At 39.7% G+C, this 113836-nt stretch overlaps 3 protein-coding genes across 4 annotated transcripts; 1 reads left to right on the top strand and 2 right to left on the bottom strand.

Moving 5' to 3' along the window:
- Positions 1-14629: 14629 nt before the first annotated feature.
- On the bottom strand, positions 14630-64433 carry XRCC5 (X-ray repair cross complementing 5). The gene is made up of 21 exons (XM_059852802.1): positions 64317-64433; positions 62115-62228; positions 61421-61604; positions 59724-59772; positions 58069-58191; positions 55230-55418; positions 52190-52304; positions 50454-50592; positions 48338-48450; positions 44868-44930; positions 44065-44202; positions 43329-43419; positions 41967-42094; positions 37699-37895; positions 33356-33446; positions 31864-31933; positions 24463-24572; positions 23897-23993; positions 21806-21873; positions 16994-17065; positions 14630-16197 (listed from the first exon to the last, which is right to left on the bottom strand). Exons 1-21 carry the CDS (start codon positions 64428-64430, stop codon positions 16183-16185), a joined length of 2280 nt encoding a protein of 759 aa, XP_059708785.1. The 5' UTR covers positions 64431-64433; the 3' UTR covers positions 14630-16182.
- An 11633-nt stretch (positions 64434-76066) lies between these two features.
- On the bottom strand, positions 76067-92989 carry TMEM169 (transmembrane protein 169). Of its 2 annotated transcripts, XM_059852799.1 has the most exons (4): positions 92898-92989; positions 81401-81839; positions 79651-79939; positions 76067-79534 (listed from the first exon to the last, which is right to left on the bottom strand). In XM_059852799.1, exons 2-4 carry the CDS (start codon positions 81702-81704, stop codon positions 79387-79389), a joined length of 741 nt encoding a protein of 246 aa, XP_059708782.1. In that variant the 5' UTR covers positions 81705-81839; positions 92898-92989; the 3' UTR covers positions 76067-79386. The 2 variants fall into 2 exon arrangements, with proteins under 2 accessions (XP_059708782.1, XP_059708781.1); XM_059852798.1 differs by having other exon boundaries at positions 76067-79939.
- A 48-nt stretch (positions 92990-93037) lies between these two features.
- On the top strand, positions 93038-109943 carry PECR (peroxisomal trans-2-enoyl-CoA reductase). Its single transcript, XM_059852801.1, has 8 exons — positions 93038-93191; positions 96228-96361; positions 103032-103197; positions 103874-103955; positions 105496-105592; positions 107744-107854; positions 108474-108585; positions 108708-109943. Exons 1-8 carry the CDS (start codon positions 93074-93076, stop codon positions 108794-108796), a joined length of 909 nt encoding a protein of 302 aa, XP_059708784.1. The 5' UTR covers positions 93038-93073; the 3' UTR covers positions 108797-109943.
- The last annotated feature ends 3893 nt before the right edge of the window (positions 109944-113836 follow it).

The following is a 113836-nucleotide window of genomic DNA, read 5'->3' as shown; positions in this document are numbered from 1 at the left end:
TATAAACCATCAGAGAGCAGGAGAACATGATAATGAATGAGTTAACTACACCAGCATTTGAGGCTGATACTGTCCATCTGCCACTTTGATTAATTAAAACTCTGATGGACAACAATGAGGCCCTTCTCAGGTCTGAAAGAAATTAATTGCCAAAGTCCTCAATAAATCTAACAGCATCACTGAACTGGCAGAAGAGTCCACTGTGAACAGCCCCAGAACAGAGGCAGCAGAGCATATCATGGAGTTTGAAGCATCCCCAACATGATGCATTAATCTGTTGGTGTTGCTGGGAGCTGGGCCTAGGAGTTTTAAGTTCATGCTTAATCACCTTTTCTTACCTCTCAGCATCAGAAGGGGCAGTCTCAGTAAAGGACAGGAACTGCTGAGGAAATTAAGGGCTTTGGCCCTTTTTGTCCTTTGTCCAGGTTCTGTAATGAATGGGCTGCATTTTTGCTCCTGAGAGTCTGTTCTCCTTGGACTAGTTGCAACCAGTCCTGAGAAAGAGGGATTTTGGAAATTCAATGGGAAGCCAAACTCTTCCAATGCTTCCTGTGTTCAGCAATCAAAGAATGACAGCAATCAGCAGCAGTTGCTCAGAAAGTGCTGGCAAACTGGGCACCTGTGGGCAGGTCAAGGAAAGACTCTGAGAAACCAGACACAAACCATGTGGCCTGATTCCATCAGAGCAAAGACAGGGCATGACAGAACCATAAAATATCCTGAGACTGAAGAGACCCACAAGGATCCTCGAGTCCAACAGGGTGAAGCTGATCTACTGTGAGAAATCCCAGACTCCAGAACCACTTTCCAAAGAAGGGAAAAGAAAAAAGCCCAAGTGCACAGCCATTTAAACCCAAAAAATGTTGTCACTGTACTGCAGAGAAAATGCCCACAGCCAGGGGAGAGGAATTAGTGCTTTTCACTTTTTGCCTTCTGTCTGCACAGAAGTTATACAAATTAAGCACAACTACAAGGCAATGGATTTTTGAGGGACCACCACAAAAGTCCATTTTCTTGTGCAACAAACAGAGCTAGAGGGTACCAGATCATCTTCAAAGCCAGTGCAGCTCACACATGTGGTTTGGAGACCTTGCAAAAGGTGCTGCTTTTTCAGAGAGAGGGGGAGGAAAAGCCTTTCCTTCCATTTTTATCCTACTTATGCATTGTTAAGCAGCTGTTGCATTTCACCTCAAACAGTCACAATTGAGGAAATAAAGCTTCATACTACAGATCCAACGATTAATAACAATTATCAGCAGTGATTAGTTAATATGGTCAAAATGCAACAATCCCACTGCCTGCCAGTCAGTTGGAGGCATCACTGCATTGGTTCATGCCAGCTGCTCTCCTTAAACACTGCCTTGCTCCTGAGGACAAGAGGACAGTCCTCTGCAGCACCAGTTTAGCTCAGTGTGATGCAGCTGCAACTTCCCATAGCTCCTCAGGTTGGAATGGAACAAGAAACAGCAAGTTTAGACATGCTGAAGTAAATACAGAGACCTCTGTTTTATGATCATAGAAGGTTTGAGTTGGAAGGGACCTTACAGATCATCTTATTTCAACCTCCCTGCCTTCCAAACCCCATTCAGCCTGGCTTGGAACATTTTCAGGGATGGGGCATCCACAACAGGCAACCTGTTCCAGTGACTCGCCCCCCCCACATGAGAGAGAGGGTGATTTTCCCCAGGGTGCATGGCTCTTGCTTATTGCTAGGTCATTAGTTCAGTAATTTTGAAAAAGGAAACCTATCAAGGGGTAAGACATTATCCAGTTAGCAGAGGACAACAAGATGGGTTTGCTCACACGGCTTGTTTCAAATTACAGTTCCTGGTTCTTACAGTGCTTCAAAAAGCAAAGTAACTTCTAACATACAAGTAAAGTAACAGTGGGCCCCCTTTCCAGTTACAGAAAAAGAGGAAAACAGTCAAGGAAAGAAATAGAGCTGAAATGGGGAAGGTACTTTTCAACAGATGCTGTGACCATTTACAAATAGTAATAACTCTTATCTCCACCTGAGCAAAGGAGGGCGAGGGACAGATGCCACATATATACCTGTATTTCTCAGGAGAAGAATAGAAGAGAAATTAGAACAGACCAGATGTTTAAGGATTAAATTTTTTGAAGACTAACTGAAATACACAAGGAGCTCTTATTGCTCAGGTGAGCCCCAGCTGCCTCAAGGTATGTCTGTATCATGTAGAACAGAAGCATGCAGAAGTGCCCTAGGCATCTCAGAAAAGCCAGCTAGGTCAGAGCTATGCAAGTATCTCCTCAGAACACTGTGCTCCCCTGAGCCCAAAGGGCAAGAGGAGGTTAATCCTCCACCAGTGCATTTTAAGCCATCTTCAGGAAGCAGATAATGTGGCATGTCTCTGCAGATCAGCTGACGTGACAGATAGGTACAGACATGTGCATCCACTGTGGACTGAATCCATTACTCAACCTAAGATTTGGGTCAGATTTTCTGACTCCACCCGCAGCTCAACTAAAGACCATTCCAAAAACCAGAGAGCAAGGATGTGGTAGGGATTTGGGGTTTTCACATCTTTTTGCTGTCTAGCCCCTCCAGGTATTACATGTTTAACTCATCGAAATCTCCAAGAGCCCTTTCCTTGTTGTCCAACCCCAAAAGACTGCACATTCAGGAAAAGTATGAGACACCCTGCTCCAAGGACAGGGATTTTTTTCTTCGTCCCAGTTTTAGGTTTAAGCCCATTTCACATATTGACTTTTACTGTTAAAATTTTGGCTCCCTCCAAAAAACCATGTTAGAAGAAACATTTTTCATAACAACATTAAAAACCTTACTGCACACTGCAAAGAGAACCATCATTCCAGGCACCCTGCAGTATTTGGCCATTACAAGGTAAGATGGGGATGTGGGTATAACATTAGCCTCAAATTTCTTTCTTATCACTGTCAGATTGAGGCAAGCCCCAGAGTTATTTTTATCCAGTGTATAGACCAGGTACTACAGAAGAACTTGGTGTAATCTGCCACACTGCAAAACAAGTGTCATATTGAATTAATGATTCTCTACTACACTTCTCTCCTGTTCCTCCACAAGCAGGCGTGTAGTAGAAGAGTAATAAAAAAAATATAAAAATCACTTTCTAACTCCTGTTTTATAAATCAGTTAATACCTCCAGTTACATAGCATTATTGTCATGGACAGTCAAGAGAAGCACTAATTAGCCTGGCACAATAGACAATTGCATTCTCAGTTCTCAATGTCAGGAGAAGGTCTCATTTGTAGCTTTAGAAGCTGTATGAGGAGGAAGAGGGAAACCAAAACCAGCTCTTCTCTGATGTAGTATAGCTCTTGACTAACCAGTTACTGCAGTGTAGCTGCCTTATTTTTGTCATAGACCCATCTGGATATGCAGAGGGACTTATTTTATTCACAAGAATATATAAAACAAGCATCTCTCTGATGAAGTCAACAAAACTGTATTGGTATGCAAACCAGCAAAAATAAAATCAAAATGCAACACATTGCTTCTAGCATTTTTATCTTGATCTGAGATCTGCAACCACAGATGATGTCTCAGACCATTCACATATCGCTGGAGTTGAGCAGTTTGGTCTGGTTCAGCTGATAAGAACTCAGTTGAAGACACAAAAACACCATTTAGGCTTGAGGGAATTAGAGATATTAACTTTTGATTCAAGCTCACCTCTAATTTGACCTGATTCTCCCCTCACCCATGTATATAATACAGCTTTTAATGTCTTCTTCTCTAACAAAATTATTACAACTTTTCTCATCCTTTTCCATCTCATGTACTTAACACTGCATTTTCACAGTTCCTTCACAGGTGGCCTCTGAGCCAGGTATTCCTTGAGGCACAGAAAGAGGAAGGATGGCTGTCCAAGAAACTGTAAAAGATATGTTGAATCTACCTAAGGGCACAAGAACTGCCCAGTAAATGGCTCTCAAACAAAGGCACACTGAAACTGCATTGTCCCTCTAACACAAAAACTGAGCAAGGCAAAGGGTGTACCAGCACTGAAAGATGAGTTTATGTGGTGAGCAGCACTGAAAACTGATGTTAAAATCCTGTTCAACGCTCTGCTCAGAGAATTGACCTAAACCACCTCCCCTGAGGGTAGAACTCAGCAAAATTACAAGTAAATCTCATATGTCCTAATCACAAGTATCACTGATTAGCCATCAGAACATATGTTTTCTAGCACATAAGATCTTTGAAATGCTTTTATATGCTTTGTTTTGCCAAGCAGAGAGCAACACCAAGTCCAATGACATATTCCTGCTTTGTGTCCTCCATCAGCCACAGTGCAGCAGGCAGGAAAGAGTGCATGAACAACCCCTTGCATTGAAGCAATTGTGTCTGGAGACCTCTTGTAAACTCATACAGATTTAAGCATGAACAGATTATTAGATTCCTTTGATAGTTTTGAAAATGGTTTTTTTAGACATTTTAAGAAGCAGTCAAGGGAGTGAAGGCCTAGTTGAAAGGGATTATGCTCCCTTTGGAGTGAGGATCTCAGGCAGCTGCATGAGACAGCAAACACCTACATACTGGGCTACAGCAGTGTCCTGCTTTTGTCTGGGAGAGAGTTAACTTTCTTCTTAGTAGCTGGTACATGGCTGTGTTTTGGATTTACTGTAAGAATAATGTTTGTAACTCACTGATACCTTAGTTGTTGCTAAGTAGCACTTACCCTAAATCAAGGACTTTTTTGTTTCTGATGCTCTGCCAGCGAGCAGGTGCACGAGAAGCCAGAAGAAAGCATGGCCAGAAGAGCTGACCCAACCTGACAGAAGGGATATTCCATACCACAGAACATCATGCTCAGTATATAAACTTGGGGAATTGGCCAGAAGGTGCTTATCAGTGCTCAGGAACTACTGGGCACTGAGTAGTCCACAAGCCAACTTGGTGCCAAGAAAGAAGGAAAATCCTACAATGGATTTTCTGAGGATACCAGACCACCACCTTGCTCATTGCTAGATCAACCAAGCACAGCTGCTCTCTTAGTCACACTACACAAAACACAACTCCTCCCAGGCAACAGTGACACAGACTCTCATCCAGGCCATCTCTTTTGCAGAGTAGGTGGAACAGTATCATACAAGCAGACTGGAACTTTTGTTTTAGGATCACAATTTTAAGTTGACATCTCTGCAGCCTGCACCAGCTTTTGGTCTTGAAAGCATATACGGGTGATGCTCTTTCCTTCCTCATGCCAATGGATAGATCAATATGAACCTCTTTATTCATCTAATTATAGCTGCAGGGGGGGCTCTTCGCAGCTCAGGTTCATTTGTCTCCCTGTGATGTTAATACAATCAGGCACAGGGATCACTTCATTAAAAGATCATCTATGCTTGATCTTATTTTAGCTATAAAAATCATTCCTTTGTCATACAAACTATATGGTCAAAATTACCATGCTAAATGACTCACTGTAACACAGGGAGCAGGATTCAGCTCCAAAGTTCAGCTGGAAGAGGAGTTGTCACTAAGCAAACACAGCATTTCCACCATGACTCAGATGGAGGGTCTGTCCACTGCACAGATAAATGGCCACTCTACAATCAGGTACAGGGAGGAAATGAGGAGTTCAGTGGATGTAGGTGCAGAGTATCTGTGACAGAACCCAGAGCAGAGCTACCTCTCCTTTACTGTAAAATTATGTCCTGTTTTATTTAGTCCACGTCCCTCCACCTTCCTAGTACATACTCCTCCAGAAGTGCAAAATACAGGTTTGTTTGTTTAGAGTGTCTGTGGTCACACAGACACTGTCCTCAGAGCAAAGGGCCTCTTTTCTAAGCAGCTGGTGGCCCAGAGGGGATGAGGCCTGCAAAGAAGGCTGAGAGTGTCCCAGAAAATGCATCTCTAGGTTGGTACTTGACAGTCACCTCCTAGATGCAGCTTCCAGCTGGTCACCCTGTGAATATACCCTTATACAAGAGCACATCTTCAGTGATAAAGACACAGACTAGAGATTAACACCCAAGAGGAATCAGGTAGAGGAAGGATTTAAATTTGAAACTCTGTTATTGCTAGAAGATACTTTAGCCTCTTGAGTAGAACAGACAATAAGGGGGTAAGGGAACAGCACAACAAGCCTGCTTCAGGATTTTTTTCAGATCTAACCTGTTTTTGCAGACATCATCTGAGGACACCTACCCTGGAGGCCTGTGGGTAAAGAACAGTTTCTTTGTTAATTCTGCAAGGAAATCAATGCAGCCTTGGCACACTGTAACATGTACACAGAATATGCATGCAGAGCACAGCCTCTGCCACTGACTGTGCCCCAGCCCAAAATGGGCATCTTCAAAATCCTCCACAGGAACAATCTTGTCCTGCCTACATCTGCATTTCTACCCATACTGACCTATCTGTGTGCATATTGCCTCTCCATATTATAAAACACTCAGATGAAAAATAGGAGCAATACTTTTTCTTTTGAAAACCTCAGGATGAAAGTAAGCTGCTACAGCACTCTCTGTGCCACTAAGTTATTAATAAACACACAAAGTCCTGAAATCTTTTTAGCAGATTCTCACTGAAAAAAAGCCCTTACCACCTTTACATGCTAGAAATTCAGCAGCAGGGAAACCTGAATCCTTGGATCATTACTCATAGAAGTTTCTGGACATGAATTAAATACATATGCTTGACACCATAACTGCTCATATAGCAGCACCATAACGTGAGTTTTTCTCACCTTATCATCTAAAATGATTTTCAGGAACTAGTGATCACAAAAAAACTCAGGGAGAGAGAATTATGGGTCAGCAGGTTGACACTGGCCTCAGAGAGCAGAGTTTAGTTGTACAGTGAGATGAAAAGCTATAATGGAGCAGCCTAGCACAACAAATTGGCAAGAGGTCTACCATGCAGCATCAGAGAAATAGTTATGTCCCCCCCAAAGAATGGTACCTTGGAGCCTCATTGGTACCCTTCTGGAGAGGTAACTTTTGAAAAGCCATTATGACAGAAGGATTTGAGGGGTCTCATTCCAGTCCCCAAGAGTCAGAATCAGATGGCAATTTCCTGCAATTAATGGTTTTGATTCCCAAACATGGAAGTGCAGCACACATTGCTGATTTTATCTGAAGGTAAGAGCTGGGAATGAAGCACATATGCAAAATAGGCTGGAGAGGGAATCATATGGCTTGGAGCTGCAATTTAGCAGAACTGCTTCTTCAGCTAATATCTGACTTCAAACTCTAAATGCTTTTTGAGTTGCCTTTTCCTTCTCCCTCTCTCAGTTGCCTTGATGCCTTTAATTCATGCAGGGAAAAAAATTCGTGCTCCACAGACATGCCTGGCTTGTTGGGTACCAAACAAATCCCCAGAAGACTCTAGAGGAAGAGCATTAACAGCAGTTGTGCAAGCTTCCCTGCACCCTGCCACCAGAGCATTTAGAACATGATCAACCAGGCTGCCAGACCTAGGTGTACTGGGGATTTTGCCTCAGTATCATCTGTGCAGTCAACGTTACCCAGAGGAAAACTGTAGTGCAATGAAGACATCAGCTTCTGCCCATTGGCTGGTTTTGTGCTTTCTCTGAGAGTACACAGAAAATCCTCAGAGACTTTAGGAAATCTTTGTACAACAAAGACTTTAGCCAAGGGTACATTACCTTGAGATGCATTTGCTTTTCTAGGAATTAGAAAGTGGGGTTGATTGTTTCTTTAAAGAAACAGAGGGGCTGGACAGATGACTTTTCAAACCCCCTTCCTGTCACAGCATATACCACAGCACATGCTGCAGTTGAGAGGGCCACAATACACAATGTTACCATAAATATCAGAAGGCTTCAACCCATACAGAGTAACACCATACCTCATCAGGATTCAAGCATCTACCCATACAGAGTAATATCCCCTCAGAAGGCTGCAAGCACCTGCCCTTCTTGTTCTTTAGCCCAACCTTTTACACCTCTCACATTCATGCATTGCACCAGTGTGCCCTCTGTTCCCTTTGGTGGATGGTCAGTGCCCCTGGGACGCCATGGCTCATTGCTGTCAATGCTGCTCACCTGCTGCTCACAGCTGTAGCTCATTAGGGATGAGGCTCGGCCACAGCCCCACTCCCAAGTACCACAAACTGTGCCTACCACACCTTGCAACCCAAACTACTCTATGACTTAAAGCCTAACAAAATACAGAAATAGATCCCAACAATTCCTACCATTCTGCAGCTCCTGTGTGAATGATAGAACTGTATTTTCTTCAGTTTCACTCAAACCATAGGATGAGTTTTTGTACCAGCCACAAATCATTTGCAGCCTGGCACAGAGTAATTGATTTCAAGACCAGATACTGGCAACCTAAAAACCAGATCCTATCACAAGAAAATTCCTGCACAAAAACCCCAGCAGTTAAACGTCAGAGAAGGATATTATTTTGTTTTGGATACCTAACGTACGTTTTCTCTATGTAGTTGTGACTTGGCATTTCAATTCTCTCTACTCCACAATAAATCTCTTAAACTGCCCACAGCTCTTCTGTGAAGAACTAGATTCTGCAGAATAATCTTGCCTTGAGGAGTACACAGCTGTGTGGAAGGTGAAGCTGGTCCTGCCTTCCAGCACACATTCAATCTGTAACATGTATCCATAACGTGGTTCCCGTGATTTCCAGTGGTCCCTTTGGGTATGTGTCATTCTTGTATTTTAAGTTACATGACCTGTGGGTAGCAAAAGGTCATTCTTGCATGTTTTTCTCTCATCATGTTTGTTCCTTTTCACATGTCCTCTGCCTCATCACAGCTCTTACTTCTGAATCATCAGCTTTAGGTTAACAGGGATTATACACAATCTTATGTGTAAACCTTGAGCTGTGAGTCATTCAATGCTAAAGCCTATATTGCTCCCATTTCCTGAGGACTGCAGAGAAATCTCTTGCAGACAAACTACAACCCAATTAGATCTTGTCTTGCTGGACTAACCCTATTCCTTCTACATTGATTTTGTCACTGCTGCCCGAAGGGAACTTCATGACCATTTGCATTTTTAAATAGGTCAGTGTGTGTGTGTCTGGGAGAACTGTAAGTAAATGCTCATTATGTAAAACAGATCATTCTTTCTGGAATGTGAAAAGAGATATAGAAAGGCTGTTCCTTCCAATAATAACCTTTGAAACCTCATCTGTTTCCTCTCCTTGCCTTTCAAAGTCATTAGGTGGAATAACTGCTTCTCCATTTCTCCAGAATACCTCAGTCTGTTTAATGTCTGCCTCTCATATATTCCTGGTGCCTGTGGGACATTTAATGGAACTCCCACTGTTCCATTTCTCCTCAAGACTAATGATCATGTTCTCCTCATGCCTAGGGGACATCACAATAACTCACTTTTTTTCTTCATTTATTCCCATCCCCCCAAATCTTCTGTCACCAAACTTTTGCACTGACATACCTTCCGTATATGAAGTCTCATCCAACCAAAGTCTATCAAAGGCCTCTCATCTGCTTCCCCTGGGAGATATCATAAGTAAATAACTTTCCCCAATTACAGAGGGAGAATAATCAACAGGCAAAGATATTTTTGGTCAGAGCATGGTGCTAACAACACCAAGGTTGTGAATTCACTGCCTGTATGGGCCACTCACTTAAAAGTAGGACTCGATCATCCTTGTGTGTCCTTTCTAACTCAGGATATTCTGTGAAACTGTGAATAAATGGCCCCTAATGAGCCTTGAACAGAACTAGGAATAAAACCCTACTACTGCTGTCCTCACCACTGAACCATATTAACTCTCTTATATTCTTAGAAAATAAAACAATGAGAAAATTTTAATGCAGCTATGGAAGAGACAGCCTGTTTCTCTTACTGTTTAATTTACAAGTTGATTTAGATGGAATCATTGAGGATTCATCTGTTACAGAACTCACCTCTTCTGGAGTACCTCCTTTATCTTCCAAGAAGCCTGACCACCAGCTCTCACGGAGTTTTGAGCCACCCCTTGTGACAAAGCCACAGACCCCTTACAAACAACATGAAGCAAGCCCACCCAGCATAGCTATGCATATGGTCCCTGAAAGTGCAGGTGCTCCCAAATTTTCTTTGTTTGTTAGCCAGCAAAAGTACTAAAGACAGAAACCTTCCCTACCTCTTCCTCTTCAAGGCATTTCTGCAGCAAGTGCATTATCCAAAGATAATGTTACTGTTTCTACTAATCAATGGTTTAATAGCTACAAAGCATTGATAGTCCTGGTGCTTTAAGGGATAGCATTTAAAGCAAAAGCAAGTTCATTAAACATATGCAATTTCCCCATCACCAAACCAGCTTTGCTTCCCAAAATCTTTATTCCTCTTACTCAGGGAGAAAAAGGATATACTTGCTGGCTGATGTTATCTTTGATGAATTTCCCCCAGCCTGCCCAAGAAAATGAAGTGAATCAGCAACTTGAGCTGCTAGAAGATCAGATGTTAGTTAAATGTGGGATTTAGATGATATACAAATTTGTACGGTACCCAGCAGTTCTGTCAAAGGTGGATTATTATCACTTTGTGCTATGCTCTTCTTGGAGAACACTTAGCCTTCTAAATCTTGGTGTTAAACTGAAGTGTAGAGATCCTACAGGGGCAACTACTGAAAGTTCCCAAGGAGTAATAGGGAGAAATCTACATCACAATCACTAGACAAAGATCATATGATTTCTTGACTCACCTTTGCTGAGCCATTTTTCATGCTTTGCAGGCAGAGAAATGATACCTTCTCAACATGCAGGACAACTGTGGACTAGGAGATCAAATTCACACAGGACTCACATAGTATTAAGCCATCACAGGAAAATGAACATTCTTGGCAGGCTCTCACCCATTCAGATGAGGGCCTTCAATGCTGGCCTGCTTGGGACCAAAGAAAAAAATTCTCTCCACCCCACTCCCTCCTTTTACAGTAAGAAAAGGGTCCCTAAGCATTCTGATACAGCTCCTGTAACTCTTGTGAAAAGTCAGCATAGGGGCCATTTGTTCACACTGCAGATGTACTCACTCCATGGGGAGAGAACATTTGTCATTTGACTACTTGCATTAGCAGGCTGGAGAAGGCATTCTCATACATCCCAGTCATATAAAACTCCAGCAATCAGGTACTAACAGCTATTTTACCTTTCTTTTCCTAGCATGATGTCTGATCCACATGCTTTAGGCAAAAATATCTGCACCACAGTTGGTCTCCTCAGGGGCTTGTGCTCCCCTTATGCATTGTCTCAGACAGCAGACAGAAAATGTTTCTAGTTATACCCTGCATTGGCGGCATTTCTGTTTTCTGATATCTTGAAAGCTGTAAGATTCACTCCTTTCTGGAGGAAAAGAAAATGACAGTTATTACTGCCTATTATTGTACATTAAAATAGGAAGAAAGGATGAGACAGAGTTGGAACTCAGTGAGACCATGAAGAAAAACAATCCTTTGGTTTGATATATTTAAAGCAACAGTGAATATATTTCCATGGTCAACATACTAATTTCATTATAGAGTCCCCAGACTTTCACAGGAGTCCATACAGCTGACTTGGTGCATAGGAAGGAGTATTAAGAATTAATACACCAGTAAATATATATGTGACCAAATCTGAGTAGCTTTTATTGCTGCAGAATAATTCATTATTTGGTAACAACTAAAGCACTGTAAGTATTTCAGGTTCCTGACAAAAGAGGTGCTTTTGATGGTCAGCTGTTGAGACTTGTACTGGGGAAGCATCAGAAGGAACAGAATTAATTTTACTATGTCTTAGTCATGCTGTCTTCACAAAGTTTATTGGGAAGAAGCAGATTAGCTTCTATCCAGCTTAAGTCACTAAAGTACAGTATGTGCAGAGTCAGATGAGCAAAGAGTCTATTTTAAGGCACTCATCTCACAGATGCACTAAATTTATTCCTGGTTTGTAAAAACAAAATTGAGAGGTTTTCTAGTTCCTGTTTAGTTCTTTTATTTTCATAAAAGCAAGCACTATTCCAGAACAGTAGAAGAGGGAAGGTAGAGTGGGACATAATCTTTCCACTTACCAAAACTTGCTGCATGGAAAAATATGATCAAACTTTAAGCTAAGCTTTGTTCAAATGTTTTCCAAGTAATTTTCTTGTAAAGAGTATCTCTATGCCAATTTTTTATGCAGAGTTCAATGTGAGCTTTGATCCCTTGGGAAAGATAAGAGAGGCTAAAAATCACAGCCTTGACTTTTTTAATATATCTATTTCAGACCTTCGTATCAGAATATGATAGTATTACAAAAGAAAACTTCACCTATTCTGGTTTTCTTTATTTTCTTTAATATGTGGTAATCTATTCCTCTAAAATTTTCAGGTTCAGTAATCACAAGAAAAGAGCCCAAACTGGTACAGAGCTGCCCTCAAAACAGTGCAGAGAAATGCTATATACAAACTCCACCCCCAAAAAGGCAAGTCACTTCTTGCAGAAGTCAATGCTGCCTTACTTTACCAGCCCCTTTAAGTGGTGAGGATTAGTTGAAAGAACTGTTTTTTTCTATGTGGTAGTTCTTCAAAGAATTAAGAAACAAAAGTCTGGGTGGGCCCCCAGTCCCCTGCTAGTACTGGGAACATTTTGAGTTTTTAAAAATTCTTTGTAACCCACATCTCAAAAGAGACACAAGAAAACTTGGAGGTTTCCTACATCTGACATTCACAAGTGCTCCCAGCACTGACCTCCATTACTGTAATGGTACTAAGAGAAGAATGAAGATGGAAAGGGAAATGAAGCAAAGCTGAAAATTTAGTGGAAATGAGTTTTCCACTGTCACAAACCAACAGCTAAATTTAAGTGACAGTGGAGAGGCTGAACAAATCCAAACTCACCCTTACAAGCACAGCAGCAACATCTACCAGTGTATTTGCCAGCTTAGCAACATGCCAAGTCAAAACTCTTCTTTCCAGATTATCCCCAACCCTACTGAGATCACAAGGGAATTCCTCCCTTGCCTTTTATCATGTGCAAATGCAGACTATAAAAATGGCCTGTGTCTTTAGAATTCACAACTGAGATAACTGATTTTCCTTCCTCATTTTCTAATTTCAAAGATCCTCCTGCAACATCAAACAGACAATTCTGTCAAAACCCAAATACCAGGAAAGTTAGCAAGATGTAAATTCACACTGGCAACTAAGAGACCACAGTGCAGCAGAACAGGTCTCTTCACATTAAAAGTGTTTTGATGACATGTGTAATACTTCTGTGCCACATTCCAAGGACAAAGATGAAGCCTTGCTTTCAGAATTCTCCAAACATGTTGACATCATACTGTCGACCTGACATTCACTTCAACCTGATTAATATCACACAAATCACAAGTCTTCAATTATGTAACATTCTAGAAGTTATTTTTTATTACTGTGGCATATTGACAACTGTCCAAGAGGACAAATTTGGTTTCTGAGTACAAAAGGAATGGACCAAACTTGAGAACTGCATGACAGGTAGCAGACCCCCCTACGCAGTGACAGAGCTAAATGCTTTGTGCAGAACTGATAGAGCCTAGACACTTACAGATTCACAGTATATTGTAACCAGAAGAGTCTTACTCTTCCTCTATGCCTTCCAAACCCAGTACTTTGTCCTTTTCTGTGGAGTACTGTCAGTTACATGCTATGGTCCCAGCTCCCTTACATAATATTTACCCTTTCTGGTATAATACTTTTGGATATTCTCCACCTCCCAAAGTCCACACTGCAAAGTTTTTTTTTTAGTCCACATCTCTCTTCTAATTAGGGAAGAGAAGTCTTGAGAGTCTTCTCTTTTGTAGATGCTCTGATAATTTCTCTGCCTATGAAGTACATTACAAGGGATGTTCTGCTGCTGGCAGGAAAACACATGCACTTTATGTTTCCTTTATAGCTGCTTTTGAAGTGGATAACTAACTGCCCTAGTGCTTCTGAGGACTGGTCAGTGTAGCAATTGAAAATGAGACTTCTCAGTGTAAGCAGTGAGTCAGTCTACTAAACAGTAAGTCAGACTTTGTAACTGAAAATGTGAGCTTAAACTAAATGCAAGATCTCTTCCAGTCATTGAATGAGAACCTGAAAACTGGCCCTTTGCTAAAGAACAAATCAGGCTGCTGATGTGACAGATCCTCATTAAGATCAGAAGCTTCTGAAGACTGAACTCAGAAGCCTGGGCAGAATTAAAGATGTTTTTCTTGCCTTCCAAGAATTCATTTTATTTATTTTGAGTCATAAATTCTCATTCCTCTTCTCAGTACTAGCAACTCAATCACCACACTGACCTACCTGTACATACTGTACTGTACAGGTAGCAAGAAGATTTATGCAGCAATTCTCCATGAACTAAATGTGTATTCCTTGACAGAAGCAATACACTCTAGAAATGTGCTCAACTAAATCAAAAGAAACAAAGTAACTCCATATTCTGGTCATCAGGTTCTATATTCTGTGTGGTCTTGACCCAAAATTTTCTCATCATCTCTGCAATATAATAAAAACTACTTTACTGGGTGTTGTAAAGTTTAGAGTTTGTAAAGAATAGGATAAGTATACTCTGCTTCTGTGGAGGGATTTTGATATTCAATGTTTGCATTGTAGGCCCAGAAAAGGGGCTTTTGATAGTTTCCTTTAGGCACTGCATAAGTAGTCACCTGATTTTAGCAAACATGGCTCTGAAGACAAAACCTGACCTTTAAAATATTTTTATTAAACAAAAAAAATAAAGTGTAAAAGAAACCCCCAGCCAGCATACTCCATATATTGGCCTTTAAAATACTGATCAAACAATCCTTATTTACAGCTGAGAAAAATAATCTTCTGGTGATACAAAAGCTAGAAAGGTCTGCAAAAATCACTTGCTCTCTGCCATCTGCATTTGAGAAATGCTTTCAACTCAGTCAGGATAGGATGTAAGACAGGAGAGAGCAGGTTGCTGTGTAAGGAAGTAGGGGCAAAAAACAATCGCTATTTCCCACACAGGAGCTGTTGGCCACTATAAAGTACAAATATTCCACAACATTTTGCAACTACAGATCATGATTTTTCCTTTTTTTGTGATCTTAATACCATTTTGCACAGCACATTTATACATTTATAATAATGAAGCAACAGCTTTTAAAGGAATGAATCTGGTTCTAACAGACAAGCATGTGTGAAGGTGTCATTACTGTCTCTTCAGCTCTGTAATCAGACTTGAATGTCTCTTTCTAAGCAGTATTTGACTAATTTGGATTGCTGTGTGTAGACATTACTCCATATCCTGGTTACCAGTGTTAACCGTTATCACTTATCTATCCCAGCTGTCAGTGTACAGCTTTGAGGGATTCCTCTGCTCTGGGTTAGCAGTTCTCAGCAGTATATGGAATGGAGACAGAACTGATTCATTCTCCTTTCAGCACCAGGAGCATCTACAGTAACCGTACTAGTTAGAAGTCCAAAACAAAAATCAAAGCTCCCAGCACATGAAACAGGAAAATGTGTCACAGAAAGGGACAGAGACCTTAGGCTGCTGCTGAGCTGACAGGATAGAGAAGATGTAGTACAGGGAAGACCATAATTACTGATCTGGGGTCAGTGTGGCAAAATCAGCACACCTGGCTCTGCTGTGTGCTTTAGATTCTGTTGTGTATTTCATACTATTAACTTGTGAGTTCCTGACCTAGAATTTTTTCCCACAAGCCTCTGTGGTGGTTTTCATGGTGCTTTGTTGGGTTTTTTTGCTCTATCTTGTTTTTTGTTTCTTTGAGTTTGTTGGTTGGTTTTTTTAAAGCATGAAAATAAGAGACTTTTTTCCTTCTTAAACAAAAAACCTATAGGGTTACCTCCACTAAATATTCAGTACTACCTGGTAACCTTGCTGTGACATTTCTGTTTTCCTTCCCAGACAATGCAACAGGAATTTCAGGCATCCAGAACAGATTCTCATTAAATTTAGTAGTGTTCAGCTAAAAGCAATACAAAGGACACGTTAAATTCAGTTCTGAAGAAAAGAAAAGGAAAAAAAAAAAGATGCCTTAAAGGTGTCATTACTGCCCAAATACTTCAGACAACTTCAATCTTCTGTTCTAGTTTTAAAAGTCAGATGCCATTTATACCAGCTGGAAACGTTTCTGGGATTTCCGTTCTCATTTGAGAAAATAAAGATGGATGTGCTGTCTTCTCATTAGCATTTTTTTTGGCCCCATCTCACAGAGCCATCTCTTCCAAAATTTTCCTTCTATAGTCACCATATATCACTGGTCACATCATGTCCAGCTGCAAAAAGAAGAAACAGATTTGAAAGAAGCAGCACTGAAGTTATTTCTTACATGTGTTTAGTGCTGAGAAAACCAAGCAAATTTGGAAATCCTTATCATGTAACATAAATAGATTGCACAGAATTCAGTACTAATCCTCTACAAAGTCCAAGAACAAACTGAAAAATCTTATCTTCACATAATCATCTGTGCAATTTATAGTTTTTTAAAAGTACAGTCCAAATGTAGAAATCTGTCTGTTATCGAAGCTTCTTTAAAACCATCTACACCATCAGCTTAAGCCTTGGAGACAGATTTGTAATGAGACAGCCTGTAAAAGATGGCTAAAATATTTATTAAAAAACCTGGTATCCTTGAATTTCAGCAAGCCTATATAGAGAAGTTTAATTCAAAAGATCAAAACATCTTTTTAAAAATGTTTTTGAGTTTCAACCCACATAACTAGCAGTTCAAGATCTACAAACCTTTTAAAAAGCTATTATTGTAAATTACACCAATCCACTGTTAAATGAGTGGCTCACTGGCTCTTTTGAAGCATATTAAAGGACACATTTCACCCCTGTAAACACCTATGTTACTACATCACATGGTATTTGCCATCATGAAATCACACACCTGGCTAAGTCTTACAATAGCAAGTAAGTAATTTCTTGAGGCTCTTCTGATTCAATTCCTTAGGTGTTTTCTAAGGCATGCACTCTAATATCTACTGCTTTAAGAAGCATTTGGTTCTATCATTGCACCTTTCACTTAGAGCTAATTCTAAAGCCACACCACAACTTTACGGTACTCACCAGATCATCAACATCACCACCTTCATCTGTAGGAGGCAGAGTTTCAATTTTCTGTTCTTTTGGAGCCAAGAACTGAAAAGAAAAAGAAAAAAAAAAAAAAGAAAAAAAAAGTAAAGTATTTATGTGACTTTATTTACTGACAAAACTGAGAGCCTTTAATGTTACATTAACAGAATGTCTCCTCTCTATATCAAAACAAAGCCACCTGAAATTAAAGATCGGGAAGGAAGTGTTTTCTGGTTTCCACCTTCCAAAACCATATTAAACTACAAAAAACTTTGTAAGACTTGCTTTTAAAGGATTTTATGGTGAAGTATGTCAAAAGCCAGACATAAGGATATGGTTCTTGAGACAACATATTGTTAGTCTGTAGAGAACCCTGAGATAAGGATGCTGCAAATATTATTCCTCAGACTCAGAGGGAGATAAGAAAGATGCAGAGAAGAGAAATCATTTGAAGTCTACCAACTCCACAGAAACAACCTCAGGCACAAGAAGTTTTTGAAACATCAGTGGCTACAGCCTAGGACTATACATTTTTCTCTACCCATCCCTTTTTGTCCACTGTCAGATGGGGTTCTGGATTAGATGGAAATTTTATTCATTTCAGTTTGACCAGGTTTATGTTCTTCAAAAATATTGTGTGTAGCTACAAAATGCTCAGGGATAACAAAATACCCCCAATAATATGAGTACATACATGAGGGTGACCAATGGCTTCTTTGAGACATTTCCTACACAAAGCATTCTAGTTCTGTGTTGAATTTATAAGCTTCCCCATTTAATTCAATTAACAATTACAAAATGAGCAAAGATATGAATAAACCCCCCCAACCCCCCTAACCATAAGATGGTTAGAATGCCAGTCTTAAAAATGGAAAATTCATTATGCAAAATTACATTGCCGTAGTTGCTGATACAACTCACCATATGCCATTCACTTAAAGCATGACATTCATAAACAGAAGAGAAAGGTAAGTTGGCTCAGATACTATAAAAACTGAAATCAAATATACAGACAATATCTGGAGTACAACCACCTCCTAATTATTTCACAGATTTTTCTCTTAGCCTAAAAAAACCGAAAACACTAAAATGGTGGGGAAAAAATGACAATACTTAACTCTTACTTAAAAAAAGCATCCAGTTGTCTTAAAATCCTAGTTACTACTTTTTAACCAATATCCTTAGTATAAAATCTTTTTTTTTTAATTATTATTAAAATGCACCAGAACAAGTATACAGAGCTAGAAACAACCCTGCCCCACAAGAAAACATAGGCATGAAGCTAACGAGAAAAAGCCACATTCCCAGACTTGGAGTCCTGTCATCCTTAAGTCAGAAACAACTTCACTATAACTCCAGATGATGAAAGAGAACAGCTAAGCAGAAAATAGCCACATTAAACAGGCTATAAATACCTGCTTAGGTAACTCTTTTGTGCTCCTAAAAGGGAGCTGCTGTTCAGTTGGGGACTTCAACTGTATCAGCCAGGGAGGTTGTATAAGAGGCCATGGGATCCATCTCAACATCATCAATCTCTGAGACCATACATTTGTAGTGTGAAAAGCTTAAACATTATTTTAATAAATAAAATATTCTGATCCTTCTCTAGAACCCCAGTGACAGCTTTAGGCATGGGGCAAAACTCTGACTTTCCTGTTGTATCCTCTAGGATGAAAAGCAAATAGATCATGCTTGGGTAACACCAGTAACAGAAGACAGGCAACCTCTGCCTCATTGTCCCAGTGACCAAAGGTCAGACATTTCCTACATCCTAACCAGCAACATCCAAGAGAAACACAGAAATCTCACTCCACAGACAACATTCATTTTCTAACATGCTGAGTTGAACTTAGCATAGAGATTCTGTAGCTGAAAAAAAAGAAAGGCAGGGAATGTGACAGAAGGAATTAGAATTTCAGGATGCTGTACGTCTGTTTATCTTTTTTGTTGGAAGAGTTCCTTATCTAGTAGTAATATAAAGCACATACTATGAAACTAAAAGCTAACAACATTTGTCAGCTCTGAAAGGCTTTTTGTGCCAGATCAAATTTCCTTTTTTCACATTTAATTAAGAGTCAACTGGTATTTCTGGAAGTAGCACATTTTTCAAAATTTTTACAATCAGCTTTCTCATGCTAAATTATGCAAAGGAAGCTAAAAGCTGGAGAAATGTACAATGAAGATTTGCAGTAAATTGAAACCTGAAGTTTCCATCAAATGCTGAACATCCAAAGTTGGGTTTTTTTTCTGAAAACCTGTTTTACATTTATGCAAAAGCAAATTACATATAATAGCTGTGCTGAAACCCATTATCTTCCCCAAAGCAACCAGAAAAAGCACTTGACATTCCTGCTCTTTTAACCTACCATCCTCATGCTCTAAAAAGAGTATCTCCACTATTACAGGGAAAAAACAATTTTTTTTTTTCAGTGATAGGAAAATATGCAGGCATGACCCACCTCAAGCAATTGGAAAAAGGAAAGTTTGACCTGTCTAATAAGCAGCCTGGTAAGTCTTCCTTTTTCCTGCAGACAGCAACCCTATAAAACCTGTAATCTTACAGACAAAACAGTCTTGAAACTACTAGCAGCTAGTAAACAGCAGGTAAGAGAAAAGGCTTCTGTGTCAAAAAGGACAACACTGACACATAACCCCATGCCCTACAGGCTTGCACATAACCTCTACAAAGGTGAAGAAAACTTGCATATTACTCTGTTGGGAGATATTTGAAAAAATCTAATATAACCCTAAAGTGAAGGGTATCACTTTCAGTACAGAAAATAAATGAGCCACTTTTGCAATCCTTGTAGACCTAGAAAAATGCTGGCTTTGTATCACACAGGAAAACTGTGGCAGGGTTTAACTGGACCAAAGAGGACTAAATTTTATAGCAGCTCCACAATACCAAGATAAAATATTCTACCCCTGCAGATCCTACTCCAAGAATACACAGTCTTGCAGTTTCTTATGAAAAAGTCATATGAGGCCTTAACAGCCAATGGGAATTAGGGTTCTGGGTTTGGATTTGGACAGTGTGTGGGGAGATGGTTATCTAGTGAATATCTGGAAGTGCCAACTGCTTAGTTAGCAAAGAGATGCAATCCAATTACTCTGGGAGTTAAGGTAACTGCCATCTTAGAGAACTCTGCTGCAAAACTGATTTCAGGCAATATCTTGTATTTCTCCAATTTAATGGGAAGATATGGCTATTGCATGACCTTCAATCAATCACAAAATTACCTTCAGTCACAAAATAGTTTCCTGTATTGCAATATATGGTGATTGCAGGATGATGGTAACCAGAAATGTAAATGTCTTCTCCAGCTTAGCCTGGCAGCTGTGAATCCAGTCCTTGATACTCTATCATTTGTGCTGCATTCCTATGCAGGCACAGTTTTTTTAACTAATACAAGCTCACAGGGAAGACAATGGTATGCTGCAAGGTCTTTGTGGTTAGTAGAGATTTCCTTAAGGAACAGTGGCCATTTCACACAGCATTTGCACATTCTTTGAGCATCAGTGGTAGTTTCAGACTAGAAAGTACAGTTCTCAAAAACAATATTGTCTGAGGAAGTTTCCAAGTAAATTCATAGCACTTGAAGTAGATAAAAAAAACTGATACTCTTTAAAACCACCACTGGGGGAAAAGCTGCTTTATACATTTATGTGTAATGATAAATAGCCAGTAGGTCCTTCGCATCTAGAAAAATCATCATACTCTGTCATTTGCATCCTGCACATGTGCTCAGCTTTTTGGACTCCTAGTTTGTTAGCTTTTCATTTTCATGACATTTCTGTGCCTTCTTCACCTTGAGGTAAATTGTTACAGATGAAAAAAGCAGTTTCTAAAATACAACCTTTTTCTACTCATTAACTAAATCATAGAGAACCTACTTCTACCCACTTCTGCCTATTGCTTACAGAAGGCCTGGAAGCTGCAAAAAATCAATGTGGCATCTTTTATAACAGCTACTTCTCTGCAAAATGGTGATTTTAGACACAGTTTTACCTTCGGGGGGGGGTCTGTGATACAAGGACCTTTCTCCTATACTAGCAGCCTGATACAAAAACATCCATCTTATCCTCTCCACACAAGTGTCATTTTTGACAGCAGCTCTGAATTCTGCTTCCTTCCAAAGCAGAGGCACCATTCTGCCTGTTACAATTCAGTCCTTTATAACTGGGACCTCCTCATTCACCACTGTAGTTACTAAAATGCTACATCTGTAGATATTATACCTGTAAATAGTCCAAAATTCCCATTTCCAAAAGGATCTAATATGGTCACCAATAATATCCCCAGCATCATGTATGACGTCCACCCATGAACAAGAGCTGCATAAAGTGAAAATACTGGTATCACTGCATGCATGGTGAAAATTAGCCCCAACAACTTGAATTGCTGGAGTTCACAAAAGCTTTTTAAAAAAGTATCAGATTTTTGAACTCCTGCTACCAGTGAGAACATATTTCTTTCTGTGGAGTTCAAATAGTGATCTTACATATGTAAATAGCACTCTGCTGTTCCACTACACTGAGTTGCTCAAGTTCCTATTCTTTGCAGAGGATATTTTCAGATCATTTCAATACATACTACTTTTTAAAGACCAATTACAGTAAAACTTGTAGAACATGCTAAGGTAATTTTGCTCTGAAATGCAGAAGTTTCAATTGTGTGGCAAATGAACATTCTTATTTCTTCATATGGATCTTATTTCATTCAGCTGAAGATTTATCCACTTGAGAAACTCTTCAGTTCCACAGCAAGGGCTCTATACAAACAGATTCTCATTAAAAAAACGATACCTTCTCAGCCTCTTCACCTGTCACCAAACTTCCTTCTGCTTCATCTTTACTGATCAAAGAAATCCTTTCTGAAAAAAAAAAACCAAACATAAAAATATCATTAGAAGGCTTCCCAAAAATTCAACTAATGTTAGAAGTGAAAAAAATGTTTCACATTCCAACTTCAGGATGTGTCATCATCACCAGCAAAAAAGAGAGTATCACTCAAAGGAAAATGTGACTTGCATAAATGAGTCAACTGGGATATAAAATATGATATAAAAATAAATTAATGAGCATATTCATAAGCTTGTGGAAGTATCCATTTAGGAAACTGCTAATATTGTGACAATCAAACTAATGAGACACTGAAATCACAGATCACAGATGAAATGCTGAAAATCTATTAGAAACTGCACTTTTAGTCATTCACAGCATCCTCTTAGGTCCTCAGAAAAAATTAACTCTTAGCATTCAGACGCTTGTGCTGTGATTACTTAGGCTGACTACCAAAGTGCTGGTCCTGCCCCACTTTGCTCCTTGGTTGTGCCAGCAGCAGCACCCTGTGCAGTGATGTCCCACCCCCCAAAAAAATCCTTCAAAATAATCTCCATTCATTTTGACCCGAATATTTTTTCCAGTCTAGTTCATAACTTGGCCATACAAATGTGCTTGCGCCTGAATAAGCAGCTGTGGGTGTGAGAGCAAAGAATAGGAGATTCATAAAAATTTCAGCAGCAGTGTAAATGCAGAATCACCTTCATGTGCCCACAGAACCACATGGCAGGATTTCATGAAACAAAGGTATTTGTCAAACAGATCTGCCTTTCTTCTGAGCCACTAACTCATTAACTTACATCCATCTTCTTCTGGTGATGGCAGTCACTCATGACAAGACCCAATGCACATCACACTTGGTAGAAAAGAGGGGATGGGTCATGTGGCAAGAATGAGAGAAAACAAAACTTCTGCTCTTGTTAGCAGCAAGTAAAAAGCAATTTCAGCTCCCTACTGAGAGCAGCCAGATTATGCATTAAGCATCAAGATTTCATTTCACCATGTTCTCAAAGGAAGATAATCTATGCTGCATGAAAATATCATCTCTCTTTGTATTTGTTTGTTTGGTTGATTTTTTCCTCAAAACGTACTCCAGTTTGTCAAAAAGTCTGATTTATACTCACTAAAAATTATTCATGGCTTTGAAAGATCCAAGTCTGCTATTTTCAAAGTTTATTGGTTTCTTTTTCCAAATTTATACAGAGAAGAACCCCTACAGCACTACTGAATAAGATGTTGTCAGTGTTGTCCTGTGCTGCTTTTTTCCCATTGCTAAGCAAATTCCCATCCTGTAATTCAAAGCTGGATGAAGAAGACATTACAGTGTGTCTGGAGTTCATCACTTTGAATGGTACTACACAAAATCACATCACTGCATTTTATAGCATGCACCCTTAAGAGATACAGATGGGCATTTAACAGATTTCCTTAGCATTGGATCCAATTAAAAACAAGAGTATGATGCAAAAGATTTTTTTTTAGTCTGCTACATTTTCTATTTGTGAAAATGTTCCTTTATTTATCACTTATGTAGTCTCTGAATGTCTTTTAGAATGGCACTGCCTTGTATCTCCCAGTTTAATCAGAGGTAGGTGTCATATTACCACATATTCTGTCCTTCAGGTTACTTCAATACAAAATGATCAGTGACACATTTCAACACTATCTATGATTTTTTGGAAGCTTAAACTGCAAGAATCTTTTTATAGCTCTACTGCATGAGTTTTTTCCATTTATCCTGAAATTTAGCTGAAATCGTGTCTTCTCCTTGCCCCATAACATTTAATTTGTCTCTTCTTCCTCAATTAATTTACAATTTCAACAAGACTAGGCAATACATTATGAATAATGCTGATATGAAACTATTAGTGCAGAAAAGGAATGGAAACTGCAACATGAAAGCTGTTTTTTTTTAAAATAGCTGCAGGAATGAAGCAGATAAAAACGCTGCAGTGGGGTTAGTTTAAGTGCCCCACTGCTAATAAAGTTCTCCTACTTAATGGATAAATGCAATACAGCTAGAGATTGCCTAGTGTTTTTTTATTGCCATCCTACCTTGTATCATGATCTCCCAGAAATCAGATAAGGCTTTATCTTCCAACTTTGATTTCAGTGCCTGCAGAAAGTCATTAAAGCACTGCACCTTGGACAGCTGAAAAAAATGTAACAAAAACTGTAAGGAAGAAATATTAAAGGAAGCTTAATTCTTCATGAAGTCATTTAACATGGTGAACACAAAAGTCTCTACAGAATTTGGATTTTATTTCTATTAAAACTGTGAGTTCTAAGGAAAGGTGAGCCACAAAAAGCACCTCTCAGAAAGCTAGAAAGACTTTCTTGTAACTAGCTTTGTTGAAGAAGAAAATTGTAGGATTGCACTTTTAACTAGCACAAGCATCAGGTCATAGGCCTTCTGTTTTATGTTTAAACAAAAACAAACAGCAAGTAATACCAGAGAGGCTAGTCTCCATTTCAGTAACAATAAAAACCCCCAAAAATGCAACTCTATTTCTAAAATTTGAAACTTAAATTCTTTTTGCTGCAGCAATAAATTATCAAGAAAACAGGCCCATCATGCCTCTAATTTGAAAGAGGTAAGAGTATTCACACATTAACATTACCTTCATGGCCTCCTCTCTAAAAGCTCTGATGCAGTCAATCCCTTTCATGTAGTACTGGGAACCTTTATTTTCCAAGAACTGATCAATGCGGTTTATCAACTGCTGACTCACTGGAAGACAAGGAGAAATAAACTGATAAATAAAAAAAAGAATGCACACTTTCAAGGAAAAAACCACAACTTTTCTTTTAGATCTCTCTTTTTCTACTCCACAGGCACCTAAGTAGTTAATCATACCCACACTGCCTCAAGCTATGCAAGTTGATAATTGCTATATTAGCTAGTGACAATAATTTCAGCCTCTCTGGAAAAGCCAGATATACTAGAAAGAACCTCATGCATGTCCAAGGCATACTTTTCCCTGAAAGCCAAGAAAAAAAAGCAGTGGCCTAACTTGCTTGATAAAAATTTGGAATCCTAAAGCTTAGGGAGGTTAATCTTCTACAACACAAGCGTATCCCCTAAACATCCTTTGCAACTGATGTGTATTTCAACAAAAGCATTTATAAAAAAGGTGTAATAATGTCAAACCAACATGTGTAGGGTGACTGCAGTTAAAAGACCTTGCTGTTATTGACATCAGAGTATGTCTTGTCTCTTGTACAGGTAGTTTGATAATTTTTTATCAGAGCAAAGAGGTTTATGATTATAGAGATTATAAACTGTGTGTGCCTGACAGAAAGAAGCAGAGGTAAACAGTGAGACCTGTACCAGCAAGAAGGGGAACACCAGTTTCACCCTTACTGATGAGGTCCTAAAAGGTAGGTAGCTGTAAACCTAAACTGCAAACAGACAAGAAAAAATGTCACCCAAGAGCTCTGTAAATCCCAACTAATTTCTGCTAGATTGTAGTAATTTACTTTCTCTTCATGTTTACTTAAAGTTAAGGAACTGTCCAATTTTACCCTCTGGCAAACACCTCAGCCAGGGAAAAAACAAGTGTGAGGAGGATACAACAGTGATCTATAAACTCAGAAGCATTGTGAAAAGAATGAATAGGGAGTTGATAGTGCCCTGCCTCTCTCGAAACAAGAGCCAAGACTTGGGTTAAGAACAAACAATAAAACAGGATCTTTTGAAACATATATCAGCAGTTAATCCCTTTACCAAAGTCTGATTTAAGTTTTAGTAACTTAAAAAATGAACAAATTCTTAGAATTCTTAAAAGATGATGTCTATAAGGGGAGATTACCAGTGTTGCCGCCATTGAGGAAAAAGATTCAGGAAAGCTTTCTGACCAAGTCACAGCATCTGCCTGTCCTGTTCTTGTACTGTTAAAGACCAGTCAGTGGATTAGCAGAACCCTTCCCCTGATCTGTAGCCCTTCCCAGCTCCAGATGTTATGGGCATAGACATTCCTTCAAAAATCTCAGCTATGAAAGCATCAACAAAGAAAATCACCTGTCAGAGTGGTGGAAGAAACAAGAAGTAAACACACCAAGAAAGAGACATTGTTTAAGTACTGTGTTCCTCTCTGCTCTTGCGAGTATGCAGAGCACCAGCTGTTATATCATTTCCTATAAAATGCCTAATTGAACTGAATCTGAAGGATAATATCTCTGCATAGTGTGAAACAAGGCATGTTTGATATTCTCCCACTAGGTTTTGACAGTTTCTAGAAAAGGAGGCAGATAATGGTTCTGCCCAACAGCAGCTACAGCACAAGAAAGTGTGCTAAAGTGCCTACTGTGCCAGAGGTAATCAGCTCACTCTCTATTTATTTCACCAGTAGCTGACAAACTAAATTGAAGTCTAACTACTTAAGCTTCCCAAGTTAAGTCAGTCCATTTTTTTCATGGTTAATGATTTTCTCATTAAATGTTCTAATTTCTTATGAATTGCACTAATAAAAGCAAGTCCTGCTGGTGTTTTCAAGTGGTGGTGGTGTTTTTTTTAAACACTGCCTTCTCATTGATGTGTTAAATTAAAACCCCAGGCACTATAAGAGTGCAATAAAAGTCTTTATTGTCAGAAAGATTCCAGCATACTGTCTGAAATTATCAGACACTCTACTACTTCTTTTGCATTTAATTTTTTTTTTAAATTCCTTTCCATTTGATTGCCCTGGCAGCCATCAGAAGAAAAGACTTTCTTGCTACTGACTGTGAGATGCCTCCTTTTGAAATCTGTTGTAAGGAACCAAAGGAAACCTGCAATGTTTTACCAGGCACTGAGAGTCCATAATATAGGCAGCAAACAGGTTACATGGCAACAGTATTTAAAGTCACATTCCTCTAACATCCTGAAGAAGCTTGGCTAAAAACTTGATTCTGTCCATTGGGTTTCCATTAAATCATAGGCAAACGATGGGTGAATCTAAAATAGACAAAAGTTCCTATGTTCTGATCGGACTACCAAATTACTTCAGGGGACCAAAAGTAATACTAAAGACAGAAGATAAGGATTATAGTAGGAAATTCTTGAAGTAGCTGCTGTTCCTTTACACTTCTAATCTGAGAACTTTGTTGATTTCCTGCTGCCTTTTCATTAGTCTGAATCTTTGGGTCTGGATGCTGCAAAAAATAGATGTTCCTGTTTTTGGAGCAAGGCATGTTCTGCATAAAGATGTCTTTTTAACTAAGCTGTGATAAGCATTAACTCTGATGTGTCCCAGACAAATCTCAGGCATTGAGGTTTTAAAGAGTAGGCCCTTGAGTTACAAACTGACAGCCCATTCAGGCCACTCCCATGTAATTGTAACTATTTTCTTCTCTCCCAACTTCCCTCACTCCACACACATTTAGGGAAGTGAACGAACAACAGACTTCCACATTTTGCATTAACTGGAATTTCCAGCACACCTAATAACCACCACATTCTGCAGAACATCCCAAGAAATTTTAATCTCCTCTTTCTACTGTACCTGACTGGTTAGATAACAAATAGAGTTATTAAGGGTTAGAGAACTGCAGGGGAAAAAAAATCCCAGAATAGAAGATCTTTTAGTTCTAGCAGAATTTAAACCCTTCCCCTCTGGCATTCAGATACATTTGCTACTCCAAAATACATTCACTAGTGTTGTCATTTTTTGTGAAATATGCCATGAACAATTATATTCACTTGTTATCTCTGAACAGCTACAGTACAGAAGTGCAGTTCTATTTTCATGTTTGTTAAGTTCAGCTCTTGGTCTTGATTACTATACCAATCAGATTACACAATAACCAAAACTGTCTATTATTACAGTCCAAGCTTGATTTCTTGGGGATACCCGCCCCACCCCCCAAAAAAAATCAGATTAAAAATTTCTTCCTTTAGACAAAAGTCTCCCGTTGTTAACCTTCTGATTTACGTGCTGCTGGTGGTAATGATTTGTATTCATGGACAGTGCTTGAAGTGTGATTCACTGACAAATCAGTTAAATCACCTGATAATTCATTTCAAAATACTGCTCTGTAAAACCTTTCTAGAACTGAAAAGAAGAAAGAAATTCTGAACTGAAAACTGTACTAATTTTTAAGGACCTCCTTCATCTTTAACCCAAGAAATAAGAATTTTAAGACCAAGGGCTGTTGGCTGTTGAACTAATCCAGGACCCTATGAGGTGCTGTTCAGTTTTGAAATGGTGCCTCTAAATGTCCTGTGAGTATGGATCAGAATGATTGATGCTAGATGTCTGAAGGACATATGACCAAAATCCCTGGTAAAAACAGGGTTCACTGTGGAACAGGTGCCTCAGTGTTCCACAGACTTGAATTCTGTGTAGCTCCAAAGATGGAGAGTCTCCAAGTTCTCATGGGTCCCTTTTTCTGTGCGAGCCCCATCATTGTGATCTCTACTGTCTTTTTCCCCATAAGACCTAATTCAAATTCTGTTTGTTGCAACTCAGAGCTTTGAGTCTCACCCAATCACTATGCCCTTTAAAGACAAACCTGGCTTGATCTTCTCTGTGAAGCAGATATACAGAAAACTTCAAAGTGATTCTACATACTCAAGTATTTGGTTTGCAAAAGCCCTACTAATGACTGAATCATTTTCATCAAACCAGTCATCGCATCTGGCCTGCCTAGCAGTAGAGCATAAATAGTCTCTGAAATATACAATAACATCCAGTAAGATAAAATGCAGACAAACTGCAAAAACACACCAACAAAGAGTTAAATTAAGTATCAGCTTTTTAAAAAACTCTCTTAGCTCCAGAAAGGTAATTAACTATACTTATTTCTACAGAAAATCTTGCAATAAAATATCATCCTTGTTCACATGCAGTTACTGATTCTTTCAGCTATATTTTTCTAGAAATGCCTAGGAAAAATATATGAACTAATTTATTATAAATATAGAAATGAGAGCTTAGTGCAATTTGTCTCTGGACATGCAGATTTCTCTCCCAGCTGAAAATCAGTAAATAAAAAAAAAGCTTTTTCAACATCATGTTCTCAGACAGGAGTACTGTAAGATGCAATAAAATGTGGCCTATAAACTCACACAGAAAATTTACAAATCAAAGAAAATACTGTGCATGTGTCGATACCTTTTTCTACTCACCTGATTCTATCTTATACAGAAGCCTATGAAAATACTGTACAACACATCAGACATGATCCGCTCTCCAGAGATGCAGACATGGCAGGAAACCTCCAAGTAGGAGGATGAACTGGTAGTACGTGGCTGCTACCTTGGCATTACAAAGATGGCAAGCATCGACTGCATTTTCTGAAGCCTTCTCTGAAGCCACAGCAATGAAGAAACTCATTGTACACACTTGGGAGCAACAATTAGATTCTACTCAGGTAAACTAATCTATTTTATGTGCAGTCATTGACAAAAACGTCAGAAGCTGTTATCAGGAGACATCTCTTTGTGATGACTCTACACTTGTGACTTGCTCAAAATAAGACCCGCATAACATGACATCTCTCTGGCCATGAATGCAAATAAGAGAGGATGTCTAGAGGGGAACACAATTCTAGTTACATGAGCATCAGCATTAACCAGTAAGCTGAAACCATCAAACATATCTCACCACGTAACCCTTAAGCAGCTCCCTACTGTAATAAAGGACACAGTTTTCAGGTAAAACCAAAGTTGATTATTTCAGGAATTGAACTGTGTCTCTAAGACCCTTACCAATCTGAAAACCTTTGATTTTCTGCAAGTACTTATTTAGGCATTAGTGGCAAAGATCTCACACAGCATCAGACACAGACTAGCTTCCCTTAAGACTTCTGCTATTAAAGGTACAAACCCTGATTAACACATCCCAGTGAGGGCACTGCAGGAAATATACTGGTACCTGTTTTCAGCGATAAATATACCATCAGGACTTCCTACAAGCTGTTTCAGAAAAAAAAGAAAAATAATCACCTTGCCATTTTCTGGTACTGCTACCTTTATAATTTCGGTGTGGGTGTGCCATTAACCTGCAGCTGAATTAAAAAGCAACTGTAGTGTCACTATTTAAAGTACAACTCTTCCTACTGCTACAACTTCTCTAACTACTAAAATACAACCCACCTCCAATCAAACAGTTGAAAGGTCTTTCACCTCCCAATGAAAGGACTGCTGTTATTTTAAAAGGTGAATGTAAGCTCTATTCAGTTAGGAAGACTGTAGCAGATGTTTTTTTAATACAAGAAAGAAACACAGAATGCAACTTAGCAGTTCTCCTGTCTGCATCCTGACACAAAAATGCCACCCTTTTTACAAATAAGTATTTGAATGCCACAGATTATCCTTTCCTGCAAAGAAATTTTATATTTCTTATGTTCTAGCAGAGGGAAAAAAAATTCATCATTAAATGACAAAATTATACCAAAAAACCCCTTAGAACCACTGAATAGTTTTAAGGCAGAATTTACTATTTACATAACCAAAGTGCAATACAGCAAGCCATTAAAAACATGCCTCCAATGTTCAATGCATTTAGCCACCTAAAAGGCTCTAAAGCACAAAAAGGATTATCCAGAAGAAAGAGATAATATGCAAAGTATGTTTTTATTTATAGTGGCTTCTATCTCTCCTTTAAATGGGTGACTGCACTACATTCTGTTTAACTGCATGTTATCATTACAGAGCAGATCACAAAGAATAAAAGCAAATTGCTCAAAATTTCAGAACCTTCCAACCATGTACTGCAGTTACGTCCAGCACAGTTACCCAGAACCTTCCAACCATGTGCTGCAGTTATCTCCAGCACAGCTACCAAGTAGACATATTTAAGCACTCTTTCTAGTTAAACCATCTTCAAGGGTAATCACTATACTTACTTCTGCCTTAAAGATTTCCTACATGATAAAATTTATCACCATAACAAAGTAGTCAACTGTTCCACAGTTTCTGTATTCTAATGTATTGTACAATGCTTTTTAAACTGCATATTAATATAGCTGAGGTTTAAGAACACAACTCCAAATATTTTTTCAATAAATAATTTCTTCTGGGTCTAATGTAAAATCCATGTAAAAAAGCTAGCTAGCTGGCTTAGAGGTCTGGAAATTTTGGAGAGAAATAGCTATGCAGGCTTTAACAGGCTGCATCACAATTTAATATACTGCCAAACACACTCCTGAAACTACATCCTAAAGGACCAAAGGTCTTGTTGAAATACCCAGTACCTCACTTAAGGACCTCTGCAAATCTTTCTTTGAAAAGGAATGTGACATTAATGGCTATTTGGCAGATCAGGTTTACCCTGCCACAACCTTCAAATCACCCTTTATGAGACAAAGGACCCCGTCCATCTTGTGCATTCTTCTTAAGACACCTTTGGATTACATCTATCTCTGTACAGCTTCTCCAGGAGGGAAATACCATACAAACCAATGATAATTTCATGGCATTTTCAGACTTCGGCCATGCAAGACAGTGCTTGACCTGTGCCTTGTGTTCTTTTTCATCTCTGAGAAGAGTCAGTGCACACAGAGCCTTCTCTCAACTTTCAGATTACAAATACTATCTGCTTATTCCACTCTGAATTCACCTGTGCACTCACAAGCAGTAAGAAATGACCTTTGCATGTGAAGATTTAAGTCCCAGGCATGAGCCTCTTTTTTGTTCAGGCAACATGAGACAGGTTTCTCACACTGTGCACACCCACCAGCTCTCCACTTCAGGCCAGAAAGATCCTGGGAATGAAAAGCTGAGGCTCATCCTGAAGGAGGCAGTGAATACCAAGGGGTCTTCTGTTAGAAACACCTGAGGGGTTGCCCAGGTGCCTCAAAGTAGCTGTCTAGTGCCTTCTTAGCCAAATACAGCTACCTGAGACTTTTAATTGGGGAAGGCAAGTATTAACATGGGAATTACAAATGACACCTTCCTTGGCTGAGTGGCACTACAAGCTAACCTGTAAATTCCAGAGCAATTCACATTGAACTAGAAACTTAAGTTTAGACAAATGGATTGCATTTACTGAACTCTGAAGGTGCTACTAATATAATTAAGATAGACAAAAGTCATTTACCATCTTTGAAGTCAGCATTTTTCTTCCTCACCAGAATTCGGAAATCTTCTGCTGGGTTAACACTGCCTACCTACAAAAAGTACAAAACCAATTCAATTGTCTTCCAATACCCATCTCTTTCTTCTTGTCAGGAAACAATAATCTTAATTTTTTTTTTTAATTTTAATATGAAAACAGAAACTGTGCATTTCTCTGCATTCAGACTCAAAAATACAAGTCTTATAAAGTGTGTTAATGCACAGTACTCCTGGCAAAGGTTGGCTATGAACTCATTCTGCTGCACTGTTACAGGCTGGCCACTTCTCTGGTGCTGAGAGACAGAAGCACAACAATTGACATTATCTGCTAGTTCAGCTCTGAGATCGTCTGTAGCACAGACCTCTTACAACTCTCTAATCTCACCAGATGCTTAGTGAGGAGTGTGAGCTCCCAGGCACATGGGTACAGAATCAGTGGCTAGACACTCCAATGGGACCTCAAAATTAAAAGCTTGCACTTAAATCATCTAGGCTTTCTGGCAGAGTCTGACATCTTAAAGCCAAAGCCCTAAATGGGCATGCAAATGCAGAAACCTTTCAAAGGAACTAAAACCAGGTCAAATATAAATAAACACTGCGAAACAGATGCACCAACTTGAGGGGAAAAAAAAACCAACAACCATACATTGCTTAAAATTTCCTATCAGCAATCATAATTCTTCAACCTTTTTTTTTATGTTTTGCTGTCAAAATAATTCATGTGCTTTGCAATTAGTTTGCTTGGCCTCACGGTATTTCTTTAAGATCTAGCAATGCCACTTTTCAGGAAATATCAGAAAATTATATTAGAAGTGCAGAAACTGAAATCTTTTTAGACTTCAAAAATATTTTTATAAGTATCAATAATGCTTTTTTTCAAAATTAACATTAACGAACAGCACATTTGAAAAGAAGAAGTTAGTTCAATATTAATTATTTTTTTATAATAGGAAAACATCAAATAAAGGAAGGTGCACAGTTACAACAGAAGTTTCATCTAAGCCATAAAATTATAAGTTAGATCTAGAGGCAAGATGAAGCCAAATTTCTGATTCAGAGCCCCAATTAATGCAGAGAACAATGTCTAAAATCACAGCAATACTTTTGATTAACTACACAGAGGCAACTTCTATGTTGTAGAAGACATGGAAGACAGCAAAAACAAAATTCAACCACTGAGCTCCAATTCTGTTTTCTTCAGATCCTCAGGCTTTCCTTTTAGAGTTCTAAATACCAGGAGAGAATTTTGTCCTAAAATATCCACAACTGATGGAAACTTGTGCTAACACATGCCTAAGGGCAGAGAAAGTTGTCTTCACAATCTCTAGCAGAGTCTCAAATGTACAAGTAGACAGTATTTCAGTCATGTTTCAGCTAGAAACTCTCATTTTATCAGGAATTCTGTATATTCACTACAACAGACTTAGAGAATTAATCTTCCCCTTTGATAATCAGATTTGTAAAAATATGCTTACAGAGGTGATATTGCCTTCAGCAAGTTTCATGAGGCTAAAGCTCTCTTCCTCATCTTCAATTTTTGGTTTCTTAAGGCTGGGTTCATCTTCACTGCAAATGAGAAGGACAAAAATGAATATAAACACTTGAAGATGACTGTCCTGCCTACTAACTAGGGAGTCAATAAATTAATGAACTACACACTGAACTAAACTTCATTACAAAACTCCAAATCAAAACCAAAATCAACACTTAACCATGTCTTATTTTCCCTTGGGCTGCACAAACCAGACAGTAGAAAGAGATCTAACCTCTTCGTCACATACAGCAAAGGCATCACTTGTTGAAGGTATGAGATTATTACTGCTTATTTGAGGTGTAAATTTCCTTATACAGACCTTCTTCATCTTTCTAAATACAGAATATCTCCAAAAACTTTTTTTGGAATCTCTGTGTTGAGTTAGCCTTGATAATTTACAGTATATAACATGACATTTGGTATTTTCACTAGATTTTTTTTTCTAAACATGAAATGTCAGTGAAAAGTTACCATTTTAGTAATACATTAATTTACTGGTCAATCACTACCTGCTAGAGCCTGTCTTGGAATTTATAGCTAATACAAACCTGTTTACACAGTGGCTTTTGAATCTAATGACCTCTATTCTCCATCAGCACATGAGAGCTCTGTAAACTTCCACCCTGTATTTGTTAAAACCTGCTAGACAAACTCTAGTTAAGCAGATCAGAACTATCTTAGGACATTTTAAGCTACATCTCAAAATGCTTTCAAAAAACTGTTTTTGTTTTTAAAAAGCTAATTGTGATTTTGGGCTACTTTCTTGCTTTGTCCTTGCAGGTAGCATAGAGCAAGGTGTACTTTCAAACTAGGAACTTGATTCTAACATGTAACATGCTACACTTCAGAGTATATCTCAGCAATAGAGGAAAATCCAGATAATCACAAAAGGGGAAGAAAATCAGATGTTGTCAGGCTACCGACACAGACAAATTGATTTCCGTTTAAGAATGACTGAAAGCTACTGAGCAACCCAAAGGGCAGGATTTGCGTTCAAGGAATGCCAAAACAAAGTAACAAGTTTTTCCAAAAACTTCTGCGACTGTGAAAAGAAGAAACTGCTCGATGATGTAGGGACAAAGCCAGAGATCCTGGACTAGGAGCCACTTTTCATTGTGCAAGATTAGAAGTGATTGCAAAAACTGCATTGCACGTTACAGAAGCAATCAACTATTAGAAAGAACTTGTGGAGTCTTCCTTTTTGCTTTCTATAGCACACTCCTCGCCTTCTTTACAATCATTGTCTATCTCACTTTGTTTCAGCAATTTTCTCTGTCCTTAATTTTGTCACTACCAAAATGAAATCCCTTCTCCTCAGCAACTCCTGTCATTCAGCATAACCTCACTTATCACTCTGGGAGAAATGATGACTTTAGCTATGCCTAAGGACAAGGATAGGATACCTTTGCTTCATTCTCAACTCTGCTGACTTTCTGGCTAACCTTGAACAAGTTGCTTGACTGTTTTGAACATCCAGAGTGTCTCTCTGTAAAAGGAGAAACTGATACTTATCAACACCAGAGAGTTTAGAAGCTCCCCTGGAACCAAAAATCTTGTATATGAACATGGTTTTATGAAAGGTGTACAGAACCTAGAAATTTCTAGAAGAAATTTTCTTCTAGAATATTTTCCTCCAAAAGTATATGGCAATCAACTTACTTCTTTTTCTTCCTGCATTATTTTTACTGATTCAAAATGCTCTGGGATTGGAGGAAGGAGAAAAAAAATGATGATGCTGCATTTAACAGCCCAGGACCAAATCTACAGTTGTCATTAATCAGTGCAGCACAGCAGAAACTAATGAATCCATAGCCATTTATACCAGCCAAGGATCTGACATTTAGAATATGCACTGATTAGCAGTATTTTTAAACTGCAAAACGTGCAATTACTATTTGAGAAAAATTAATAAAATACAAGATTAATTTAAAACACCCACTTCTACATTAATATAGAAGCCTTTCACATCCTACAAAGCTGGATGAGATAATAGCCTCTCCACAGCCAACCTAAGTAGGAAAAAGTAAAATGTTTTCTATATTACTGGATTTTTTTTAAACTACACAGATCTTAAGCAAAAGTGATACAAATGAATACTGAAATCTCTGTTAAGATATCATGCCTACAATTATGCTGCTTTAGTCCCATGAGACCTTAAAAATTAACGGAGAAGAATCTGGTCAATATGATGACAGGAAAACAAAAATAATGGTTAAGACATCTTTTAAACAACTTTTTCCAAATACTTAAGTGCAACCTATATCTTAGTATTAATAAGTTGAATCTCATAGAGCCATAGCATTTAGAATCACAGAATGGTTTGGCTTGGAAGGAACCTTAAAGATCACCCACTTCCTAAACACCCGCCATAGGCAGGGACACCTCCCACCCAGCCTGGCCTTGAACACTGCCAGGAAGGGGCACACACAACCTCTCTGGGCAACCTGTGCAAGTGCCTCTGTTATTTAATATTTTCCTTAATTGTTGTTGCAGAGTGATGCACTTTTCTTTATCCAGTGAATAAAATCTATCATCCCAGCCTTTCCCCAAACACAGAACAAAAACAAAGTTAAGACTGCCATTGTAGCAATGATAAAATGCTACCAGTCCCGTTCATTACTACAGCAATACAATTTTTCTGCAATTTAAAAAAAATCTTAACTGTCATTCATTCTTCTTTGCATAGTTAAGTCTGTATCCTTTCACTTCCTTTACAGCTTTTTTTTAAAAATAATTTTAATGCCCAACATCAATTTCTATCTAAAGTCTATCCAACTTTTACAGCTACTTTATCACCCCTCTAAAGGAAACCTGTTTTTATACAAAATAGAGTTCCTTCTTGCTTGTCAGATGCTTTTGAGAAGATATATTTTAAGGCAACTAACAGTAATGGGTCCCTGCTTTTTGTTTAAATTCTCTCTCTCTAGCTTGTTTGAGCCCAATTTTTTGCCTTTTATTTCTAAACTGGTTTTACCACTTTTTAAGATATACATATAAATTTACATATGTACAGAAACTCAGAGAAACTGAAGCATGGAGTAAGGAAAAGAGAACTGAATCAGTATGAATTCACAGACACACCAAGGCAACAGGAATACACTTAAATCAGCAACAACAACAAAAAAGCCAGGTATTTCTCTGTAGAGAGGAATGTGGTCTCAAGCAGCAAAGTGAGGAGTCCTGTGTCATGTCTTCCCAAAGAGAACATGCTGAGGAGGCTCTACCCAACCCAGAAGAAAGGACTGAGCTAAGCAAGAGCTCAAAACACCTCAAAGACATCATTCCTAATGCTGAAAGGACTGAACCAAAACTGACAAAATAAAGAGAGAAGGAGCTAACTGAGAACTCTACAACATCTCAGGGACCCACTAGTTATATTATAGATTTCAATAAATTAATTTCTCAGAAACAGATTTTGTTTATGCAAATTGATTTGGTTGGGGTGACAGTACAACTGCAGTATCAATTTAGCATTTATTCTTCCTATGTGCAGCACAAATAAACCAAACAGCATACTCAATAACAACAAAAATACTCTGTCTTAAAACTGTTCAAACAATAGCTGTTCCAGGAAGAGTCTATAACAGCTTGATTTTTTTGGAGAAAACCACATTAATTGCACAGCAGATAATGAAACTGCTTTTCTTTTGATATTCAAAATGAAAGCCAGACAATTACCTAAATCAAGCATGCTGAGAAGGAAGGCTCAACTTTATGGCTAATTTAAAGAGCCATGGCATTTATTCTGAACTAAATTAGACCCTCTGTTAGTGTTATTTGAACTACTTTATAACCACCTTTAGGACAAACTGTCCGACCACGAGACAAAAAGCAATGCAACAGGTTGCCCAGGAAGGATGCACAAACCCTGAAGGTTTTCAAGGCCAGACTGTATGAATACCTCCTTAGATCTCACAGGTGGTCTTTGAGCAACAGGTTGACCAAGAAGCCTCCGGTGGTCCATTCCAATCTGATGGATTTTGTGATTCTGTGACAGCAAATACAGACACGAGGAACTTACATGAGTTGGTACAGGTTCCCCAGACATGAGGAACTTACTGGTTCCTATTGTGTCCTGCACTGCAACAGTATGACCACCACTATTCACAAAATACTCCAGACATTCTGTGGCACCACAATATTCTCTATCCATCAGCATTTTTTCCAGTGTGTAACTCATTGATTTTCTGTTCAAAAGATTCTGAGCCTGATTCATCCAGCAAAAACAACCTGAAGTGTAAAAAAAAAAGTTTCAAAAAAATCTATAATACATTTCTAACGTACTTGTCTTTGAAGATGTCTTGTGCAGTCTTCTCTTCTTTTTTCTTGCCAACTTCCTTTAGGGGGAAAAGTGCTTTTACTCTTTCCAGAGGAGCCTGACACCTTTCTCTTACCACACAAGGCATCTCCAGCATTTCTAAAAGGTGCTGTTCTATTGGTGGCAGTGGCTTATCAGAGTGAAAAGCCTTGTGCTGCAAACACTACAAGAAACAGAACAGTCTTGAGCAAAGTAGAACTTTCAATTATATTAAAAACTTACTATATGGTAACTGCAAAATATCTTCCATATTAAACATACTATCTTTATATTGCAGAAAAATATTGTTTCACAATGGACTGAAAGTTTATGATCAACTGTTTAAGGAGCTTATTAATGATATTAAACAAGAATACTGATGCAGATGAGTGTTCCAACACTCACTGGAATGAGTTCTATGAAAATTATTAGAAAAATCCCAGGAATGAAACAGTCATCTGCAACTTTTCATATTTTTAGCTTCACTCTACCTTTAAAAAGCAGTTCTCTTATAAACCAGTCCCACGGGAGAGATTTCTATACACTTCAAAATTAAGTAAATGAGATCTATCCCAACCACACATTCCAGTTATTGTAACAGTTTAATGTCCCTCAAAGAAAATATTTCTTCTTGGTCAATTAAACTCAGTATGCATACATTCACAAACTTTAGAGAGAATCCAAATAGAAAGAGAGAATATTAAATGTGCACAAGTGAGGCACAGAATAGATGAATGTTTGGAACCTAGCTTTGAAAGGAGTAGGGAATGAAGGGGCCTGACAGATGCATAAAGCTGGAACAGATGGTGAGAGCTATAGAGAAGGATTTTTCACCCAAGTGTAGAGTCAGTGCACACAGTCATGGAGTCAAGCAGATGGGGAGAGATGAGGTTAATGAGGCAGGCTACAGAAATTCCATGGAGGGTTTTGAAAACAAAGTAAATATCTTTACAATTTTGTGAAGTGTGAGACAGAAGTAGAGAGGTATTTGCATTTACAAATAAACACACACATACCTGTGCATGCACACACACACATCAAAACGTGTGAGATACAGAGGAGACAATTTTTTTTCTATGCCCATTGTACTAGGTGCATTAGACACCCTTGTGAAAGTAGCTACTAAGTAAACTAGGAATACAGCAGAGATTTGCACCCCTGTTGGCTGTCAGTCATGACATTAATTTAAAAAACAAAATCAAAGCAAGTAAAAGCTCCTATTCATACCGGAAATCTGCTAATACAGAAAATCAAGACAATATGTGACACATCAATACTGATGTGTTTTCAGGCTGCCATTAACATTCCAGTCCATATTAGAACATACTGCCAAAAGGAGGCCGTTGTACAAGGCTACTGATTTGGAAACACTTGTAATGATTTAAGGCACAATTATTTTGAAAGAGAGTAAAAATGTTGCTGGAAGCTGCAGAAATGGCTCTTGTGATAAAAAAAAATAAAAATTAGGTAACTGAATTAAGCCCACAAAGCAAAAAAAGTCCTGTTATGCCTGTGTGTTTCAGGCTTTTGTAACTGACATCTTAATGTATGCAGCTGCAGGAGCTGAGCAGACTGAGTGGCCACAGCATGCACTTGTACATGTTTTTAAAGCAGATGACTACGTCTGAAACCTGAAATGGCAGGAACTGTCAAAACTCAGGTGCTAAATGGAGACTAAGTTAAACAGACAACCTGGAGTTTCTAAACCAACACTGTCCCTCTTAACCTTGCTTCCCCCCTTTCCTTCCTTCTGTGTCCAGCAAGAATCACTCCTACCCTCACAGCTAGAGGAAACCCACACTGCCACTGCCTTGCAGACTCACTGCTCTATTCATGTGTGCTGTCACCAAGGCAATAGCTTCTCATTGCCATTCCTAATTTCTTACATCTCCACAGACAGCTTTCAGGAACAGGGGTCACACCAAGATATTGGTCAATGGATGTAATGAAGTGGGCTTCACACCATTAATTCTGTAATAAGCAATGACATACATGCACCAACAGACCAACAGGTCCATCTCTCTACAGAACCACCATTCCTGAGCAATTTGTTTATTTGGCTAAATAAAATGCACTGCATTCCCTAAACATCTTAGGTGATTCAAATCCTTGTATTTAAGATGGACAACTTACACAATAATGTTGGAAGTCTATCACTACAAAAGCTACAGAAGTTCACCTAGTTTTTTCTGGAAGCAAGGAATAAAAGTTGAAAGTCTGGATATAGGATATTCCTCATCTTCCACTCCAGCAAGCATTAACAACTACTTCTCACCCACTCTGTCATTTCCTGATGCCTACCACTACTTCCAGAGATGTAATTTAGCTTGATGTTTTTGTTTAAATTCTGGCTCTTGTCACTTATCATTCCAAATATCTTCATGAGGCAACAAAGCAAGGAAATGAAGTAGGAGTTCATCCTTTTCTTCAGAGTTATTTTTCAAAACCATTTATAGGTTCTATTCAGCCCAATCCACTTACTGGCTACAGTCAAAAGATGATGCAGAATTTTTCTTCGCCGTTCTTAAGGAACCAGCAGTGCCATTTTGCCTAAGAGCAAAATACTAAGAATCTGGGGTATCTTCACAGCAAAGGAGAGAACAACTTACAGAGATTATAATAAGATTATAATAATTATATAACAATTATATAAATATAACAAGATTATAATAATTTTGTAATCATACAAACAAATGGGGCTGAGTGTGGCCAAAAGAAAGCACTAAGGGGACTGACAGTTTAAGGGCTTTCTGAACAGCAAGGACAGAAATTGCATCCTTCCCCACACATTCAGTCAATAAATGCTTTTTCTACCAGTAGCACTCACCCTTACAAAATCCTATTATCCTCTAAGAAAATTGGCAAGTTACTCAGTTACCCTCTTCCAGCAGCAATTGACTCAAGTGCTGGAACACTACCAACACACTGTTTCAGAAGACAAACAGCACACCTAAAAAACCCCATCTTTCACCTATTAATGACATCCACTAAACTAAAAGGATGCAAAACTCTATCTAGCAATGTAACAGAGGAAATTCTATCCCCCAAGTACTTCATCTACAAGCAATGCCCAAGTTTTGTAATAACCAAGCTTAACAACCCTTCCTAAAATAAGAGTTGTGAAGAGGTCAGTTCATTTTAAGTTCTTGCCCTGCAATAACCTTCAACTGATCAAATCTTGCACTCAGTTACACACTGTCTTGTCAATTTGACTGGCAGAACTTGATGAGACCTCTGAGTTCTTCAGGTGTCAATCAGAGTAGGGTTGAAGACAGTGGGCTTACATGTGTTCCTGAAGCACACATTGACCTTCAGATCCTTTGGTTATTTTAACAACACTGAGGAAGCAAGGCTTTGGGAAGCTAGGGTAAGTTTTCTTAATTTAAAAAAAATCATCTTCCTACTTGTAAACCGAAATAAATCATGTGGAATTGCTGAAATATGAACATGATTGCTATAATACCATTTTTGGTCAATTTTCAGAGCAGAGTCACACATTCAATCTATCTCTATGGTTCTGCATACAGTACAATTCTGCAGTTGCTTAAATTGCAACATAATTTTCTTTATTTTTGAATTTGCTGCGTCATTTTTAACACTTGAATTCCAATGTATAATCATCCTGACAGTTGCAATGAAAGTCTCCTTGATATGAAAGGAATGCAAATCAAAATGGAGACAGCTTGATATAATAACTGCAGGAAGTGAGAACTGTTCTGCTGGCTCGTAAAGTGCATCAGCTTAGACACCCCAACAGAACATTTTAAATGTCAACAATGTTAATAACCATTTATCACTGATTCAGTTCACCTCAGACTGACCTAGTTTGGAAAACTGCTAGATACAACACTGCACAGAAAAGTGATAGGACACAGAATGAGAAGCTGAAGGTATCCCCAATTTTCAGCCAATTTTTCTCTTTGTCCAAAAGCCAAAGACTGAATCTATGTCTACAATACAGTGTTGAGAGGCAAGTTTTAGCTTGCCTAGTCTATGTGTCTGTGAATATCACTGATGCTGTTGTGGACACCTCAGCACAGGTATAATTTTCCTTGCTTCCTGGAAACTAGAAGTTTTGAAGATAAATCTGTCAGGAACAACACAGAAATCACCACTTACCACACGCTTTAATGCCAGAGATTTATACCTGCATTTTCACAATGCAGATCTTTCCAACGTGAATCAAAGCAAGACAGAAGGCTGAAAAGTCTTAAGAAAAAAAAGTTTTTAAAAAATACCATATAGTTCATCTCACCTGATATAATCTCTGAAAATGAGGGTTTGGAATTTTGCTGGGCTTAAATAGGTCCTCAAAAGTTTCTCCATCTTCATGAACCAAATTCATAGAATCAATCAGTGAGTCAACAGCAGATAACTGATCCACTAAAGCAGCAATTACATACAAAGGAACATTAAAAACACTTGCAGATGGATTGATTTCTTGAAACCATTTATAAATGAAGATTCGCTTCACAACGCGAGATTTTCACCAAGTCACAGTGAAAATGCCACAGAACACACTACAGCTATGGATGTGCCAATAAAGAATATGGATAACGGACACAACAATAAACCCCCTGCTTTATTTAAGGACTACAGTGTAAAGTCATAAAGCCTTCTCTTGTCCCCCAAGAGCTCAATTATTGTTCCCTTTCTGCTTTAGCTTTTCTTTTTCAAGATGTTTTCATTTGCAACAGAAGGTTTATAGGCCACTTAGAAAATAAGGAGAACAGTTGGTTTGCAAAACTAAATGGCATAATATAAATTTTTAAAGTTATGATTGCAAATTAACAGTTCACAATAGCCAGCTACTGCTTTGGTAAGACAGGTTTTAGATTTCTTACCAAACTGCTAGTTACAGGCAAGAAAACAAGAAACAACTACAGAAACAAACCAGCATGCTAAATATACCCTGATGTGCAGGTGCCTATTCAATGCATCTCATAACAAATGAAAGAAGCAGGAGTGGATTTTAAACTACATCCACTTAAGACTCACGGCTGTGCAAAACTCTCAGAACAGCAAGTCAAGCTTTGTGTAGCTGCATGTTCTCCAAAGATGCCATCCATCTCAAGCTGGATACCAATAGGCACATGGTTTAATAACACTCCACAGAAAATACTGTCTTTGCCTTTGTACATTATATTAATAGGCCATACTGCAAATGGCTACAGGACCAGCTTTGCACCAACAGAGCAGCTGCCTCTGTTCTAATTCTAGCTAGCTAATCACACACTGTAGATCCCACAAGGTTTGGCCATTTACTCCCACAAATGAGTTCAAAGATCAAAGGATACAGACGACTAATCGCAGCTCTCTATCACAGGATCCTGTGAGACTCACAATGCTGTAACCTGAGCCAGAAGTCATTTAACAGGACAGTTGAAATACTGCCTGCAAACTTAGGTCTGCTCAGCCTGCACCTGAAGTGCCAAAGCTTTAATACACATTTACACTTCAAGATGACATCACCATAATGGATGCCCAGATACCTGGGTGTTTTCCTAAGCCAAAATAACAACAGAACTTATGCTTTCATTGGTGAGCCAAATATTCTAACTCTTTTAGAGTGTCTTAGAAGACAAGAAGCAGGTTACTTGACCAGCAAATGTCTTACCTGTAGGAATGTATTTTTTACTGTTTTTCAAGGACGAAAATACATACTGTCTTAAGTCTTCCATATAGGGTAGCTGCACATAGATGAGACACTGTGCAAGAGGAAAGAAAAAACAACTGAGCCTGAAAAAAAAAAAATCTGTATCCCCAGAGTGCCATATCAGGGCAACGTAAAACCTAAGAAAAATCTGAAGATGTAATGTCTGTGCACATACAAACACTTAAAATATGTACAGAGCAACACAACTTGAATCAGAATAAAACACAGCATTAAAATAATAACATAGCAATGGCTACACTCGATTTTTCTGCTCATGGAATAAAGACCTCCCCACCCATCTGATCCCTTTTTCTCGTGCAGAATTCTAATTATCCATGCTTTAAATATCCAATATATTGGCGCTTTGGGAGGTTTTATCGCAGCTTACTGTATTCCAAAGTCAAAAGCTAGATTTGTTTTTTTTAACATTTCTCTGCCTCATTTTTTCTTTATTCAATTACCTCCTCCAGTTCATACCACCCTAAATAATTCCTTTCCATCTTTTATGTTTATACCCTTCAAAAGTCTGAAGATTGTTGTGTCCGCCCCCACCTCCGTCACTGCTCAGCCATCCTATACATATTTAGCTCTTTCAATAGTCTCTCGTAAGAAGGATCAGGGGAAACATATGCTGCAAAAGTTCTGACATACTGTGTTGCTTCTGGGTCTCTGCAGAAGGGTAAGAGAGAAGAATTACCTCATATGTGTCCTTAATATATGGAAAAGCTACTCCAATTTGTGGATAGCATCTTCCATCATAAGCATAGCGCACTACAGCCACCATTTTCAACTCATCCAATGCACGAACAAGTGCAGAAAAAGCAACTGCTGCATTCTGGAGGGAAAAAAGAAGTCTAAAAAATCATGCAAGTTCTTAATCACGAAATACATCTTTCAAAGGGAATTCAACAGCATTGATTTAGTCAAGACTAGTTTCCATTTCAGCTATAACTTTAACACAAGCATTTTTTCATGTTCATAAATCAAACAAGCAGAAAGGTCAAATCTCATCACGATAGTGGATCCATTCAAAGCTGAGCCAACTTTAGATTCAGCACATTCCACCTTTTTCACCAGGTGTGAAGAACTCTCAGAGGTTTTGCATAAGATAGCAAAAGGGAGGAAAGTCCCGTAAAGGAACATATTAGAGCTCCACAGTGAGCTTTTTACCTCCAGTTCTTTGAAGGTCTGTTCTAAATAACACAGTGACAGGGCACACTGTTGCTCTGCATAAGAATCGACTTCATCACCAATTTCAGGTTCTTCATAACCTTGCTCAAACATAGTATCTACCAGTTTTTCATTATTCGTGAGATACTGTATTCATTTAGTGTTTAATCCGACTTCCTTTTAACCTACTGGGCAATGAAATTAGACATTTCTGTAAGCTGCATTAAAAGTATTTATTAACACAGAAAGACAGGAAATCTCAAGCATTACTACTACTCTTTTTTGTTCTGTAGCAAAATACATTCAGCAGTACGCTTCAGTTTACCTTACCTCATCATCTTTTGCTGCAAAGACCTTCAGAGCTTGGTTGCCCATGTAGTAATGCCTCTGGATCTACAGATTCAAATGGTCAAGAGTTAGCCTGACCTAAAGAAAAGGTCACTAATACAACTGGACCAATTAAATTACAAAACAACTGGCATTACTCAAGTCAGAAGTCACCAAAATTAATTATAGCACATAGAGGTTAAATCCCTGTATTTGTTTAATATCTCCATTCATCACTTAATATGGATATTCAGTCATATTGGGTAGTATATTCTCATAGCTTCCTAGTGATGAGCAGGAATGAAAGACAGTGCTACCGGCAGCTGTTACCAGTCTGAATTATACTTCAGTAATTCAAAAGTCATTGTGGAAAATGACAATAGGTAATACAATACCTAAACCTAACGCTTACCATATCTATGCTATGAAATTTTTCTAGCAAAGATTCATCAAAAAGGAGCTGCAAAATTTAATTAGCTTTAATTAATAAAGCTACTTCAACACCAACCCAGAGTATATACAGCTGTGCTAGCAAAGAAGCACTTCTGTTAGCAGTCTACTCTATTAATGAACATGGCTGAATCTAAAACAAAAAGGAAAAATAGTTTCATCAAGGGGCATCACTGGAATAGTTGGAGCTACAGCAGCACACACACACACAAAAAGCCTGCAATCACAGAAGACCTGTCACAAAGATCACACACTACTATGGACACTAATTAAAATAACATCTCTTTGTTAAAGAAAAAGCTCTTTACATTACAGTCTCAAAACTAATGTCATTGTATCTTAGATTTTTCTTTCATTCATTTCATCTTTTTATTTTATCTTCTTTATTTAGCAAATTACCATAAAGCTGTTGAAGTCAGTGACAACCTGCACCAGAGCAGGTCTGTTCACTGTATTACAGCACGATTCCTCAACTCAGATTATTCAACCTGCAATCCTTCTTTCCTGTTGTCTCTAAACGCTCAGGAAATTTTACATTCAGAATAGTATACATAACTAGATGTGTGTATCACTACACCTTTTTTTGTTTGCAAAAGAAACTGCCCCTTTGTAATATTTTCAGGTATTATTTCTTGATTTACATGGCACGGCTTATAAATTAAAAATCAAAGTTTAAGCGGCCTCTGATCTTCTTTCCTGAGGGATGTGAACAATACAGTAAAAGAATACAAGGTGGTTCTATTCCTTATTTAATTATGTATTTGGAGCTGTTCCAGTTTTCCTAGTCAATAACGAATCATCTTTCCATCGAACTTTTTTAAAAAAACAATTTAATATCAAACATACATTTGAGTAGTGTCAAGTTTTATCATTCCAAACAACAAAATTTAGGAGGCAAAACTTAAGATAACATATGGGTTTTGAAAATTCCAGCTGTAGTTAAAGACTTCCTGATATCATTACCTATCCACTATAATATTAATCCTGCAAGCACGCCTTAATAATTTTATTCCACTAAGGGGATGTGCAGCTACTACTGGGCATAACTACTCACACTCCTAGTAAAGGACCAAATCACACTTTAAGATATAATTTCTGTTTGCTATGAAATCCAGAGACAAGTATATTACAAAAATTAATTAAAAGCAATCAATATTTGGTACAATGAAAATTTTTAAAAGCAACTTGTTAATTCTTTTATGCATATTGATGTGACTCAAAAAATATTCCTAAAATTAACTGTAACCCTACAATTATTAACGATGTATTTGTAGGTATTACCACACTATCTGATCAACGATGGGAAAATAAAAATCCATGTGAAATAACAGTTTGCTCACAGGAACACTATATTCCTCATCTGCTTTCCTCTTAGTTTCCATTTTCAAATAAAGTCAGACTAAGTTGAAACAGGAGGGCAACCTCCAGCATAAGAAAACTCTGCACACAGTGAAATGCATCTTGCAGAACTAAATGACAATAGTAAGACTCAGCTGGAGGCTAATAATGTATGAAGAGATCCAAGAAATTGTCTCATTGGAACAGAGGATTCAGACACATTTCACTTATTATTAGATCCAGTTTCTGGTACAGGAGGTAGCACCCCCTAACACCTCTCTGGCCCTGGCCAATTTAGGGCACATAAGCTCAAGCATGAGATGTTTTCTTGATCAATCACTTGCAGTGCACAAGTTCCCACATTATTCAACAACTAAGTCTGAAAGTCCTCAGGGAACAACCAGGTTACAGATTTCAGTTGGGCTGGCTTCTCCTTTCAGTAAATTACATAACTTCCTGGCTCCTCAGTGCTTATGCTCTGGAACACAGCACTGCAGTAGTCTAATGAGACATCTAGCAATATGCACAAGGTCTCTGTGTCACCTGTATTGCAAAGTAAGAAGGTGTTAAGCTACATCCACTTGGGAATAAGCTCCCACAGATGCTTCCTATTTTATTAGCATATTTCCTTCATTCTAAAGGTGATGATGCCTTAGCCTTTATCAAGAGCTCCTTTGTTCAGGCAGTGAGAGATTTCAAAGAGCAGGAAGGCTGGGATCGGTCAGAAGTGAAGGTGTAGAACTGCCCTATGACTTCATTTCAGTTTTGACTGGTGAAGAGGACTGGGTGTGGGTAACTCCAAGATGAGTAAAGTTTCAGTCAGAAACTTTTTCAGAGAAAAAAGATGAGGAGCAGCTTAACATTCACAGCAATTACTTGGCACTCACATATCTGTACTCTCTCCTCATGTGTCCTTCTTCAAGAACAGTTTTGTTAAGCCTTTGCCTAAGGCTTTGCTAATGCTTAAGTCCTGGATTTTCTGAAGGAAATCACCTTGTGCTGGGTAGCTTTAATATTAAAGTACTTACTTTGAGTAAGTTTCTTACAACTATCAGGGACAACAAACAGCAAAGTCAATACCACAAGTAGAGATAAGTGCATTACAAACACCGAGCATCTCACGGAAATATGGAGAGCTTTTGAATTATGCTTCCTTTGTCTAAGAAGTCTTCGCTACATTTAAGTTTTTTCACCATAGAAAGAAGAGACCAGTCATGGTTCACAAACTAATCCTTATGGAATTGAGAATGAATGGAGTCAGCTTCAGGCTTGCTTTAACATTAAAGTAATGTTGAGGGAGAAGCTTCTGTTAAGAAGCAGCCACACTCTAGGCTGGACAAAGCCCAGAAAGGCTGCTGCCTGAGCTGACAGACAGACAATTAAAGTCTGTGAGATGAAATAAGACCACAATACCTCTGTCTCCTCTTTGGAGAGATGTGAGTTCAGTGGCTCTGGCTTCACTTGAGGGACCAATGGCCACACTTATGAGCTTCTCTCCTTCACAAGACACATATTGCTTACGTGTACTAGAATCAGCAAATAAGTCACTCCTGCATACCTGAGTGGAGATGTCCCATTCCCAATATTAAAACCCAATACAACACCAGGACTTTACTGAATTCTAACCAAGATCAAGAGTCTTGAATAACCCAGGAAGCTGAATAGGAAGACATTTAGTATCACACCTGAGAGGATCTAGTGAATCCCAAAACAGAAAAACACTTTCCTTCTGTTTTGTATTTCATTTGCTCTTCATCTTCCTTGGAAAAAGGAACTATATCACTCCCATACCGAAAACCTGGAGAACGAGAGAAGAGCATCTGGTAAGCATATGGGCCTACAATTTTAACACTGAAATTAGCTCTCTGAATATTTTAACAATGCATTCATGCCCCACAGCTACGTTCCACACATGCTCATCAAATTACTTTCCCTGTTAGCAAAAAAAACCCCAAACACCCATAGACACATTTTGTACTTTGCAAAGCACTCCTTGTACACCATTTTATGTAACACAAGTACTCTCAGAGAGCAGGAAAGAAAATAAGGGAACATCTTGCCTAACAAAGTTACACTCACAGAATAGATTTAGGCAAATCAGAATAGATTTCAGCCAAGAGATTGCAACACTCTCTGCAAACATAATACAAGCAACCTCAAACATACCACAAATCATACCAGATGAGGTGACACCAGAAGAGATTCAGAAAATAAAATGTGCCAACAGTAGAAGCAAGGTACACAATGGAAAACCAAAACACTCTTGTATGCAGAACTGGTCATTTTATATATTTCTGTATTTTACTTCCCATGCCATACATTACAGGTATATGTCCACAAAATAGGAAGCTGTAATTTCTCAGAGTATCATCTGCTCCAACTGCTCTCCTATCTCAGCTTCCAATATCCTCCCTGTAATGTCATCACTTTATTATGTTGCCACAGACTAAGGATGCTATCCTCAGGTGTGAAGAAAGCAGAAGGAACAGAGATAAATCCCTGGATGAAAAACCTAGAAGCAGATACATTTTCCTACAACTGAAAAGCAACCACACAGAATGAAAGAAATTGCAGTATGGGTGCTGCAAATACAAAATATTGTCTAATTATGACATTTCTCAAAAGATTCACAAAAGTCCAGGAGGAATCAGTAGTTCTTTTAGCATTAGAAATATCACACCACTGACAGAGAAATCTTTTATCTCTTTTGTTCACATTGAACTGCTCACCACTTCTTTTTATTAGTATCCCACAACTACTTACTAACTTAAGCAGTCAGAAGATTAGCTGAAAACAGTCACAACTCCTTCAAAATGCATTCTCTGTAAGAAGTGAATTTTTTTACACAGTTTTGAAGTTGTAAAATGCAACTAGACCATCTTTTAACCATCATTTCTGCTTAAAGAAGGTCGCATTGTCCTTGGAACCTTTTCTGATACTGCTATGAAACACCTATGAATGCTAAAATTGAAATAGATTAAATTAAAAAATACAGCTTATTCTAATTTTCAATTTATGTTAGTCATCTGACAGCACTCTCTATATTGTTATCTGAATAGTTCTGCACTTTATAGTTAATATACTTGCCCTACTTGTGTGGGATTGAAACAGTAAAGGAAAAGAAAAAAAACTAGTAACAAAATATATCTATACAATCACAAGAAATGAAACAGATTTGCTTAACTCCATTTTTAAAAGTAAGTACACTAGTTCCTGCTGTTTCTGGGGCCTGCAGTCTTCTAAGGAAATTAATCTGCTCAGAAAGAAGCTGCAGGTCATAAAAGGTATGTTGCGTACCACTACTTCAGATTGATCCTGTTATAGTACAGCAAAGCTGGTACTCTTGAACACTAAACCCTCCTTTGATGGCTTCATCTTTCCAAGTGCAGAATAACTAGAGCAGTTGCTCATCTACAAGAAAGCAGCACTATGAAAGCATTCATGTTATCAGTACAAGTGAAGATCTAAAAATGGAATAGTGGTAGCAGAACTACTCACTACAGAACCGAGGTATGGCCTTCCACAGTGTGCAGTTCAGAAAGCTGTAGTGCCTTCTAAGCTCCACCTGTTATTATTATTCCCATTGTCATTATTATTCCTACTACTGGTAAAGTAAGATTTTTTTTTAAATACTTGAAAACAAAGTCTCATGTAATAGTCTCTGTTCCACCAGCCTACAGGGCTCACATTCTAAGACCACAGCAAGGCTTCAAGGTATAAAACTAAGAGGCCCTTAGGTGACCTTAGAGTTCAAGCCATTATCTTCCTTTTGTCTTCAGGGTGCACTTAAAGATGTCGTACCTTGAATAGTATCATCTTTCTGAACCTCTGTCTCATCATCATCATTCAAGCAGTAAACAGTTTCTTTTTGCACATCGTCTTTTCTGAGGGTTTTAGCATCCACAATTGCCCAAAGTTTTTTCACCCTCTCTTCTGTGACCTTGGTATCAGAATTCAAAGAAAAGGAATGTTTAACATTTCAGTGGGATCCAGAGTACTTACCAGAACACACAAAAAATCCTTAGCCTGAGTGCTGCATTGTTTTGCCAACAAAGAACTAATAAAGACTGTCAAATAATGCATCTGTGGCTGCCACCACAGTGCTTTCAGCACTGCTTCATCTGTATGAGACCTAACACATGAACAGCATACCTCTCCTGGTTTTTCATTAAAGCTCTAGGTTAAGCCATTTGTGGAAGTCTTTGAGTCACAGGATACCTGTAACTTGCTTGCTATGCAATTTACTACCTCCAACTGTATAAATACTTTTGACAAAGCATTAAGAAATACGTTCAAGGTAAAGTAAGACTCAATGTTCACTCTGCTTGGCCAAGTTTTCCATCAGACTTACTACACCACAGGATAAAAATACCTTATATTACTGCAACTTCCCCAAAAGGCAAAAAGATCTCAGTTGCATTATGAGACTGGGAGGGAAATAAGGAGTAAGTATTTACAATGAGTGAATGTTTCCCAACTACAGAGAAATAAAACTGCTTTCTTTTCTCTCTGCTTAAGTGAAATTGATTTGCATAGCTAGTACATGAGAAGAAAAATGTAGAGCTGAGCATAAAACAGTAAAGGCAGAATAAATTATGTCAGTATGACTGCTGTATGACCTCAGGCCAGTCACTCAGTTCATGCTGATTATTCTCCCAAACTTACTTTATTTTGTGTGTAAACATCTTTGGGAGGGGACCCTGTCTGTCTATTTGCACCAGTCTGGCACAACAGCGTAATAAAAAAAAAATTTAGTAACTATAAATAGAAAGTTGATGTCTTTCAAGCCTAGGATACCCAGCTCTCAGACTTCAGATACATTTCATCCTTATAATATCAGGCTCAGTCTTGTGTTGAAATAGCAAACCAATTAAACTCCACCTCACCAGATCCATCAATACTACCACACTACACAGTTACCTATTAACTATTCTATAACTAGAAATTTGCACATTTGTTACCTTTAAACACACTTACTTTTTCCTAGCATTGATTAAAGGAACCATATAAACCGTAAGAAACAGACTGGGCCCAAGCTCTGCCAAACAGTACTAACAAGCTGAAAAAACAGACCTTTCATTCCAAGTCTGAAATAACAACAGATGTGATTTGAAACAATGGCTGGTAAAACATTTACACCCACCATTTTACGCACACATGTCCAAAATTCTTCTCATGCCTAGGGCTTAAGAAACATATATGAAGTCTCACATATCACTGATGCTGAATGTCAATCACAGCATTCTTAATCGGGGTCATCAAGTCCAATACCACTCTAAGTGCCAGAGTAGACAGCAATAACTCCTATTTCTGTACCTTATGAATTTTAGTTATTTAACAGATATGGTGAAGTTAAAGCTGCTGTGGGAACCACAATTTTAGATGTACTGGCTTCTAACCGAACAAAAATGTCTGTTGTAATTATCTGGATGTTGTTTTATCTTTATTTTCTTAGCCTTAAGGAACAAAAAAACTCCATGCAGTTGCACCTAATTTGTTGCCAAATTACACTAGAACATATGATTTTACACACTTACTGATTTGTAGGCCACAATCCTTATAGACAAATTAGGACCAATAGTGAGCTGGCAAGGCCAAGGCATAGGCTTTCTTTCCATTTTCTTAAACATTGAAAGGCGTTCCAGGCTCTCTCTAAATGAAGGAATCAGGAAAACAGCAATGAACTCCGGTGAACTGTAATAAAGTATTATAGACAATACACTCTCCTCAAGGAAACGCAGGAGTCCAAACTGTTCCAGCTTTGAGTGCATAAAGCAAATAAACTGTAACAATAATCTTACCATTAGCCATTGTCAGAAAAGAGAATGATAAAAAAGAGGTGGTACAGTAGATTATCCCCATTGTGAGCCTTTATGATGGTGTGACACTAGGGCTTAAAGGCGCTGTGTTAGATCTAGTGATAAAACTACACAATTGCTTCTTAAGCATTTTCCATTTTTCTGTGCTCATCCACTTAGGGCATGTAGCAAGCTGAACAACACAAATTAGAAAAGTGGTAAAATTTTTTCCATAGTGAAGCTGAAGAAATAAAGAATCCAGTTGCAATTAACAGGATTTTGTTTATGTAGAAATTAACTTTTGACACTTTTTTATACAGTACTAGTGAACTCATTAATTTAAGGGCATCCTGTCATAGTGAAAAAGTTACTTCAACTATTTCTAGCCTAAACAGCAGATATACAAGTTAAAAAAACACAAAAAAAGGAGCTGTAATGAATTTATATTAAAAAGTGTTAACTTAATTGCACAACTTTTAGCAATGGAGTCCAAAATAACCAACTCACAGTAATTTATAATATATCATTGTGAATTCAAATAGGCTTGCCCCCCAGAACAGCTTTCAACTAATACAAACTGTATTGGCAATTTGGCTGTAAAACTCCAACACAGAGAAAGCTCTCCATTTTTTTCTTTTATTGCATGATAAAGCAAAGATAAAACAAGGTTGAACTACTCTTTTTCACATGATGATAAAACATGGAATCTACCACTCTCTTGATTAAAGTACTTGTGTGGCAGAAATCAAGATGAACTTCTAAAAAGATCAGTAGAGAATTCAACTTGGCATTCTACTTTTCAGGTTTCCTAGTATGAAAAGGGTTGCTTTTCTTAAATTCTAAAAGCACAATGAAAAGGCAAAAACACACTGGGATTTTTACATGAGATAAACACTGGATTTCCTTTTTAGTTTTGTTGGGTTTTTGGTTTTTTTTTTCCCTTAGGGAAAGCAAGGGAAGATTTTTTTTTTCTAGCAATAAAGACACCAATACAGGATTTTAAAAAAGAACATGGTACTATATCATTAGGAGTACTGCAACACATACACTCAGGGATGAGCACAAAAATCAAATACATAAGTGCCAAATGCCTAAAAATGTAATTTAAGCTCAATTTATCATCTCTATCCTTTAATTTCTTATATTTGCAGAAGAAAAATGCTGCCTGGAATTAAAGATGACCCAGTCAATAAAACCTTTCAGCTTGTATTTTATGAACACAACCTTTCTGCTCAGCTATCCCTTCCCCCAAAACCAGAAGCAGCAGAAGTACCTCCTGTCAATAGGCTGAGTATCATAACAAAAAATCACAACAAAACCTCCTCACTCACTTACCTGGCATGACTAATTTATTTTTACAAGAGTTGTAATTATTCCTGCTGGTAAAAATATTTATCTCGGAAAATGGAGAGTGTATCTGCGTTGGCCAATTATCATGACAGATTCGCAAAGCTGACTTCTTAAAGCTTGATAAGCAACTTAATTGCATCTAAAACCTCACATACTCTTAAACAACTTTTCCAACTAAAGCTTTAATCTACTAGCCAAATGCCTATTTATCCAGAGAGTTTGCATTTCCCCTGAAAGTATGGCACAAAGACAGCTTGTAAAGTAGCAAGAGTCTGCGATAAAAAAAGTATAAAGAGGCCAAGCCACATGGTAGGTTCATGCATATGGATTATCCTAAAGGATAAATGGGCCAGGAAAGATTCTGCTTTTCTGTGCAGTCTTTGAACCAGTGACAAAGCCTGCTTTTTTCTAGAGACTCAGACTGCTCTGTTGACTAGTACAGAATACAGACACAGTGACACGTGTCTCTTCACTAATGCACAGTAATGCTCAAGGAGCAGCTTCTCTGGCTGCTGAGGTGCAAAGCTGACCAGCTGAGCTGGGGGAGGGAAGGAAATTCCACAAATAAATTGACAAATTACAGCACCATTTACAGGGACAACCCTCATCTAAAAATTACCTCTAATAATGACATTACAGCTGTGGTCTGCTGAGCTTCCTGAAAATCACATTGTCTAAAATATCACTTTTCATAATTGTAGAACAGAACTGCTGAGATAGTAACATCAGACTCTAAAAAGGCACGTAGGTGCATTCTGCCTGTTACCCAACTAAGATAACACCTATGTAGAAAAGTCTTGGATGTATCATTAGTTACAGTTTTTCAGAGATACACAAACTTTCATTCTTTCAATGGGAAAACAAGAAGTGAAAAATCATCTTTCAATTCTTGCATTCCTAATGCAAGAAAAATGAAAAATAAGAAAGTATTTTGCTTGTCACAGTGGCACAGTAAACTGTGATTAAAGAGCAGGATTCAAAAAACAACATTTACTCAAAGAATTCGTGGGAGTTTATCAAACCAGTGAGCTAAAAGTAGCCTGCAACCAAAGGCTACTTTTTAGCCCGCAAACAAAGGCTACCATTAAATGCAGATACTCAAGATGAACTATGCCACAAATTCCACCTCTTTCTAAAATATGTTTTTGAAATGACATTTCCAGAAATGTTCCCTCCAAAATCCTCCAACACTAAAGATTAAAGGAAACTGATTTTTTTATTTAAGTACAGATACAGAAAATTAATTTTCCCCTGAAATCTCTAAGCTCTTTTACTTACTCTAAAGCCACTGAAGAAGCTGTATGAAGGGGACTGAGAGTACAGTAAGTCATAAAATTCACTGAGTTCAACTGATTACTTAACTTCATCTTTTGGAGAAGAAATCAGGAAGCATATCTATAGGACAATAACCAGGATTAGCCAAATTTACCTGAAAGTATAGATTTCTTCCAGCCCTCCTTCTTCATCCAAAGTATACATGAGCTTCCTCACCACATCAATACCTTGCTTTTGTTGTTCAGTTAAACCCTTTATCGGAAAAGAGCTCCTGTGCATATGAGGATGTACACTGGCACTTTTATCTCCACTTCCATCATCAACACTCACTGGAAATGGCAGACTAAGAACAAAAGAAGAAGCAGTTAGCTTGACTTTCTTCCTTATTAAAATAAGCAAAACAAAACAAAAATGTTCTTAGGATCAACGATTTCTATCTAGCTGCAGACAGATGTATAAAGAGCCACAGAACTTGCAAAACAAATTATGCAGTATTTCAAGTCTACTTGGCATTGATAACATCTTGACCAGAGCGATGCAACAGTTCTGGGTATTGTGCATCAATAAAGACATCCACATACAGGAATAGATTAGACAGTAAAGTCAATGCTGATTAGAAAGCAAGATCCATTAAAAAAGATTGAACAAAATAAAGCTCGTAGAGAAGGGAATTAGAGGGCAAGACAGTCTTAAATATAGAAAGCTGTTGCAGAGAAGACGGAAACAATCAGTTCTTTGTATTCTACCTGCACTCCAATCACATCATGGAGTGAGGTCAGATAGTCAAAAATCTGATAAAGGCATTTCAAACTATAATCTCTAAAACCAACTGCCTGAGGAGAGAGAAGAGTCTCCATCACTGCAAATCTTTATCAGAAGGTTAGACAAACACTGCTCAGCAATGACAGACATACACCTGACCCAGTCTGAAGCAGAGGATTGCTCCAGATGACTTGTTAAAGGCTGTTCCAGGCCTGTGACTCTGTATCAGCTCCAAATGCCAGCAAGCAGGACATTCTCTGCAGAGGAGCTATTAGGTATTTCTGGAACAAATGTAATTCTTTGAGATTTTAATAGCTTACAACACTGGGCGAATTTCTGACTGAAGATGACACATTTTTCCTGCACTTCATGAATCAGATTTTAAAATTTAGCCAGGGGGTATAGATAAAATGATTTTGCTGCTCTTCAAAATATAGGAGAGTGTTAACTAAGTATAACAAACACAGTAGAGAAAGATGTGTAGAATCCTCAACTCTGTGCCCCAGAAAACACCTGCAGATTTTTTCATCTGATCCAATTCTGAATGCACCACATGACACCTTTTACCACATTTCTACAAAGTGAAATAACTTCAGCATTGTATTATGTTTTTTAAAAAGCAGCCTACACATCTCTACCATACTTCCACCTCATTAGTCCTCACTAAAGTTATCCATGAAGCAACAGTAAATGAGCAGAGTTAACATTATGCACAACAGTGTCACATACAGCAAAATTAAGGATCAAGCTTCATCAGTGTTTGGTACCTTTTTAGGAAGCAGATTCCACTGACAAAATATAGAAACTGTATTTTTAAGCTGACATGGCAACATCAAAAAGCTTCAAACCTCTGATAGGTAAAGTTAGGCTACATTCACTATATAATACCCCGAGTCTACTGTGATGAGAAGTACGTAATACCCAACACTACACAGTGCTCACCACGTGTTTGGCACCTGGAAACAGGGAGGAAAACCAACTCTCTGCTACAAGTTACAACCTAGTCTATGATTAGGGCATAAGAGATGGAAGCACAGGTCATAACAAAAGGTTTAGCGTGACTTTTTTTTTTAAACAAACGTTTTACATTTGTGCAAGTAAAAATAAAGTAATCCTTTGCTCCTGTGGCTGGGAGACAGGGTGCAAACCTGCAGCCAATGCTGTAACAGCAACATTTCATTTCTGCTTCATAGACAAGGGAGCAGAAGATGAATACCAGGGCTCCAAAAGATGTACTCTGACTGGCAGAGTACTCAGATTCATGGTGATGCACATCTACTGCTTCCAATGCCAACAACAGCTCAAATAAGCCAGGAGGGGCATGCCACACTGAAAGCATAAGAGCTTTTCCTCTGTAGACAGAACCTGATATTTTTGCATCCAGCCTCCCCTAAGCAAAGGCAAAGATGTTTGTGGAGGATTAGGCCATGATTTTCAGCCATATTTTCCTACCTAACCTGTCTTTTATCTTCCAGATGTGTTGGCTAATGGCTTAAATGAATTTGTTATTAAGTTCACAACATTGTTCCTTACAGAATGCTGGATCTAGGTAAAAGTACATAGTCACAAGCAAAACTAGGGCTTTAACTTTCTCATGTGAAAGTATTTATTATCAACAGGAACATAAAGTTTTGCTTTAAAATAAACTCCTCTAGAAGGCTCACAGCTTCGAGCTGCCATCACATACAGACCTTAACACCACCACTGATCATTTGAATCAATACCTATATCTACAACATGACAATCAAGGGATTCCTGTGTGAATACTTAAGATTGCTTCCATCTTCCAAGCCCATCATTGTGAATACAACCCTTCTCTTCAGACCTGCTCCTCTATTGACACCAGAATCAAGCTATTAATATCTGCAACACTACTTCATTATTTCTTCCCAGTACTGTCCTTACCTAAAAGGATCTAGGCTGTTGCTGTGACAAAACCACTGTTTCGGAGGCTATTTTTGGTTTATTGTTTCCTAATTCTAATTCTCTGCTTATATTTTTCTTTTGTCTCCCATTTTCCACTTTGGCTCTAAGCTATAAGCTTAAGTGGAGAAGAAGCCATCATCTTAACATTTATTTGCACATTATTTAACCAAGGGGACTTGGCTCATAAGTGGAATTCAAAGTACATATAACTGATAGAAATACTTGCTATTTCAAGATAATTATTAAGAAAGAATAATTTCCCTTTAAAAGATGGCATAGTACATAGCAGCCATTTTCATACTTACAAAAACTGAAGTGAAGTTCCTGTTTTCTTCAAGTTAGCAATGATAATTCCCATCTGATCCTCACTGACAGGACTACTAAGGTCTGTAAACAATTCAATGTGTCTCTTTTCATATTTCTTTCCTCTTAAAATAGAGAAAAACATTTACATATATTGAAAATATTATAAGGCCATTTTTAAATCCTTTCCTTACAAAATAATAACAAAAGTAATATACTTGTAATTACTTTTACCAAAGGAATTTACTAGTAAAATGAAATAAAGCAAATAAACCTATTTGGTAGAAGTTGTTCTATCACAGATTATACTATTCATCCTAAGTGTTTATCTTTACACGATTCCCCTTTCTCCCTCCTACCTTAAAATTGAGAATTCTAGCCCTGTGACTGTATAAATCACTAATTACACCTAAACGAATGGAAGTCTGCCAATTTTCATCAATGTGGATAAAATGCTAATAAAATATGTTAGGCTGTTTATGGATTACACTGGTTATTTCCTTTGCAGATCCAAGTTTGTTCTTGTGAAAATGCATTTTAAAGTACTGTTGCCGGTGGGGGTTCCATTTTAGTAATCTAATTCAGTAGAATCATTGGAGAAGATGGACTTTCAAGACTACTTAATATACTAAGGAGTAACAGTGAATGACAGAACAAAATTCAGTTGAACAATGACAGAACAAAATTCAGTTGAACTGGTTGAATTCAGTTTTGATCTGGATAATCAAAACAAGAGGGATTTTCTTGAATTTTTACCCTATAATATTTTCTCGAATGAAGGCAAACTCCATATCAAAGGGGTTGGTGTATACAAGCTACAACAAAACCCAGTGTTCCATAGCTATTTGAAACTATAATGCCATAAATACAGTAATTATCATTCACAATTCAGTTTTAATCATTAAATGGATACAGCTTTCCACACTGATTAGACTTTATTCATAAAAACATAAATTTCATCACCAAGTCCAGTCTTCTGCACTCACAGTTAGATCATATATCCTTTTTAGAAACATGATCAAACTCTGGTTTGAGAGTGTAGTTACCTTCCTTTCCCTGCACCACTAGTTCACAGTGTTAGAAACACCCTGACAGCCTAAGTACATTCACTGATAACTTTTAAACACTGATGTCAACATTTTTTCTCAGCTTAGTGTTTTTTCCTATTGCACCTTTATTTCCCAAATCCTGCATATTTACAAACAGCCACTGCATCTCCAACAGTCTTTAAATTTCTAGGCTGAACAAATTCACCTTTCTAGTTTTGTTTTCTTTTTTTCTTTCTAAAATGTGCCATCACATTTAAGTTCAGTGGCCCTTTCCTAAGCATTTTAACAGTTTTTGAAAGCAGAACACAAGGAATGTGACAGAAAGGGAAGGCTTTGTGCCTTCTATAATGGCATTAATGCTCTCATGGCTCTACTACAGAGTTGCCAGTTGCCTCAGAAAGCTCTCCAATTGTCTGGACAAGTCAGATGTCTCATGAGGATTCTTTAGAGATGAACTTTTGTAGTGTGCTGTTTATCTCTAATATTTGCTTGGTTTTTTTTTTTTTCAAAAGCACTTCCTATGTTTATACATACAGTAACATAAGAGTGACAAGAAAACATCAGTGCAAAGTCAGACTTTTGTATAAGCCCTCAGGTTACATACTCACATTGTTTCTTTCTGAAGCAAGTCCATACACACAATAATAGCATCCAGAACTAGGCAAAATTAAGAAAAATCTCAGAACATGAATCAAGTAACGAATATTGTTTTTCATCTAAAACAATTTTACATTTTCACTCTCTCTCAAAGACTGACAAACACACATTTTATTTAAGAAATAATCTTTTGAGATAAATATTTTTCAAATAACTGATATGCAAGAGGTTCCTATATAACTTGTGTGTATTGTGTCTCTGCCCCACTTACCCAATGGAACACTAAAAAGACTACTTCAGATCCCAGCCTCTCAACTGCCAGTGAGAGGCTCAAGTCCATGAAGAGGCACTCTAACTTTTAGAATATTACTCTGAATCCACCAACAAAATTTCAATATATATAATTTTCTCGCAGAAGTTTTTCTTTGAACCACCTGCATCTGACAATCTCTCCCTCATCACAATGTCCACTGGGAATGTGTGAGCCAGCTCAGTGGCTGCACACTTTTGAAACAGCTCTGACTGCCTGGACAGAGCTCACAGCAATTGTTTTATGGCCAGAGAGAGACAACATAGGAAACTGAACTGAATGTAAATGAAACACATGAAGGAACATTATATAGATCACTCTTTAAAACTCTTCAGCTTACATATAACTAAGAGCAGAACACAGTCAAACATGAATGGCATTCAAACCAGGGAGTAATGTTTGGCAATATTATAAATACATTATAAATAAATCAATATGATAAACCTCTATTCTGCCTTCTCTGGGGTAGAGATAGTTTTCTTCAGAGGAGCTGACATGGGGCTGTGTCTTGAAATTGTGCTGGAAACAGTGATGACAATAAAGGGATGTTGTAGCTGTTGGTGAGCAGTGCTTGCACAGAGCCAAGGCCTTTTCTGGTTCTTGTACCACCCTGCCAGTGAGGAGGCTGGGGGGGCACAAGAAGTTATGAGGAGACAGCAGGGACAGCTGGTCCCAACTGACCAATGGGATATCCCACTCACCAGGTAAAGCCAGTAGGAAGAAGGAGGAAGGGGGGATATTCAAAGTTCTGGTGTTGGTCTTCCCAGGTAAGTGTTAAGTCTGATGGAGCCCTGCTCTCCTGGAGATGACTGAACGCTTGTCTGCCCTGGGGAAGCAGTGAAGAATTCCTTGTTTTGCTCTGCTTGTGTGCACAGCTTTTAACTTCCCTATTAACTTGTCTTTATCTCAACCCACGAGTTTTCTCCCTTCTACCCTTTCAGTTCTCTCCCCATCCAGCTGGTGGGGGAATGAGCAAGTAGCTGTGTGGGGCTGAGCTGCCAGCTGGGCTGAAGCCACGACAGTCTGGTTTCTGGAACTTCTGCTGACTTATTTCACAAACAACATTTTTATTAAAAAGCATAAACCAAGTTCTGTAATGCTATTTTAAAAATACATGCCTTATTTGAGACCTAAAATTATATTACTATCTTTGTTCTCTTTAATTAACAGAACACTTCATAAAAGCAATGATTCCTTTTAAGGCCAAGGCTACATCTGTTAGCCTAAAAGAACGTCAAAAAGCAGCTAAGTCTGCTTTTGGACAAACTTACAACCACAAATTAGCTCAACTCTGATAGTAGTTAAAACTTGGGAGGCTGAGCACAATTTCGCAACACTGACTTCCTGTCTCCTACGTAGCTGAATCAGTTCAAGAAATGCTCTTCAGCAAAAGGATACAGTCTGCTTGTGCAGAGCCTGCTTTAATCCCATTTTGAATGTCTTCCAGCAGATCAAAATCTGGCAGCATTAGTGATCTATGTACAGTAATGTTTTGGTATTGATCCTCACTGGCAAGGCCATTTCTAGTGCCATTAGTGCCAAACAAAACTACAGCAACTTCATCTTTACTCTCAGCAAAAACCTGCAGATAAAGAGAACACACAACAGGAATAAAAACACAGGTATATTCATACATAACTGTATTAGGCAGATTACAGCAAACGGAACTGATTTTGAAACATTAATTACAATGGATTTACTGATTTTTACTTATTTGGTGCTATCCTCTCAAAATGTAAACTTACAGTGAGATCACAAAGTTAGATATAATTAAACAAACAAATTTACAAGAGGCTATCTGGGAGAAAACAGATAAAATTGGTTGATTCAGTCCTATAAATGAGTCTTCCACGTGGCAATTAATTAGTGCTGAAATATTTCAGAGAAAGAGAAAGTCTCTACTGCCCTGAAGAAAAAGGGTGACCAACCCAACCTTCACATCTCATGCACAAAAAAATACAGCTGAAACAAAGAGCCCTGCCACTCCTGCATAAACAGAGACTAATTCTCACTCATTCCTCATTTATTTCAATTATTAGTAAATAGGAAAATGTTTCACAGATGTTTTTAACACTTAGGAAGTCACACACACCTGTCGCTGCACAAACTTTGTCATAATCTTCTTGGCTTGGTCAAGTGAAGACTCTTCACCAGGGGAAGAATTGCTCATTGTAAGGCCTACATCCAGGCACAGCACTGTTGCCACCTGGAAAGAAGGAGTGAGAATAAAAAATAAAATACAAGCATAATTACTTAAAAGGGTACATACAAAACCTAAAAATCAAACTACATCACAAGTGGTTTCTTTTAACTGTTAATAAGAGACAATGGTGGAAGACAAAACTGGCATAACTGCACTGAAAAGAAAATAATTTCATCCTGTACCATGTTCCAGACATTTCAGTGGAAAACACAAAAAAATCCTATGTTACACAATAACCTGTAAGGGGCATGCAATTTCTATGTAACCCCATGAATATATTAGGGATCTAAGGGCTTTTCTGCACTAGGATTTAGTTGACAATTGGAAGGATGAATTCCAATTTCAATTTAGGAGCTTAAATCCCTCACATTAGTCTATGTTTTTGCATTTCTGATCACCTCTGATCTATACAAAACACTGCCCAAGTCTGCCCATGAATTGATTTATACACTAGAAATAAATAAAATTGTTTCTTGCAATTTCTCATTTGACTCTAAGTTCCTCTAAAGTTCTTTCACAGACTCCCCTTATCTTGATTAATCATCCACATGAATGTAGTTGCAAGAGGAATTCAGCAAAATGAGGCACGTCCAAGGCCAGCTCAAATTTATTCTCATGGATTAAACCAAAGTTCCCTAAATATATATCTAAATATATATCAAAACCTTGCTTGATGGGCTGCCAGTAGATTAAATTACACTGCCTGAAAAAATTGTTTGCCAGAACATAGGAAAGTCAGGTATTACCTAGGCTGGAGCCAGCTGACTTGTTTTAAAATACAAAATATATCCAATTCCAGAAGAAATGATGCTGACAAAAGGATGTGGGCAATGATCTTAAGTCTGTAAAGTGACACAAGATGTAGAGTCTGCAAAGCAAAATGGATGAACAGCAAGAAAAGGCGTTGGTCTAAGCCCTGCATATGGCCTTGCAAGCAACTCCAAGCAGCAGAGTTCCAAGCAGCAACTCCAAGGAGCAGAGCTCCACAAGCTGTCTAGCAGGTTACACTCAGTCTCAGCACTCTACTCCTCACACTGCCTTCACCACTGGCTTGTCTGGGAGCTGGGAATAAGTGCCTGAGCCAGCCAGGTCTGCAGAAGCTCAGAGTGGAGAAGAGGCAATTCCAGAGGCGGCACTGTGTTCTCACAAGAGCCTTGCCAGTGCCCACCTCCAGCCTGGGGAATTACTGAATCTACTATCCACAGCAGCAGCTGCAGACCCTCCTTGCCTTGGAGCTGTGCTCCCTAAAAACACACAATGGCTGGCAGCTAAATCCATCCTGTTCTCCAAAAGGGGTAACATTCTCTTCATAGGCGGCAGTATGACAGCAGAGAAGCCACAGAAGTGCAGGAGTGAAGAACTGCTGTCTGCTTACAAACACACCATCAAGTGTCAAGTGCCAAGATGCTCTTCTGGAAGGCAGCAAGCCCAAGCTGGGTGCCCGTTCAGGTATGTGGAATCTTTCTTCAGGAAGAGGGCACCTCCTGTGGTAACCCTCCTCTATGTCTCCCTTCAGCTGTTAACCTGTTATTAACCTCTGGCCATCTCACCTGAGCACCCAGAGCTGCTGCTGGCAGGTGCAGGGTCCGGAGCGACACTCGCGCGAAGTTCCGCACGTGTGACCGCAGGACAGCACTGTCACACGGGAGCTACACCGACCCGCCCTGCTCAGTACTGATAAGGGCGATGTGGAACAAGCCTGCCTTTACCTCTGAAGTGCTGAAGTAGCTATAATAAAGCAAAGAGAGAGATGGCTACAGCAGCACAGAGAAAGCTGCGTGTAACAGATGCTAAAGTGCCCCGTAACACAAGAGACCTGAACACAGCTTTCACCAATAAGTTCCCTTAAACGCACCACACATACAAACTGCATTTCCAACACAGCAAAACCAGTTCTATCGTTACTCTAGCAAGAGCAATGCCAGTCACTGCTGCGGGAGCTGCACTGTGCTCTAAAGCAGAAACACTGATTCCGAGTCAGCTTTTCACCGGCAGCGGCTCGGCGGCCAGCACGGGGAGGAGTTACCCGGAGCCAGGGATGGGTGCATGTGGGTGCCCGGAGCCGGCGGGACCCCCGATCCCCGCCCTCACCTTGCCGCTGGGCGCCATGGCGCTCGTGCCGGGACGCGGTGCACCGCGCTCAGCGCTCCGCCCGCCGCCGCGTCTCCCGCCCTGCGTCCCCCCGGGAACACGGCGGCGGCGCATCGCGTTCCGCGGCGGGGGCAGCGCCGCCTAGCGGCGGACGGGGGTTCGGGCGGGGCCGCTTCCGGCACTGCCGGTTCGGGACCGGCTGAGGGGGAACCTAAGGTACGGCCGGGCTGTCGGAGAGGGAAGGGAGATGTCGGGCGTCCCCCGCATCTTTCTCCTCAGGGCCCCGCGCAGCCCTCCCTCCAAGTGCCACATCTCGCAGGCGTGGCTGTCATTTTGGCCGCAGTTCGAGCGGAGCGTAGCCCAGGACAAGCCCGACCTAGGTAAACTGGGGTCCCTGAGGAGAGGCGGGGGCAGGGCAGGTGTCAGGGGCTCTTCTTCCTGCCCTGGCCTAGAGCACCTCCCGGGTCCCCTATCCCTCAGCCATCGGGATGTAACCCCGGCTATCAGCCCGCCCACCAGCAGCACCGCGGAGACATCGGGAGAGTTAAAGCTGGAAAACTCGTGGGTTGAGGTAACGACAGTATAATAAGAAAAGCAAGAGTCATGCACACCAGCAAAGCAAACCAAGGCATTAATTCACTGTTTCCCCAGGGCAGGCAGGTTCAGCCACCAGGAGAACAGGGCCCCAGCACATGTAATGGTGGCTTGGGTAGACTCCAAATATCCACACTCCATCACTCCAAGGAGCCCCTCTTCCTCCTCTTCCTCTCCCCTTCATATGCTATGATGTGATATAGTCTGGTCAGCTTTAGTCACCTGTCCCGGCTGTGTCACCCCCAACTCTTGCCAACATGGCCATACAAAATGCAGAACAGGCCTTGGCTCTGTAAGCTCTGCTCAACAATAACAAAAGCACCTCTATATTATCAACCCCGTGTTCAGCACAAACCCAAACCACACGCCCATACCAAGTGGTGTGAAGAAAATTAGCTCTATCACAGCCAAACCCAGCACAACACCCCAGAGGGGCTCAACACCCCAGGGCTCCCCAGACTCCTCTTCATAGAACCCCAGAATCCCACAGGACACAGCCTGCTGGGGAGCAGCCATTCCCCTTCACTGCTAGGGCAGGGATTTCAGCTGCCCGAAGCATCCCAAAAATTGCATTCTGCCCGTGAATCACCAGTGGGTCAGGATTGTTTCATTAAACACTGGCACAACACTAGCTTTGTCCCACCATTAACAACAGAGAGAATTCCAGAACCACACTGCATCCAGGCCGTTTGATCAAACTGGAACCCACTGATTTTAAGAAGTCCTAGTAAAATAGATGCTAAATCAGGTATATCTTGGTGCCCATTGGCTATGAAATCATTAGAGATACATGAGAATAGCAAGTATTTCATCACATGTATTTAGTACTTCTTGTTCTGCGTTACCTTCCCTGTATCCTTTGAGCGTATCATTACCAGTGTCTTTCACTTCTGAGTATATCTCAAAACCCATATATTACCTATAATTATTCTCAAAACAGAGCTCCAAGTGGGGATACTAGTGTTGCTACAAAAGAGTAAATCTTACACGAACACTTCAAAAATCTTGCATCAGAAGATGACCCTACAAACACAAGTGTTTCCTTTTTATACTGTGTGATGTCTGAAGACAAAAATCCCCTTTCCTTCCTTACTACATTGCCATGCTTTGGGAATACTCGTAATTGAGGAATTCTCTCTTCAAAGCACTTTGCATATCAAAGGAACAGAGCAGTTTGGCAATGTGACAAACATTTTAGGGGAAACCGGTAGACAAAAAACCCCAGTCAGCTACTGCCAGAGAAAATAATGTATAGTCTTCCTGAATGTCTCTAAAGAGATTTCAGATTAATCAGCCAAGGAAATCAGGCTGATTACTATCATTATTATTATTCCTGATGTTATCTTAGTCCAAAAGCCCTCCCTTGGGCTCACAACCAGGCAAATCCCACTCCAGCTGATTTCCAGCTTAGCTTGAATTCTAGACACAGGACAGGAGATGTGCACACACACACACACACGAGGGAAGAATAGAGAAACAAGAACTCATCAATTTAATCAGCAATAGTTTTTCACACACCAGCAGAAAAGCATTTTCCAAGGCGTCATGATCAATGAACATTTTATTTTTATGTTGGGGTTGGAAAGTAAAACCTCAGACCTGATTGCTGAAACAGAATATTGACATAAACCCCTTCTCTCTGACTCCTAGATTTGACATGAAAGCTGAATCCCAGGCTTTGGTCCAAGCTCTTGCTGCTAGAGCTGTAATTGCAAACATTACTTAGGGAAACCCAATTTAGGCCAGAATTGGGAACCTCTGATTGCAGGAGTTTTCTGTGCCCAGCCTAGGTACCAGTATTGCATTTCCTTACAAAGTCTGAGTAAAACTAAAGACACCTATAACCATGAAACTCCATCTGTGATATTCCTGCCCTTTAGCTCTCAGCCTGACATAAATGAGGGCTTTTAGCTCTCTGGTAAAATAAACAAACAATAAACCCAAACATTTCGACTTCACACCTTCATGCTGCCAGATTTCTTCAGAGCTGTTTCCACCATTCCAAGGAAAACTGGCTAATGATTCCTGAAACAAACCTTAACCCACATTTCCTTTTTCCTTCGCAAGTCTGAACAGAGCTCCCTCATTGATAATCATCAAATCTGACTAATCAACTCCATCTGCGGCACTGGGGCTTTGTTAGCCTGGATGAAGATATGAGGCTCTCTGCTTGTAAAAGCGTGCAAAAAAAGTCTGTGACTAATTGTCCCTTTCTGTTGAATAGAATGCCAGTCTCTGGGTCTAAACAATAAATATATGAAACCTCAGAGGACTCAGGATCCAAGGTGATCAGGTGTAATCTCATTCACACCAAGGAAAAAGCCATGGAGCCGCTCACACTGCCACTGCAAAAGAGAGCACAAAAGCGCCACAACATGGCTTCCTCAATGGCTTTTCCTTGGAACCAGCCTTAGCCCCAAGCGGCTGTTACCGTCTAGGGTTAGGGTTATGGTTGCCATACGAGATAGGGTTTTTAAAAAGACAAAGCCCACAGCTCCACGCACACTGCCACTACAAAAGGCATGCTGAGGGGAGCAGGAAAGTGCGACACATGGCTTCCTCCACAGATTTTATCTTGGAGCCAAACTTAACCCCAGGCGGCTATTAGCGCCTATGCTCAGGCTTAGGGTTCCAACCAAAGGCTGTGATTACTGCCTAGGGTTAGGGTTAGGCTTAGGCCTAGGGTTAGTGTCTCGGAAACCACAAAGCCCAGAGCTCCAGGCGCACTGCAGCTGCAAAAGTCATGCCTAGGGGAGAACAAAACTGTGACAAGATGCCTGCCTCCACTCCTTTTTCCTGGGAAGCAACCCTAAGCCTAGGCTGCATTTCCTGCCTAGGGCTAGGGTTAGCGTTACGCCTAGGGTTAGCGTCTCGGAAACCACAAAGCCCAGAGCTCCAGGCACACTGCAGCCGTGAAAGGCATGCCAAGGGGAGCACAGAACTGCCCCAAGATGCCTGCCTCCACTGCTTTTTCCTGGGAAGCAGCCCTAAGCCAGGGCTGTTTTTCCTTCCTTGAAAGGAGCCCTAGGTGCAGGCTGGTTTTCTATCCTTTGAAGAAGCCCTCGCCAGTGCTTCGTTTCCATCCTTGGAAGCAGCCCTAGGCCAGGGCTTCCTTACCTTCCACGGAAAAGCCCATGGAGACCGGCACGTTGGGGAAGTTTTGCGCTCCCCTTGGCATGCCTTTCGCGGCTGCAGTGTGCCTGGAGCTCAGGGCTTTGTGGTTTCCGAGACGCTAAACCTAGGCATAACCCTAAGCCTAGGCAGGAAAAGCAGCCTAGGGTTAGGGCTGCTTCCCAGGAAAAAGCCGTGGAGGCGGGCATCTTGGGGCAGTTTTGCGTTCTCCTTGGGATGCCTTTCGCAGCTGCAGTGCGCCTGGAGCTCTGGGCTTTGTGGTTTCCAAGATGCTAACTCTAGGTGTAACCCTAACCCTTACCCTAGGCAGGAAAAGCAGCCTTGGCTTAGGTGGCTCCAAGGTCAAGCCATTTAAGAAGCTATGTTGTGGCGCTTTCATGCTCTCCTGGGCACGCTTTTTGCAGCAGCAGCCTGCATGGAGCTGTGGGCTTTGTCTATTTAAAAACCCTAACTCCAGGCAGAACCCTTATCCTAGGCAGGAAAAGCCACCTGGCTAAGGGTGGCTTGTGATTATACCACTTCATCCAACCCTGCCTGTAAATTTAAAAAAAAACATAGGAAGGAGAGGTAATGAGGAAATAGTGTATATTGACTCGGGGTGTGTCCTGCCAGGCACATTTCAGTTCAGGGGCTTCTGAATAGTTGCAAATTAATCACGGCTGATAAACTACTTCAAAGCAGCATACCCAGAACTCCTACTTTCCAGAGGACTGTAGAGGAGAAATGGCTCTTCAAATTCCTCAGCATGGAACTTAGAGACAGAGGCTCCTTATTTGCAGTTTCTCTCCCACTGGGGTGTCAGTGTTGCTTTTCCTTGTCTGCTCCCTGCCCCAGCTGCTGTATTTACAGCTTCGTCTTTCCCTTCTCCAGATTTTGCAGTAATTACACATTTCTCAGGCAGAAAAAACACCCCTTTCACTGGCTGTCATACACCAGCTGAGGCCTTGTCAAGTGCCACAGAGGGAAAGCATGAAATCACAGGCCAACAGTGTTTATAGCCCATTTTCCCCCTTGTGGTTTTTTACCTTTTCCACACTGTCATGGAGTCACACTTGAGGATCACACTCTTCTGTAGCCTGCATGTTCTGTCCTGCAGAATTGCTGCCCATCCAGTAGTTCTTCCACCTACTGGTTTCTATTCCCAATGAACTAAATGGCATATATGTCTAACAATCCTGGTTTCTTTCCTCTTTCAATCCATTTATGAAATTGCAACAATATTTTTTTTTTTAGCTCTTATCCTCTCAGCCATGGTGCTTGCCATCCCCCTCATTTTGATAACACTTCCAGATTTCAAAGGAACTGTTTTGTCTTCAGCCACATCATAAAAGGACACTGCACAACACAAGAAGGCCAATCCTGGGAATAACCACTAGGCACAGCTTAAGATATATCGCTCTGCCTGCTTTTGCAGCTATTTTGTCATGCACCAAAATGCACAACACTTCCCAGCCTGCTCAGGAGAATGTCATTTAAAACAGCATCAAAGACTCACTAAATAAAATAAGGAAGGTGGGAGGATGATTTAACAACATTTTTCCTTAAATCCCCCTGGTTTTCCTCTTACTTATTATGTTCTGAGTATCTACTAAAGGTTTAACTATTTGCTACACTACTTTCCACTCTCTAGAACTCAGAGAGCCTCTAACTCCCTAACACCTTTGCCCTCTCTCATCCCTTTTCAAAGTAGAAGCTATATTTTTAATCTCACACATGACTTTCAAGGGAAATCATTAAAGCTTGCTTTGGCCACTTTTATATTTGCCTTGGATTGAATTCACCTGGCTCAGCTGATTTGAAAACATCTCCACTCCAAAGCTCTGACATTTCCTGTTTTATCTCTAATCACTTTTTGCTGCTGATGTTAATTGTGTTGCTGCCTGATTGCAGATGACCTTTGTAAATGGACAGTCTTCAACAGCTGTCAATTATTTAATTAGGTAAAAAGGCAGAAGCATATGCTGTGGGTCTAAAGGTTTCATCCCAGCTGAATCTCATGTGACTGTCAGGAGGAGACTATTTAATGTAATTTCATTTTCTTAATTTATTTGTTTTTCTGTGAGAAGTAAGGAGAACCTTAAAGTTGCAAAAGTCCAGCTCCAAAATAACAGGAGTTTCTGACATTAAAGTTTTTTTTCCAACCTTAACCAAGTATTTCCCTATGCTGTGATACAGATTCAACTACAGGACCAGGTACATTTTGACAATGTCATAATCAATTTCAACATATGTTGGGATAAAGTTAGGGCTGTGCACTCAAGGAGTCACTTGTTGCCTCATTTGTTCCAAAAATTGGGAGACAGAGAGTGAAAGAGGAAATTCTTATGATTATGGTAACTAAATGGCACTTTAAGAATTAAACTCTAGTTTTGTTCAGCAGATTCCCTGTTATCTGTTATAGGTATCACTTGAACCAAGTCTCTCACCAGTAAGCACTGGTTGTGTGAATCACATTTTATTAGTGCTGAGTTTGAGATATGTCAGATCTGCATAAATGTTGAGTACTCACAGGCATTTGTGAATGGAGCTTCACTTTCAAAACAGAAAATGCCTCATTTTATTAAATGTTCAAAAAAAATCATCTGCAAGGGTCAGCTCAGCTTTAGACTTTTGTATATTTTAAAATATTGTGCCTTTGTTGCCACATATTCGTTTATCAGCATTTATGTCACGTTATTGGAAAAACAAAAACCCAAAAGTATTTTTGAGAAGAATGTATACATTACAGTGGCATGTATTACTGAGAGATTGCTTTGCACAATCTGTGAAAATGGAGTTTGACCACACTTTCAAATATAAGGACAAACCAAAATGCTGTATTTGCTTCTCATTAAACATTCTCCCATGGCTCACGATGTAAGCCTGGCAAGCCAGAGAAAGAGGAGCATGAAGTCCTAAGGATGAAGCTTGTTCCAGATTGCAGACCTACGAGGAACAGGAAGGAAGGGTAGGATTCGTTTTATATTCATATATTAAAAATTAGCATGACATAAATTCTTAGTATATTGCAATTTCATGGCGTGTAGACCTCTCTGGATGCATTTCTAAAGCAGAGAGAAGTACTGCCGTGGCCTTTTATCCCCGTTTTTCAGTTCAGCCACTGGAGGGCAACGTGATCCCAGACACCAGGCAGAGGCAGCTCCGCAGCCCGTAGGAGTAGGGAGCGTCACCGAGCAAGCACTGCCGAATTGCTGAGGGATTTCTGCTCATGAGTCTGGCAGAAATTAGGCAATAACGGCAGCAAAACCCCATATGCTTTTACATTTTACCTTTGGAGGAAGTAGATTTAGAAATTTCTTCCTGCATCTAACATCTGTGTTTCTGTTTGGGATTGCTTCACAAATTCTAAATCCATGGATTAGACAAAGGATTTCTGCAGGCAGTGATGCAAGGGCCACTCAGCCTCGTTTCACGAGAGGCAAAATATTTCCCACTACTAAGTAACTGAAAAGCCCCAGACGTGTCTGCAGTGGAAACAACTCTGGCAGACTTGTCTGGATTAGTTGTTAAATCTGTTACAACAAATAATTGGTTGTATTACATTTTATAGGACTATCTGCCTATGTAGGGTCTGATTATCTTTCAGACAAATAGAAATAGTTGGGCTCAGCTGAGCTCCAGAGAACCTGGAATCCTGGAGAAGACCAGAGAGATCACGTCAGGTATATGTGCTTTGGGGAAAGCAACAGCCCAGCAAAAGTGTATTAAGTAGTGTTTGAAAAAGAGTTAAAGCCAGTGTTTTATTAAGAGGTGGTAAGTACCAAGTGGTTGCTGCTGTTTCAGCTGGGGTTGTGGCAGAAGCAGAATCTCATCCATCTTGCTCTCCCCCTACCCTTTGTTTTGCAGTCTGTAGCACACCGCTGCCTGTGCAGTGCCTTTGTTGGCAGCCATTAGCACTGCAGCTGTGTTTGCAGGGGCTCTGGAAAGGGCTTTCATTCGGCAGATTGTTCAGGACAAGCTAGCTGGGATAACTCACTGCAGAAAGGATTTGCTTAGCAGATGCACAAGGATGAGCCTTTAGTATCCTCCCCTTTCGTTTCATCCTGCCCTCACCAGCATCGTGCGTGTTTGCATGCACACGCACGCACGAGCTGGCTAATAATCTAATTTAATCCTCGCAGCACGGGATTTTGTTCCTTATACATTCAACTGTGGGAAGAGATGAGCCTTCAGCTGCCAAACAAGGCTCTTTCTGAGCTGAGAGGATCCCATTTTAAATTTCTATCTCTTTGCCTCCACCTGGAAGCAGATTAAATCAGACTGAAAGGATGAAATTTTGGATCTTTTGAAAAATATTTGCTTTAATTGCACTTTTGAAATGGAGCATTGAAGCATTGAGGAGGGGACGTCATGTTTGAATTCTTGTGAGTTTCCTGTTTGTACAGCTTTGAGGGACGAAGCAGCAATGTGAAGGAGGGAGCTTATATTTGAGAGGAAAGAAGGGATTAGGTTTGGTTTCTATTTGTGTAAATTGATGCTAACCCATTACACTAGCAGATATGTGACAGTGTCAGATGCAGAGGTGGGGGAAGAATAATTTCAAGTTTTCCCTGTCAGTTATTTTATGCAGAAATTCCTTGGAAGGAAGTCATCAAGATGACAATGATTTCTGCAGGTTTTTTTGTACTAGACATTCAAGACAGGCATTTAATTTTTTATAACTTTCTATTGAAATAAATGGCAAATTTAGCCATCAACACAGACTTGGTTTTAGGGTGGAACTGGAGCCTCAGAGCAATCCTGTTGTAATCATGGGGCTGGCTGAAGTCACCACCATGACATGAAACTTTTTCCTTGGAGCCTGTTTTGATATTAGAGTCCATTGCTCCAGCGGTGTTTAATCGCATTAGAGACAAGCCAGTGCTATAATCACTGTGAGTCACTGAAGGCAGCTCCACCAACACATATTTAGGGAGAACTGAGACACCATTACAATGACACTATGTGTGCCTTGGGATGATACTGCTCATTATATTAAATATTTCACTTTTTTCTTTACTACATGCAGATACTACGAATTATTTCTGTTCCTCTCTTAGGTCACAGAGGAGCTCATTTGAATAAATTAATGAAGGTTAAAATTGCTTGTGTTTATTAATTCTGCATGCCGTTTTTCCATGGATAAAGTGTTAAGGAAAATCTCCATTATCATGGAAGGATATTCTAGTAATTGCCTGTAATTATAAGGGCATCTCACTACAAATACTTAAGTACATCATTAGAAACTGACACTTCCATACTTCAGGACAATAATGTATTTTAGAAAGAACGACTGAATAAAATGCATGCTCTCCTTAGGCTGACTACCCCAGGAGCTGTTGGATTCATTCCGAGCACCCACACTATAAAAGCCATTTATTTATGATATTTGGGGTGTTCGGATCGCAACTGCAGGTTATTCAAATAATCAGGCTAGAATAAATTAAGCTATATTTGTGTTATATCCTAATGAGCTGCTTTGCTGGTATTTTGTAGTAGAAGTAATTGATTCTCTTGCCTTATTGTGGAAGCAGAAAGAATTTGGCATATATATGAAGATAGTCTAAGGCACCTTCAAATATACTTGTCTTAATGTACCTTACTGCTGGAGGAACTTGCAATAAACCATGCTCTGGGGGAACATGTTGCCTGGGAGGTGGGGGTTTATCCTGTTTGCAGGCAGAACATACTATTGAAATCAGTAGTTATTCTTTTTTTATCTTGTAAAGCTAAGTTTGCACCTGGAAGAAATGGCTGGGACAAGGAGCTCTGAGACAAGGAGATCATATCTAAGATTTGTATCTTAAGGGGCTCCAGGTCAAATTTATCCATGGCATATCTAATTTCAAAGGATACAAACAACAATGGATTTTAGCTGCTGTACTCTGGGAATGAGGTTTTATGTTTAGCACAGTAAAAGCAAGGGCATTTTTTAAACAGAGGGAAAAATGCATTGTTGGCCTGACTCAGGCATTCTCTGTATTTTAATGCATTCTGACAGACTTCAGCTACCGTGTAATGACATGAAATTAGGAGAACTGGAAGTTAATGGAACTGGGTGACCAGAGGGGATACATGACAGACCCTCAAGCCTCATTTCTCTGGACTGCTTGTTTGCATGCAATCACACTTCACCTGTTATGTGGAAGGATGCATTGGGGATTTTTGAACCCCCTGGTAATTTACCTGGACCTAACACACAACCACAAGTCCTCCCTCATCATTAAGTGGCTGCCTGTTGGAAGAGAAATCATGCTTTAGTAGTTAAGACAAGCAAACACAATGTCTATTCCAATTCACTAAATTAATCGAAAAGTTGTGTTTCCAAGTGGATTAGCCCTTCCTGAATTTGATTAAACCTATTTTTTATTTTATTTTTCTTTTTTCTTTTTTTTCTTTTTTTTCTTTTTTTTTTTGGTTTTTTGTGGTTTTTTTTGTGGTTTTTTGGTTTTTTTGGGTTTTTTTTGAGCTCCCTTTTCCATTCAGGGAATAAACATGCATAGACAAATCTAGGGATGAAAACACATTAATAGAACTGCCTCCACATTGCCAAATGCTTGGAAAGAAGCAGGGAGGGTACTGATCCCATATAATTCACTGCCTGGGACAAAAAGGAGTTGCATAAATGTTGAGCCAAATTGTGTCCATCACAGAACAGAACTGTGGTCTGTGCATCCTTATTTTCTCTCTGTAATGCTAGTGTAATTGCATGCTTCAGTGTTCAAGAGCACATTGGAGTGGCTTTTCTTAGCTAGTGGTTGCAGCTTCTAAAAGGTATCTGTGGGGGGTGCTTATGAGGATCCATTGTGCAACCTCTGCTGATAATCTCAGCAAGGAATTGCAGGATCCTGGCCTTAGGATTCAAAGCACAGGCTGGAGGCACTAGAAGGGTGAATTCAAGGGACTTACTGTGGATAAAAGCACATTCATGCTGTTATTGTTTCAGTCCTCAGAGAAACTGAATGGGATGGGTAAGTCAGCAGGCAGAATTAGCAGTTCCTCTCCCCTTGGTGAGATACACGGTGCAGTCCCACACGTGTGCTTTGCCTGATGCAAAGATCTTCAAGAGGAGTCTCTCACTGATAACCATTCTCTTATAAAATGATTACCTTGCAGAAGTGAGAACTGTAAAGGCTAATGAGCTATTTCTCTGGGCCCATTATCTCCATCTCACAGGAAGCTGAGTGTCCTTCATTATGTTCTTCACCGGGGGAAGTGGTGGGGAGTCCCCAACATACATCTGCCACCCAAGAAATTCTGCACTCCTTTGGCCATGTTTGCAGCAGGCATCAAACCAAAAACACCTTCCTGCTATTTCCAGCTGTTGCACTTCCAGTTTGAGGGAATTACCTACAGGTAGCTTTTTGGCTCAAAGAGCTGTTTTACTTAAGCTGTGCTAGCCCTCAGTTAGGAATTTCATTTGGGTTTTCTGAAGATCCATCTCCCCTTCTTAGAAGAAAGAAGATTTTAAATAAGTGTTTTCCCTGTGCCAGCAGGAGGGTAGAGCTGTAATAAGACTATGTGGGAGAGATCCAAAGGTGTCATTTAATGTTTAGACACTTTGAATAACTGTGCTGGTGGATTCTCCTTTGATTTATCAGAGTCATGCTTGAAGCACCCAAGGGTTATAAGAAATCTTCCCAGCACAGCTGTAAATAGCAGCTCCAAGTCACAGACACACAAACCATGTTTGAAGAGTTAAAATTACGTCCTGTTTTGGTATGGAAGTGTGTTCCCCACTATAGATCCTCGTGGCTAAAGCTAAACAGACACCCAATGAGTAAAATTAAATAAAAAGTTTTCATTTGTGAGCTATGAAGTAAAAATGAAGAACACAGGCCCTGGAGATATATGACAATTCTGGATAGGCACTGTTTAACAAGGGGTAGAACTTCGACCCATTTCAGACACACTTTAAAGTGGATCTTCAAACATCTTCAACATAAGGAATTCTAATAAATTATCAGCATAGAATGACTTGCCCATCCCACAGTACTGATTTTAACACAAAGTAAAACAGAAGCATGAGAGCACCACTCCTGTAAAGCCACATACATCTTTATTCTCCACCCAGGCCAGCAAGGATGGGAAAAGGAAATGCAATTAAAAATAACAATCAGCAAACAGTATCTTTAATTTAAAAACATCCAGACTAGAGCAGCCAGAAACACACTCAACAATGAGAATAACTGGAATTCCCTGCAGTCTGACAGTGGCACATAAACAGAAATTATTTGTTTGTGAAAGCAGGGTAGGACAAGACAAAAACTTGTGCTTTTTTTCTATTACAACAATTGATAATTATTATATATTTTGCAACTGGCAAACTGCTACAGAGGACAATGGGCAAGAGCAAAAGCTATGCAGTTGCTTAGAGAAAAGTCTGATTAAACTTTTACAAATAGCACCAAAACTAACCTCAAGCACCAGAACTAACCCAAAGCTTAAATAGCCCCCACCAAAATCAATGACAGAATGTCTTGAATTTAGCAGGAGCCAATGAAAGCTTAGTTAAGTGTAAAGAAGTAGAAAACACATGATGGATTGTCCCAGCATATCCCCCAAAATGTGACCTCCAAACCCAGAAGCACAGCTGCACTGCAGAGGGAGGGTACTCTGATGCTCCTTTGTGTCTATGTAGCAGTAAGAGGCACAGATTTGGTTTTGTCTCCACTCCAGAGGGCTGTTAGCAATCCTGAAAGCAAATCCTGCAGCTCAGCAGACATTTCACATGGATGTATTCTGTAATGAGCTGGTATTTATCATTCGAGCCCTCTGTAAGCTGAAGGCTCTTTGTGCTACTGACCCCAGCCTTTCGTCTAGCCTTGAACAGCTGCTGTTTGGCAGTGACAGCTGAATTGAGTTTCTCCCTCTGCAGCAATGCACACTTGCCAGCCATCCTTCCCCTAAACTTGTCTGCTGCATGTTGGGGCCAAGATACACAATCCACCCCTTTCATGCCAGCAGTGTCCCTCTAGGCAAAGCGTGAGAACACTTGCCAGAGGACCTTCTTTTTCCTTAATGCTTGTTAAGCATCACTTATTCCCATCCTCCAGCCATGTGGGAGCCTGCAATTTCCATGTGGAGCAGTATTAAGAAGAGTGGCTGCACTGGGTCACTACAGACTGCCAGCACTGGCATGGCTTATCCTCAGCATCTCCATTGATTCAGAGGCATATCAGCCTGCCTGATTGGAACAGGCCTGTGAAAGGCATTCCACTGCTTGAGCCAGTCCCATGTGTATGTCATCTTCTTTGAATCCCACTAAACTACCTGACATTGTCTCACAGATTGGGGTCTATTTTTTTTTTTTTTTCTGGAAGTTAGTAATTGCTTTAAAAAACTTCACCAGTAAAAAATGACAGTAGGAAGCAACAAACACAGCCTGGCTCTACCTGTGCCCATGGAGCAGCACTGCTTTCTCAGTTAAGTGTGGGGCCAAGACTGCTCTTGATATTTAGATTGTGCATTATTTACTGATGAGCCTTCAGCCAATGCTAAGAGGCTCTTTTGACCTCCCAGGGACCAAGGATGCAGCAGGAACTACTTATTTCTCAGTGTCAGGACTAGAGGATCAGATGGACTGTTTATACATCACCAGTTCCCAGATGTTCTAACCAGGACAGTCAGTGTAGTCTTGAGCTCAGCCTTAAAATGCAACACAAAGCATTAGTTTCTGTGAAATCCAGCTTCTGAATGCTTCTTTTTACCATCCTAAAACTAGAGCAGTTCCCCCCCCATAGGGAGACACCTCCAGAGACAGGAGTGACTGCACAGCTGACAGACTGCACATCACACTTACCTACCTACATGCAAGCAATGATGGGCTCATCTGGCTTGGGCCTCACAGACTTTCCAGCAGCACCAGCTGAACTGGAGCACTGAGAAAATTAACTACGTTTCAAATGTGTTACTCAGTCCCCATTACAATCTGCTATATCTCTCTTTTATTTTGCTCATCTCCTTAGGCCAAAACCCCAATAGATGACCGAGAATAAAAAACTTTTCTGCTAGTCATTTTTTAAAGAGACAATTAGAATTTCTCCAGCCTGTGGTGGCCACCTCTGCCTGGTCAGGGAGCCCACTATGATGCCATAAAAAATCCAAAAAAGGAGGGAAACCCATTATGAAAATGAGACATGAGGGGAGAAGGATGTACAATCCATTCTCTTCCACATAATTAAACAGGAAGAGGGATGAGGTGGGAAAGGCGACACAGATTTCCAGAGGCACGGATAGACATGAACTTCTGGACTTCCCCATTCTGAAAGGGGAGGTTCAACAGCTCTTCCATAAGAACAACTTGAAAACCAAAATAACTTGTTTCAGAGCCCGTCGCATCCCAAGTGCCTTCAACTCCACCTCCCTAAATCCAGGTGCCGCAAGTCCACACCTGCACTGCAGTGCGATGTAAATGGATTGTCCTCTCCTTAGGGGCAGGCACCTCCTCAGAGCAGGTATTTCCTCCCTATAATACAACAAACTGTTTGCACTGCACACTGTGTATGACTCCTGTAGATCATTCCTCCCTAGCAGTGCACATACCAAGAGATCCACTGCAGATGTATTCCAAGCACCTATCTGAGCACCTGCAGCCACTTGAGGCTTCTTGGTGACAGCGCCATCAGGTCCCCACACACCACATTACAAAGCAAGCTCTGCTCTCCCATAGTGGGATGGGGCTGTTTCAGGTCATTGTAGAACTCACTTGCCTTTATTGGCAGCTATGCTGTCCTCTCCCACTATTCCAGTGGTCTGTGACAGTGGACTCTGACAGTGTCTAAACAGTCAGCCTGCCTAAGTTAGCTGCTCTTGTTGGAAGGACTGGGAAAGGTCCCTTTCTAAGAAAACTGCAGGAACATCACACATTTTGCAATTTAGCCTTGACCTGAATGGGTTCCTATCTCTTGAAGTTCATCCCCTGAGCAGAGACTTCTAGGTCACTATTATGTCCTACTGCTGAAAAGTAAATTCTACCTTGACAGAAGTGGACATTTCATAATATGTCTCTGCTACTCCACGAACAGCCAGAGCCCTGCAGACCTGGATTTTCTTATGACTCCCAGAAGCTGTAGTTAGCTACAAACATGACAAATCCTTGGAAAGCCATGCACCTCCCACCCAGAGCATGTGAAGCTAGCATTCTTGCATTCTGTGACATTTAAAGAGGACTCTCAGCCCAATATTTAATTCATTAAGTTTGTGTTTAAATATATATTTTTTTTTAAATCAGTGGGTTATTTTCTAGGTGAGAACACTGGTGTATGACCAAAATAGTCATCCAGGACCAAAGGCTCAGACTGCTGAGGTCTCAACCCCCTGCGCAGAGCTCTTGCCAGAGAGACTACCTGAGATATTGTCAGAATCAAGCAGCTCGACAATGCTGTATGGAGAACAATCTTCCAAGCCCAGCTTGCTGCAGAGCCAGCCACAGAATCCTTTCTCCATATCCCTGACAGCATGCCACCAGTACCCAAAGGACCATGCTACCTGGGCTACAGCTGAATACAGGCCTAGGGAGAAAGAAACAACCATAATTATAATTGGGTATGAGATAATCAAAAAAGGACAAAAGGTGATTTTGTGCCAGAAGGTCCTCTCTTCATTGTACACCAAGAAGATGTTGTACCATGTAATGGTTCCATAGTAGAATGAAACCACGAAGGACACTACAAAAATGATGGGGAGGCAGATGATGGTCCAGAGGACGATGTGAGGTCCTCTGTCTAACCCAACATCACATTTCTTCTTCTTCTCAGATACATCTTCTTTAGGAGGCTCCTTTGACTTAGCCAGTTCCTGCAGCTCTTTATCTGTTAGGGTGACGTGGATGTCCACCATCTGACCCTTCTTCTTTCCCCTGGTGATTGTTCCAGTCAGGGTGACATAGCGGCTGTCTAAAGGCATGTTCCAGACACCTACAACACAGATAAACTCATCTGCATCAGATTTATTTTCTGTACAGAGTATTTTGTGTAAATCTTCAAAGACCCCAAAGACAATTAGATAGTCCATATGGAGTTACATGTAAAATCAAATTTAAAAAGATGGAAAACAAGAAGCAATGCAGTATGAAGAAAATTACCACAGAAGAAAATGAAAGAAGAGCTAATGAGGAAAAAGACAGGAATTCCAAATTATAGAAATCACAAGAGAGAAAAGTCCAGTGTCTCCACTAGGGACAATACATGAAGGGAAAGTACTGCAAGAGTATAGGAGAATGAGAGAGAATGAGACAGAGTAACTCAGTTGAAAATGGTATATGTATTTTCTCTGTTTACTTCATGCATTTATTGCTGAGCAGCATGGACACTTGGGATTAATTAGATAAATATCACTAAGACTCTTGTTTTGGAATAAGCACATGCACACATGGAATTATACCTGAATAGCTAATATTTCACTTTACATTTGCATTGTATCTCAATCCAAATTAATTTTTGAAGTTTAGAAAAACTTAACAAACTGTCATACATTTTATTTGCATTTTAAGAGATCGGTAGAGGCACCAAAATGGGCAGTGCTGGTGTATGTGTTAAAGTTACAAAGGAACTGCTTTAGCTTTCAAGTGACATTGGTATAGGATGTGCCATGCAGTGGCCATAAACTCCTCTTTTGGGCTACAGTTTATTTCCTCCTAGTCTTAATTCTGACTAGCTTGGAAGAAGGTCTTCAGAAACCTTAAAAAGAGGCTGAGCAGCTTGAAGTGTCCCACAAAAGTAGGAAGGCAGCAGGCAAGTAATGATAGGGTCTGGGATCATGGGGCATCTGGTGGACCTGGAGCATTTGGGCCCCTCTCAGCCTGCACTGCTGACTCACAGGAGTTTTTAGCCACAGGACCTGCCTTCCACACTTCTTCCCTTCAAGGGTACCCAGGACAGATAGCAGAAGTGAAAGTGACTCAAAGATCCCCCATAATGACCTTGCCAAATAATCACCCTTCAAGAGGAGGCCGTGCTGAGTGCATGCAAACAGAAGGCAAGAGCAAATCCTAGATAATGAGTTAAATTCCCTATCAAAGGTAGAGCCGCTAACTCCATCTGCTTCCATCCTTTCACTTAACAGGCAGTTGTTTAGGCATGGACAGTGACATCATTGGCTTAATGCATGCATAGCACTGCAACCAGCACATCAACCCCAACCAGCACATACATTTAAAACTAAAACTGTAGCAATAACCAAAGTCTGCAAAGAACTGCAGGAGACATCCCAAATCAGCCTGTAATGCTTTCTGTTTCAGAGCATTTTCAGGTATGAACTCAAGGTCTCCTTTCCTGCAGTCTTGTAGAGGGTTGGTCCCACAGTCACTTCCATTTGACCTTAGAGCATGATGGCATCAAAAAAACTTATGTGAAGTGAGTGTTCTCAGGACTACATACCTTCTGTCATAGACTGACCCAGGAACTTGGAGCCTTCCTCAGAGCTCTTGTCTCCTCCTTCTTCATCCACCTGTTCTTCTTCCACCTTATTGTCATTCTCAGACCTATACACGATTATTGACTCGGGCCGGGACTCTTTCTTCTTCTTTTTCCTGCGGTCCATAGTGGCTTCCCCATCAAAGGTGACAGTGGTTGCCACAGCCCTTCTCATTGTCCCAAAGCGAGGGCTCTGGCCTCCAGACTTGCTGTCTTTCTGCACAGTCTCCTCCATCCCACTGCTGCTCTCAGTCACCTCACCTGGCATCTTGTAGCACCTGTTTCCAATCCAACAGCACCAATCCTGCACTTAGAAGTCATTGATTAACAATGGTCCCATGGATGCTTTGTTCTGGTGAGATGTCCCACTGCTGGTATCCAAACTATGCACTCCATTCCCAGCCTAAAATGAGAGAGAAGGCTGAAAAAGTGTCTTTGTCTTACCAAGTAGAAAAGATTGGCAGTATTTTCCTCAAAAGAGTTACATCCAACTGGTTTAAATGTCATCTGAAGATCTCTATTACTGTCCTGAAAATCAGTTCTCTTACACGGCTACATGTTTTGTGGTGTCTAATCTATCTTGATTCTTAGGGTCCAGTTTTCAGTATAACAAACCAAAGCTACTGGAAAGAGTATTAACGTTTATAAGAAGGAATTAAACATAGCCAGCTTACTGGATTAATTTAACATTCCTCTGCAATGCTGGAAACAAACAGAAGACAATAGTTTTGGCCCGAAGGCATAAGAATAAAGGATTGAAACCATAGATGAAAAAAAAGTTGACCAATTTAAGGGACTGGCCTAGAGACAACTGCAACAGGAACACTGTGCTTGTCCAGCATTACAACAGCTATATTGGTGCCAGCCTTCCTCATTTTGAGCTTCTAATGATCTACTCCCCTCTGCAGGGATATTACAAAAATTAATCAAATTATGACAAAATGAGTGATGTTTCAAACTTCAGCAATTTAGCAGTATGTAGTGTTGTCATACTTTAAAAAATACAGAATATACAGTGGATTTAAAGCAAAATTAGTATTAAGATGACTTTGCTGGAGAGAAAATTGGGAACCACAGCAAATTCTTCTGATTGTGCAGAGAAAACAACATGAGTGTTCACAAATCTTTTTGGCAAAAATCAATTTTTGCTCCTCATTCAAGCAAAGTTAACAGCAATATCAAGTGAAACTATCATCCATGGGAAAGCTGCCTAAGTAAAGACCACATTATTAAACATGCATTGAAGCAGATAAATCCTGCTCCTTGAATATGGAAAAAGGATGAATGGTTCTCAGATTTCATTACACTTAAGGAAACTGACTATGCCAAGTATTCATGAAGCATTTAGGTACAAATCTGAATACAATGAATAACATTTTAACAACTCTGAAGAGCTCTCTTGAACATTTACATGAAAATTTGTATTTAAAAGAATGCAACTGACCAATAATTAAGCTTCTACCTAGTAACTGAGTCTTTCCTTTAATAGGAAACCAAGAATCACAGGTATCATAGTTTATAGCCTACATATTGCTGGGGAAATAGTTTTGCTTGAATGGATGACAGAAAAAATTAAGCATTTTTAAGTTTGGCAGTATGGTCCTGGTCTTCCCACAGACCTAAGATTTTGCTGGTCTGTTTTGAAATTTTGTGCAGAACTATTTTAGGTCAACTATTTATGCCTGGTATGATTACACTTTAACACACCACACCCACAACAAAACTTGTAATTGTATCACTTTAACACCTAAAGAACTATGCCCATTTGGCTCTAAAGAGCCTTGAAGAATTCAACAATTCAGATTATTTTTGTGCATTAGAGAAAATAAATTTTCCCTGGTGATTAGGAGACACATAAAATGGACTTTAAAACCCCTCAAGATTTAGTATACCCCAGAAGCCAGATTACTTCTAAATTACTGGGCAGACAATATTTTTAGCTATGCAGCATGGCTGGAAAGAGTCTGTTTAGATTGCCATCACACCTGCCATAAAATATGTATGTCTAAATTAGCAGACACATTGGAAAACAGAAATTCATGTAAGCTTTCATTTGTTGGCTTTTTTGTTTTGTTTTTGTTTTAATGCCTTTAAGGGTAAATGGAATTAATTTATGCAATGGAATAAACTCACTCTTTGTAGTAAATTTATTCAGGAAGTACAACAGACTCTAACATTTTTCTCTGAACATCAGCTGTAAAACTTCATGTTTTGCCTCTATAAAACCTTGAAATTACGTGATTGAGCCTAATGAGCCCCTGAGACAACAGTGAGATTCTGCTTCCAAAAGTGAGGAAAACAGGCCTGGAAACTGAGAAACCAAAAGCATCACTTTTGGAATAATCTACTAAAAGTCTGGAGACACAGAAGTTGATTAGATTCCCAAAGTTCCTGGCTCTAGTTCCATGTTCAGTCCCTACTGATTTGATCCGGGGATGTCTTACAAGTAACATTTAAAAATAACATAAAGCTACAGGCAAATATTTGTAGTTGGGTTGTTTTGGTTTTTTTTTTTTTTTTTAAGTTGATCCAGCTGTGGCCTTGCTTAAACTTGCTTAAAAGTGGATGATAAACTAATGTCAGTTCTCAGTGTGAGGCCAAAGCCCAAAGGACTATGTCAGCCTCGACTGTGAAGGGAGCAAGGTGATATCCCTCCTGGATCTCTCATGGAGAGGAACTGGCAGTCTGTATCCTGTTCTTGTGCTCACCACACAGGCAGAACGCTGATTAATGACCAGAAGATGCCCATGATCCCCAAGTTATTTTGCTATGTCTGATGTTCCCACCCCACTATATAGCAGCCACTGCCTCTGTGAGTTACCACCAGGACTAGAAACACCTCCACAGCAGGGTAATCTGAGACTGGCAGCTCAGTTTCTCCTCCTTCTGATAAAAGGAGAGGGAACAGGCAATGGGGGACAAGCCCCTAAGAAGCACCGTTGCTGTGGCTGAGTCAAAACCCTTAGGATAAGGAAGTGAAGGAGCCCAGATTATTCTCTTTAAGGCACGAGAAGGTAAAATCTGATGTCAGTCTGTCTACATCAAAACCAAAAGCATGTAGGAGATCCTTATGACCCAGCAGAGGAGGATGCAGCAAGATAAAAAGCTGAAAGATGCAAAAAGGCAGACGTTAGGTAGGTGTTTTAACAAAGTGGGTAGGTGTCCCTTGGTATATCACTGGGTGATAAACTGTCGGGAAATTTCCAAATCTGGACTGGCTGTCTTGGCAGAATTTTGGTCACCTGTACTTGACCAGAAGAGGGAAAGTCTTCTGGTTTGCATAAGGGAGCAGTCAGATTGAAGATCACAAAGATCCCTCCTGATCTTATGCCTGTTCTCACTGTACACGTTTATTTTTCTCTCAATGGTTTCCCAATGAAGCAGCTAGAATATCGTCTGCCAGCTGGTCCAGAACTTCTGAGCACAGCACTTCAAAATACCACCATCAGCTCTACAGCTCTACATCCCACAGCAGTGCTGCTGAGTTGAACAGGTTCAAGCCTCAGTCCCATTTTTCCTGGAAATATTTTCTCTGTAGCTGCAAACAAGAAATAGGCTCTTGCAGAAATCACAGTAGTGTACAAAGAGCTTAATTTTCCTCTCTTCCTTTTCTTTACCACTTCTAAGAATAAGGCCAACCCTCAGCACTCCAGAGCTGTCCACAGCACCAGTTCCTTCTGCCACACACCAAAACCTTCACCCTTTAAAAGCCTGGCTATGGAGCTGAAACATTAACAATTGCTGTGCATCTCATACTAGTGATGCCCCCCACGTGGGTGCACAGGGGCAGACAGGAATCTAATAACTGTCCATGGGAGGGAAGGAAAAGAAATGGTCATATTTCAGAGATAGCAAGGAGCAGTTTATTAGCCAAACAATTTGTTATTAATCTCCATATGAAAACAGATGGAGAACCCTGGGGAGGCTGCTCTGCAAAAGCACTTTGTAGAGTAATTTTTAGAAGCACAGTCTTCTGTTACTATGCAGGAAAGCTACGGCTACTTATGCTTCCTGTGACAGTAATAGTCTTTGACACACAAAACAGGAGCCTAAAAGCTTGGCCTTGCACCATTTAGGTCAAAGGAAGCTTCTTCCATTGGTTTTCAGGGTTTGATCCTGCTGCTAACAGAATAGAAATTATCTGGTTTGAATGCAGACGGGGAGGAAGAGCCTTCCTGCAAGCTAATAAAATCCTTGATCTTAAATCCCAGCTACAGCACAAGTAACCTTTTTATGACTGCTCAGAGCAGACATGAGAGGAAAAAATGTAGACGGTAAGCAGCAAGGAGCATAAATTTTTATTTTTATAGTCACATAAAATGTACAAAACATAAGAAGAACTGGGATGGCGTCTTCATTCTCATCATGCAGGGGTTGTCTGCAGAAACAAAAAAACAACCTGTGCTTTAGAAGCACTGTGATTTATGCAGGATGGGGAAGAGATGAAGGGAAATCTACCCCAAAGACATACCTTGAGAGAGCTTCCCAGCCACAGATATTCCTTTGCTTGCTGCTTTTAGTCCATAACCTCTGCATCCCCTGTCCCATCTCCACTCAACCCCCGCCTCTGATTTTGTGCATGTGCATGTGTGTGGTTTTGAGCATGCATGTTACCCAAAGGATCTTTTCTAATCCCTAGTATTTTTAAAGGGGTTATCTGCTGTAACTGCAGGGGCAAACTGTACACATGAAAAATAGGTGATATTAGATGCATCCAGCTGTTCAGGACAGATCTGTCTGCCACCAACCAATCGTGTTATGAAGAGATGCATTGGTCTAACGCAGAACATGCAGCCCTCCAGGCCCTAGAAAAACATGTGACAAGACAAATATAAGAAAGCCAATTTAATTCACACTTTATGTAGGAAAAGGGCCAAATGGTAGGGCTCCTTCCACAGCTTTGGATATGTTTTAAATGCCTAAATGACTCCACATTATCTTTCACATATGCATCCTCACCTGCTAAAACAGAGAATGTCTCTTTCCTTTTTATTTTATGGTGAAATAGATCAAACTAGATTGCACAGTTGAAACTAGCAAATACTCAAGTTGTAATGAATGACATATCAGACAGGGAGGCAAGGACAGCTCCTCCCTATCAGTACCAGGGTCTGTGCAGCTTGTGGTGAGCTTGACAGGGGGATTTATCTCACTGAAAAAAATAAAATGTTATTTTTAGCCATACAGATTCTTCACCAAGCAGCTCCTTCTACAGGAAGGAATGTCTAAGGAAGGAGGGAAAAACTACCCCTCCTGGCAGTGGCTGATTTCAAACTGCACTGTCTGTATAACAACAGCAAGAAACACAAAGAAAAACATCTACCTCTACCACTCCAGCAAGGTAAAAGAAAGCAAACACCAAAATTCAAAGTTCACACCCTCCCTGCTTAATCCACAGGCTTCCAAGCACTTTCATTTCTTGGAAAGAGAAACAAGAAAAATGACTATGCTCTCTCTGGGCATGCTTCCAAGCAGGAGCAGATTTTAAGCTGGACTGCCACAAGTACAGGACGGCACTGAGCACCCAAGCATTGGGGATAACACAGTAAGATGACCCAAGTCACCAAAAACTTTACAGGTGTTTGCTAGTGGAGCCCCCCATGCTCCATGCCTTCCCCTCAGGAGCAGAGTGTGCTGAAGGCTCAAGCTGAAAGCAAAGGGAGGTGTGGGCAAGCAATATGATTTCTGGGGGCAAGAACTGACAGACCCAAGTTTGCCCAGTCCCTCCAGTTTATCACAGGCACACAGCTCCTGCCTGTTGGCAGGTGCCATTAGGCCAGCCCTGTACCACACCATGAGCCAAACCTGCTGTGGCCAGCTCTGCTGTTGACCATCACTGGAGCTGCAGCAAGACTGGACTTGCTTGGGTGTGGATTAAGGGCTTCCTTGCTCATGGGGCCATGCTGGGTGCCTCAGGACCTTTGCTCTCCGTTCCATTCTTCCATGAGACACCAAATGCTCGCTGACAGCATTCTACAGCTACAGACAAAACACCAAGAAAAAAAAGTAGTGGAGAGATACATTCCATAGTATCACTATTGTTTCTGAATGACATTTTCCAAGGATATTTTTAAAAGTCAAGGACATTTTGCAGAGTATCTGTTTTATGAATCAGTTCTTTTTATTTTTCTTTGCTGTTCCATAACTTTTCCAAATGTCACAGAACAATAACTGCTGTGCAGATCACTTATTACTGAAGACTGGAAGACAGCATACAAGAATAGCTGAGCATTTTTATTTTTTATTAAATGGAATGCCCAATCAATTTTCTCGCATGCCAACATTTAAAAAATCCCCCAACTGTACTAGTCTACCTTTATGGAGCAGAAGCTTGAAATGCTATCTTGCCCTCATCTTCCCACTTATTTGAACAGACTGCTAGAAGAAAGAGAAATTGTGATAAAAGACATAAAGCTTCCCACTGCCTCCACATGGATGATATCTGTTTCTTTATGTTTATTATACTATGCTAAAAATGTCAAGGAATGGCATGGGCACATTAGCCTTTAAAGAGAACTAAGGTTTTAAAAGGAGCCTGATTTGGAAATGGAAGGCTTGAAATCTTCAAAGCAAACCAAGCATTTAGATATGAGTCTTGAATAAACTCAACCAAAGACTCTAAATTTTGTAAGAAAAATTAGATTTCAACTGTAGAGGCATGCTTTCTCTGTTGCCCTGCCCTACCTCTCACTTCTGGACTTGCCAAAACAGGCCATCCTACACCTCGAAACAGCAGGTGCTCATTGCAATCCCTACCCCATCTCCCAAGTCACTGCTGGATTACACTGTACCATAGGAACATCTGAACAAAGTCAATCCCACCAACTTTAGTCAAACATCCTGCTTCCACAGCAGTACCTTCAGGCTGCGATCAAGTGTAGCATCTATTTTTATTGGTATAAGACCCAACTTGTCCTTCACTGGGTTTAGAAGATGCACTAGAACTTGCTGCATACACAAACCAGAGTGCAGAGAAAACACCTTCTACACAGCATATACACACACATGGGGAAGTAAGTAACACTAGGAGTTGCTCCAAAGCCATGAAACACTGGTGGTGGGTGTGAAGCACCTGTGCTAACACAGGACTTCTGCTACAGACAAGACTGCAGGGGATGCGAGTGAAGAGCTTCAAGACCTCCATCACACAGTGCTCACAAGAGAAGGTTTCAATGCATGCTGAACTCTTTTCTGACCTTTACAATAACTAGAAGCAAGGACCCTGGTTAACACCTCAGGCTTTTTTTCCTTTCTTCCTACTCAGAAGATCCCTGACAGTCTCAGTCCCCTTTCCTGCCCTGCTCTGTGCTGGCAAGATCAGGCACCCCAGTGAGTGCTTTACTGACAAAATGAGGAGAAACCATACATTGAAATACCTCCAATTAGAGAGGAAGCAGTTGCAGCCATACAGCCTAATGGGAAATCCAGTCAATTGTAAATCCAGTCTGGAAAGCATTATCTGAAAAATACCAACAACAAGCTACATACATCCCGTGGTTCTTCTTTAGGCAAGATATTTGGGGGCTTCAAATCAAAGCTTTCTCTGAGTAACACTGGGCTGCAGCCCAGGAATTGCTGGAGAGCACAACTGCACAGAGAGTGAACTAGAATATTCCCCTGGGAGTGATTCTGGATTGTTTAATGTATTGCACAGTAAATACAATCTAGGATATTTAGACAGTATCTCCAGCAGCAGGAATTACTTGGCTCAGGGGAGTTGTGATTGGATAGAAGTGCAGATAGAGACCTGTGATGCCAGGATATTAAAAATGCAGCACTTTGAGCTGCAGACAAGTGAATGCTTTAGTATCATTAGTATGGTATTAGCAGGATGTGTAATTGTTTAGAAAATCTTTCTACAAACCTGTTTCAAACTGTTTGATAATGATATTCTATATCTTGCACCACTGTAAACTCTGCTTTGAGTGGGATGTCTGTCTTGGTATGTCTCCTATGTCTGTCTCCTTTTTTTTTTTTTTTTTTTTTTAAATCATTGGAATAAAATTGCTAGGGATAATGATAAAAGATTTTAAAATCCTGACTATCGTCTGATTAGACTGAAATCCCCCAAGACATAGCTGAGAGTAAAGTGCCTTTCCAGACAGGAAGTCCCAAAAAAGATGAATTGACCAGAAAGCCTGAACATCAGCTGGGGCTGACCAGGAGGCTGTTCTGACATGGAAACCAGAAGCCACTAAACAGAAAGGCTCTCACTGTTAAGAGATGATGAAAGGAAAAGCAGCCTCAGGAGAGAATGTACAAATAGGAGGAGAAAGTAGCAGGGATTTCCAAAGAGAAATTGCATAATCCCATGGAAAGGTTTAGAGAGGTAAGGACACAAACTCACACCAGCTTTCATTTGGTTTTGGCTCAATCCAAGCATTTCTTGTAATGGGAGAGTAGCAGTTACTGTTGTTACACTTTGTGTGGTTTTTGCTGTCCCAGGAGAAGAAAAATATGAGCCTGGAGCACCAATAAGAGTGGTGTCTGGGAAAGCAGAGGCTACTGAAGTGCAAGCCTCCATTTTTCTGAAGGCTAACTCACAGAAATGCTCTATGAGAAACTGTCTCTAACCTTAAAATTTTATTTCTGGCACTAAGATGCTTTCCATTAAATCTCCTCTGCCCTCACCTCCTTGTGAGACTGCTGACCCCAGGCATACCTCTCACAGGGTTTGGATCCCATGGAGGTTTCTCTCCTGTTTGGAGCCACCTCTTCTCTCACATCAGGTTGGTACTTCACTCTTGAGACCTTTCCCCTTGCCAGCATGGATTCTGAGCTATAGGAGGGCACAGACACCCTGAAGGATAGGATGCCATAAGGAATTCTCAAGGCAGTACATATCAGTGCCAGGATTTTTAAAGCATGGCAGCATACTGGACTGGCAGGTGTAATCAGCTGAATAGCTGAGCCATAGGCTGGCAAAGCACAACGACAGCTTTGGACAAAAGTAGCCTTTTCTGCAAATGCAGAGTTTCCTATTCATCTCAATAAATTGAACTACTTCATTCAAAGCCAAGACACAATCTGGGAGCTAGGAAATCTAAAAAACCAGGAAATTTTATTTTTTCTCTTCAATATGTAAATAAAAAAGTAGATGTTCAAGAATGACATATGCTAATCCTACAACTCCAAATGAGCTGACTACTGGAAAAAACTACTGAATTCCTTTTTTGTCATTTTGACTTTTGAATGGTTGATGTTTTAAGTGATAGTTATACCAAGGCAAAAAAAGTCAGATGGTTAACTTCAGAAAACAAAAATTAAGACTCCAAGGCTTTAAATACTGATTTATTTTCTTCCAAATTCAAGCTGACATATACTGGAAAAAAAAAAAAAAAGCTGTCTAATCAGACACTATTTTCTAACACATAAAAATTCAGAATCTTAACATTAAGTTTACAGAGTAACATCAATATGCAAAAGCCTTTGCTTACTGAATTTTCCACTGTCTGTATGGAGTGACAGACCAACGTGTTTTAATGCTATTTATCAATTAAAAAAAATAACATTCCTTTGTGATTTAGAAAGTACAAGCATATGAGGAGATTAAAATTGATTTCAGTTAATAAGATTTTCTTTCTTTCAGCTTAAATAATTTTAACGACTGGAGTAAAATCCATTCACACAAAGGTACAGTTTGAATCCTTGGTTCAAAGGCAACAGACACAACAGTGAACAAAAGCCATTGCTTTGCTGAAAATGTCTGTGAGCATTGGTTATCCCAGCTCTATTTTTTGTGAATACATTTTGTACCAGAAGGGGCTACCCTCCACTGAATGCCAAGGAATGGATGTCTCATTTCCCTCCTCCTTCTTCTACAGTCTTGATGTCTTTCCCCTTTCTCCTTCCACCCATCACTCACAGAACCCTTACTCATGGGTTCAGCCCCTTATTAATGGCATTTCTGTGGCTATGGGGAAATTCCAGAAACCAAGAAATATATCCTGATAGGGAAGAAAAATTCTTTGATAGTACTCTCTAGGAAGAATACTGAAGTCAAGGAGGTCACATGAGTAGAAAGGCCCACTGGATTTTCCTTGGAGCCATGCAGCTCAGTTGGGATGGCAGGCAGGCTGGAATATGAAGATCTAATTCAATAGCACAGATGAGTGCTTCTCCCTGGGATTAATTAGTGATTGCTCTGATATGGCCTGCCTAAGATATGTAGGGCAGCCAGAGACAGTTAATGGGAATCTGTGAAGTCTCAGATTGTGAAAGATAATTAAAGGGAGGAAAAAAAATTTTGCAGTGTCACTCACAGTGTTCCACGTTTTGCCCCCAGAAAGTCGGAATGCTTTCAACACTGATGTATTCTGCAAACAATGACCCACCCCAAAAAGGCAATTTTGTCTAACAGTTGCCTTATTGGCCTAAGTCACGATGCAGAAATGCACCCCTGTCTTGTCACCCTTTCATTCCAGATGAATGAATCTGGACACACTGTCAACTTCTCCATGCCTCCCCTCCAATACACTTAAAAGGAGAGTACACAGTTTCCATTGAAACACTGAACTACAGGATAAACACATTATTCTAAAATTGTCCCAGATTTAAAGTATTAAACCTTAAAATATGCTTTTGGAAAAGTAAATAAATTTGTTTCACAAATGAGAATCCCAAAACAGACTCAATGATTCTTCCACTTTACTTATATATCTTAAAAAAAAAAAAAAAAAAACCAAAACCTCATTCTCTCCTCACATTAGCCAACTCTCTTAAGGCAAAAATAACAAGACAAAATTGAGACATACTTTCAAACATCTCTTCTATTGAAAAGGACAGAAGAGATGCCTGGAAAGACACTGAACATGCACACACATGCTGCTGGGCACATCAGCACCGGTTAAAATCACCTGCAACGGACAAAGATGCTCTGTCACTTCACTGTGGGACAGAAAAGAAAATAATGCTGCCTGTCCTCTGAGTCAGCTGTGCAGTTAACAGTGAGCTTACTTAGGGCCATTTTAAGGGGGCCGGGAGGAGGGGGACGGACACCACCACCACCACCACCACAAAGCCAATTGAGCCCAAAATGACTCTACTGGGGACATGCTAAACGCTGTCACCTCAGCCTTCACGGCCTCTTCCCTGCAAAGACCATGCCCGCAGATAGAACTGCCCGCCCGCGGTCCGTGCCAGGCGCACACCAGCACCTTCTTCTGTCCATGACAGCCTCCGGGCTTCCCACCGGCTGCTCCCGGCGCGGCTCCGCTCCCGCTGCTCCTCAGGGTGCCTGCCCGCGTCCAGGCGAAGGTGACCCGAAGCGGAATAGAAAACCAAGGCGACCCGTCCCTTGCAAGCGGACGAGCCCCGCAGCTGCGGGCAAGTGGGCGCTCACTGCGGGGCTGCAGCGGCGACCCCGCGGCGCCACCGGAGGCACCGACCCCTCCCGGGCGCTGAGCGGCGTCTGCCCCGCGGGGGCGATACCGACAGCGGACAGCCGCTCCCCTTGCCTTACCTGCCGTCCGCGGTGCCGCGCTGTGCCGCGACACAGGACCCTGGCACCGCCGCCGCCGCCGGCACCGCTCCGCCGTCCACGACGCTGAGCCCCGGGCGGGCGGGGCCGCGCGTCACTCGGCGAGGGCGGGCGCGGCTGAGGCCGAGGCGGGCAGGAGGGAGGGAAGGAGGGGGAAGATGGCGGCGCCGGGGCGAGGGCTGCTGGCGGCGGGGCTGTTCCGCGGGCGGGTCGCCATTGTCACCGGCGGCGGCACCGGCATCGGCAAGGCCATCGCCGCCGACCTGTTGGCGCTAGGTGGGCGCGGGGCGGGCTCCGCAGAAAGCCCCGGTGGAGCAGCGGGGCCAGGCGGGTGGTGGGAGGGCGGATGGAGTTGGAGGGGCCGTCAGGAAGTGCCCGCGGGCTCTGCTGCCTTTCGGGGCCCGACGGCGCTCGGGGACGGTGCCAGGAGCCCGTGGGTGGGACACTGGGGCAGGGTCAGCAAGAGGTACGAGGTGAGATTGGTGTAGGGCTGTGCCTTTTGGCCCGCAAAACACTCGCTGTTTTAAACACAGAGGTCAGCGAGGTTATGTTAAGCCAGGACCTTTTCTCTCAGACTCTCCCTTCAGTGAGTTCTCTGGAGGATTTACGAGGTTGTTGAACCTTGATTCTTACAGAGCAGTATCCTTAAACTGCTGCCCGCACGGGAACATCTTAGAGACGTGGTGTTTCTCCTAGTGTCTGCGGTTTCAGGAACGTCCTGAAACTGACGAACGTCTTCGTGATGCACGGCGTAGCTTTTCTTTCCACTCTGAATTCAGAGAAATGGTGAAACCTGGAGTGAAAGGCAGTCTCCTGACTGTCTGATATGAGACCATGAGGGGTTGGAATGACTCCTACATCCACTTTGCAACACCTTTCCTGCAGATTTCAACTCTGCTAGGGATCATCGGCATTAGCCTGGGTTCGGGTAGTTTATTGTCATGATTAGATTTAGCGCCTTCAGAATACCAGCGCTAGTGTTACACCTCTCGGTGTCACCTCCCGTGGTTTGCGTTGCTGGAATGTGCACCACTGCACTGCATAGTAAAGAGCTTTCTTTGTTAAGGCTGTGCTGGGAGACATCTCTGCCTCTCCTGGCCTCTCTGCTGCAGCTTTCCACTTGCTTTGTAGAGCTGAATGGAGGATTAGTTCTGTTACCTTTGTATTACTGGGGGACTGAGTATTTTTTTTTTCTTTACTTTAAAGAAGTACGTTTTAAGGATCATCACGCTGTTGGTTGGTGATGTTACCCAGTTATCTTAAAATTGTGCTTAAATTGATCTTTGCTGTTTTTCTCAAGCAAAATACAATAACAAAAGTGTGTCCGTAACAGCCTAAATAGAACACAATAGAAAACGAATCTACACAAAGCACATGAGAAAAAAATGAGAAAGAGCTATACAGGGCTTTAGTCTGACTGAGTAACCTTCCTTACCTGTAGACTTGCTGGTTACTCCTGATAAGGTGATGATGATCAGGAGATATTTCCATGTATACCCTGCACTTCAGGTAAGGGGGACTGGTTCTTACAGGCATGAGAGCAGTGACACATAATGCAAGTCATGATATACATTGTTTATATTACCAGTCTCCTTTGAGGCCTTTTGGACAAATTTAAACCTTTTATCTGGAAACTTGTGCCCTTTTCCCTGACCCTATCAGGAAATGATCTGGTCATTCTTTGTGAAGAAAATTAAGTGATGCTGTCAGCTTGCACAGTGTGTACCAAATGTTCTTCAGTGATTAGAATCTCTCCCTCCCCCACTTAGTGCATCTAGCTAAAATATAGTCTCTTACTGGACCTTATTCTATATCAATGTGTGTATTAATAAGCACTTAAGTTGGTAAATACAACTGGGCTACTGTGATTCAGTATTTTGTGTTAATTGGTAATTGTGTGTGGCATTTTATGAACTTTCCTTTAGTTAGGTGGTTGTGCAAGTGAATGGAGTTCTTAATTTAAAAAAAAAAAAACAGGAGACCTCAGAAACTACTGACTTTGTATGTGTTGTTTTAAGATGACCACTAATTAAAGGTGAAGCTCCTATTCCTAAGGATATGTAGTTATAAAGCTTCCCCCTGGTAGAATCAAACTCCTGTATTTTAAGTATTTTTTTTAATATATAGTTTCACAAGACTGCCTGAGTCAAATGAACAGCTTGCTGCTCTTTCCTCCCCCTAGTTATTCTGAGTTGATTCTAGTGTTTGCTTGATCACATGAGAGGCCAAATTCCACTCTGCAACAGAGGGGAAAAAAAAAAAACCCACACCTGGCAAGATGTTAACTTTTTCCCTTTTTTTTTTTTTTTTTTTTTTTGGCTGGTTGAGGATGTTTTGTATTAAAGCAGATGAGCAGCAGACCTGATATTAAGAAGAGATTACTTCTGCTGAAAAGCTAAGATGATGAAAGGAGCAAACTGGCAGCAAGACCTTGCCTGCTTGGCTAGTAATTTGCTTATCCATTTGCTTATCATTACATGAAATTGCCTGCTGGATTTGCACTAGGAATTAATTTCGTGTCCTTTGGTTTAGTCTGTGTAGTAGCAATTGCTGAAGCCTTAAAGCTGTCCTGAGTCCACTGGTGTGACAGAAGAAATTAGACTGGTTGTGGTGTGAGTGCTGGACTTAAATTTGGCACCTGCATTGTTTTTTCTCTGTAGAATGAACCCTTCTGCCTTCCAAATGCTGAAAAAAGGAGTACTTGAACTCCTGCCTTATTTTTTTTCTCTCCTTTCTGCAGCTAGGATTCTGCAGTGCCACAGGGAGGGCTCTGTTCCCGCTGTCTGTAGACTGCAGATAGGGATTAATCTTGTGAGGCTATTATCCTTTCCTTCAGTCTCTGTAGAGTTAAAAAATAGACCATTACATTTACTCACTGCTAGTCAAAATCCCAGCCAGTTGTACAAGAAGATTATTTTTGTAGTTCAAGAGTAAGCATTTTTGTAATCAAGACCTGCTGAAACATCTTTAAATCACTTAATTGATAAATGAGGCAGCTGTGAGCAGAAGCAGCAGAAGTGATGTCTGAAAGCTGCTTTGCTGACTCTGCAACTCACAGGTTATCTTCCCTTCTGCAAGAAGGAGAGGAAATCTTGTGGACATTTTTTTTAATTGCTCTTTTCCTGGCACAGAGGGATCTTGTTGCTAAGAAGCATCTGACATCAGTATTTCTCTCTCTTGCAAGAATTCCAACACTGTATTTTCTAGTCAGTGACTAATAAATGCACATCCTACAAGATATCTCCATGATGTTACTAAAAAATAGCAATATTGTGTTAGCTGAATGATGTTTCATTTTGTCTCCACACACAGGTTGCAATGTTGTCATTGCCTCTCGTAAATTTGATCGATTAAAAGCTGCAGCAGAAGAGCTCAACAACAGATTGGCCTCCGTGAGTCCTGCCCAAGTGACCCCCATGGAGTGCAATATCCGCAAAGAAGAAGAGGTGAAGATTACTGACTCTGTTCTGGAGCTTAATGTATCGAAAGCATATTGTGTATATAAATTCTCAGATCTCTAAAGATTTCTGGACTTCTCAAAAGTAGCTTAGATCAGGGGAAAGGTGGAGCAGAGATCAGTTAAATTGATCTGGATAGGTGTGCTTCTCAAGGGAAGATCTTTGTTAGCCACCTAAGCAAAAAAGCATTTGTAAATATTGGCAAATATTTTTCTGACCACGCTTACGTATTTCAGATATTTCTGGGAGACACAGGCCTCAGAACTGGCATGTTCCACAGTGAGGCAGAGCCCACTGAGCATGATTCTTTGTCACATTGCTGTGACAGAAGTGAGGGGGTGTAAACTTGTGAAGATTGGAGACCTCAGAATAGTTCCTTCAAACAGGAAGGCATAGCATGGAATCTGAATGCTTGTGGCTTGACACAAGTGCCCTGCATTGTCAGTTTGGCTTGTAGTAAAACAAAAAACCCCACAGATATATAATATTTTAGCCATGTCAGAAATTTTGGTTACAGTTTGAGGTCTGCCTCATTGCAAACTCTGCTACTATTCAAGTTGATTTTTAATTTTTTTCTTCATATTACAAAAAATGGAACATCAAGAGCAAAAGTACATAATCCAGGTTCTTCAGAAGTCTGCATGCACCTCCTATTTTTTTTTTATCTCTGTAATTAAATATTTAAAAGTCCAACTTCAGGTTGGATTTTTAAGTTTTTGAAAACAGCTAGAAAATCTTCCAGTAACCACTGATTACTGCATTTTTTTAAACCTCTCAAAGTCTCTCTTAACCTAAATATTAATGACCTTCAGTAGCTATAAGGATTCTGGAAATATCCTAAGATATAGCCATAAAACAAATAAAAATTAAAATTCTTCCCTTGTGGAACAGTTCATGCCATAAAATATTTATAGTGATCTACTCAGACTTTCTCTCCTGAAGGAGAGGAACCCTGGGGCTGTGCAGTATGTCACTTCACCTACCAGTGAATTTTAGGGTGTGTATTTACTGGCATCAGCAGTGCAACATAATAGGTTATGGCGGATGTCAGAGGGCAACTTGCATGATTAAAGCTACAGGAAAGAAAAGAGGTAAGGAGGAAAAAAGGTATAAGCTTTTTTCAGGTCTGTTTCTTGCAGAAAGTACTCTGGCATGCTTAATAACCTTCTACAGGTGAATCATTTCTATATCAGTCTGAAATTGATTAGTGAGAACTACAGCGTTTTGTGAGATGGTTTGGGGCTTGCTTGGATGGTGAAATGAGGTAATCTCCACTAATCTGGGGTTCCTTCTTTGTTTCCTTCTTAAGTGTGGCTAAATACCTATTTGACAAAACAGGGTTAAGTGGCTTTGAAAATTTTTGAAGGTGTTTTTCAAGCCTCCTTTATGATGCTGTGTAAAGAGTTCTGTGTATGGGTAGCCATACTGATACTCGAAGAAACGTCTGTCTTTGCTATTACTTTGCAGTTTTATCATAAAATTGTCCTGTTTCCAATTTAAACTCTCCCCATTTACAGACGCACCAGAACTTTCCTAGAACTTTTCATATGATATTTGTGAAGCTTCTATTGGATGTCTCCTATCAGTGGAAGTTCTCTTCAACCATTGTCCTTTCATGTCTGTTTCTATTGAAGACAGGCTTCAGAGGAGCAAATTAAACTCTTGTCTTGAACTTTTCAGTCATTGATTTAGTCTTACAGTTTCACTCACTTCAGTTCTGCAACTGCTCTTATTTATTTCTGTTGAAGTCCTGTTTAGGAAAAAAATACTATGAAAATGTCATAAGCCTTTTGCTGACAATCTGAATAAGGAATGCAGTTGCATGTTAACATAAGAACTTGTGTACCTGGTAAATATTTCTCCATTCCAGATGCCCATCTCCAAGACCAGATATTTTATTGGTTAGAGACATCCTTTGATTTTTGTTCTTTAACCTGAGCCTCTCTGGCTCTGTTCTCTTCTGTTAATGCTGAGATTCTCAAAGATTGCTATATCCTGACCACGTGTTACTTAATTTCTAAATTTACTGTTGGACCAGAAATTTGTGTTTTCAGGTCTCAAATTTGTAGTGAGGAGAGTGCTTCCTTTCATTTAGGTACTTTGATTTGTAAGTTGAAATTAGATAAATTAACAATTGTTAACTTACACTGCTAAAAACTCAGTCACAACTGAGGTGTATGGCAGGTTTTCCACATCCCACTGCTTACTATTCCTTATTTATTATGTCTCCTAGAGCAGCAATTGTGAAAAGTACTTTTTTCCTAATTTGCACTTGCTTGCCTTGTGGAAACTAGAGGAAAAGTACCTTTGGGCTTTTACTTTGATTCAAAGAGTGTTGTACATCTACTTTCCAAACCTACTCCATTCTTAACTTAAAATTTAGTGCCTGGGACTTGGAGTCATGGGAACAGGAATCAGTAAAAGATATCGCTAAGGATTTTTCTAGCCTAGGAGGCAAATATTGAGTAGAGGTAACACAGTAATATAACTCACTTCAGTATTTTCACAAATACAGGAGGAGCTTCCTGTTATAGTAGAGGAGGGGATGGGAGGCCATGTCAACTTTTGGTTTCCCTCACAAAAGAAGTGAGACTAGTTACAACTGTGTTGGCTCTGTGTGCTCCTCATTAACAACATTACAACTCATTGTTTGCTTTCAGCTTAGTGAAGAGTATTTACCTCAGAAATCACGGGGACACACTGTTGGGCAGAGAGGAACAGCCTCTGCAAGAATTCTGTGTGAATCACTTCATCCTTCTTAGCTCTTATACCAGGTACCAGAGAACATGTGCAGGAGAAAAACATTATAAATGTTTCAACAAGAAAAAAAAAAACCAACCTTGGAGTTCAGGCTCCCTTAGATGTCAGAAGTGATCTATCACAAGCTTCAAAGCCCAGGAAGTTTCCTGAAGAACTACATAATTCATGTATCATTCTCTTTGACATCTCACTGAAGTCTTTTTAAGAGTAAATCTTTTTTTCAAAGGAAGCCACCCTGATCACCTGTAGGATCAGCCATTTCTTCTTATTACAGAATGCCATTGTTTAAATCCTTCCTTCTTGATCAGTTCTTCTGCATTTCTCTAAAGGCTGCTATAAATTTTTTCCTAGTTTGCATTTTATAAACTGGAGGGAGGGAGTTTGAATAGGGAAAATTTAAGGAAGATGAAGGTGCTTTCAAATTGCCAGAAGATTATTTTTTGCCTCCTATTGCAAATCTTAAAGTAACTGGCCTGCTTTGAAGATGACACGGTTCATGCCTCTAGTTTGGATCTGTGAAATTCAAGCATTAGAAGGTTCATCCCTCATCATGTAGTCCAGGATGTTTGTTAGAGCTCTTTCTGGCCTAGGAAGAGGAAAAGAAGGTGCAGTGAATTAATTACTGTGGAAGCTTGATGGCAAGTATCATGGGAATATCTTAATGAATTCACATTTTTAAGTCTCTAAATCTTCATCCTCAGAAACCCTTTTGCTTTCTAGCAAAGCTTACTTTTTGTTTAATGTGCAAGAAATAATCCTGCTTGATGGAGGATTTTGATCCACTGCATAACCTGTCAGGCTTCTTTTTGTCATGAGTTTGCTGCTGCTTTGACTAGTTTTCCATTGAGTGTTCTGTAAAGGATAAAAAAACCTGGTTTATTTTTTTAAATGGCAGAGTAGAGGGCTCTGGGATAAGAGGACCTGAGGTTTCTCTATTCTGTCATCAGAATATATTTCTATATTCTGTCATGGAGCCTTATCCTGGAGCAGTGATTGTGCACCTGTTCCCTTTTCCTGTGCTTTGGAGTGTATATAATGATAAATGTTGCTTCTTAGTGATTATGAAACTGAAGTGATTTTCATTGTTTGCATATTTCCTGGCACTGCCCTCATAATTTGTTGAGAGCAGATCAGTTTGCTCTTGCTGAGATGCCAACCAGACAGTTCTGTGTGCATGTGTATCTTTATTTATCTCTTTTTGTGTCTTGAATTTTGAGCTACAGCAAAATCTGTTGACAGGGACAAGACATGAGGAATGAATGCCTGAATTAAGGGGAGGAAGGGAGGGAGAGAGACTGAGAGAGACAGAGACCAAGCAGATGATAGTCACAAGCCATGGATGCAGCAGTGTCCTGTCAGTCTCCTGGGGGTGCCACCTTCACACTGGCCAAGTTTCAAGTACCCATGGGGTGGTCACAGGTGCCATCCTCATAACTTGGGGTGATGTGCATGAGCAGTTGCTTCCTTTCCCACAGTTTGCCACAGTGGGCACTTTTGTCCAGATGCATTAACCAAGATGTTCTGACCTGATCTTACCTCTGCTAGGCCTGGAATTAGTGCTTTCCTGTTGCAAATTCCTCCCTTCTGTGCTTCTCTCAAGTTCCTGCTTTGGTGGCTTATCATCTTATGGTGAGTTCCTTCTGTGGCCTTGACAGTGTTTTGAGACAGGCAGCCGTGCTCTTTAAATCCTTACACTTGTAAAGCCTTTTTGCTATACTCTGTGGACAAACATTTCTTTAACTGGCTCCTAGATAAGTAGAAGCTTACACGTCTAGGTAAGTGGAAGATAAATCTTTGTACTTCTGGTAGGCCATGGCTGTTCTTGAAATCAACAATTCAGAACTCTGTTCACGATGTCTCCTTTCCATACTTGAACTCCAGCAGCAGAACCTGCTGCTGGACCAGACCCCTGGGTAAAATCTGTCAGCTGGGCATCAACAAGACTACTTCAGACAGACTCAGTGCAGTGCTACTTAGCACATACCTTGTGTCTGAGCTCACTAGCAGCTTTGCTTTCCAATAAACTTTGTAGCTTAGCATGGGCTCAGTTGGCTTATAAATACTTAATGCCTGTCTCTGTGAAGCCTGTCGTGAAAGACTGTGGCTTGGTGGGGAGTTGTGGATAAGAGATTCCTGTTGTTGTACTTTTAAATAACACAGCAGTAACACAGTAAAAATACCTGTTACCACTGTGCCAGAATGCCTATTAGTTCTAGCCACCAAATCACAAATCTCTACAACTCTGTAGTGGCTTGTTTACCTGTGTGTTTTGCTGACTCGGGGTGACCTGTGAATGCATGTGGACATTTGTCCCTTTTCCCTGAGTCAGTGACTGCTGTCATCTCAGTTCTCTGTAAGTATGTAACTAATACATCTAAGTTGCAGTCACACACAAAAGTTCCTTATTGCAGTGTTCCAATCTTCTGGTTATGTCTGAAGTGCCTGATTTTGTTCTTTTCTGTCTTTTTCAGAAGAATGTCTTAAACTGGTAGCTCTACCTCATGCAGCTTTGCTTTTTTCCAAAGAGAGTCTTTAATAGCTTTTCTAAGAAGTTCTTTCTAAGTGGATATTTTATTTATAGCAATACAAAAGAATCTTCTTTTGTAGTCACTGTGATTTAAATGTGTTCTACCAGACCCTCCTTCTCCCTGGGCTGCTGGCTGCAGTCACGGTGTTTATTGTAACTGGGAGAAGCACTGCAGTGATACTTTTCTACAGCACAGAAGACTTTGTGAAGATTGCTACAGTTGGAGCCATCTAAACTGGCACTAGAGAGCCCTCTGGCCTTTCCTGGCTTTCAGAAAGCAGAACTGATACGGTTTTGTTGTTGTTGGGTTTTTAATTTTTTTTTCCTGAGAATATGGTGCAACACGTAGGAACAACAACAGTTCCTTAAGTGCAGCATATGAACCATTTTGAATTGATATGCTATAACATATAACATACATTTTGTCCAACTGTTGAAAAGTTGCTTTAATGTCTCTTCTCAGTGGATTTTTCTTGTTAATTTGTTTTCAGTCTTTTCTTTTTATCATTCTTAGTACTTTTCCTTCTCTCTCTCTCTCTCATTTCTCCACAGTCTGAGTTTTTGGGGATTTTTTTTTTCTGTTTTTCTCTGACCACAGATGCCAGGTTATGCTTGAGTAGGAATAACTGATGCATGGTATCCAGTTATGATTGATGATATAAGCAGGAAACAATAATTTTGTCCCATTACCTGTTTCTTGAGATAAATATTAAATTATTAAGTTGTTGCTATGGCATTCTTATTACTATCTTGCAATAATATTTTTGCTAAAGAAAACAACTTGTATTTCCAGCATTTTTTAGACTTCATGTTTTGTAGGATAATTAACCTTCTTGCTCTGTGTAAGAAGACTGGCTATTGCCAACTCATGTGTCAGAGCTGTAGTGAATATACTAAACTTCTAGATAAGGATTATAAAACTCCACAAGATGAGTTATGTTTTCTGTTTAAAATGGTCAGGTATATGGTCAGATGAAAATAACAGTAGCTGCCTTATATGGAACTCTTTGCAGATCTCATGTGAGCACACCCACTCTTCTGAAAAACATCAGGAGATTCTTAGTAGGTCATGTGTAGTGGGCTTTTGTGTCTGTTTGATTTCACAAGTCTTTGCCAGCTTAAATCCCCTTCTTCTTTGGGTGCTGGTATTTTATGGAGCACATGCGTTATACCAGCAAAATCTCCTAAGTAAGCATGGATACAGCCCAGTCCTTCTTGGCTGGCTAATCCTGTCTTACCAATCTTACAGCCTCTCTGAAGGCTAGACCTCCTCTTTTTCTGTGAAAAGGGCATGAGGGAGAATATACTGTCTGAGAACAAAACTGGGTGTAGACCTTGATCAGCATACCACCCTAACAAATACTGTTTCAGGTAGAGGCTTTGGTGAAGTCTACACTGAGTCTGCATGGGAAGATTGACTTCCTGGTGAATAATGGAGGGGGCCAGTTTGCAAGTCCTTCTGAAGCCATCCGTGCAAAAGGCTGGAATGCTGTGATAGACACCAATCTGACAGGGACCTTCTATTGTTGCAAAGCAGGTAAGGTCTGAACATTAAGCTTTTTATGTTTACTTGTTTTTTGGTTTTTTACAGAAATACCAGAAGATAAGAAATGTCAAGTTTCCCTAGTTGCTTCTTTTCATGCACTTACATGACAGTGGATATTTGTTTTCCTGAATCTTATCCAAGGCTTTGCATTAAATGGTATATTATATTTGTTCATAAATACAAACATTCATTTAGGCAAGCATGATCTCCTGGTTAAGGCCAGGTTTGGGAAGTTAGTTGACTTGGATACTCATTTAAAGGACTATAGGAAAACCACTCAAATTTCGTGGCCTGTATTCACTGTGTATAACATAGGAAAACACTTTCTTCAAGGATATAAATTTAGGCTTAAATTTAAGTATGGTATGTCATTCTCAGATAGCATTTGGAATGTGGAAATTAAAGTAATTTACATGGAAACATGAAATTGATTTCCATCAAGTGCTTCTTTGCAATCCTTCAGCCTTACCTGGACTGTGCCTGTTGCCTCATGGCCTCACCTCTGGATTGGCAAGGCTGTGGTACAAAGAGCAGATTGTTTTTCTAAACCAGTATGACAAATGTGTAGTGTGCTTGCAGTTAGGACTCCAAGATTGGTTTCCAGTTGGCAAGTTCATTTGTATGTATTTCTTCTGATATTTATAGGTTATCTTCCTCCTTCATACAGTGTACAATGCCTGGATGCAGGAACATGGAGGAGCCATTGTCAACATTACTGCTGCCGTGAGAAATGGCTTTCCTGGAATGTCGTAATATATCTTTTCTTTTTATACTTTCCTATATTTTTCCCCCAGAAGTACTAACTGTTCCTAAACACTTCAGAAAGGTGTGTACTGGGCAGCAGTAGAGTATAGAAATACAGTAGTTAGGTCAAGAGAGAGGAAGAGTATCACTTGGCTGTATGTGTAGGGATCTCTTATTAATCCAGTAGATGGCATCTCTGGTCTCTCTCCACTTGTTTGTAAGAGGCTATGAAGCAAGACTTGACAGTGAGGCTTTAATTGGAAATGGCTCCCTTTGCTGTTAGTTTTTTGTTTGGTTAGTTTTTAACTTGGAAATTGAGTTTCTGTTGAAGAAATATAAAAATATATTTTGAGCAAGTGTTGCATTATCTCTCTTTGCCCTCATTCAGGGTTGAATGCTTTCAAAGCCAACATTTTTAAGGAACAGCAGCATATTTTCTCACTAGCTTGTTCTTCACAGTACAGAATAAATATAGAGATCCACACGGTGGTGCTGAAGCTACAGTTATTTGAGCATTTCTACTGTGGTGTCTGGTTCAGCTGTCATGGCAAATAGGCTGAAGATGTTTCAATTTATGTTGAACTAAGAGGAAAAACAAATTCATTCTGAATAATGGTGAAAAAATTTTCCTAAGGAGCCATTGTATATAGATGGATAGACAAAACTACTTCCAAATTAAATTGATTGGAACTTCTTGCAGAAGTGTACTGTTGAAAAAGATATGCCTTTACTAGTCCAGACACCACTCATGCCTAAAGTCACCTGATAGAAGTCTTTTATAGATATTAATTTTGAACATAGAAGTTGTCATGTTTCCTCAGAGTGTGCCTGGAGCTTATCTATTTCTGGCCTAAACATATGAATAAGTAATCTTGGGTTTTTCTTTTCTTATTCTTTCCCTTTGTTTGAGAAGCTATTGTATCTGTCTCCTCCTAGTCTCTTTTGCTAGGCTAAAGCAGCTAAATTTATTCATTTTCTCTGACTCCAACTGTCTACAATTTGTTACTGCAGTAATTTTGTTTGCATTTGTTCAAGCTTGTAATCATTTCAGACTGGTTACCTACAGCAGCGAGGCGTAGCAGTTCACTCTGACTCTCATGACTCTATCTCCATCCACCTACAGTAATTTTTGAATAGTGATTTACTTTAATCATGATTGTCAGAAGATTTAAACAATCTTCCAGACCACTCACTGTTCTTCCAAGTGTTGCTTTACCTGTGCAAGCTACAGGTAGTTTTACGCAGTTTGAACTTCAGTTGTTTCTCTTTTTATAAGCCTCCTCCTGCAGTGGAGTGTAGCTTACCCCATGTTGCATTGGGAAAGGGATTTTAAGTATTTCTAGCAATGACAGGAAATCACAGCATGGCTTGTTTAAACAGTGAGGCTATGGTCAAACTTGGAAACTAGAGAGTCTCTCTCTTCCAGATGCTTGGTCCAGCCACAGAAAACAACTCTGAATACCCTAATGAGGCTGCAGTAGAATCAACACTGGACACTCCTAGCTAAGGAGAACAGATGCTTCCTTTGCTTTATTTTCTCCATAGGCACTCAGGAGCTGCAAGAGCTGCAGTGGATAACCTAACCAAGACTTTAGCTTTAGAATGGGCTCACAGTGGAGTGAGAATCAACAGCGTTGCTCCTGTAAGTAATGGCAAATGGTCTGATTAAAATTAGCTATTACACATGTTCATAGTTAGAGCTTTTGGACCAAAACAGATTTTTAAATTTATTACCAGTAACTGTTGGTGGATTATTTATATATTTGTTTATTTATAATTCCCTTACTGTGTTCTTTGGACCATTTGACAGTGTTTTGTACTTTTGGATGATGAGTCAGAGGATGTGGGATAAAATTGCTTCTGCTTTCTCCCTTGACTTGGCACGCTTGGTTTTTTAGTTTTTTTATAGCTAAATGAAATAATACTGGTAGGAGTTGGTGACCTGTCTTACAAAGCCTTGACATAAAATTATTGAATGCTCTGTGTTTCAGTAATGAATACATTACTTCTGAGTTCAGGAAAACTTTTCTGTTTGAGGTTCAGGTATGCTGATGGTTTCCACCTATGTTTACAAACTTATTTTGAAAATCTCTGAGTGTCTCACATAATGCCTTTTACTTTGTCTCCTACATGTTAAGTTTAGCTTTAGGCATATAAAGAGACTGTAGTTGGAGTGTACCTTCTCTCAGAAAAATCATATGTAAAAATGTGTGTTTTGATTTTTTTTGTAACAAATCGATGCAGGCGGGAAACCACTATACAGATCAACTAAAATATGCCTGCCACATTTCTGAGGAAGTAGACAGCAGGTAGAGTTGTTTTAAATAACTGTATAGAAAGAGCAGCTATGTTTTGTAGTGCTGCAGATAGAGAAGTTACATAGAAGCTCTAGCCATGACATTTGAGAATGTGTGATCTGTTGTAATTCTCTGTTACCCACAATTTATTTTGCACATTTACTCCCTTGAAACATAAACTTTGTCCAGCTACTTCTACAGTCAGAATTTAGCTTATCTCACAGCAAGTGTCATAGGTGAAGTGTCATGTTTGTTTAAGTGATCCCTAGGAAGATCTTGCTACTGTTTTTGTAGAATGTCTGTGTATTCTTTTTGCCTCTTGTCCTAAAACATCTGGCTTGCTTTGTTTGACAGAGCATAGAATGCTTAATGGCAAATGTGTGTTAATCATTCAGGTAAAGGCTTTTATGTAACCTTTGTGAGACCCAATTCATCTGGAGACATGTTAAATGTTAAGATGTACTGACTTGTATTTCCTGTTTATCTGCTTTTTCTGATTTATCAAGTCTTGGGGAAGTAAGTAATTAAGACAGCATTATTATGTGAATATACTTTTCAGGCATGCTAATTACCTAATGAATCATGCTGATTAGATGTCATAGCACATGTCAGAAGACATTTTTGACAAGCAAACACTTCAGGGCTTTGGCTCTTTTAGAAGTATTTGCTAGCTTTGTTACTATGCTGCTAACAAAAGTCCACGTTCTGTCACCTTTGTGGACCCATCAGGTCTGTGGTAACAATATAAAATTGTTACTGCTTTATGGGAGGAGAGTAACCTGTAGGGAATGGATACATAGACAGGGAAGTGTGCATTCTGAAGAGTTTCACACACATTATACAGGTATCTTCAACATCTTAGCCTATGCTTCATGGGTGAATTCAAATGTTGCTATTTTACTTTAACTTGACTCCCAAAAGTTCTGTCCTAACTGGTGAATGTAACTGTGTTCACATTGCTATCTTCCTTCTTAAAACTTCCTTCTCACCAGTCACTCTGGTGACTGTGTGGTCACCAGAGCAAGCACAGTCATCTTTTTCTGCTTCTGGAGCAGCTCAGTAGGGAGAGTCAGAATTCTGACTGAAATCTGTCTGCTTCTGTAATTCACAGTAAATCAGTCTAGTGCTCCTGCTGATGACAAGAAACTTTTGAAAACTTGTTCTTGTGGCTTTGTAGTTTCCTGCTGTAATTTAACATGAAATGCTTGTAATTTCAAAGCATCGTCTGAGTTTTTTTATACTCCACTTTTTTGTTATTGAAGTGACAGCAGAGAATTGGAATAATCAGAATTATTGTGCTTGAACAGAGATGTGGCTAGCAGCCAAATTACCTTCTTGTATAAATTATACTATGCCATTACATTCAAAAACTTGTATTCAAGTGCTCTTTATAGTTCAGTCCCACAGAAAATCAGTAATGACAAGTTCAAATTTTAGAATGATCAGTTTAAATGTATGCAAAGAGAACTTAATTTTAACTGTGCTGTTTTAAATAGGGACTGGTATTTTCGGAAACTGCTGTTGCAAACTATGGAGAACAAGGTGTAATGATGTGGTTAAAGAGCATACCAAAGGTTCCTGCCAAGAGGTCAGCTGTTCCTGAGGAGGTAATGTATTTCAGAATGCTTCTGGTACACCTACTTCTCTGTCTCTATTTTGAAGCCACTTTATTATATGGAGAACAAAAAATATTTAATTTTGCACTGTGATGGAATTTTTAAAAAGAAGAAAGCTTGTACCAATGTGTGGTTGTGCCAAGTGAGAGACTTAACCAGTAGTCACTGTTATCAGAAAATTTAATTCAGCTGCCTCTTACAGCCGAAGTGTTTGATAGTAGACATTATTTCTTGAAAAAGTTTACTTCAGCAGGAAAGACTTAATTAATATTAAGGGGGGGAAAAAAGTGTATCTTAAAAGCGCTTAGCTCTATACCACCACGAATGTGCATCCTTGATAAACTGATCAACATTTTTTTGTTGTTTTTTTGGTATCTGATGCTGTTCTGTGATAGCTTACTGGTTTTCCTCTGTTAAATGCTTGGTGTTTGTGGCTGGAAGGATGGCTTTAAGGCTGTCACAGTTTTTTTTACTAAGTAGAAAATGTTACTAGCTCTTGCTTGTAAAAGTTTTCACAAGCTTCTTTGAAATGAACAATTACCAGCAGTTTAAAAAAGATTAAAATTTGAGATTTTGAAATTAAGATTTTTAAATGTCATTCTTTTGCTAGATCTCCCCTGCAGTATGTTTCCTGCTGTCTCCAGCTGCATCATTCATAACTGGGATAACCATGGTCGTGGATGGTGGCCAGAGTTTGTATGGCCATGGCCTAGAAATACCTGGTAAGAAATGGGCTCTAAAATAATGCCCTTCAAGTGACTGAAGTTGTGAAGTGGGAGGACATAAAAGTAAAATTTATAGTTTCTCAATCAACTAAGTAAATTGTTCTATTTGTTTTTCTCAGATCATGACAGATGGCCCTCCCCACCAGAAGGAAAAAATTCTGAAATGCTGAAAAAGCTTGTTTCTGGCAAGTTCAAACCAAAGCTATGAAAGAAATTTTTACCCTTGCTGATAATCTCACTTTGTGATTTGACCTTATTCTCAGTAATAATTTATTTTGCTCATATGTAACTTCATTAAGTGCCTTGATTTTTGTTGGTTTTAAATATAAACTTTTGAAAGGCTTTACATTGTATATCTCTTCTCTGAAAACACCCTGAAAGCATTCAGTCATTTGGGAAGGGAAAAGATACAAAAGACAAAGTATCCATTTGCACAGGCATAAAGTAATGAAGAATCCCAGCCAGAAGTGAATAAAAAGAATACTTATTTTGCGGTGAAGCTAGCCAAGGGGGAATGTTTAGGAATCCTTCTGTCCTTGATGAATTTGCAGAGAAGGTAATTTAAATCTTTTACTGTTACTTGCATCAGTAACCCTTGGGTCAGTGTTAGCTCTACACTGTTTCTGTTCAGCCAAATACTGAGTGTTCAACAATGTTTTTGAAGACCAAGCAGAGTAAGTATTTATCTGAAAATAAATAAAAATAAGATGGAATACTGTTATTAATATTTCAAACAAATATGGCATATCATATTTTGAATGTTTTGAATTATTTGCAGATATAATGACATAATGGAATTAAGCTGGCTGCAACTTAAATTTGATGACAGAATAAGCAGATAATAAATACAGTGATGGAGAGCAGTATAGATTCAACAATTTAACATGCAAAATCCATGGTGTATATTGCAGTGCTCTCTGCAGTATGCTACACGAGTAAAGGAGAAATTTGGAATTCTTCATTTGCCAGCTATAACACCTTTTGTACTTGTTGTCTTACAATGTTAACAGAATTTTTTTTTCATTACTGTCTTCAGGTGTGGTTTTTGTGAACAATGCAGAGATGCCATTTAAAATCAGAAATCTTGTAATACATCACTTAAAGGGGTTATATTTATAAATTTTTTATTTGCTTTAAGGCAAATGTTCCCATGTCTGCTCACTTTAGTGCAAATATTAAAAAAAAGTAATGACTGTGTTTGTTTGTTTGCTGTAAAAAATGAAATTTCTGGAATCAAGTTGCTGCTTTAGAAGGGAACTTTTAATACTTCATTTTGGGCTGAATGTAAGAGTCTGATGTTGTTTGTTCTCTGCAAAGTTTGACTTTTGTGTCTTTCAGTAAAATACTTGTTCTTATATAGGTGTATGTAGATTGTTTTTTTATGAAAATGAAATGAATGCCAGTGTTGGGGGGAGGAGGAGTTTGAGCCATCATGTGTGTTCTTTCTGCTTTATCCTCTTAGTAACTGGACAGTCATTTATGTGATTGTGAGAAATTGGTACAGAGATAAAGCCAACTTTTTTCAAACTTCTTGTGCAAGGTATATTTTGTTTATTGCAAATATTAGTTCAGGGTACTCAGCAAGAGGATTCCTGGAAGCAAAATGCACCTGTTAGATAACTAACTCCAGAAGTCTAGCCCATTGCTTTCAAGTGAAATTTTTTAGTTTATTAACACATTGTTTCAACATCCTTAACATCATTCTGGAAAAGAAGGTTAAACGTGAACAAGCTTGAAACTTGTGGAACTTACTGTCTCTTCATGTTTGACTGTGAGTTTCTGTGGTACATGTGCACTGTAGCTTTAAAGTTAAATGGAAGTGAATTGATTACTTTTATTATATCCCAGAAATGTTCACCGAAATATTTGAGTACAAACTTGGAAATCATCAATTTTTAATCTTGCAAATTTCCTCTTTAACTATGCTATAGTGTGAATATTCATAAAGAGGGGAAGTTTATATGTAATGATGGAGAATTAATCATTCACCTCAGGAAATCATGAGAACATTAGAAAGGTGAGCATTCTCCTGTGTGGGAGACAGATTCAGTCTGCAGTTAATAAATTCCTTCACAAGTAAAACTATAACAAGCCTTTCTGCTTGTGCTGAATACAGTTTGACCTTGCCTTCTTCAACTTTCAGCAAAGCAATGGATGTACTAAGAAGATGTATATTAGTTCTTTAGAAGAGGCTGTGTGTGCTTTTTCTTAACTGGCAGGAAGTTGAAATAGGCAGCTTTTGTGAACCCGAAACGTGCTCAGCTTAGTGCAATAGGAGAATATACTCAGAATACTCTAAGGGTAAATCTGGTTTAAAAATATAGAAAATACATCTTCGGAAGGAGAAGGGGACACATCAGTGTTGTCTGCTTTTCTTTGCCTTTTTTTTCCCCCCAGTAATAATACTAAGGTTACCTCATGAGCTGAGGCTTACTGTGCATAATACTAACATTTTTATCACAATTGTTCGGATGTTAGGATAGTAACACCCTTGCTGAAACAGTTTTGCAGTAATCACAGCCTTTCCTTTATTGTTTGGGGTTTTTTTTGTTTGTTTGTTTTTTATTTGTATTTTTCAGGGGGGTTTACTTTGTTTTTGTGTTTTTCATCTTGCACCATGGATTTCATGAAGTGTTTAATTCTCAGAACAGAGGTTTTATTTTGTTCTTGCCTCTTTGGTCCATTTTTATGTAGATTAAAATTATTTGAAAAGTTTTGCAGCGCCTTGCAGAAACCCAGTATTGTGTCAGCTGGCAGCAAGACTGTTTCAGGTTTCTGCTGTAGTGCTGCAGATAATATCAACTGTAGCAATGCTCTTCCTCTGCCAAGAGCCTTTGATCAAAGGACATTGAGAGGTTAAAAGAAATGGGTGTGGTAGCAAAAACATCCTTGACCTTAAGACTGGGGTATCTGGAGTTCAGAGAACAGGGCTTTATTTTCTTTCATTTATTTTACAAGGGAGGTGAAAGAAACTGTGAGAAAAGGGCTAAGGAACCTCAGGAAGAATCAAGATTTACTGACCAAACACTGAAATGTAAACATTTGCTGCACTGTATAATTGTAATAAGCAAACAGAAGAATGTTAGAATGACAGTTAATTTACCATTCTGTTAGAAATCTCTTTTTGGTTGCTTTAGTATTTACTTCTGGCTAAGCCTGTGCCTATTCTGCCTATCCCTTATCAGATATTCATTTGATGGATGAATAGGTGCTTACCAACTGCTGCAATACACCACTATCTGGTGTTATATCTGAATATGTGTCATAGAACTTTACAGAATTACACTGCTGTCACAAATGTAAAGGGGAACTTGTGTCAATTTTTGTCAACTGCACTTGCCTTACATTTTATAGATATTCTTTGTATCTGTATCTGTACTCTTAAGGAGAATATTGTTCATTCAGGGTATTTATTTAACATAAAGTGAAGTCTGATTATTCTGTGGGTTTACTTAGTGTAAAATGAAGTCTGTGTTTTAAATTATTCATTCTTTAAAGATTAACAGTTGTCATGTTTGCTAAAGGGAGAATAGTCTGTGCAGTGTCATTCTGCAGTAAGGTCCCTTGTCTGCTTTAAGATGTAAATGAACAAAAAGGAGGCAACCATTGCTTGCTACAAGCATTTATGGCTGTGTTTAGTGTTCTGAACAGTCACACAGAATATCCCCTAAATTTTTAAGAAAGTGTGCTCTTTGCAAGATAGTGTAATTTAATATACTTCTAATCAGCATCTCCCAGTTTCCCCTTGCCATCTCAAATAGCAGCCTTGTGCTAAATGGCTAAGTGCTGCAGATGTTAGGGGAATTGTGTTATTAGTAAAGTCAACAGTGTCTGTATTCTGGGTTACTGAATATGGCTGAGTCCTAAAGGTAAATGAGTTGCTTCATAAACTTCAGTGATGGGGTTGGAGCAGACAAACCTATGAGTACTGCTGCCCAAGATCACTTAGTGTATATTACATTTCTGTAAATCTTCCAGCAGTGGTTTAGGACTGTCCTCCCCAAGATATTTGCTATTCCTTTCTTTCCCCATCAGCCTTACAGTGATGGTGCATTTGGATTGGGTGCAAGTACTGAGATGCAGTCACTTGTGTCCTTCTGTCACGGGAAGGCAGAGGAGCATAGCACACATGACTAGCAAAGGTTTGAAATAATACTGCTGTTTCCTCAATGCTTGTGAGCTGGATTTAAGTTTATAAACAAACTGTTGGCCCTACTGCTGGTGAGGAAAGACTCTGGATCATGTTATAACATTCTGGCATCTCAAGCTTTACCCTACTGCAGTTCCCAGAAGAAGCCATTTTGACTTCTGTTATCTGCTCTGTCTCAAGCAGCTTGTTCCTTTGTCAGTTAACCCGTCATTTGATTAAATATATATTGAATTAATCACTAACTTACCGTTTTCTGGATGCCATTCAAAACGTGATAATACGATGCCATCTATAGGAAGGAGTGGTGAGGAGGCAAAGAAACCTGGGAGAAAAAGGAGAATGATGGCATGGCTCTGAAAAGGGGCTGGTTTGTTCCTTTTTAAAGTGTTTAGAAGCTGTGGCTCCAGTGTCAACTAATACAGGCACTTGTTAGCCTCAAGCAATACATATAAGAGGTGAGAACCTCTCATTGCAATGAGGTATTGATTCTGGGATTCAGGGAGAGCCATTCTGCCAGATTTCATTCAATTGCCTGAGTACACTATCCTGGGATGTGCTTACTCTATAATTTCCACCCCCACACCTCCCAACTTCTGTCACCTGTACAGGGTTTGAACTGAATGGATAAATAACTGATATACTTTATTTCAACTCCTGTCAGCTATTTTTTACTGTTATTTTTCATATCAGCAATTACACTGTTCCTGTAAGATTGATTTTGCATGACACATGATCTCAGAACCATGCCCCTGGGTTTGACCTGAGCTCAGTGTAAGCCACTGTCATAAGTGCTGGTCCTTGGTGTTGATAGGTATTTTTTATCTTAAAGTCAGTATTTAGTTGTTTATCCTGTTCCTGGTACTGAAGATGCTCTGATTTCAGGATTATGGCAGGGTCACACTGGTGCCCATCAGGATGTACACCACCTCTGCAAGGCACTCTCAGGATGCTGCTCTGTGCTGGGCAGGCTTTGTGCAGCAATACAGAGCATCACACAGGCAGAATGTGGGATGATCTTCCACAATCCTTGCTGGCTTCTTCTGTAGTGAAAGAACTTTGACTTCAAAACCTATCATTTGCTAAGCCCTCCTCCATCAG

Source organism: Haemorhous mexicanus, chromosome 8, assembly GCF_027477595.1.
Source record: "Haemorhous mexicanus isolate bHaeMex1 chromosome 8, bHaeMex1.pri, whole genome shotgun sequence".
NCBI lineage: Eukaryota > Metazoa > Chordata > Aves > Passeriformes > Fringillidae > Haemorhous > Haemorhous mexicanus.
Note: the sequence above shows the minus strand (reverse complement) of the source record. Positions and strands in the feature narration are given on the sequence as shown.

Excerpts from the sequence above, each read along its gene's own strand:
- XRCC5 (XM_059852802.1), bottom strand. The coding sequence starts at position 64,430 with ATGCGCCGCCGCCGTGTTCCCGGGGGGACGCAGGGCGGGAGACGCGGC. Across the intron at positions 55,419-58,068 it reads GGAACTTCACTTCAGTTTTT|TCTGCCATTTCCAGTGAGTG; the intron begins GTAAGTATGAAA and ends TTTTGTTCTTAG. Across the intron at positions 31,934-33,355 it reads CTGAAGGCAATATCACCTCT|GTAGGCAGTGTTAACCCAGC; the intron begins GTAAGCATATTT and ends TACTTTTTGTAG.
- TMEM169 (XM_059852798.1), bottom strand. The coding sequence starts at position 81,704 with ATGCCAGGTGAGGTGACTGAGAGCAGCAGTGGGATGGAGGAGACTGTG. Across the intron at positions 79,940-81,400 it reads GGGTCAGTCTATGACAGAAG|GTGTCTGGAACATGCCTTTA; the intron begins GTATGTAGTCCT and ends TCTGTGTTGTAG.
- PECR (XM_059852801.1), top strand. The coding sequence starts at position 93,074 with ATGGCGGCGCCGGGGCGAGGGCTGCTGGCGGCGGGGCTGTTCCGCGGG. Across the intron at positions 93,192-96,227 it reads CGCCGACCTGTTGGCGCTAG|GTTGCAATGTTGTCATTGCC; the intron begins GTGGGCGCGGGG and ends CTCCACACACAG. Across the intron at positions 103,198-103,873 it reads CTTCTATTGTTGCAAAGCAG|TGTACAATGCCTGGATGCAG; the intron begins GTAAGGTCTGAA and ends TCCTTCATACAG.